The 142,995-nt window shown below is 46.0% G+C and overlaps 1 protein-coding gene across 2 annotated transcripts; it reads left to right on the forward strand.

Annotated features, from left to right (window-relative positions):
- Positions 1-16,427: 16,427 nt before the first annotated feature.
- SKI (SKI proto-oncogene) lies at positions 16,428-117,571 on the forward strand. 2 transcript variants are annotated; one of them, XM_021529870.3, is made up of 8 exons: positions 16,428-17,210; positions 17,326-18,247; positions 105,545-105,670; positions 106,119-106,234; positions 107,691-107,959; positions 108,326-108,627; positions 110,657-110,887; positions 112,807-117,571. In XM_021529870.3, exons 2-8 carry the CDS (start codon positions 17,336-17,338, stop codon positions 112,993-112,995), a joined length of 2,145 nt encoding a protein of 714 aa, XP_021385545.1. In that variant the 5' UTR covers positions 16,428-17,210; positions 17,326-17,335; the 3' UTR covers positions 112,996-117,571. The 2 variants fall into 2 exon arrangements, with proteins under 2 accessions (XP_021385545.1, XP_021385544.1); XM_021529869.3 differs by having other exon boundaries at positions 16,428-18,247.
- The last annotated feature ends 25,424 nt before the right edge of the window (positions 117,572-142,995 follow it).

Consider the following 142,995-nt stretch of genomic DNA (forward strand, 5'->3'; position numbering starts at 1 on the left):
AAAGACTGTTTTTTTCCATTCAGGGCTTTTTCTTTTAAATGTATTTGATTTAGATTGATTTAGCCTGGTGTGGGAATTGAAAGTCTGACTGAAACTTCCTGTTCTGAGCTGTGGCTTGAGTGAGTTGCTGGGTGAAGGTGTCAGAGCAGCCCTGTATCCTCTCTCTTGCATAATGATCCTTGGTTCTGATGAGTTTCCATCACCTGCGTGGGCTTGATGAGGCAGAGCCCTCATGACTGGTTAAAAGCACAGGAAATCTGTGCTTCTCTCCAGACCTGCTCTGTTTTTTGAGAGAATTGCTTCATTCCTTTCTCTTGCTTCAGTTTGTCAGTACGGTGTAAATTTTCTAAATGCTCCGAAACCCTGTGGAGGACTTGTTGAAGTCTTTGGTTGGAGGTTACACATATTCCACAGGTGCTTCTTTACTGAGGTGCTAAATAACCTCAGCCCTGTCAGTGGAAGGAACTTGCCTTTCCTTCTTAGAACCCATTTCCCCGTACTTTCAGTGAATTGCTACTTTTCCTGTTTCCAGTACTTCTTTAACGATTTTTTGGAATGTTGTAGGATGTTTGTGGCAGCTCAGACCTTGTCTTTCACTGAGACCTGAGCAGGTTGGCACCAGAGGTTTCCTCTGAGTTAAGGCACATGGGAAGCAGTTCTGTCTTTCCAGGCTGTGCAGGGAAAGCCTTTAAGTTACAGCAACACCTACAGATGTTTCCCCTCTTCTGACTACTCCTGTCAACAGGAAATGGCCAATAAGCAGAGTGGCTTCCAAACTGCAAACTCCTGCAAGAGGTACAGACTGAGGTGGGAGTGCTGGTTCTCTCCAGCTCAGGGAGAGGTTCCTGAGCTCTGGAGCTTCGTGGTGCAGGGACAACCACTGACCATGTGCAGGGTTTTGGTGTTGTGAGCCACAGCCCTTATCCACAGGGCATTTTGTGCTCAGCCATCCTGATCTAGAGGTGGGTCACTTGATGTATTGGGGCCATGTGGCATGAAACACCCCCAGAACAGCTCAGACCTTTTGGGTTGGCAGCACAAAGCTATGTTCAGGATCTGGAATATAGGGGAAATTAGGTAGTTTGTGTTGATTGTATGGTCCCATTCACAGCAGGTTGTATATGGAAGCCCATGTCCTAAACACTTCTAGTTTTTTTTAAATGCTCAACTGATTCCTTACTTACACTGAACAGTTACTACTTTCTTATGTTTTTTTGGAAATTTTCCCCTTCTTTCCCTGCATCAATTAATATAAACTAGAGGTCAGAGCAGCTCTTCATTATGAAAATGTGCTAGTTTTTATCTGTTCTGTGACTCATTTTTCGTGAAGAAAATCAAGAAGGAAAGAGCCTTTGAATCTTATAGTGTGATGAAAAGTACATAAAAACGATTCCTTTATGTGCTTGAGTGTATGATGTTTTCAAGGTTCTGTTTTTGAAGAAAAATTTCAGAATCTTACTGATCATATTGACCTGCTGGATTTCTTTCCACACTTCACATTTCTAGTGAGTGATACGTGGGAGCACTAAGTTGAAATCATCTGAGGCAAGTCTTTATGCTTTTCAAAGAGTATAACTTGCTATCCAAATCCAGTGTCTGCAAAACACCATTTTAAAAATTAAAATGTTGGTGAAGACAATTAGCATGGGTTTAGTGAGTACAAAATTGAACTTTTGAAGATAAAGGAGGTAACCTTTGGCTTACTACAGGGCATCAGCCACAGAGCCTCTGCTGAGATTGGAGTTCTTATGCACTGATGACACAAATCCTGAGGATTACTGTGTGTGGTTGGCTGTTCTGTGTCCAGTTTGGCAGTCCCTTGGAGTTGGCTGAGCAGCAGCCCTGTGCAGTGCCACCTTTCCAGAGCCTGTACATTCCCTCTGAGTATGTAAAGCCCAACCAGCCAATTGTTTTTCCTCCTTAGCCCCCCTTCCATGGCTGTGAAATATTTGCAGGACCTGTATTTCATGACTGGCCCAGTTACTGATTTATCTGCTGTACTGTTTATCCCACTGGGACCATGTTATTTTTTTTCAGAGCTGACCTCCCTTGCTCACAAACCACAGCTAATTTAGGTTTATTTTCCTCCCTGCCCCCTCCTCCTGGCATGCTAACAGTGATTCCAACTGGCTGTTGACTTTCACACAGGAATTGTCACCAGATCTTTCCAAGTTAAATCTTGCAAATGAAAATCACAATATGCTTGGCACTGTCTTCACTTGGAGGTGCAGTCTGCCCTTAGGAGGTGATGGTCATTACCAAATGTCAGCTTTGGGGAGAGCCAACAGATGGCCATGGTCTGGTTTTGGTTAACTGCCAAGTGATGCCTTCTGATGCCTTTGGAAGGCAGAATTCCAGTGTAAAGCACTGGAAAGGAAGGGAAACATGGAGGTGAAAGGAAGTGCCAGAGGTGCACATGAAATTGCTTTCAAGTAAGATTTTGAAATTGCACAAACAGTGCATACTCCATTTGTTTAAACAGTGTGGCAGCAAAATCCATTACAAATAAATCTGGATGAGGATTCCCTCAGGTGGCTGAGACCAGTGCACAGAGCTCAGCTCATGGCCTACCTCTGGACATCAGAACAACCTCCTGGACACCAGCAACAGACCTGGACACAAGGAACAGCCTCCTGGACACCAGGAACAGCCTCCTGGACACCCCGTTATTGACAGAGGTCTGTGGGAACCAAGTATCAGCAATAGTAGCTGAAGATTTTTAGAAGCAATCTTTTCTTGCTTGCTTTTCCTAGAACTAAAATAAAATGAGAACAGAATCTGTGGCCTGGCCTATCTCAAGAGAAATTTCATGGACTTTATTAATCAATTCTATAAGGAAGATCATTGGGCAATGAGCAGAAATGACAAAGCATCCCTGTGAACTTGCTGAGTTTTTCTAAGCAGCCCTTTTAAGGACCTCATTGTTTCTCCTGCTGAGGGAGAAAAGTCTTTCTTCATAGAGGCAATTTAAGGCAATTGCTCCTTGTGATGAGAAGGAATGAAAATATGGCACAAAAATTTGTTTTTGGTAGGTAACACAGTAGGTCATGACAAAATTTTCTCATTCCTGGTGCTAAACATGACCCACTCCACTGTTTCCTCGTGTGACATCCTGCTCTTGGTATAGCCCATGTACAGCTCTACTAAAGGAAGTCATGCTGGTTTGACTTGCTAAAAATGGCCTTTCCAGCCTGGGGAAGAACCAGGGATTAAGTTCTGAACTTACACAAATCCATCATTCCACATGTCTTTGTAATTGTAACTGATCAAAATGTCAATGATCTGTGTAGAGTAAGCAGGGAAGGAGGGCATGAAAAAGATTAAATATGGATAAACTGCAGGTGAATTCTAAACATACACAACTCCAGTGTGGGTGAGACTGAACATCTCACACACCTCTTATTTGCATGTCTTCTTTAACCTGGATGTGTTCCCTATGGAGCTTTGGTAGACTAGCCCAAAATAATCTGCATGGATCCAAACAGACTTAATTTTCTGTGTGTAAGGAGACTGAACTTGGCATTTCTGGATCTTACTAAGCTTTTCCTTTTAGGCTTAAACACAGGAAAGACTTCAAACCTCATTTCTCAGCTTATTGTGCAAATAATATTCTGAATCTTGCAGGATCGTAACTTTTTGTATAAAGCTTTCCATCTGTTTTCTGTTGATAAAAGACTTTAGCTGGGCACCAGGAGATAAGACTGTGGGACTGCGAAATTGCTGACTTAGTCTTGTACTCTTCCAGCAAGGCATTCCCATAGGGAAGTTATGGATAGGTGTAACTGCACAAGTTGATGTTCTAATCCTTGAATCCCACTGAATAGCTCAGCCACTGAATTCAATGGAAATTCTGGGCACCTGACACATTTCAGGATTCAGTTTTATACAGAGACTTTCAATTCCTGGCAGATTGTCAGTGTGGAGCTCAAACTGATTCACTTGGGGCTGTTCTTCTGGATTTGAGAATGTCGTGTTCTGAGAGCAAACTTGGCTGGGAACTTCAGTGACACCCTTTGAAAGGACTCTGAACTTCCAGGCTCCAGATCAGGAAAAACTGTCAGAATCAAACATGAGTTATAGCATGCAGAAGTTTATTTATTGCCAGCAGAGAATGGCAGTGGAGTTTGGAATATCTTAGAGCTTATGTTCTTTGCTTCTGATAGCAAATAGACTGTCCATCCCTCTGCTGGGACAAAGGCTTGTCTTGATGTTCCAGATAACTCTAATTATATAGACAGGGAGATAAAGTTAAGAGAAATAAACTGAAGATGGAAAATTAGTTAGACAAATGGAAAAAATGCATGCAGATGGTTAGGAACACCTAAAATCCCACATGGCGCAGTGACTGCTAAGTCAGCCAACAATTTTTTATGAATGAGAAATCTAATAAGGAGGGGAAACCAGTTAAAATTTGCCCTGGAGCAATTGTAACTTCTACACCTCTTTTTTTGGTTCATAAACACCTCTGTTGCCTGCAAAAATACTTGTGAAGATGCTTTTTAATATGGTTTGCTAAGTTTTGTTGCTTGACTTCATTGTTCCTGCAAATCAGCAAATGAATTCCATTTGCAGTTCGATTTTTTTCCTCAGATAAGGAATGTTCATGCCAGATTGCTGTTCCTACATTCTCCCTCCAAGCTCACACAGCACTGGAGCTCTGTGTTGTGCAGGAATACACAAGTGTAGGATCCATGTGGAAAGAGCCAGACTATGACAGGTATTTTGCAGTGCTAATCCATTAAGTAACTCGAGCCATACGTTGAATGGCACTTTTATCTCACATTTAATGGGTAAATACAGGCAGTGAAGTTGTTGGCTGTGTGTCACAGTCCCTTTGTCTCAGCTTCACATGGCAATCATTCTCTTCATTTCACTTGAGCTGTCCTGCAGCTGATTTATCCCCAGCCCAGCAGATAAGACACACAGAGAGTGATTGGAGTCAAATCATTCTAGTTTGATATTGATGCAAGACAAAAGATGTATGTTTGAAATCAGATTTTTCCTTAGAGTAGGGAAGAAGAGGTGTTCTCTTCAGCTGAGGCAGCTGGAGGGCTACTTTGTTGCTTGTTTATTCAGAACTTTTTGACTTTTTAATATTCCATTCTGTAGAGGATAGTGCTGATGCAAAGTACATAAAGAAAATAAGAAGTCTAAAGTAGAAAAAGTCTGAAAATCAGAGAAGGTTTTGGAGCTGGTGAGAAAATGAGAGGTGACATGAGAACAGGAAGGAAAGGGGAAGGTTATGTCATTAGAGGCTGGAATTCAATGTTTTGATGAAACTCCATGGATACAGGAAGGAGCAGGGCGGGTAAAAATAGCCAAATGAAAATGGTATGAGTTCCAAGAATTCAACTCTGAAAAGAAAAAAAGAAATATACATTCTTGCTCAAAACCAGGTGGAAAAAGTTATGTATTCTTATGAAGCATTAGAAAGGGTGAAGCAGAATTTGCTGTCTGCAATTTCTTTATTTTTTTCCTCCAACAAAAACTTGAACTTTTGTGTTATTATACACATCTCTTCCAAATCCTCAGTGGCCTGGTTCCCAGGAGAGGGAACACTTTGTCAGAAAAGTCATCTCATCAGAAGCCCTTGGATGCTGTTCAGATCCGAGGAGTTTTTGGGGCTGAACACATGCAAATGCTTGCAGACACAAGAATTGTCTCTCTCCCTGAGTGGCAGGAACACTCCTGATGACTGCAGGAGGAAATGGCCATCACTGGGAGAACAGTTTACTTTGCAGGACGCTGATTTACGCAGAGCCAGCAGACAATTACACTGCAGTCTCTATTTTCTTGTACTGAACTCCATGTGCTCACAGTTCCCCGTGGAGATTCACTCTTATCTACAGAACAGAAAGCTCTTACTACAAGAAAAAGAAAGAAAGAAAATCAACCCATTTGCTTACTTTGATTTTGTTTTTGTTAATTTCTGAACAGATGGTAACTTAAATGGAAGTTTTATAAAAATTTCCATCTTTTAACTGAGTGCAGGCCTGAAATTTTTCCCTGGTGAAAAAGCAGAGTGTGAGTCATTAAACAGGCTCTGTGCTATCTGCCTGGGATTTTCACTCTGCAGTCAGAAGAGTCAGAAAGCTCTTCCATTACAGTAACTACCTTTTTCTTCCCCTTCACCTGGGCAAATGGCCAATTCCATCATCTCAGGCTCAGTAGGAACAAGGAAGGTACAGTCTGAGGAGGGATATAATGCACAGACAAGGGGAGAGGCATTGCTACAGGCCAAGAGCAGGACTCCACTTCTAGAGCTCAAACAATTGTCAAAAGGAGTGGTCTGATTTATGATTTCTCCAGTCCAGTCTGAATTCAGCAATTGAAAAGTTATGGGCTGGGTTTACAAGGGAGATGTTCTGTTGCTGCAGAGTGCTCAGCACCTACTGAGTCTTGGCCCCAAATTATCATTATGGAGATAGAAAGTCTAAGCTTAATCTTTGTTTGGACTCTGAAATTTGGCACTGATTGCTGTGGGACAAATAAGGCCCAGAGATGCTGAGTGTTCTTTTCTTCAGGTCTTCTGACCTTGGAGAGCTGGAGGAGTCCAAGCTCTCTGGTCTCCAGTGCTGTTCATCTTAGTGAAGTTACAGAACTTTGCTGAGGGAGGTTGGAAATAAAAAGGGATTTTTACACTAAGGCTTCAGGGCATTTGTAAAACCCTTTGTGTCTCCCCAGGCCCCCGAGTGCAGGCTCTGGTGCCCTCCCTGAGCAGTGCAGCCCTCACCAGTTTGTTCCTTGTCTCTTTTGTAACACCTTTTTCTGAGCAAAATTACCTCAGAAAAATCAAATCAGGTCAAATTTGCAATTTGGACTTTCCTCTGTATCACATTAAGGTGGTGCCTTCATCAGCTTCGGAGTGTAGATGTGAGAAAGTTGCTGACAATTAATGGGTGTGTTAGAAATGCAGAAGGATGGATGGATGGATGGATGGATGGATGGATGGATGGATGGATGGATGGATGGATCTACCTTCAAGGTCTCTGTCATTCAGGAAGAGATGAGTTAATCCTTCTTAATCTGTGTGACACTTAATGACATGTACAAAGGAGGTGAATGGCATCTTGTTGCATAGCAAGGGTAATATAGAACACAATTTCCCCTGAAGAAATAGCTCACATACCTTATATAATGAATGAGCTCATTTCGCCTGTGTTTGCCAGAAACAATAAAAGTTAGAAAATGTCCCAGTAATTAAAATAAAGTGTTACCCAGATTTATGGTGAGAAATGTGAAATGTCAGGCAATTGAGTGCAGCTCCACACTCACAAATAAGCTTCACATTCGTTAGAACAGGTTGCATTCATTAGGAGGAACAGTGTGGGTCCAGTGCTGGCCCCAGAAGGCAAGGAATGGTTTCTCCTGCACAGGGAAGGAAAGCAGAGGGGAGGGAAAGGTGCCAGCTGGCACATTCCCTGATGGATCCTGGTCCTAGTGGTGATGCTGCAGCAGGCAAGGGACAGACAGGATCATAGCTTCAAGATGGGCTTGGATTGCATGATGGATGGGAGGGGGAGAGGAGAGAGTCCCACTGTCAGCCTGCCATGTGCAGGAAAGAAATCTAATAAAAATTTTTGAAGGGTGGAGATGAAAAGGGGAATCTAAGCATGGCCAGCCTTTCCTGCAGTCCTTCCTCTCACAGTCACTGTTCATTATTTTAATACAAATGCTGTACCCAGGAATAGTTTCAAAGTTTACTAGGTATGAGCTCATCTCTTTCTTAAAATAATCTTAAACCCTAATTGTTTTTTCTATGCACCATTCTTTGTCAGAGGGCCACGTAAGTGAAGTGGGTTTAATCTACATAAATACCATTCCTGTAGCTGTGGGGAACCCAGAAAGTGCAGAACTGCTGGAGACAGAAGTGGAATTCTCTGAAAGTCTGGTGGAAGCTCATTTGAGCAGGTCCTGCTGGAACATCCCCAGTGCCTCTGTGCTCTGTGCAGCTGGAGGAGGGCAGGCTGTGGAAATGTCGTGCTGGGACACAAGCACTGGGACACTGGGAACCTGCTGCCCCAATGTCTCCTGTCACCAGCTTTTGTGCTCCTCTCTTCTGACACAGCTAATTAAAAATTGAAGAGACTTGAAATGAAAATGCTTTACATAAAAGCTAGTCTGACAGTTGATGCTGTCTAGAAATGAAAACGTTCAGTGCCTTTTTCCTGAAAAAGAGAACAGGGCAATGTTAAATCAGACACTTCAGTAAATAGTGATTTAGTGGGGGACTCTCACTACCTGCTTCTACCAGACTGAAGTGTCTGATTCAAAACATGGCCTGTCTTGTCCACTGAAGTATGGAACAGGCCAAAAAAAAAAAAGATTTTTAAGCAACCCCAGTCCTCTTTGTCTTTCAGTGTTGTATTCTGTTATTGCATAGCTTTGATCTGGGGGTAGTTCTAGGAATATCGTGGAGTTTTGTCAGGAAAAAAACCAATCATGAAGTTAAAATCTTGGTAAAAGATTTGGATTGTGATAAAGGTCTGCAGGGTGGCCTTAAGTCAGTTGTATATCCTCTCTGTTCTGCAGTTCCACATCTGTAAAATGACAGAATGAATTTGTTTCGTTTTCATTACATGCTTGTAGGAAAAAATCTCATTATGCTAATGAGGTGTGCATGTGTTTTAATCACAGGTTCATTCAGAAAGCCCATAAATGAAATAAATATGAGATCAAAGCATAAGAATTTGTGAGAAAGGAGTAGAAATGGGGGGTTTTTAGGACAGCACGTTCTGAATGAGTGAAGTGATGATGCAAGCACTGATCTCCACAGAGTGCCTGGTGCTCTGTGTGTTATTTATAGAAGGCACAGGCCTCTACAATAAATTGCAGGTTCACCTGTCAGACCAGCAGACAGGGGATCACTTTACAACAAGAGGGAAGAGGTCATAAATTTCAAGCAGACTCATTCCCTGACATGATTTTGGATGTTGAGCTGCTGTAAAGGATGTACCTAAGGACATGAGGAGAGATACCAGGATCAGAAGCTGTGGTGATAAAAACCTGGTGAGCAGATCAGGAGATCTGACAGTTTTTGTAGCAAAGGTGCATTAAGCTTATCAATAGTATTTGCAAAATTCAGATACCATGATGACGAGAAATGCTCTCAGATTTGGAAGAGAGATTATAGAAGAGAGAGGTGTATTCCCTGGAGTCTCTGAGAGGCTGTGGAGGGAGGGAATGTTTGTCCTGTGGGGCTGGGTGAGGTGGGAGCGAGGCTGTGCCACTGCTCCATCCCAGGTGGGTCACCGTGGCTGTGGAGCCCAGCTCTGCTGCCCTTTACTCATCCCAGCAGCTGCAGCAGATCCAGTCAGCATGCCAGAGCCTCTCCTCATGGCAGAGTGTGTGTGGGAGGGCAGGGAGGGCAGGTCACCCACCTTGTTTGGTTCAGCTCGGGTTTTGCTGATCAGGAGCTCCTGCAGGGCAAGGCTGGCACACTTCCTTTACTATGGATTACTTTAGGATAAACTATGGGAGAGACCTGCTTAAATCCAGGCTTAACTTTGTCTGAAATGGTTGATTTTTCCCCCTAGAATGGTGCTTGTGGCTCTGGTAGGAACTGCTGAGGGGGGACAGCAGCAGTTCAGTGCACTCTTGACAGGAACAAGGCTTTGGCTTGGATCTCCTGTCCCTGCCTCTGCTGGACGTGGATGCTCTGCCTTGTTTGCTCGTTGTATGCTGAGAAATGAAAGATTTGCTGTTCATGTAAATGGCAAAACGTCTGTGCAGCCCTGACTCCCTACAGGACTATTCTGTGAGCTCCCTTGGGAATCCCAAGAGTTCCAGCTTTATTCCCTTCTCTGACTCTGATTTTTCCCAGTGAATTAATTTGTTTTACTGGTGGTAGCAAGCATGTTTTCTGGATTCTTTTAAATGAGGTGTTTGGCAGCATCCACTGGGACATGTAGGTGCAGAGTGTGTGAGGGAGGGAGGGGCAGCCCTGAGCAACATACCAGGCAACTTGGGATGAAAAAATTCCAAAAAAATGTAGAACTCTTTCATGTGCTTTTAACAACCCCTCACCTCCCATACTTCCCAGGATGCCTGATGATTTCCTGAAAATTAAACATGAATTTTAGGTGAGAGCAAGTCATGTTTTAAGCAGGTCATATGTTCATTATATGTATTCATCATGGATATATGGCCAGTGGGCCATGATCAAGAAGTTCTGTACTTGGGAAAGATATAAAAGATACAGGAGGCAGGCCATGGAGATGAACTGAACAAAAGGAAAAGGGTTAAGGAAATAATGATGAGTTCCTAATCCATGGGGCTCTCTGGGAGAAGCTGCTGTGAATGTGGCAAAATGAAATCACTGAGCTGCACCAAAACCCTAAAACACAGCCTTGCTGCCATTGCTGAAAAGTCCCAGCCAGCTGACTGAACTCATTCTCCTGAAAGGTGTGCTGTAAATAGTTGACTTTTTCATTAATTTAAAAAAAAAAAAAAAAGTTTTAGTTGTTATGAGTCTATTGCTGACCTTCTCATACAGTAAAAAATTTTGTTTTGTTTGTTCATCTTAACTGATTCTTGAAACTTTTTTTGGTGATTCACTTATTTTAGTGCATATCTCAGAGAAATATGTACAAAAAGAAGTGGTGTCTTTAAAATAAATGTTTCAAAATGAATTTTGGCCGAAAAGATAATTTAGTTCACATTTGTGAAGTAATTTTCTGTCAGTGGAATATACGTGTTGATGAAAAATTGAAATATTTGAATGAAAAAGACCACCTGACTCTCAGATAATCCTTTCCAACAGAGAGTTTGAAACCTTACTCCTCAGGTTCTGGATAATTTGGCATTCCCCTGTTTCACTGTAATTGATCAGTGAAAATTATGACTTTGATAAATGATAATCAAATTATAATAAAGGAAAAGAGGGAAGGAACTATCCTGTCCATGCAGAAATTGTTTTACTTCCGTCACAATTGGCAATGAATATGTACGGTACAAGCATGGAGAAAGTGGAAATTGGCTGCTCCAAGGGCTGTGCTGTCTAATGTGAGCTGCAGCAGGAATTTTGACGTGTCGCATTCGCACCCACGCTCCCCCCCTTCCTTCTTCACAATCTTCACAATAGGCCCTTCCCAAACGTTTTGTCAAATAGCTGCAATATGCAGCACAGCCCTTGCTAATCCCCAGCTCTCCCCGAGCAGGCAGGCAGCGAGAAGCAGAGGGGGCTGGGGGGAGCCTCTGGAGCACACTTCTCCTGTGTGTGTACAAACACAGGCACAAACAGCCCCCCAGCCCGGGGGACGTGCAAAAGGTGGGACCCGCTGCTGGGGAGAGGCACCGAGCGAAGGCGATGGGGAGGGAAGCGAACTGCCTGTTAAATATGGAAAATGGAGTCTGCTTTTTGTTCTGGGCCTTTGGAATCTGTGGGTGGATTGGAACTGGCAGGCAGGGAGCAAACACCCACCCACCATAGGGCTGTGTGGTTCAGAAGTTTACAAGAGTGTTTGTGTTCCAGGAGCTGTTGGCCTTGAAGCCAATGGAGAGGGGGAGGAGAAGAGGGAGAGAGTGAGAAAAACACTGTGGTGTTAGGGCCCTTCCTCGGAGATATTTTTCCCCTCTCCTTTCTCCAGCTCCAGGGCTTTGGAACTGGAGCAAGACTGACTGGGGGACAGATTAATCTGATTTTTAGATGCGGCATAGAGAGGCAGAGACTTGAGAAGCCACTGCCACCTTAATGCCACATGACGGCTCCCTTGGCTCCCCCTTCTCCTGCCCTGCTGCTGTTTGGTTCTGCAGAGTCTGTGGGATGTAAAAACGAGGAAGTTTTGCTGTCTTGTTACTGCAGAAGTTGGAGCTTGGTTTCTGTCCCGTCATGGCTTTTGGTTTGGAAGCTGCCACTCCAATTGCTCACTGTCTGAGTATTGCAGATACAGAAACTGAGGCACAGAGAGACTGAGCAACTTGCCCAAGGCAACAGGAAATCTGTGGGAGATCTGGGAATAGACCCCAGATGTCCGGAGTTTTCTGTCTTAACCACAAGACCATCCTTCCTGTCTCTTTGGTAGTCCCCTCTGCTTCAGGAATTCCATTTCCAAATTCCACCCATAAACAATCTTTTGCACGATCCAGTGACTTACTTGCATTAAAAAGTCGTTTGGAAGAGAAAACGGCACCTCTCTTAAAATGAACTGCAGCTACTGCTTTCTGTCCTTTCTTTCTAGGGGATGAAGGAGAGGGAGTGAAAAAAAAAGAAAAGCAACCCAGCTTCCAGAGCTGAGAAGCATTTCCATTGCTATCCAAACTTCCTGCAGGCATTAGTTTGGTTCTTTAAAAGAATCAGGAACTCCAGATGTGATGTTTGAGTTTATCTGGCCATTTGTATTTTAGTGGATTATAAAAAGGCCTGAAATTGCACTAAATGCATCTTGGGAGTGATCCTGCTGCTGGTCCCCATTGTATCCGAGTGTCTCTGGTGACAGTCTGGTCAACTGCCACAGCCCTGGGGGAATTCACTGTGTGTCTGGTGCTTCTCCCCTGTCACACAGTCAGAGCTTCTCTAAGAGGAGACTGAATGCTGGGAGGGGTTTTCATTTCTACCAAAGCACACCCTTCAGTTTGGAAATGGTGGAATGGGTGGATGTCCCTCATATTATCGAAAGAAGACTATAATTTAAAAATTATTCTTAATTAAAACCTTTTAGATTATCCTGTTACCCAGTGGGGAATATTTCTAGCCCTGCTTTCTCTTAATGTGGTAACTTGTTTAGCATCAGGAATCAACAAGGGCTGTATGGCCTAGATTGTTAAATCCCATCTTTAGACCTTGGTATTGTGGTAATATCTAAAAATCCCACTCATGGATCACCAAATCCTCATGTGATGGATTCTATAAACAGAAACTTCAAGGGTCCTTCTTGCTTCCAGTGGCTTCCTATTAAAACAATTTGGTGGAGATTCTCCAAGGGTCTTCTCTGAGCACATGAAGACACAGCTGCTGGCCTGGATCAACGTGTTTGGTTCCTGCCTCTTCTGAAGCCATTTAGCACTTTGAGGCTTGATGTCCAAGTTGGGTACGTGAGAGTGGGTTCCTCTCTGAGGAAATGCTGACTTAGGGGCAAGGTCAAAGCTCTTACACAACTCTTACACACCTTTCCCCTTTATTCTGAACAAGATTTCAGAATAGAAAAGTAGAAATAAAACACAAGAGCTTGGCGTGTGTCCTGCCCCATTACAATGAGTCTGAGTAAATCACAGCGGGTTTGTTTTCCAATTGCTCTTTTAAGCACTGTTTGGATATTTGTCTGTTTGCTCCTCCTCTTTTGTCCTGATGTGTTTTTTCTGCTGTTCCACTGCCATGAACTCTTCCAGAGGAGACTGTCCAAAATTCAATGTCTGTGTCTCTCAGTCACACTCTATGGATGAGCAGGGCTTAAAGTCTTTGTTGAATTTCAAACACGATTAACAGTTGTGCTGGTGTGTGAAAGTGCTCCTTAGCCCTTTTTGGCACACAGTTGACAGAGCTCTGAGATAACAGTGGAAACCTTTTCAGCTTGTTCCTTAATCGTGATGCTAAGATTGAAATGTTTGTTTGACTTCTGGGTGTGCAGTCCATAGAAAATGGGAGAATACACAGGATTTTTGCTTTGAAATTTGTTATTAATAAAAAGCAAAAGCATCTCACTCCTGACCTGAATAATAAATCCATAATGGAGTTTGCAGTGCTGCTGGGCAGTGGGTGCCCATGCCTAGTCATTTGGTGTCTGTGCTGTGGTCAGTTGGTGTCCATGCCCTGGGCATTGGATGTCCGTGCCATGGGCACTTGGTGTCCATGCCCTGGGTGTCTGTGCCATGGTTACTGTGTGCCCATGCTGTGGACAGTGAAGATCCATGCAATGGGGAGTGGGGATCTGTGCCATGGTCAGTGGTGTCCTTGCTATGGTCCGTGGTGAGTGATGTCCATGCCATGGTCAATGACTGTGCAATGGGCAGTGTATGTCCGTGCTATGGCCAGTGTGTGACCATGCTAGGGGCAGTGGATATGTCAGTGCCCCAAGCAGTAGGTGTCCATGCCATGGTCAATGACTGTGCCATGGTCAGTGACTGTCCGTGCCCTGGTCAGTGGTCAGTGACTGTCCATGCCCTGGTCAGTGACTGTCTGTGCCATGTGCTGTGTGTGTCCATGCCCTGGTCAGTGATTGTCTGTGCCATGTGCTTTGTATGTCCATGTCCTGGTCAGTGGTCTGTGACTGTCCTTGCCCTGCTCAGTGGTCAGTGACTGTCCATACCCTGCTCAGTGGTCAGTGGTGTCCGTGCCCTGATCAGTGGTCAGTGACTGTCCGTGCCCTGCTCAGTGGTCAGTGACTGTCCGTGCCCTGCTCAGTGGTCAGTGACTGTCCATACCCTGCTCAGTGGTCAGTGACTGTCCGTGCCCTGCTCAGTGGTCAGTGGTGCCCGTGCCCTGCTCAGTGGTCAGTGACTGTCCATACCCTGCTCAGTGGTCAGTGACTGTCCGTGCCCTGCTCAGTGGTCAGTGGTGCCCGTGCCCTGCTCAGTGGTCAGTGACTGTCCACACCCTGCTCAGTGGTCAGTTGGTGCCCGTGCCCTGCTCAGTGGTCAGTGGTGTCCGTGCCCTGCTCAGTGGTCAGTGGTGCCTGTGCTCTGCTCAGTGGTCAGTGGTGTCCGTGCCCTGCTCAGTGGTCAGTGACTGTCCGTGCCCTGCTCAGTGGTCAGTGGTGTCCGTGCCCTGCTCAGTGGTCAGTGGTGCCTGTGCTCTGCTCAGTGGTCAGTGACTGTCCATGCCCTGCTCAGTGGTCAGTGGTGCCCGTGCCCTGCTCAGTGGTCAGTGACTGTCCGTGCCCTGCTCAGTGGTCAGTGACTGTCCGTGCCCTGTCAGTGGTCAGTTGGTGCCCGTGCCCTGTCAGTGGTCAGTGACTGTCCATGCCCTGCTCAGTGGTCAGTGACTGTCCATACCCTGCTCAGTGGTCAGTGACTGTCCATACCCTGCTCAGTGGTCAGTGACTGTCCGTGCCCTGCTCAGTGGTCAGTGGTGTCCGTGCCCTGCTCAGTGGTCAGTGACTGTCCGTGCCCTGCTCAGTGGTCAGTGGTGTCCGTGCCCTGCTCAGTGGTCAGTGGTGCCTGTGCTCTGCTCAGTGGTCAGTGGTGCCCGTGCCCTGCTCAGTGGTCAGTGACTGTCCGTGCCCTGCTCAGTGGTCAGTGACTGTCCGTGCCCTGTCAGTGGTCAGTTGGTGCCCGTGCCCTGTCAGTGGTCAGTGACTGTCCGTGCCCTGCTCAGTGGTCAGTGGTGTCCGTGCCCTGCTCAGTGGTCAGTGGTGTCCGTGCCCTGCTCAGTGGTCAGTGGTGTCCGTGCCGCGGCCGCGGTTGCGCGGGGCGGTCGCGGTGATCTCTCATCGGTCGGTAGAGGGCGCCCGTCCCCGCTGTGCGGGGGGCGCTCGGTGCCCCGGACACTCCGGACACGCCGGACACACCGGACACACCGGACAGCCCCGGACACACCGGACAGCCCCGGACACACCGGACAGCCCCGGCCCCGCGGGTGGGAGCCCAGGAGCCGACCCGCCTGTGTGCCACCAGCGTGGTCTTAGTGCTGCCTCCGCCTTCCTGCTCCAGCGGGGGCTCGGACAGCCCCAGCCCCTTCCCACCCGCGCTGCGGTTGCGCCTCTCACGCCTCTTCCACGCGTTGAGCGTCGCCTGTGGGTGGAAGGAGCGTGTGACGTGTGCCGGGAGCGGGGAACACATGTGTGTCGGAGCAAGGGAGCATACGTGTGCCGGGACAGGGACGCACACGTGTGTCTCTCGCCTGTAGCGCTCAGTGGGTTGGGGGCTCCGGTGGCGCCCCGAGGATGCGCTCTGGTCCCGCGCGGTTGTCGCCCATCAGTTGCGCTCTCACGCCTGAGATTGCTGTCGGCGCGGGGCGTGTGCCCGCAGTTGACGCCGGGCAGGGCGCCGTGAGTGCCCGTGTGAGCCCGACCAGAGCCGCTCCCGCGCCTGTTCCGTTTCACGGCTGCCAGAAACGCAGCGGCGAGAGGGGAAAAGCCCTCGCCCTACCGCCCCTCCTCGGCGGCGCGGCGGTCCGTGAACCCAGCAGTTTATCCTCCGCCCGCTCCCTCCCTCCCTCGCCGGCGCTGCCGCCGGGGCCGCGCGCCCGCCCGCCCGTGCAGCGGCTCGGCCCGGTTCGGCCGAGCTCGGCACGGCTCGGCTCGGCTCGGCGCGGCACATCCCAGCTCGGCTCGGCTCGGCTCAGCACGGCACATCCCAGCTCGGTTCGGCTCGGCCGGGCTTCGATCAGCTCGGTTGTGCTCGGCGCGGCCGGGCTCGCTTGGAGTGGCTCGGCTTGGCCCGGCTCGGCTCGGCTCGGCTGATCCCGGCACATCCCGGCCGGTCTGGGCGCAGCGCGAAGCGGGAGGCGGGCGCTGTTCCTGGAAGAGCCCGGCCCGGGGAGTTGGTCACATTCTTGGCCGGGATTCAATGACTGAGGCAGACACCAACAAACACAGGGGGGAGGCGGAGGGCGGGCGGCTGAGCCCGCCTGCATTAGCTCAGCTCTCAGGCACTCTCAGTCACTGCTGGAAAGAGGAGCTGGGAGGATGTGCGCGCTCTCACCGCGGCTCCCCACGGCACAACGAGAGCACCGGCAGAAATAAGGGCAGGAAGGCGAACCGAGAGCCGAGGAGCCCTCCCAGGCCGAGCGGACGGACCACGAGGGGCAGCGGAGCCGCTCCTCGCCCGTGCGGAGCCGCCGCGCCGCTTCGGCAGTGCCGGAGATCTGGGCCTTTTCTCCTGCCTTGTTCCTTCCACAGACCGAGCGTGCTGCCTCCTCCTGCTTTTTACTTTCCTCCCCCGCGCCTTCCCTCGGTGGATATGGACAGAAGGGGGATCACTGCAGAGAAGCAGCAGCCGCCAGAACATATTTGAGCCCGGGTGCTCGGAGCGTGGCACAGACTTTTTGTGTTTCTGTGGGTGGTGTGTGTGTGTGTGTGTGTGTGAGTGAGTGTGTGTTGGAGGTGTGGGAGGAGGGATTGGTTTGCCTGGGGGTTGGCTGAGGGGGTGAGTGCTCGGATGAAGACCTCTTTTTGCCGTGATTCTGTGCTCCATCGGGGCAGCTTGGAGACTTGGAGGGTTTGAAATTGTAACGTGAAGCAAGAGAAGAGAAAGAAGAGAGAGACACGCATACAAAAGGATTTATTTCCTCTCCGTTAGTGGATTGCTGAGTGAGAAGGAGGAAAAACACAAGGGTGGGTTGTTTTATTTTGTTAATATTTTTTCCTAAAAAAAAAAAAAAATCCCTTAAGTGGATTTGCATCAGGGTGGAAGATAACTGGGGATTTTTGCTATTTGTTTTGGGAATAGAAACTAAAAAATGGAGACTGTAAGTAGAAGCAGCTTCCAGCCTCATCCAGGACTGCAGAAGACCTTGGAACAGTTTCATCTGAGCTCTATGAGCTCCCTGGGTGGCCCTGCTGCTTTCTCAGCACGATGGGCACAGGAGATGTACAAGAAAGACAATGGCAAAGACCCAGCGGAACCTGTACTGCATCTGCCCCCGATCCAGCCTCCTCCGGTCATGCCTGGTCCCTTCTTCATGCCCTCGGACAGATCCACGGAGAGGTGCGAGACCATCCTGGAAGGGGAAACCATCTCCTGCTTCGTGGTGGGCGGAGAGAAGCGGCTTTGCTTGCCCCAGATCCTGAACTCGGTGCTCAGGGACTTCTCCCTGCAGCAGATTAATTCGGTGTGTGATGAGCTACATATTTACTGCTCCAGATGCACTGCTGACCAGCTGGAAATCCTCAAAGTCATGGGCATCCTGCCCTTCTCCGCTCCTTCCTGCGGGCTCATCACGAAAACTGATGCTGAGAGGCTTTGTAACGCCTTGCTTTATGGTGGCACCTATCCTCCCCACTGCAAGAAGGAATTCTCTAGCACAATTGAGCTGGAGCTCACGGAGAAGAGCTTCAAGGTGTATCATGAGTGCTTTGGGAAGTGCAAGGGACTCCTGGTGCCAGAGCTTTACAGTAACCCCAGCGCAGCCTGCATCCAGTGCTTGGACTGCAGGCTCATGTACCCACCTCACAAATTTGTGGTCCATTCTCACAAATCGCTGGAAAACAGGACTTGCCACTGGGGCTTTGACTCTGCAAACTGGAGATCCTATATCCTCCTCAGCCAGGATTATACTGGGAAAGAGGAGAAAGCTAGACTGGGCCAGCTCTTAGATGAAATGAAAGAAAAATTTGACTATAACAACAAATACAAGAGGAAAGCCCCTCGGGTAAGTGGTGCCTGTGATTTTAAAGGGGGCGGGGGGAATTTCTGTAACATTCATCGATATACCCAAATTGTTACCAGCTGCTTTTCCTTGGAGTCATTTAGCAATTTTAATCGTGTTCTCCATTCTCTCCGCGTGTGTGTCACTGTGGAGGAGCAGTGCTCGAGATGGCACCTTTATTTCTCTGGTTGTTTTCTGACCACGGTGCTTGGAGTTTGTTTAAATTATGTGTGTGTGGTTGTATGTTTTACTATGTGTGGACCTTGATCTTTGAAGCCCATCACACTGCCCCAGACTTTATCTGGCATTGCGTGATTTCGGGTCTTTAAGGGCTTCTTCACTCAGGGGTCAAGGCAAGGAAGAAGCCAGAAAAAGGGAGCAGGTACTGATGCTCCAGACACAAGTCCATGCACTTTTCTGGTCGATTGAGTGTCGCCAGGGATGGAGGTGCGGGCTGAATGCTCTAAATGCTCGAATGGAAATAAAATGTGCCTGTTAAGAAAAAAAAATAAATTGTGCCGGTAGTGCAGGTTAGTGGTTTATAGATGAAGTGTTCAGAACGTGAATGGAGAAGTCCCTGCTTTTAGAGTATCCCTATGGAGCTTAGATTTGCCCAGCAGACAGGCTTTTGTATATTGGATTATGTATACATCCAGCAAATGCCTGTGTCTAGGGCCAGCTGCAGCAGCTCCTGAAGGTGTTCCATGCCGTGCTGTGCTGAGCCAGCCAGCCAAATCGCTTTTTTTTTTAGATGCCACTTGTTTTTATTTCAGTCTGAGCTGCCTTTAGATCCCAGAATCCCTGGTGTGTGGGTGGGAGGCTGCCTTGGCATCTGGCACCGGTCCTGCTCCATGGGCAGCAGTGCCACAAGGCCCTGGGGACTCGCAGACACCGGGATGTCTGGCTGGCTGGGGATGAGCAATTCTGCTTCCTGCTCCTTCCCCCCGGTGCGAGGGGAAAACAAACTCCTGCCTCCCCAGTTCTCCCCTGCAGGTTTGTTGGTTGGGCTCTGCCTCACTGTCAGAGATTTCCAAACTTTGGGGTTTTGTGTCTGGAGTGGAAGGGCAATACACAAGCCTGGAAAAGAAAAAGTGTTTAAAACCCACTATGAAAATTCTGAATTAATTTACCAAATACTTGTTTAAAGGGGCAGACACACACTCTGACTAAGATAGAGCTTTTATTTATAAAAAAGTGCAACAGAAATACCCAAGCAAACCCCAGATTTTAAAAAAAATCCATGTTGTGCAAACAGTACAGTAATTCCACAACCAGACCAGGAGGCCTAGTGAGCCCATCTGACCGGGCTGCACACTTCTGGATTAAGGAGCAGAGTCTCCCTCTTCCAGTTTCTCTCCTGTCCTTGTCCTCACCCCTCTCAGTCCTTGTCCTCACCCCTCCTTTTCCTCCCCGGAGTGTCAGGACGCTGTGACAAAGCTGGGCTGTAATGAGGCACATTATCCCCGTGGTTGGAGGTGGATGTGTTTTTAATGGCTTGTCTATTCTCTGTCAGTCATGTGCCGAGATGGAATGGTGGGATAGATCTACATGGGTGTGAGAGGAGAATATGGCTCTCAAACTGGAGACATTTTTCATGCTGGGAAAGGAATTTTCTAGGCATGCTTCGTTTGGGAAGTAAAATGAAGAAATCTCCACATTCTTGTTGTAGAAAGGTCCTGTTCTCCTGGCTTGGTAATTTCCAAAGTCTAATTAAAATGAATGTTAATAAAGAAGTGCTTTCCTTTTCTTGCAAGGCTTTTTCAGTGTTCTCTTCAACTGCATCATCTATCCAACACCCCAGGTGAGGCTGCAGTAGAACAAGAAAAGGTTACTAAATTTTTGCCATGCCTCAGTTTTTTTGGGGGCCCTTTCATAGGTCCTAGTTCAGAACATGAGAAACACTCTTCCCTCAGCCTCCAAAATTTGCCTGAAGTGCAGAGTGAAGATGCCTAATAGTGAACGCCAAAAATTGTGCAAGGAAATGGTGGCCATCTATTTTTTGGAAAATTTTGCCAGAAATACATCACAATGAAATGCTAGGTCTCCTGCATTAATTCATTTGGAAGGTGGGAAGGAGTGGGGTGGGGAAGAATAGAGTGGTGTGTGCTCAGATGATGGGGTAGGGAAAACAGAATGTTTTAGCTCATATTAAGTTTCAAGGCCTTCAGGACTCTTCTATTAAAGCAGTGAAGTCCTGAGGAGACCCTGACGGTGCTGGCAGAGTTTTGTATACTTATCCTTCTTTTCCTGAAGTCTTTTTCCATTGGGCTTAGCCAACGGATATCATATGCTAAGGTCATTTGTGTTGTAGCAGTGTGTGCAGATAATTACGGAGAGATTTAATCAGACTCTAAGATTGGTAGGCTGTGGCCAGGGGCTAGTAACATTGGGGTAAAGTTTAGATGCCTAGTGAGGAAATGACAGGATGGTCCCATTCCGTGTGTGTTAAATCCTGTGTGGGTTTTGTGTGTCTGTGGGGCTCTGGCTGTCTCAGGGATGAAAGGGTGAGGCACATGTGTCTTTGTGGTGGGCTTCCTTTTTGATGTAGATCTCAGCTTTGCTTTGTTCTATTTCATACAGAGGTGTTCGTGTATACCTGGTATGCCATAAGCTGCTGTGTCAGATACTGGGTTTTCTGCTTTCAGAAGTGGCCTTTTTTTTCAGTTTCTCAATTTATTTATTTCTCTGTGTGTATACACACATTGCTTTGTGTGGTGTGTTTTCCCTGGGGCTCTGGTAGTATGTTGGTAGCATGGGATGCATATGACCAATTTTATGGCTGTTTAAGCAGCAGTGAATGTTTTGACCTTTTCATGTGTCTCCATGAGGTTTCTATGATGAGGTCTGGAGATTTCTGCCAGCACAGCTCTGCCTTTTAAGGGTCTGACTTAAATGGAGGAGCTGGATTGGCACAAGCCCCTGGTGCAGATTCAGCGTAGTGGCAGAACTGCCTTTTTCTCCTCTCTTTTTTTTTTTCCTTTTTTTTCTTTTTTTTTTTTCCTTGGCGTGGTTTTAAAGCTTTGCTACAAGGCGTAGCTTTTCCTAGATATTTCATTCCCAGTGCATATTTCTCTCTACATCAAGTATCTATAGTGCATATCCATCCTTCTGTACCAGGAGATGCATGTGTAGATGCAAAGATCTCCTCTCTCTGTCAGCCGTGTTGGTTGAACAAGACTCCTGTTGCGTGCTCTTGCCACTTGCAGAAGAACCCTTTGTCCAGACCTGTGTGAAGTCAGCAAAGAGACTTAACCAAAAGCTGGAGGGAATTGTGACAGCTGGGTCCCCCACTAGAGCAGGGACCATAAAGGCCTCAGTCACATTCCTTATGCTCTTCTAAAATTTTGGTTTTTATGTCCTCCTTGTTCATGCTTGGATGAGTAATTGACCTCCTTCACCTTGATGTCGCTTCCCAAAGCTCTTTCTCTTCTTAAGCGCTACAACTTCTCCATTTTACTTCCTTAGTATCCTTTGCTGCGTGTTCCACCTTCCCATGCAGGGTTTGTTGCACTTTGCTTTCTCTCTGCACCAACTTTTACTTGAGTGGGTGTCCTGTTTCTCTACCTGTCTCATCTCATCCACCATTGCTGGTGTGGAGCACAACCATTACATTCTAGAGTATTTCTAGAAATTAAAAATGTGAATAACCTGACAGGGTTGCAAAACAGGGTCCTAGAAATCCAGCATCAGTGCCAAAGCCTTTTCTTGGGCTCAGCTCCTGGTGCCTGGTGCGTGCTCTCCTGTGGGACCGCTGTGGCCTCGGTGTGTCTGTGGTGCTGCTCTCCACTCCTGTGTGACAGACAGCTCCCTGCTTGCCTCACATCAGGATGCTCCACTCACACAGCGTTAGTTCAGATGCAGCCTTGAAGGCTTGGTTGGTTGCTATTTCCAGAACAGGAGGGTGGGTTCAGCTGTGTCTGTTTTGAACCCTTTTTCTTCAATACTGAACCGAGCAGCGTTTGACAGCACTTTGAGATTCCCCACCTGTGTGCCAGACATTTGTACCCTGAGCAGGACTGGCTGTGAGCAGGGCCCAGGAGAGGCAGAGCTGTCCTTGCACGCGTGTGAGCACACCCACACACCCAGCGCTGCCGTGTTCCCACGGTTCAAGTCCCAGCAGCACTTCTATGAAGTAGCTGGAAGCCAGAAGCAGCATTCTGGGTACTGACACACAAATGAGCACATGAGGCCTCCCACTTTATTTCACAATGCCTCCCCAACCCAGCGCTGCCACAACATGCAGCTCGCTCAGCTGGAGGAAGGTTTAGCCAGGTCAAGTGTGCAGCAGAATCAAAGAACCCAAATTGCTGCGAGCGGAGCAGCGCGGCGCTGGCGCGGGTGGAGGGAGGACATGGGCTTCTAGGTGCTGCCCTGTGGCTGCTGTGCTGTGCACCTGAGCTGGAATTTGTGCCTCATCCTAAAGTCCTGCCTTCTGGCAGTAGTATTTATTTGTTAATATGTATATCCTGTGGTGGGTGTAGCAGAGAGATTCTGAGTTTATTCCCTAGCAGGACGGATTTATTCCTCTTGGTAGAAACTGATGTGAAAAATACTGTTGCAAAATTTTTGCCTGGCAACTGGGAGTTCAGTTGTTTTCCCATGGAATACTGAAGTCGTGTGTTCTACCTGATGCTCAAGAATTGTTTTAGGGATTCTCCAGTAAAAACTTAGAAGTCTCTAAAACAAAAACATTGTTGTCTTGGGACAGTAGTTTAGTTCAGAAGTCTTTTACAGCTTGAAAGTTGAACTTCAAAAATGACACCAGCTTGAATGAAATCCCATGTACCCAGGGAGAGGACAGTGTTTAAGCAAACATCAGCAGTTTTTCCCAGGCGTGCAAACAGTTTTACAGATGTTGTAGATTGAGAACAAAGCAGCAGGTACGTGCATGTGTGTTGGACAAAGAGTTTGCTGCCAATGATCTCATGATGTTGAGTCAACCACGACTCTCTTTTGCTCCAGAAGAGTTCCTAAGTTCTTCAAGTCAGTTCTCTTGAATTAGGGTGGGAATTATATGCAATCTCTGCTTTTGAAAATCGCTGCCTAAAATTTTTAAACCTCTGCCTCTCCCTCCATTGTCTGGGCTGTCTCGCTTGCCTCTCTGTTTCTGTGGTTTCGGGCTTGGGTGTGTGTTCTGCCCAAACAGTAGCACGCTTTGAAGATGCGTGTAAACACCGCTTATTTTTTGGATGTGCTGGGAGCCCGACACCTGGTCCCTGGCAGGCTGCGAGCCCGGTTATCGCTGGCTGGGGCTGCCTGACCCGGGAGGGTGTGTTTGCACTTGCTGAGAGGCGCCTTCGCATCGGTGTTGTAAAAGCATCTGGAGGCGTCTGCGCCAGGCTGCTCCGAGCGTGTCCGGGCAGCGCAGCAGGGCTGGAGCCTCTCGTTGCTTATCTGCACCCCAGGCACAGCGCTGCCAGAGCGGGGGGCTCCAGGCCCACGGCCTCTGCGTATCTGCAGAGATGCAGTGTCCAGTCTGGCCAAAAACTCGCCTTATGTTCATCTACTGGCACAGTCATTTCACGGAAGCGAGGGCTTTGAATGGGCCCAGTGCAGAAGGAGTGGGCTGGCTCTTACTGGGGATCATTGGTGATTGAACTCACATTGCTGGCTCAGCTGGCCAGACTGCTTTGCCATCACATGAGGAGATGTGTCTCCATGTGTGCAATATTAAGACACAGATATATTTTTTTTTTTTTAGATTTGGCTTGGTTTGATTATTTTGATTTAATTTTAAAGCACACTTTGGACTTGACACTGTAATTTTTATTTAAGAGGGAACTGTCATGGAAGAGTTACACCAAATCTAATAGGGGGATCTTAGAAAAAAATTAGACAAAAATTACTTATGCTGGATTGTTGAGAATCTATTGATAGAATCCTGTCAATTACTAGGCTGATCTATTTTAGCTGAGTGGCCATAGAGCACTTAATTCAAATTGATCTTCATATACAGTAAGCATTACTTTAAAATGTAGGAATATAGCATGTTTTTGTTTGAAATCTGTCTATTAGAGCATGTGTGTTAATGATACATTTTATCAGATAATATCTACTTTGTGTATGTTTTGTGTATTTGGGTGATGTGTATTATGAATTAATAAATCAGCACCAATTTTTTAATGCTATTCCACTCTGTCTCTAATACAGGCAGTGTATATACTTGGAAACTAATTTCAGAGAAATTAATTCAGAAAAAATGTGTTCTGGTCCCTTCCGTCCTCCTTTACACCTTGTGCAATCTTGTATGCCTTAAATTTCATTGTCAGCATAGAGAATCAGGCTCAGATCATCACTGAAATCACCTGCTCCGGATCTTCTGGAACACAGCAGGTTAATCCGAAGCTTTGGGGCTTTGGGGCCGGTTCTACAGCTCCCACTCAAGAAATCAGCCCACAGTAATTGGAACCAGTTCACCCACAAACCACAGCAGACTCGTGTGTATCAGACTCCTTCCTGTGTGTTGGCTGGCAGAGAGCAGGGACAGATCTGAACCAGAATGTCCCAGTGCTGAGGCAGAGTGACTTCTCTAAGTTTATGGTCTTAGCTGGATTTACAGGACTGTGCTGACTCTGAGACCCTGTAGTTCTGCTACTGCAGTATTTTAATTTTGCTCATTAATGAAGATTTGGTGTGGTAGACATTTGGTGTTATGATCCTGGTGGATCTCCCTAAGTGGGGCAACTGAGAGCTGGCTTCAAACTGAAAGAGTCTTGTCTGTTGGTCACTACATGCAAGATTTGGTTTTAAGGTTCTGCTAGAGATCTGCCACAGAGATTTTCTCTTTCTGTATTTAGGATTTGTCAGTCATTATTTTTTATTTTATTTTTTACTAATGAAGAAGTATGTCTAAGGTTAGAATAAGGACCAGCCTTTTCTCCTGATGCAAATTCAAGGACCGTAAGCTTGGCCTCAGAGTTACATCAGGAGCAGCAGATTTGAGTGTGCAGCTTTCCTTGGCTTTGGGGAATCCTGCTGGCTGATAGAGACTGTCCCCTCTGCACTGAGATAACGATTTTGCTTTGACTTTTGGTTGGATGAGGTGACGAAAACACTGATACTAATTTGAGCTCTGATCCTGTCAGCGTGTGATGGACAGAGCTCTTCTGGGAGCCAGTGGGAATTCCCATGTGTGGAGCTGTTATCATCGCCTCCATCTATGATTTGGTTGCTATCCTGTAAAATTAGGCTTCTCCAAGCAGTGGATGCATATTAACACGACCTGATAAGCTGCACAGACATATGTTCTGGGAAATAAGGCAGGTCCTGCCATCCTAACTCAGGCAGCCTTGTTCTAACAGTGCTGTTTAAACTGTCAGGGAAAACCTACGTGAGGCTGGAGATTCTGTGTATGTAAAAATTGCAGCATCATTCTGTATGCTGGCGGTAAACAGCAAAGGAGCTAATCAATAACCTGGGTTCTGGCTTTGTTGTTTATTGATTTATGTACAGTTACCTTTGCACATGCTTTGCAGAAAACAGGACTTGTGTGTTTAGTTTCTTCTTAAAAAAAAAAAAAAAATTGAAGCTATTTCTGTTTTGGTAGGACAATCAGTGTCACTGGAAGCACAAGGACTGCTCAGGCTTTAAGGGTTAAAAGACAGCAGCAATATCAACAAGATAAGGAAGAGCTTGGTGCTTGTCTTTTCCTGGGGAAGATTTCAGTGATGGATTTGGGAGCTGTGGTACCCTGTGCTTTGTTCCTCGCCCTCTGTTCACTCAGTGGTATCGTTTTATAGAATAAGGTCATTGACTTGGATTGCTTCTTGGTTTCTCAACCCTTTTCACCAGCCAGTTTGTGTAATGTCTGTCTGAAACATTGAGTAAGGGCATTGAAATAGCAGACAGGATATCAAGTGTTCGGAAGTCTGGGTTAAGTATAACAGACAGTTCTGGCTGGCGAAAGGGGAGCAGCCCCTGGAGCTCGCTCACAGCTCAGTCTCTGTGGAAACACCACACTCGGGGCTCTGCATCCCTGCTCCAGCTCTTCCCCTCTCTTCCCTCCACACCCATATAATTAATCATGTGTGGGTGCACCTCTTCTCTAGATATGTCTTCCTTGTTTCTTAGTGGCACAGAATTGTATGTAATAATGTCTCTTTCTAAGGATTACATAAGTTGAAGATGATTTCTCCACTGGGAGAATTATGCAAGTTTAAACTGAAATGTATTTAGAAAGCTTTTATGTGTGTGTTTTCTGACTTGCAAGGCAGAGGGTGATTTATTTGCATCCTTAATTGAACAACATCTGTTGGGGTTGGAAGAAAAACCATTTCATATCCTTTCACTGTCATATCTTGCATTTTTATGAACTCCTTTACCCCTTCCACTTCTCACATCACCTGTGTTACAGGTGCTGATTTTTGTCCAGGTAGATCACTCATGTGGTGTGGGATGTTCTGGGCTCTGCAGCATTCTTGATGCATATCTGCTGCAGTGTTTTCTTTCACTTACTGGATTTCACAGAATCACACAATCACCGAGGCTGGAAAAGACCTCTGAGATCTTGAGTCCAGCCCTATCTACAGACACCTGAATGCTGTGTAATGCTGCTCTTGCTATGCTTTAACCATTTAGTGAGGAAGTTCCTGCTGCCTTGAGCAAAATCAAGGTTTGTGTCTCAGGAGAAGAAAGCACTGCAGTCCAAGAGCATTTATTGAACTTGAAGAGAGGGAAGCAACTTCTTGTTTCAGTGTGAATTTCTGTGTGAGGCTCCTTGTGTGACTGTCTCCTGGCACTTGTACCCATTCCAGAGGGTGCCAGGGGTCTGGAGAGCTGTTCCTGCAGTTCCAGTGGCATTGGGAGAGTCACTTTTTTCAGAATTCTTTCTGTGGAATTCTGAAGTGCTGTACTCATGGTGCTGGGAGCTGCTGTTTCCAGGATCGAGCTCACAAAATTAATTCTGCTGAGTAATAAAAAATACAAGTTGCACACAGGCATCCTGCTGCTTTCCCAGACAGAGGTTGCAATAGTACCAATTAGAAGCAGTGAATTACTTTAAATAATTAAAAAACTAAGTATCAAATTTTTCTAGGTTCCATAGTTTTTCACCCTACAAAATCTTCAAGATTATTCAGGACAAAATCTTCAAGATTATTCAGGTTTACCTGTTCATAGCCGTAAAATTAGTTTTATAGCTTTTATACAGAGTAATGGGCTAAAAAAGGCAGAAAATGCACAATATTAAGGCTAAAATATGGTTTGAATTCAGTAACCTTCACTGATGTAATGAATTTCAGACTTACACTTGCAATTAAGAATTATATGTTGAACAGGCTTTTCTGAAGCACCATCATTCCACAGTTGGAAAACTTATCTGAGTTGAAAGATTACAGTGTCATACAAAAAAAAAAAAAAATTAAAAAAAAAAAAAATTGCCATTCTTAACTCCCCACTGGCAATTCCAGTTTATTCAGTGACTTATACCCATGCTGGTATAATTTAGAAATATTCCTTTGAAATAACTGTGTTTAGAGTGGTGCAGAGCTGCTGGGACTTCACAGCAGCACAGACTGCAGCATCAGGTCCATCACTGATATTTCTTTGTTCCCATTCAGTCACTAATAAGAAACATGGCCTGCAATGAATCCTTGTGCTTAAATAGCTAAATATTTAGTTTTATTTGGCTTTTTGCCCTTTTTTTTTGCCACAACAGTGTAGTTTTTTGTAAAACCAGTGGAGCCAAATAACCTTTGGGCCATTTTCAGTGGCAAACAGTGACAGAAGTGGAGTAAAGTGCTCTATTTTACTATCAGTGAATATGCAGAACTACTACTCAAAGGCCTTGGCCCTCACAACCTGTAAATTAGGTGCTCCTTTTCTAAAACCTTAATTTCTAAAAACATTTCTACAAAAAAAAAATATTTTATAACGGATTCAGTGATCATTCTTTTGCCCTGTTGATTTTAGAGCAAAGGTATTGTGTTGAAGACTGCTGAGTTCTGAAGGGAAAAATTAAATTATATTTCTATTGTATAGTTTTATACTTTTATTATATAAAATTTTGAGTACAAAATAAAAGTAAATCAGTAATGAAGAAGGCATAGAGGGAGTTGGCAGTGCCTTGGCAGTGCCTTAACTATTATTTGCTTGTATATGTTGTATGACTTGCTTCATTATTTGTAGCATTAACTTATTCATGTGTCTTTTAAGTAAATTTGGTTTTTTTGCAGTTTTTGAGCAATTAACCTAGCTGTGATGAGGCTTGAAAGAATATCATCTGCACACCTGTTTAATGTTAAAGATGAGGCATTCAGTGCTTTGTGGCTTTAGCTTGAAATTCAAGTTGCTTTGAGTCATCCCTTTAGTCTTTTGTTTGGGTGGAAAAAAGGAGTGGCAGCAAAGGGCCTGCAGCTAAGAAATGAAAGAGTTGAATTGGGTTTTAGAAATGTTAGTCTTGGCATTTGGGCCATTTGCATTTGTAGAGATCGTCACGCTTGGCTTTAGTTGGGGTTGAGCAGTTTGGGGATGGAGAATGTTCCTTGTAGCTGCACTGGGAGCTGTGGGCTCACCTTTCACCACGTTCCCTCGCGGGGATTATTGCTCCACCTGGATTTCCTGCACAACTGACTCGGTTTTTTCCTGACAGCAGCTTCTAATTCTGTGACCCAGAGGACTCTCCACTCTTAAATCACCAACTGAGTCACAAACGTGGGACAAAACAGGTAGCAGAGAATCACAGCGTTCTCTCTGTTGCCTTTGTTTTGGGGACAGCGTGTGGGGACGTTCCCAGCAGGAGCATCTTCCCTGGATCATCTCTGGGAATTGTGTGAGCAGCCCAGGCTGCTGTGCCATCGCTGCACTGAGACTGGTGTGCTGGTGGTGAGCTTTGTGAGAGAAAAGAGTGTTCTAAATGTCCCTGTGGTGCAGACCTTAAGGGTCTTTCCTCAGTTTTCTTGGCCTGGGATGCAGCCAGGATAATCTGTGTGATATCAGTGCTGTCAGGGAAACCCTGCCAGGGACTGAAAGGGGAGAAATTGGAGCTTCCCTACCCCAGACCCTGCCATGGAGCCCCCAGTGCCCCAGTGCCTCACTCCATCCTCTGTGATTTGACTCCACTGAGGTCACTGGACTTGCTTCAGATTTATTCAAATGTGGAAATCACTCCCAAATGTGTCCAGGTTGTCCTCACTGGCAATAATTTGAGGGTCACATTCTGCTGAGATGTTACAAGTGAAAATTTCAGTGGAGGTTTTCTTTTCAGATGTCTATTTCAATATTTGAATTCTGCTCTTACAAATTTACATGCAAATTTATAATCTAGGTTTCTAAAAAATTTTATCAAATTTGCCCTTGTTATCTGGACTAATTTATTGTTGCAGTTTTCTCTTATTATAACATTATTTGATTTCAGTAGAGTGACACACAACTCCATATAGTCCTTTGTTTCTAAGAGGGATGTTCATTCATGTGCTTGTAAAAGAGCAGCTGGATCCCATCTTGGCAGATGTGAAACCCTTACATTGAAATTGCTGTATTTTTTCTATGTAGGTTTTTTCCTTGAAAAAATCTCTTATTAGTTAGATCCCACTCACTTTTGAACTTTTTTGCTCCCTCAGCCAAATCTTAATCCCCGTGACATCAGAATTAACTGCTGCAGACAATTGTGATGTCACAAAGTCTCAGGGAGGAGAAGTATGGAGACACACAGATCCTGCTGAAACCAATTTCTTAACTAAGAAAAGGTTGCTTGGTTTTTGTTTTCATTTTAAAGCCAGAAACAAATTTTACCTCAGATTATCATGGCAAAGTAACAATTGAGTTGATCCAAATTTTGCTCTCAGCCATCATGGAAAGGCTTCTCCAGTCTGTATTTCCTGCTTGGGCAGGGGAGAGCTGCAGCTCTGGGCTGTGTCACTGTAGGGCCAAAAGAGAATTGCAGCCCTGAAAAATTTGGTAAAGACCAGCAGGGCAGAGCCATGTCCCAAAGGAGAAGTTTGCAGAAGTAAATTCATAATTACCAGCTCTGTTGCTCCTCTTCCTGCTGGTTTGGACGCACTTGGTAGCTCTTCTTTTTTTGGTGGGGGAGGTTTGTGGTGGTGTTTTTGTTGTTAGGTTTGTTGGTTTGGGTTTTTTCCTCCAAGCTCCTTCTCTAGGCTCTGTGCCCGAGTGCATCTCGGGATTTCCCTTTTGCTGAATGAGCTGCTTGTTTGAGAGGGAGGAAGTAAGGTCCCTTCTGGATTAGGAGGGAATGGGGGTGGAGGGTGGGGAAATGTCCTGTTTCATATGCAAAGCACACTGAACTGAAAAAACCCCACATGAAAACCTTTTAACAAAACCATCCATGTCACAGACTGGCAGAGCAGCTGCTGGCTTTGTTAGGGAGAATATTAATGTTTCAAAGACTTACAGAACCTTTTAAAAAATGAGATAAAGAATTGATTTTATTTATTTTAAGATACAAGCTGAGGTAAAAAAAAAAATCTTATCAATATCTGTGAATGGAATGTGCGATCAACTGATGTGACACCAAGCTCCACACACCGTGCTGAAATGTTATGATCTACACTCTTCTTTTTGGAGACTGGAATGCCAGAATGGCCCTGATTCTCCAGGTGCTCATGTGTACATTGGTGTAAGAACTCTCACTTGAAAAGCAAATTACTGAAAGGATCTCCTAGAAGTGTTTTTTACCATGTGGGGAAGTTGTGTTCCTGACTCAGAGTCTTTACCCACTGTAAAAAACCTCATCTGACCTCCTTGGAGCAGGGCTTCTGCCAGACTGGGTTCATCCTGCACGCTGTGGGTCGTTTGGGAGTGATGGGCATGGCAGATAATTACACATTTTCCTTGACTCTGATTGATCTTCAGAGTCAAAGTGTTTCTTTGCTGCTACAGTCTGGAAGTTTGCTCAAACCTTCCTTAAATTCACACTGAGTTTAGTGGTAGAGAGGGACAGATATTAATATTTGTTCTCCTATGGTTGCTGAAATGAAGATATTGGGGTTTTCCAAGTAGAAATGGATTCTCTTGGAGGTAAACCCATTTTTTATATAGATGAGCAGACAGTGATCATGGGTCAAATAGCAGGGAAATGATATAAAACAATTGCTGTAGTTATGAATATTACTATTGGAGTAGTAACTGATTGCAGTGACTTCTGTTCTCATGTTCCTCACAAAACCATGTTGAAAATCTCTCCTGAAAGTTTCTTATTTAATTCAGAAACTGGCATTTGTTTTTGTATTATAACTTAGTTTATCTTACTGAGTTGCCTTCCTGTACAAGGAAGTGCTTGTGTAATGCCCAAGCCATTCCCATTCCTCACTGAATGATATGCAAATCTAGTCAATTAAGCAGGGGGGATTTAATTAGCAGTTTAAGTTCATGTGTGAAGTGTCTTGCCTTAATTACTTAACAGTTTTGTTGCAAATTTGCTAAGTTTTTTTTTTTTCCCACAGAACTATCAAAACTGTGATTATATTTATTTATTTATTTTATTTTTTGGTAACATTTTCCAATCCTGAGCATTGTCCAGTGCCTTTAACCTCTGTGTGCATGTGTCCCCCTCCTTCTGCAGCTCTTTTCAAAACTGGGGGGACAAAGCAGAACTATGGTTATTGTCTCAGAGCAGAACAACACATACAGAAAAAAAACTCAGGAATTTTGGCGTGAAAAGCCATTTATTTGTTGATTTTTTGGAGCTAGGTGACACCATTATAATAGTATGAGTAGCAGCCTCATGTAGTTGTCATGATTCTGTTAAATGGTGGCTTTTATTTCATGTTCTGCCTGGCCAAGGTGCTTTTCTGCAGCCCTGCAGAAGCCAGACTGTGGCTGTGTCAGGGGGTTGCAGTGCTGCAGGTCACCCAGTATTGACACAAACCAGATTTTGGTGCTGGTATCAGACCTGGTGAGTTTTTGTTTCACATCTCCTCCTGTGGAATACCTGGGTGGGTGAGGTGGCACCAGCAGCTGGGGGATGTGCAGGTCCCTGCAGATGTGGTTTGTGTGTCAGGAGGTGCTGGCTGCTGGCCTTGTCTTTGGTGTAAGGGTGGGAAACTGCCATGGATTGATGTGGTATCACCTGTTCCTCTCTCACCACTCATTTCTGCATCAAAACTCTAAAATCATGGGCTGCTGTAGCTTCATGCTTTATTCCTGCTCTGTTTGACACCGAGCGCTGGTTTGTGTTGGTGACCTGAGACCCAGAGCAGCAGGAGTGTGTTTGAGACAGTCCAGGAGTGTCCCAGGACAGTCCCAGTGTCCGGGAGTGTCCCAGGACAGTCCCAGTGTCCAGGAGCTTCCCAGGACAGTCCCAGTGTCCAGGAGTGTCCCAGGACAGTCCCAGTGTCCGGGAGTGTCCCAGGACAGTCCCAGTGCCCGGGAGTGTCCCAGGATAATCCCAGTGTCCAGGAGTGTCCCAGGACAGTCCCAGTGCCCAGGAGTGTCCCAGGATAATCCCAGTGTCCAGGAGTGTCCCAGGAGAGTCCCAGTGTCCAGGAGTGTCCCAGGACAGTCCCAGTGCCCAGGAGTGTCCCTGGACAGTCCCAGTGTCCAGGAGTGTCCCAGGACTGTCCCAGTGCCCAGGAGGCCCAGGCTGTGTGTGCTCAGTGACCCCCAGGCTCCTCATGGTGCCCCACTGCTCCTTGTGCAGGTGGAGATGCCAGGAGGAAACCTCAGGAGGACGGGAGGAGGTGGTGGGTGTCAGGAGCTGGGCAGGGGTTGCCTGAAGGAGCCCTCAGGACCACGTCTGGTGCTCTGTGCCCTCCCCAGAGATCCTTGGTGGGAGGGGGTGGCTCTGTGCCTTTCCTGGCCCAAGGGTTTGACTGCAGCCTGAGCCAGGCTGTGGGATGGAGCTGTCCTGAGCTCTGATTCCCTGAAGAGCCCTTCTGCTGGATGAAGGTGTCCATCTGTACCCCAAGGCAGTGTGCCAGTTGTGGTCCTACTGCTCCCTGACTCGAGTTTTGGATCTCTGCTGTGCATGCATGGAGGAGAGGCTGGTGAGGACCAAGAACAACACCTTCACATCCAGGCACTGCACCAGATCTACAGCTGTGATCCACTGATTGCTTTAAAGGGTCTCTTCTCTAGGACTGACATAACTTCATGATTCCCCATCAGTACCTTAGGAAATTTTGTCTTCCACAACGCACAAGCTGCCTTTAACTCTGTGTTGTTGGTCGTGTAGTGGTGACATCCTGGGTTTAGAACTTTTAGACTTGAAAATGGAGTTTCTACCGGGCAGGAGTTTGAGACACATGGGTGGGAAAGTACTGCATTAGTTCTAGTGACTAATTCTCACATCTGGGCATCTTGTAGAGAACAGATTTTAAATAATTCAGCGGACAGATTGAATTGTCTGCAGTAGGAGGGTTGTTAGAATCACTTCAGTCAGCAGACATCCAGTCTGGGCAAAAGGCTGGGGTGCTCATGTTACTTTCAGGTCCTTGGGTTAAAGGATTCTGTTTAAAGATTTACTGTAGCACCCTGTGATGGGAAATTCACCCTATTAATAATTCTCTTTATGAAGACAGGAGTCCTCATTTCATGTAACTGCTCTTTGTAAATTGCTTTTGTGAAACAAAGCGATCAAAAGGAAAGAATAAAACCACTACACTTCTTACAAGCAGAGACTGAAATCCTGAGTTATCTCCACCACCCCAACCCCCAATATTAGTGGGAATGTCAAAGAATCCTGTAATACAAAGCACTTCTCCTTCTCCACAGACTTGCAGCACATTTCATATTGGCCTGTTCAGGTCTTACTTCCTAAGCAGAGTGTAAGGGGCTCAAGAAAACAAAAGTTACCAGAAAACATGGAGTGACCTGACCTATTTGGTTTCCAAACAGAGGTGTAAATGCTGTGATTCAGAATTTTCATTTTGTTTTGAAATTTCATACCACTTCTAAAAATAGAATAATATAAAATACTCACTTTTAATTGCATGTGTTCATTCCTTCATTTTTTTCTGTGCTTTCCCAAGCTACATTCTGGGGGCATTTTCTGCAAATTTATTATTATTACTAATCTTAGTAAGACCCTGCGCTGGTGCCAGGATATTTTTAAAGAGAATTTCTTTCCAGTTCAGCCAGGGCAACCCCTTTGTTGAGCCTTCTTTTGGGTAGTGTTCCCATGTGCTGCAAAGGCGCTGACACATGACCTCGTTACACATAGAAAATCCTAAATGTCCTGCCCCTTGCCAAACCTATCACAAAACTACCCATCACCCCCTTTTCAAGATCCCAGATGGTAAATAGCAGCAGGAGGTGAAAGGGGAGCTTTGTCTCCATTCTGAGGCCTGTTTTAAGTATTCTGTGTCTGTCTGTATCCCTCTGCTTTTCCCACTCTGCCCATAAATTAGCAAGCCAGCTTTTCTGACGAGAGAAGACAAAATGTCCATAAGCTGCAGTAACATCACCTACTCAAGAGAAGGTTTTTGAACAGGTTCATTTATTTGATTGTGTTCTCTCTTCATTTTGGTAGAACCTCTGCCTGCCCTCCTCTCTGCAGCAGCTTTTCCCAAATACCAGGCTGCACTTCATATTCTCTGTGCCACACTGGAGTTTACCTACAAAAACGAAAAACCCAAACCCAGAAAAGAGAAACCCTACAAAAATCTGCTTGTCTGGTTCCAGTGTTTTTATAAAGCCAAAGTGGCAGGAGGAGCAGCAGTTCCTGCTGGATGGGGAGTGCTGGGAGCAGCTGGGAGCTGAGTTAGGAGGGGATTTCTCAGGCAGGGATATGGGCAGGGGATTCAGCAGCAAATCTGGGACCATTTTGAGAAGCTGTGGGGATGCACCAAGCAGGATATTGTCTCTGCACACTTCCCATGGAGTTCCCCTCGCTGGCAACAATTTCCTGTCCTTAGTGCAGGAAAGATGATGTTGACTTTAGTGCAGGGGGGATGGTGTGAGCTGTGCTGGCCTCTGGAGCAGCCTTGGCAGGGTCTGGGTGGGGCAAAAGCTGGGTGCTCACCTGGGTTTGGGCTGGCAAGGGGTGAAGGATGTGTGGGATTCACTTCGAGCATCTCTCAAAGCCAGATATCAAAGTGACCTCAACACACAGGAATAGGAGGCTGGGTGGTTTCTGTGCCCTGCTCTGTGCAGGTTTCACTCTCAGTGGCTCCAGTGGCTCCTGCTCAGTAACACTGATTTATGCTGCCCAAGTACATGTCCTTGTTTGTTGGCACAGGTTGTTTGTTTTTCCTTAATTAAGATACTGCATTCTACTTATTCTCCTTTATAATTCCCCAACCACCCTGCATTCATCCTGAACCTGGAATCTGGCAGCTTTGTCAGTCTGAGATTAGTCTTTCCTCTGACCTGGGCTGTAGCTGAAGTAATGACTTTCCAGTTTCAGCTGACTGGAAATCAGAGATTGGTGAACTGAAATACTGAAGGTTTAATGAATTCCCTGGATTCCCTGGTGGTTTTTTTGGTACATCTTTATTTTAAACTATTGAATATTAATAAGGAAAGGGGAGTGGGAGTGCAAGGCCTGTTTACTGTCTAGTACTTGAAAGGGATATTCTTTTTTATTTGTTTGTTTCATTTTATGTTGCAAATATTGTTGTAGAAATCCTGTATGTTTGCCAAGTTCCTACCTAGTCTTTGGATGCCAAGTTGTTGTCAGCTGGGAAGCTGCTGGGAGGGATTTAAAGCAATATTACCTTTTTTGCAAATGTGGCTCTCAAACCAAGATTGAGTCCACCTTTGACCATTTTTAATAAGCTTTCGTTTTTAAGTTATGAGGAGAATTATGAAGAAGAGAGAGAAGAGCTCAGGTGTCATTTGCTTCTTTTTTCTGGGTAAGATTACTCTGCTTTCCACACTGTAACTTGCAAAGGTTTTTTTCTTTCCTTCTCTGAGATCTCCTGTGTTTCTCCCGACCTGTAATTTTATGTATAGTCATCAAGTAAACTAGATCTGATGGGCTCAGTTCTGACATGTTGTGTTTTGACAGCACATTTTGTTCATACTGACTCAATACTTTTGAAGCTGTAGTTGCTTGGTCACTTTAATTTGACATATACTTAGCTGCTGCCAAAACTCCTTTTGGCTTCTCCCCTAACACCAGCCTACTGTTCCTGTCACCTTCTCTGACTGTCACTGGTGCTTTTATGGCTGCACAATGTGCAACAACTCACCAGGGAATCAATCTGCCTGAAAATTAGTCGTTATATAAGGAAGAGTCACAAAAATTAACTGAACAAATGTGCTGTTGAGTGCCCAGCAAAAGCACTTTGGGGTTGCCTGGCTTGTTCACTGGGGTTGTGTGTTGCTGTTTGAGATTGAGAGTTTCACTTAAAAGTAGGGTGTTCATGTTCATGGTTCATCCCTTATCCTAAACCCAAAAAAGATAAATAACGGATGAACAATGATGGGAGTGTAGGTTAGAATCAAATAGTACTTCTGCAAGTAATCTGTAATTTGTTGAACTTTTGTGTAGTAGATATGGCTGCCAGAGCTTGGGTCAATGTCTTAAACACCTTATTAGGCTCTTGCTCTAAACCAGGAGCTTCTGGAAATGCATTTTTCAATTTTTTTTAGAAAGGCTTGATGGATGAAGCTGTAAAATGAATAGAAATAGTGTCTCCCTCTTCCTTTCTCCTCCTACTCAACGCTCACACACAGTCAGCCCTGGGGTCTTTTCTTTCTGTGTGGTTGGCAGAACAGAGGAAAAGAGAGAGAGCAGGAGACTGTCTGGGCCCCCGGTGCTGTCAGGAGAAGAATAGCCGTGCTGTTGCTGCTAAATCCAAAGGGACAGCCTGGGAGATGTGTGCTGCAGCCAGCGGGCTGAATTAGTGCCATTTAGGCACTGCTAAGAGGCTAATTGAGTCACTGGTACTTGCTGATTAAACCAGCAAATCCAATAATGTATGGATGTGCGTGTTTGGGTTTGGTTCTGTGCTCCCTGGAAAATAAGCACACTGGGTTTGCTGTAATCTCTTCCACTTTGGGCAGGTTACTCAGTAGTTTTAAGGAATATCAAAATATCAGAATGAATGTTTTGGGGAGAGCTGCCTGTATTCCATTCTCCTCCTTCTCTTTGCAGTAGGATTGGATGAGAAAGCATTAAAACAGTTCTATTATCAATGGCTGAGCTCCACCAGTTTTAAAAACACTGCCTTAAATGAGCCCTGGGTTTAATGTGGGATAATCCAAACTGGGAGGTGACAGAAGGTAAAGAACTGAAGCCATCCTTGGTGGGTGATATATCTGTGCCACGTGGGGATGACAAACAAAGCCTGTGTTGGAATTTTGGTTGGCAACCATCTCCAACCACCCCACCTTCTCAGAGGTGTGTTAGTAATGCACAGGTGGTGCTGGCACTGTGTAATAATGAGGATTAGAATGTGGGTAAAGAGAATTCTTGGTTTCAGTGGGTTATAAGGGGTGTTCACCGAGAGTCTTTTAAGCTGACCTAAACTTTATTACACCTTTACCATGTATTTTCTAATCCATTCTCACTCCTGAAATGTGCCCACAGGCAGGCCCTGCTTCACTTCTGCTCGCAGTGGTTGTTATAATGATTGTGGCTTGATTGACTTCAGCAGAATTATTCCTAATTTGCAGCACTCTGACTGGAGAGCAGAATTAGATTCTTGTGTTTTTCTTTGAAGTATGCAGAGCTCTCAGGGAGGCTGTTGTGCTGAGGGCATATTGCTTTCAGTGATTCTTTTTAATTTCGTTTTTTAACATTTAAGAAGAATACGACGCCTCTCAATCTAAACCAGAAGGACTTGTATGAAAAAATAGTGAGACTCAGAGGCGAATGGTGGGTTCAGAACCTTGTGAGTCACTGCGGGGAGATTGACAGTTTGGGAACATGAACGCGGAGGAGTGAGGATGGGATGCTCAGGGGCTGATGAGATAAGGGAGTCTATGGAGTGGCAGCACAGGGGTCAGCAGCAGCGTGCATCTCATTCCAGAGTTAAACTCAGGCATTGGGAAATGGCATTCCTTGATGGCAAACACAATCTGACAGTTCTCAGCTAGCTACAGTATTCACCTCCTCCTCCTCCCCCCAACTGCAGAGCAGTGGGTGCTTGGGAGATCGTGTCTGTTCTTGCCTTCAAAGCAGCAACAAGAAAATATTTAAAGCCACAAGCACACCTTGGAGGCTGAGCAGGGTAAGTCAGGTTAGTGAGGCATTTCTGCACTATAAAAACTGTGTCCCTGTTGAGGCAGCTCCGTCCTTGGGGCAGTCAGTCTGGTTTAGCTCCTGCTCAGGGATTACGACGCTTCACTTGATGTGGAGCACTTCACTTCTTTCTTCTTTGTCTTTCTTTCTTCTTTCTGTGTATGTGAAAGAATTTCCCTCTGTTCATGGGCAGGCCTGAACTGGATCAGCTCCTGGAATTAACTACATAGGAGTTCATTCATCCCTCCTCTGGAATTACTTGGTGTTTGCTAGGTATAACTTGTTCATGGGTGGTGTTATTGTTATTACCATAGGTGCAGGGAGGTAATGCTGCCTCAGTGGGTAGGGCAGAAGATTGAGGCAAGAGCAGGTTTTTATAGTCCCAGCTCTTAACTGGGTGACACCACTTAACTGGGTGACCTTGAGCAAGTTACTTCCCTGGCAAAGTCACCTCACTTTTTCTGTGAACAGGACTAACAATATTTACCTCCCTGCCCAACAAGGCTCTTAAGAGGAATTTTGTGAAGCATTTTACATATAGACAGGAGTGTGTTAGTGCTGAGAGTTGTTGTTTCTTGATGAATATGTATGAAAGGTGCCAAGACGTTACCTCACCTTGGCCTTCACACGTTACTCATTACAGGCTTGTGGTTGCTCTGAATTTAGGCAGTGGCAGAGACAGGGAGTGTTGTCCTCAGAAGCTGGTGACGTACTCAAAAGAGAAAGTGCCAAACAATTTCTCCTCTAATTAGCACTGTGTTAAAAGAAAAATGTATTTATTGTGAATATGCAGTCCTTCTGGTGACATTTTAGGGATGAGGCCTAGGAAAGCTCCTGTCAAACTAAGTCTGTACTATTTTTCTGTAGAGCTTTTTATGAGATCCTACAATGCAGCTCATACTGCTGAGGGAGGAGAAATAGTGTTGAAACACTGTGCTATAGTTTTATTTTTGATTCCTGACAGCTGAGCTTTGACAGGGGAATCAAGAGCACAGCCCCACGAGGAGGTTGCACAAGCGCTGTCTCCAGGGTGTCACTCCTTGGTGTCAAGGAAAACTTCCTCTTTTAATCAATTCTGCACTGCAGCTGCTCTGAAAGGGTGCTCAGAGCTGGGAGGGTTTCCAGTTTGTAAAGGAGAGATGTGATCCTCATCTCATTGGATCTTTTAGGCACAGTGGGAAAAGGGCAGGAGCATTTAAAGGGAGAACATCACAGATCTGGGATGTGGAGGAAGAATGTTCTTAGGCAGAAATGAAGGAACACGGGGTAGTGGTGCTGGTGCCCATACGGCCAAACCCTGCTTATTTTATCATAAATGTGTGTTCCCAGATGTCACATGAAGAACTTGTGAATTAATTTTTTAAATTTTATGGATGTTATTCTTGAGCTATGCCAGTATTTCATTTCATTTCTGTTGTGCTGTCTATGAAAAAAAAAAAGGAAGGAAGATTTCTGATGGTGTTGCCATAGGACTTCATGTTTGGGTTGCAGCTGTTGAAAGGCAGACAGACCTGAGTACCAAGTGCTTTGTAATAACATCCCAGCCCTGCAGTCCAGAGGTCTTCTCAGGTGATGTGACTCAGTGGTATAATGACAGCTCTCAGATAACATCTGTCCCTGCTCAGAGCCAGCAATCTCAGATTTAGTCTGCTGTGTTGGCAAGGCAGGCTTAGGTCAAAGAGAAAACCTGTCAAAACTCTGATCTGAATAGAGAACTGGGCTTCCTCCTCTTCTGACATCTTTGGGTTCATGCTTTTTGGCCAGGGCATTACCACTTACCTCTAAAAGCCCGTGGTGTTCACTGCACGGGGATATAAAGAATTAAAAAGCAAACGTGTGATACGAAGAAACATAAAAGGCTGTAGAGTCAGCTAAGCATTGCTGTTGTTCTTACCAGTCTGTAAGAAATTTCTGGAGTGCTACAGTCCACTCTTCCACAAGTTCTGTCAAGATGAATGGTTCAAGAGATGCATTGGATTTTCACACATTTTAGGGGAGGTCTGTGATAAATTAATTGGGGTTTATTCACTAGTAAGACATTTGGTGCCCGTTTCCCCCCAGGAGACTCCTCAGTCCTTCCATGAGCAGATTTCTGTGCTGGCTGAGAGCACACACAGCTCCCCAGCTCCCTGTCCTTTTCTGGGACTTGTTCTTCCAGCTGCTTTTCACCTTCAGTTCCTCTGGGGCTTCATGGAGGAGCTCTGTGCACTCAAGGTGTTTTAATGCAGACTATGATAAAGGCTGTTGGAGGAGGACAAATTACTCAGTTTGGTCACAGAAATACTTTTGTTTCTAACTTACTACAGGAGCTGTAAAGTAGAAGTGCTTTGTATGATCAGAGAGTGTCCAGACTTTGAATGAACTCCTGACATCTTCCCATCCAGTTCCTTGTGTACTTGGTGCCTGAGGTTTCTTATTTCCTTGTTCCATCTTGGCCTTGTTGAAGTTTTTGGCAGAAACAAGGGTATTTTTCCTGTATCCATGTGAATTCTGAGCAGATCTCTATCTTCATTTGCATACTTAGAGATTTCAGGTGGAGTACCTCAGTTTTGTGGGGTTCATATTTGCAAATCTGGCTTTTATAAATGTATGTGGGTTTTTAAAAGATTCTGTATTCTTTGGGTTAAAATGAAAACGCTTTACCTGGTAAGTGAATAACATGTAGGGTCACCTGTTTGTGAAGTGGAAAAAAAATTAAATAATTATGTGCAGTTTTGGCCCCACATTCAGGTTTTGTCTGGAGAATGAAAAGTTACTTTCAGTGGTGGAAGACAGAATGAAATTCAAACTTTTTGTTAAATATTGGGTTTTGTTATTAGAGGACAGAACATACCTTTTCCAGATTGCGAGCTAGGTGCTACGTACAAAAGTCTGGTTGATTTTCACTAGAGGCAGGAAGAGCTGGCTGGATTCTGTCTGTTTTAAGGTTTAAGAGGTTTTGTTGTTTGTCATGGCTCTTCTACCCCTGACACAGCACTGATCCTGGAGGGGCTGTGTGAGCACACTGGGGTGACCAGTACTAAACAGCCAGGTGTTGTGGCTGGTGGGACAAAAATTGGTGTGACCTGTTCCTTTGTCCTCCCCCTCTTCCCACCCTTATTGATAGTTTGAAAATAACAGGTTTTGAAAATTTTTTTTTTGATCATTTGAAAATGGCATTATCAGTAGGCGTCAGGTAGAGGAGTGATGCAAATCAGAACTTTCCACAGTAGCAAAAAAAGGTTCCCATAAAGAAATACTTTGTTTCGTGGTTTGAAACACATGTGCACTGACTGGCACGTCCTCTCTGTGATTGTGGCTGACTTCACCTTGTCACATTTGGGGAGATCTGTGTCACTTAGCACCTGATTCTGCTGTGCAAAGGTCAGGCAGCTTTCACAGATGATCTTTTTGGGATGTACCAGAGATACTTTCCAATTTGCTTATACTCATTTCATGGCACCTGTGCATTCCCTTCTACTCAGCTGACAAAAGGAGTTGAGTGTAAGTGAGAAATAGTTTGTACATTTACTAGGAGTAGTATTGCCTGGAAAGCACCACTGGAACAGTGCAGATGCTTACTGGAAAGTTCTCCTGGTTTGAGGTTGGAATTCTTACCTTTGAAAGCAAGAGGAGAATTTAAATGTGGGCAATTACTTTATATTAAATATGCTTTCTTAATTTGTAAAGTGCTTGAAGATGTACTGACATGAATGGCCCTGTGAAAGGGTGAGTCCATGGCAATAAAAAAGGAATTTTGCAGATTTCTGTTCTGTGTGAGGGCCGATTCGACTAGAATGGATTTGTTTAGTTGAAATGGTTCTTGTTTAAGAAAATTAGAAGGGCTTCATTCCTGTCATAACAGAATTGGGTCGCTGTATTTAACTGGGTCATAGGAGTTTCCAGCATGGGAGGCCTCTAACCATGTTGGTGAGGGTAAAGTATTAAGCAGCCCAGTCCTGTTAACTCTTAGAAGCTGTTGAGCTTTCTGCCTGAAGTACTGAGAAACAGCATGCCCTCCGAAATGCCAGCTCCTGCTTTACCCGTGGTTTGGTGACTGAACTGGGAGCCAGGGTTTGGCTTCTGCTGTGGCTCAGGCTCTCCTGCATTTCACTGGGGAAGAGGGAAAATGGAAATATAGGGAGCTGTGTGAGACCTGAGTGCTGTGGGCTCACCTATTCCAAAGAACCCTGCTCTAAAATCACTGTTAGCGAAGCACTGGGTGAGTGTGGGAAGGCTTTAGGAGCAAACCCCCTCTCATTAAGGGAGCGAGGGAGAGTCTCCCCAGTTGTCTGTGTGCTGTGAAAAGAGGCAGTGTCTGAAAACCCAAACAAAACCCCCGGAGCACAACAACTGGCCCGGTTCCATGAGCCAGCCCTGCTCCCAGGCTGTCCCCGCTCCAGGAGCCGGCCCTGCTTCCAGCCCGGCCGGCAGTACCAGGGGCACGGGCTGGCAGGCAGAGCCAGCGTGTCCATAAAACCCTGGGATTTGTGCTGGAGTCGGGAGGCTCCTCGAGTTCAGCTCGGCTGGAACACAATGTTCAAGACAATGCTGTTGGATCCAGCTGGAGCTTCAGCGTTAGTGCAGCGTCAGCCAGATGGAAATGAGGTGGAGAGGGCTGCGCAGCGGTGGGGGATGGGGAATCCCTTTCCTTTCCAGGGAGGGGAAAACAATAGTGACTCTGAAATCCATATTCACATGTATCTGCAGAGTTCAGTGCGAACTCTGATGGGCATGTTGGCAGTCAGCTCGTGCCAGCGAGATGTCACTTGTGCTTTGTGTGGGATTGAGGAAACAGGGCAGAGACGGCGCGGGGAGAGCCTGTGCCACTGCACCAGGGCTGGATGGACACCACAGAACCAGAGCACGAACTGCTCTTTGCCTCTGAGTTCCAGCAGCCCCAATGAGTTTGTGTGTGCAGCTGGACGTGCCTAGTGTTGACCTGCTTTTCCAAAAGTACCAGATGTACGCATTCTAAAATTGCCAATATTGAAAGGTACAAGCACGTCTTTGGAAACTTTCATTTCTCGATGTACCACGGTGATACCCAAATTTGTCCTTTCTGACACCTTTTATTTCTGCTGATGTGATGTGCTAATGGAGCACAGAGCAAGGTGCATCAAGCTTTTCCCCCTCGATTTACAGCATTGCTTTGTTCTTTGCAATGGCTGTGATGGGGTAAGGCATCATCTGTTTGGGTGAAATAATAGTGAAACAAAGCTCCCATCTCCTATTTGTGCACGTTGATGGAGTTGAGGTTTTAGATCTCTCTTTGCACTTCATGCCAAAATTCGATATGATGAAAGTAATTTCACATTAGTAATCGCTTTGAAGAAAAATCTGTTCTGTTTCATCTCTCACTTGCTATACAAGACTGGAAATTGTGAGCTCTACTGAGCCTCTGGAAAATCTGTGTGACTATGGAGAAACTGGGAGCGTTGAGTTCACATTTTCATGGAGAAGACAAGGTAACTTTTTACTACTCACTGTTCCTCAGTCACACAGCCTTGTGCTGCTTTCCTGAAGAGAAAACATGAAATTCAGCAACCTACTGTCCTTCATATCTTGCTTCAAATGATCCAAAATCAATGGAGTTCACCTAAGGATGGTTGAAGGAGCTTGGTAGGTGGCTTTCCACTGGAACCATAGAAGTTCTTCACATGGTTTGTCTCTCCATTTTCAATCCGTTTCCCATTTGAACTGAGCAAAAGCAGAGCCACCAGAATGCAGACTGAAAGAGCCAGTTCTGTTTTTACAGATATAGGGTTTTAACAAGAAGGAATCTCTCTTCTCCCTCTTTCATTGGTTCATTTTGCTCTTTCCTCTTTAAGGGTGGAGGTCAGCAGGTTCTAGTGAACTCTACTTGAAAAGATTGAGAAATACCTCATGATGCATTCCTGTAGCTGGCTTGGTTCAGCAATGACTCTTAGAACATCCGTGAAAGTGCCCTGGGGCTCTAAACCATGGTTAAGGGCCCTTCTGAGTAACATCAAGCATTAATTTAACATCACAGAGCCTGGATGGCTGCAGTGGAACAGGCACTGGGGCAGCCTGGAATTTGGTCCTTTGAGGAACATCTTTGGGGAGAAAACATTTCCTTCATGTAATAAAGGAAACACTTCTAAAGTAAGAAGAAGAACAGGGAGAGGAAGCACAGAGATGTTGCACTTATTGGCTTCAGTAGGCAAGAGGAGGTGCATTCTCTCTCCTGGAATATTCCTGGGTTGTTCTCCAAGGGGCTGAGACTTGCAGTATCAGAGCTGGCTGCAGTCATGTGTTGGATGCTGAACTGTTAATTAAATTATCCACAGCACAGGTCCCTGGCTAAAGCCTTTAGAAGTGTTCAGCACTCTTTGATCTGTGCCCGAGTATCTTCTGGGAGCGGCTTGCAATTACAGTCAGATCCTGATGAGAGCTGTGGAGGCTCTCGAGCAGGGCAGTGTCAGTGGTAACAAAAATCCAGCAAACTCAGTCATCTACTGGTGGCAGGTCAGTGCTGGGAAAGCCCCTGCCCCTTCTTTAAAAGTCTCTTTTAAAGTTCTCCCAAACCTGCTGTTCCCAGGCTCCCATTCACGACTCAGAGAATGAATTTGTCTCTCTCCTCCTCTCCTGCATGTTCCTGTGGTCCTGCAATCATAAGTTGTGTTGCTGTGCTCCATTTTCCCCTGCCTGTGGCTTCTGGGCTTTTGTGTGACTTCTTTAGAATTTCACAAGTACATCACAAGATGCTATTTTGGGTCTCTACAGGATAAAGAGTGTTTAAGATCTTCAGGATGCCCTTTGCCACTCCCCATTAAGACTGTGGAGATACTCAGAAAATGTAATGAATAAACCAAAACTGTTGGTAAATCTTGGTTCAGCCTGTTCACTTTTACTTGCATAGATGAGTTCAAAAGGTGTTACATTTTAAATTTTTTTTCCCCTGGGTTTATTTTGATCCTGGCACACAGTTTTCCAAATGCCTGAGTCAGAAGCATATGCTTAATGAGCCACAGAACTGGAGCGTGTCCCTCAGCCCCTCCAACACTTCTTACACACTGTCCTTGGACAAAGAAGCAGGAACAAACACACTGCAGGTATTTCTGTTCTGTCTGGGGGCTTCTCATCCCCCAGCTGAGGATCCTGGCATGTCTGAACATCCACCACGCTGCATTTCGTTCAGGTGTAACTCCTCAGCTCTCACACAGAAGCGGCTTCACTTCTCCATCAAAAGTGTCCCTTCTTCAGTTTGTGGTGCCACCTGGGGACAGGGTGCCCTGTGGGTGATGAGTGCTGCTGCTAAGGACAGAGTCTCTGCCTTGCACGGAGCGTTGGAGCAGCACCTGCCTGGAATCAGCTGCAGGAACCCGCTGGCCCCAGCGCTTCCTCCCTCCTGTGCCGCATTCCTGGCGGTTCCCACTCCGGCCTTATGTAACTGTCTCCGAGGCAGGAGAGGTCACTCCAGGTGGCTGTTTTGATCCGGTGGTGTCTCCTCTCCTCTCCTCTCTAATGCTGTCTGGAAGGATTTGTTCAGGTCTTTTTTCAGCAGGCGAGGCCGGCGTGCTCTTTGGCACATGGACACGGAGCTGCTGCGCTGGGATTTAAGGGCAAATGGAAGCCAGGGCTGTGACAGGAGGCGTGATTAGGAACACAATCCTTTCACAGCGCTCTGCTTTTGCATTTAAAGAGACCTGTGTGTGCTCAGCGTTCACATGGCTGCCCCAGTGACATCCCAGCCTGTCGGGACCCACTTACAGCAACACCCCAGCAGCGCTTTGCCTTCCCTGCTTACTTTGCTGGAGACTGTTGGAACATTTACATATGTTAAACAGCCATTGTGTGACTCCGTGACAAAGAGTTTTATTTTATCTGCTCCTTCGAGGAGTAAGCAGATAGAGAACACCCCATGGCTTGTCTGTGGCCACACAAGAAGTTTTCTGGTGGACCTGCAGTTAGAACCCTCCGGTCCAGGCTCTGCTGTGTCCTGATGACCTGATGAGCTTTTCCTCCTGGCACGCAGCCTTTGGCTCCAGTGTGATGTTCTGACCTCCCTATTGTATCTCCAGACCTGGATAAAAGCTGGGTGTCACAATTCCAGCCGTGAGGGCCTGGAGGAAGCCGTGTGGTCCATGAGGAGGATGTCCTGCCAGCTCCCAGGGATCCCGTGTAGCCTGGGATTAACTGAGGGGACACTGGGAGCTGCCCGTAGGAAGAAAATCCATGTGCTGCCTTTGGCCTGGTGAGCTCTTCGAAATTGTTGCCCTTTGTACACAGAAAAAACAAAACCTAAGCAGGATCCTGTTTGGTAACATGGTGCCTCTTTGAAGAAGTAGAAAATCCAGAAACCAACCACAGTGCTGGAAAGATGAAAGTTTGGATGAATGTCAAAACGCCCTGAGCTGAATTCAAAGTAGAGTTTCTGACGAGTGTAAATAACGGGGGGGGATTGCACAGCACCAGATTGACACATCTCAGTGTCCTTCCCATAAAGTACTGCCTTGTAAAATGGAAATCATGTTTAGCTCTGGTTTTCCCCTAAACTGTATTCTAATTTTTTATGGGAAAAGTATCTGGATTGCAGTGCATCTTAGGAGAGCTTTCTGCAGAAACACGCTGTCCAAACCAGCATTTAATTCAGTGAAAGGTGCTGGTGGGATCTTACTGTATAGAGAAGATGCTGATGGAGATAACTATTTACCTAAGCCTCTTAGTGGTAGCAAGAATTGACTGCAAATAAACTCAGACTTTACATATCTTGCTTTATAGTGAGCCTTGAATTCAAGTCCCTTTCCACTGATTCAGCTGGACATAGTTGGACTGGCTCATGTCCCTTCTGGGTTGGGCTGGTTTTGGGATGATTTGTCCCTTTGCTAAAGAAAAATAAGGGTTATATGGATAAATTCCTAATTTTTTAAGACTTCCAGTTGTATTCAGGCGCCACTATAAAAGGTATCCACATTCCACATTCCCATTTCTTAAAATGTTTCCCAGCCCTGAGTTAATTAATAAAAAACCCTCTTTTTTTTTTTCCCCCTGGTGTTAACTCATTTATAGGCGAAGTGCATGTTAAATTCAGTAAATAACTTCCTGCATTTTTGTAAGTATTTTAAGAGTATCAGCCTCTCTGGCAGTGTTGGAAGGATTCATGTGGTCTGTATTTAGTGTTGGGATGTGAGTTACATGCATGCAGTAAAGAAGAGGGATGGATCAGCCCTTCTGCTGACCAGATGTTACATGAAAGGAAAAACAGAATACAAAATCCTAAACCAAAAATGGCAGAAAAAAAGGTGTGCAAAGAATTTACTTCTCAATTCGGTGTAGGTTTTACAACAAATAGCAAGAGAACTCAGTTTGGCCAAAATAATGTATCCTTTGTCACAGGAGTGAGTAAGGGAACTCCATCATGGGAACAGAATTAGAAACCCTTCCAATTTATCTGGAAGTAGGGAAAGGGGAAGAGCAAACAAGGATGAAGCTGAATTTCCCAAAGAAATTCTCCCTTTCAGAACAATGTGTACTTCTAAAATCAAAGATTAAGTAAATTCATCCCCAAGTGGGACAATTGGGAAATTGTGCTTGTATTTTTTGGTTCTATTCATTATCGGATATTGGACTACATTGACCATTATATTCATTACTTTTTGGGGCCTCATTAGTGACTTATTTACAGTTTTAATTCTGTTGTATCAAACTTACAGAAATGCATTTGAAGTTGTCTGTGCATCTCTGTGGGTTTGGTTGTGTTCTGTCATGGGTTACCTAAGGATCCCTGCAAGCATTTGGGCTTGTTATTTAGAAGGAGTCAGATCAGGATCACAGGGAAGAGAAAAATAACGAGCATTGTGATTCTTCTGTGTTTGTGTCTTTTTAGAAAATTTTATCAGAGCTGGAGGAACCCATACAAGAAAAAAATACTTCAGTGGTGATTGAGCCTGAACATTCCACATGTAAATAAGAAATTCTCCCTATAACAACCTGAAGTCCTTATTTTGCATGTGTGACTGTGGCTTCCTCCCAGTACTGGTGATTCTGTGCTGCTCTGGTGAGATCTTGTTCTGAACCACACTAAAGACAACACCTAAGGGAGAATAGGGAGCAATAAAATCCAACTGAAATATGTGAGAGGAGAATCAGTCCCCTAATTAAATCTAGGTGATAAAAATTAAGATACCTTCTGAGTTCCTGCGTGTGCATATTCTAGTAAAGTTCAGCAGAAGTTAAAGTTGTTTGTAATAGAGAAGCACAGGGTTGAGGCTTTCTCTGGGTTTGAAAGGCTGAATTCTTTTCTTCTTCACTTTCTTTTTCTTTCTCCCCCTTCTCTGCTCATTAAAAAGGTGCTATTTGTGGTCATTAGGAGGCACCCAGAGCAATTAGGTCCAAGTGACCTTCGTGATAGCTATTCAAGACAGAAGCTGAAGTAGGATTGTATTGTAAACAACCCCAGAAAGGGGGTCACACTAAACTTTATGGCTTGTTGGTATGTCGGGGGGAGATTAGAGGATGATGCAGTCACCATCCCTGTAAATCTTATTTATCACTGATGTGGGGGAGGATGCCATATCTGAGGGGAATCCTGGGACAGTGAGGTTGTGAACTTTGGGGTTTTATCAGTTAAAATGGCAGAGGGAGGAATGGGAGGAGGGAATGAAAACAGAATAAGGCCAAGCGACTCAGCTCTGAGTGTGAACTGCTTGAGGACTGGAGTTAGGAAAAAATGTTTTATCAGCTGTGTTGTGTGAGAGTGACCATTCTGCTCATCCACCCAGCCCAGTGCCCAGACTGGGAACGTGGACAGCAGTGGACAGCTGAAGGAAAAAGACTGGGCTGAGCATGCAGAGATGCTTTTCCCAATATATATTCCCACCAGTCATGGGCAGCTTAAGGGCTTCCTGAGTTGGGAAGTTTGTGTTTAAGAGCCTTAAGGGACTTCCCTTCCCTGAGTTTGTCAGCTCTCCATTTTACCAGTGTTGTCTGAATTGAGAAGCTAATTCTGATTGAGTACTGGAAAAGTGAATTTACAGCCAAGCAGTCCCTGGCTTTGAGCTGCCTGAGGATCAGCAGGTGGATGTGCACACTCCCAGCCTGGGAGAGTGAGATCTTTAAACATGTTTGCTTGTATGGCCCTCCTGGCATTTGCAGTGGGACAGCAGAGAGCCCACCTGCTGCAGGGCAGATTAACTGGGGACAAGAGTGCCTTTAGCTTCATAACCCTGTGGGAAGAACCTTTGGTGTCCAGGGTTTTTTAGTAATAAAAATCTTTGCAGCTGAATGTATTGAAAGAAGGTGGTTTACAGCAGCCCTTAAAGCAGAAGCAGCAGGTGACACTGCTGAGGTGAGGAAATAACCAGAGGAACATGGCTAGGGTGTATCAATAACCAGATTTGCTAACATGGAGTAATGGGTGGATCCACTGCCTCCCCAGTGACAATTCCTACTTCTTTGGAAGATGAATCCATGAGATTTTTTTGGGTTTTGGTGGGAGGTTTTCTAGTTTCTTTGGTGTCCACTTGGGAGAGATGAAAAGGATCTTTGTAGTGCATTCACAAGTTGGATGGTTTATGGTGATGGGGTAGAGCAAGAGGAAAAAAAGTATTCAGGGAAAAGAATCTGGACAGTTAAGGACAAACAGGAGAGAGTTGCTGCAATTGAAGTAGAAATGGGAATTGTGTTCCCTCCCTGCTCTGGGCTCTGTGGTGTTGCTCAATCTTGGCCCAAGCAGTGGATGTTGGAAATCCAGATCTTGTCCATGTGGGGAAACTGAGGGCAGTGGGAAAAAAAAATGAGAGGTCAGTCTTCCACAGCAGTTCCTTGCCTGGCATCCTGGTCTGTAATAAAATTTACTGTATTCCATAGCTCTGCTGTGGAAGCTCCCTGGGCACTATGGCATGAAATGCCTTTTATTTGGAGCAGTGTATGCATATGGGCCATTCTGGAATAGGTGTTGGGATATTTTTGTGTGTGTCCATAAGCCAGTATCATTAAAATAGGATTTTTGCTGTCCTTGTGTGTGATTCTGTTCACGGTCAAGAGAAATAGTTGTGAAATGCTCATCCCGAAGAACATCTCTACCCCTTGTGTACGAGGTTTAAATCCTGTTCTTGGGGCAAGGAGCTCATCTGGGCTTGCTGTGTACTTTTGGTGTAATGTTTTACGAATGGCTGAGCTGCTGCTGGTTCTAAACCCGGGTGTGAATTCCTTACACAGAATTGGAAACAACGCTGGTCCAAACGGGGTCGGCTGCTTTAAGGTTTGGAGGTCTCGGCATCCTCAGTGTGGGATGGGTAGGGAAAGGCTTGGCCCCTTCCAGTTTTATGTGGGGTCAGGCAGTCACGGGGATGAAGAAGGCTCTCAGTAGAGTCCACCATCTGGCAATCATAAAACAAGTAATCAACATTTTTCTGAGGAGGATGGTGAGGAAACAAGCTGCAGACGATTGTCGTGAGATCCCAGCCCTGCACAGACACCTTTATGGCTCTTCTCTGTTCTGGTTGGGTGTCTGCGCTACAGGTCAAAAGTTCAGCCTGTCCTCTCCCCCTTCTTTTCTCTTCCAAAGATGGGAATTAGGCAGCGCGCTGGAATGCCGAGAGACTGTAAAATGGCTTGTCCTGGAGCCCCTCCTACCCTTTCTCCGTGGGCTCGGTGCTGGGAGGAGGCTGGGCAGTGCAGGCTCACTGTGCTGGGCAAGGCAGGAATCAAACCCGGCCTCAACTGTGCCAGGGAATGCAGGAATTAAATACATCCTCGGTTTTGTCAGGGAATGCAGGGATTAAACATGGCTTCAGCTGTGCCAGGGAATGCAGGAATTAAATACATCCTCGGTTCTGTCAGGGAATGCAGGGATTAAACATGGCTTCAGCTGTGTCAGGGCATACAGGGATTAAACAGCCTCAATTTTGTCAGGGAATGCAGGGATTAAACATGGCTTCAACTTTGTCAGGGCATACAGGGATTAAACAGCCTCAATTTTGTCAGGGAATGCAGGGATTAAACATGGCTTCAACTTTGTCAGGGAATACAGGAATTAAACACAGCCTCAAATTTGTCAGGGAGTACAGGGATTAAACATGGCTTCAACTTTGTCAGGGAATACAGGAATTAAACACAGCCTCAACTTTCACGGGGAATACAGGAATTAAACAGTCTCAGCTTTGTCAGGGAATGCAGGAATCGAACACAACCTCAGCTTTGCCAGGCTGTGCTCAGATGGAGCGGGCAGGCAGCTCCCAAACAATGAGCTGGCAAGGGCAGGCTGGCTGATTACTCTCCTCTTTTTATATTTTTTTTCCCCCTGAACACAATTAGTAGCTTATAAAAGTTGTTCTGCTGCAGCAGCAGACCTTGGAGGAAAACATTAAGATTTTGGGGTGTGCTGTTCAGAGCAAGGCATGAAATCTTTCTGAAAGAGAGGAGGTGTTGTCTCTGGAGCAGTTCTGGGCAATGCTGACACAGGAGCACATAGCATTAAGGGGGTAAACACACCAATGATTCAGCAGATCTGATACTTCTCTGAATTACAACAAAGATAAGTAAAACTTGGAATAACTATATAAGGCTTCCTCTTCTGCTGACTCGCACGTTGTGTACAGTCACAGCTCCTCCCACTGAGCTCCGTGGCCATCCCTGTCTGCCAGGGTGAAAGTTCCAGCTGCCCAGATGTGACAGGAGTAACATCTGACAGATGCACTTTGTGCATTACCTGAATGTGGTTTCATACTGAAACAGAGCAGGAGGCACTGCTGGGCAGGCAGCTCCATCCATGGCAGGGCAGGAGGGGGCTCGAGGTGTTCAAACAACCACAAGTCAGAGAGCAGTGCCAAAAAACAGCAGCAAGAATAAAATACAAGGAAGGTTTGGCTGTGAACATGGAATGTTTATAAAGTGATGGATGATAAAAGACCGATCTCTTTTTTCTAAAGAAGAGAACCTGATTAATTTCTGTTTCTGAATAATAAAGAGCATTTTAAAGCAGCCATACCTGGTTAATATGAATCATTCTATAAACTGTTTTTTCCTCCCACACAGCACAGAACCTCCAGATTAACAAATATGCTGGAATGCAGAAGGCACATCTGGTCTGCATTACTGCAGACCCGGCTGTAATCACATGAGAAAGCTACCTTGGGTTTTTATGTAGAAATGTTTGTATTATACAAACCCCTGTTGCCAAGCAATTTTTATTAAAACAGCCAGTTTATGCTCAATATAGTGTCCTGCTGAGGAGCTCGGAATGCCATGAAAATCTACTCACAGCTTCACTCCCAGTGCTCGAGTTCCAGGCGCTGAGCGTCACCAGAGGAGGAGGTGATGCCTGTGGTGGCTGAGTTTTGTCTGAACCAACCATTTCCCTTTGGAATCTCCAGTTGTTGCTGCCATCCCAACAGCCTTGCCTTGTCACAGGCACACTGGATTGCTAAGGAAGCTGGAATTCCAACCACCATTTTGGCTGGTTATAATGACATGGAAATGAAAATATCACTACTTAGGCTAAGCCGGTACTCCAGGTGGGCCTGAATTCCAAAAGTGGGGAATTAAACCAAAATGTATTGTAGCCAAGGGGAGCATGGCAGGGTTAGTTTAGAGGGCTGGAGGGCTTCTAATGATGCATGGCAGATTAGAAATGCTTACTTTGAAATCCCAATTCTCAGGACATAATTTTAGAAGTTGCTTAGGATAATTCTCTTAGGGACTTAAAATGATTAAGATTTACCATGTGCTTTCAAGATGCTTCACATTAGAATACTGATCTGACCTGACTAGAAATGCTTCCCAGAACTTGAGTCTAAAAGTGTAACTGTAAATCCAGAAGTTTGGCTGAGTGAAATTTAGGTAAATAAGTATCTGTGAAACTTCTCACACTCAAGGCATGTTCATCTAGACATACTGGGGAGGTGTCTAGTAGTAGAAAGCTGGAAATAAATCCTGCAAAATTATTTTCCTATTATCCTGCAAGAGTTAGAACAGTTGGTACTTGTGGTAGATTAGGAAAACTTCCCCAGCATTTTTCAAGATCTGACTCTTCTGAGTTAAGAATTTATTCTTTTTTTGCCTTCCAGCTCAGAGTGTGTTTCAGAAATGGTTACACACAGTAAACCTGAACAAGTGGCACTAAAGGTCATGAGACAGGAAGGGGAACAAGGAGGTTTTTTTGGTTGTGTCAGTCACAACTGTCTGCAGGAAACCACAGAAACCTGCCCCAGTCTGGGGGATGTCCAGTCACAACACACGTTGTTGGCCAAGTGGTTCCTTCCTGTCCTACAATTCTGCAAGTCCTCGAACAGGGAACTTTCTTCTCTTCCCCAGCCTGTCCAGGAGGAGAGCTGGGAGCTCTCACAGGGTGTGTGCAAGTTTATGTCCTGCCCTGGCATAGATTGTCTTGCTTTAGTTTGTTTTAAAATGCTGTTGATGAACAAGCAAAGGCTGATGGCTGGTGGGGCTGCAGGTGCCTCATCCCCTTCCAGTGCCCTTTCCTACATTCCACAACAGGGACATGGCTCTTCCTGTCCTGACTGGCTAAAAATTGAATGTGTTCTTTCAGATGAATGTGACAATCCTCAATGCTTTTTGCCTCCACTAAGTGGTGAGCAGGTTGTAGAATCAGGCCTTAAGATTTTTACACATCTGGGATCCACTACATGCTGTGTCCACATGGAAAATCTGCATAATATTTAACCTAATGGGTGAATTTAAACTCCTGCAGCTAAGTCAGTGCAGCTGTACTTGGAATGTGTGCAAACAGATCTGATAAGAATGGTCTTTTTGTTTAGATTTGTCAGTTGGGAACATCTTAATTTTAAGTACAATACACAAAAATATACGAGTCTCTTGCTGTTGACACCAGTTTAGTTAGAAACGGGTGCAGCTTTTCAGTGTAGGAATGATGTTGGTGTTCCTTTCCTCATGAACAGTTTAATTGCTCTCCTTTAAAGAGAAGTTTAAATCTCCAAGGGAGTGTGTGCCAGACTCCTGACACGCATGACAATTGAACTGTGTCTTTTCCTGCCTGCTATTTAACAACACTATTGGCATATAAAATCACTTAAGTTGAATGACTTGGCCTAGCTGAAAGTGGTGGTAGGTGCAGAGATAAAAGTAAGGTGATGAAGTAGCGTTGTTAGCATAAAACTGAATTTAGCCTTGATACTCTTCCTACAGTGATGATGTAAAAAAACCCCAAGCTACCATGCCTGTCCTGTAGCAGAACTTGTACGGCTTAATAAATCCATATAGAGTCATGCAGTGAGGTGCCACTTTCCCTTATTTATACTGAACATGCTCATTATATTTAATTTTTTAGTGCAGGAGCCCTGTTAGAGCTATAGATGTACCACCTTTTTTGAACACATTTTCTTGGCACAAATTGGTGTGTTTTGTTGGTCTGTCACATCAAGCAATATCCTTGTCAGTGCCAACTAATTGCTATCAATCATCTGCTGAGCATGAAAGGCTGGTCTGAACGTTTATTAAAGCACGTTAAAAAGCACAGGACACAGGATTCCTCCCCAGATAGGAGGCTGGGAGGGTGGTTCTGTAGGAAACAGGCTGACACATCCCCGTTTTGTGTGGCGGGTGGGTAGATGGAGCAGGCGTGAGTGATTTATGTCAGGATTTTAGTGCCTGTCACTTGAGAGCGAGTGTGAAAGTGGTCAGGAGGAAACCATTCCTCCCTGATTGCTGCAGGGACCATCAGGGACCATCTGCCTGCTCACACACGGCTGGCAGAGCCAGGAGTGCAGGTGATGCTGCACGGAGCAGAGCTGGAGTAATCCACCAGCATCCACCCGGGGAATTTAGGGCATAATTGACTCCAGTCTGAATTTCTCCCTCTTGTTAAATCATCTGTTTGCAGGCTGTTTATTTCAGTGTGTGCTGCCTCTTGGATTGTCTTGGCATCCAACCTGGCGTTTCAATTGTGTATAATTTATTAAGATAACAGTAGCCTGGTTATCCAGAGCTGTTGCTTTTCCTGTCTCCCTTGCTCCTGGGTCCAGACCCAGGATCCTCCAAAGGCTTTGCAATCCCTGAGTGAGGAGCTGCCCCTGCAGCTCCCAGGTCCTTCCCCTGGAGCAGTCGTGTCCAGCAGCTCTGTGTGGATCCAAGGCCCCAAAGGTCAGAGCTCTTGTGTGTGTGAGTGTTTATTACCTTCCCTTGGCATCTCAGGAGTCCCATTTCATGACCATCATCAGTCCTGGCCAGGGCACCAGGCGGGTCAGGGCTCTTGTCTCTTTTTTTATGGCTCTTGATGTTTTTTTTAGGGGAAGCAGTCATTCCTTCTCTTTCTCACAACCTCAACTGAAAGTTCTAGAAATAACGTTGGCTATCAAAGTTTGAAACATTTTTATTCTTTAAGAGAAGCTGAGTGTTCACCTTAATTTTAAAACAAGACATAAACTTCAAAACCCAAAGCAATTGCAAGTCTTCACAGCTGTCTGGAATAACAGCCTGAATGTAGGAAAACGAGCAGGGTTGGAAATAAGGGAGAAACAGCTGTGCCTCATTTTGGCCTCTCTTTCCTAACAGCAGGAACCCTTTTCCCAGTGAAGGACTTGTAGACTGCAGTTTACTGGTGCCCAGTACACTCATAAACCATTTTGAGGGCCCTTAGGATTTTTTTTTTTTTCTCTTGAAAATGCGAAACATAATTCTGGAAAATGTGTCTTGCTATGGCAGCAGGCACCAAAAAAAAATACACCTAAATTCTGAGGAGAAGTGAACAGGTCTGGGGAGAAGGAGGAAGAATCACACTCCCCCTCCCCCTGCTTTTTAATCTGACTGTGCTGGATGGTGGAGTTGGGTAAGTAAGGCATATTTTGTGTCTTGTATTTAAATTGTGATGATGGGTTTGGGAGACTTTTCCCTGCTAAGTATTTTGTTTTCTGACTGGAAGATATGTTTTGTTCCTACAATTCTATTCTGGAATTCTGTTACCTATCTTCTGTTGTTTCCCAAGGGATTCCTTGTGCTTTGGGAACTTATTATGTCATAGTAGTTTAGTTCTCCCTCTCCCCTTATTTATTTAAAATAAGCAAACAAACAGAAAGTGGACAAATTTTCATTAAAACACTTTAACAGCAGAGCAATGTATTATTCCTTCTTGTTAAAAGTCATTTGTCTTACCATTCATATGCATTGTCATTAAATTACATTTTAATTTCCTTGTGAATGGTATAGGAAAATATTTTCCAAATGGATTTCTTGAGAGCTTTGCTGATAACAGGCAGTAATGGGGCATCTTTCTGCAAAAGCACAGCAGAGCTGCTGTTCTATATCACAGAATTTGAATGTATCTTTGGAGAAATATCCAAGAGCACTGATTGCTTTGCCCAGGTGGACTGTTAGAGAAGTGCACGTTCCCCAGCTGCAGATCAGCTTTCATCATTCACTGGGATCTTTCCTAATCCATCACAGGCGCCTTCGGAGAAAACCCCAGAGAAGTCTGCAGGAGACCTGGGCTTCTGCTGGGGTAGCCTAAGTAACAGAACACAGTCAAAATATAGAAACAGGGCTTTACATTTCCTATGCTGCTTTACAAACAGGCTAATGTTTCAGGATCGTGGTTTTTTGGTTGTTTTTGTTTGTTTGGTTTGGTTTTTTTCTTTAAAATTAAGCAATACAAGGCCCAAAAAGAAACATTTGCTCATCAAAAATGAAGGCTGTGAACAGGTAAAAAAATGAAGATGTGTTTAATTAAGATAAGGATCTCCACAGGAAAAGGAGATGGATTATAATGCACTTAAGGTCTTGATTTTTGTGTTCTTATACTTCCAGGGAAGCCTCGGTTGTCTTGACTGGAAGCATTGGGTTTCTTTTCCGGTGAAGCTGGGCTTTGCAGATGGTGTTGGGTGAGAGGCTTTGCTGAGGTGCTTTTGGAGAGCAGTGCCAGGAGGGAAGAGGCAGGGGCTGTGTCAGTCCAGGGTCACTGTGGTGTCTTTGGGTTTGTCTTTGGAACCATTTCCTTCAGGCATGTTGACTTCAGGCCATGGGGCATTGCTGGGGTTTGCCAGGTGAAGCTTTGTTTGCTGCAGGCTCAAATTTCATTTTTCAAGACATTAATTCAGAAGTATTTGAAATATGCATTTCCCCCCCTCTTTCCCCCAGTTAAAATTTAAGATCAACCTGAAGTTTGCCAGCTCTTGACTCTGTCCTGAAGCCTAAACTGGACCTGTCCTGGAACTTCCCAGTGCAGCTTGGTGGTGTTTGCAACGAGTTTTTCACAATCAAAGTTTAGCATCTTGGCTGCTATTGAACTTTTCCCTTTTTGTCACAAAATGTTGAAAGTGAGGAAGTGAGTATTTGTTTTTGGTTGTCCAAACCAAAACCACCTCAAAAGGGTTCAGGTTCTGGGAAGCAGTGAGGCTTGTGTTGGTTTGTAGGTTTGTCATAGAGTGTTCCACAAAGTGTTATTCAATCACTGCCTGTATTTTTAGTCACAGTTTATTTGTATTATGGTAGAAATTGGAGGTAGTAAAAACACAATAGAGATTCCCACTGCTGGGAAGTTCAGTACATAATCCCAGAGAAAATTCACTGGATGCAGTGGAAAAGTGGAGGAAGAAAATCCAACCCCCCAATGTGCATTGGTAGATGTGTCCTAAAACCAACCCCAAATCCTTGCCAGATTCCATTGGCTTGGTTATCAGGCCAGAGCAATTTCTGAACTGCAAAAAGCAGGAATGCCATTGTGTCCCAGGAAATAATGATCCTGCAACATTTACATCACAGCAGCTCTGCCTGTCACTGTTTGAATTGTGGAACAGATCTGATTCCCAGCTGCACTTCCAGAGGGAATCTGAAAAAGGCAGGGTCACAGGGAGGTGTCCCTGTTGGCTGTGGAACTGGTGACAAGATTATTTGCCTTTTTTTTTGGTGTATGCAGTGACAAGAGCCTGCTCTGTATTTGTACACAACTTGAAAGCAGAATGATTTGCATTTGATGGCACAGACACAAAAACGGACATATGGATTGTTTTGAAGGAAGTGAAAGTTGTTTTGTTTCTGCAAACTGGAGCAGTTAAAAATACATTGTCAAAAAAATTTCTAAACCCACTTTTCCTTCAGGCAATTCAGTGAGAGCTTGTTTAGGGGTTAACATTGCAGGCTTGGGTGAGTTGAAGTTGTAAGAACCCTTGGAATGTGTAAAGAAGGGAAGGATTCCGTAGATAAGGCTGAACTCTGAACTCGGGGCACAATCCAGTTTACAGTTAATCTCCCCCCATAAAAGCAGCATCAGCTGTCAGACCCAGCCAAGACTCCACTCCTCCTCTTCACCTTGTCCAAATAAAGAAAGTAGGCTATTGCACCTGAGAGGAGGGCAGGGAAGTGGATTCTGTGATTCCTGAGCTTTGAAGCACACAGAGCTGTAGTGGAAAAGAGGAGGGGTTGATCTGAGGTGGTTCAGTCTCATGGAAACTGAGTCCTCTTGCAGGGGAGTTGTTTTATGTGGGTTTGTTTGGGTTTTTTTAAGCCCATTGCTCTGACAGCCCATGATCCCCCAAGCCCATTTCTAGTCCTGGATGTCACTGGGAGTTTTCAGGGACTGCACTGTGCAGCTCTGGAAGCAACAAATTTGGAGTTACCTGTTTTGTGCAAGCAGGGAAGAGAGACACCCGCTGCAGGTGTGCTGTCATTCCAAAATGTTTCCATTTCAAAATGGTAAAATCCAATGTAGCTGTGACTCCAAGTCAAATATTTCATCAGTAGAGGCCTGTTAGTTTGCATCTTAATGTCCTTTCCTTTTTGGGATTGTTGTGATTGTTTCCTAATTTCACCCCTCAGTGAAGTTCTGAAGAAGTTGCCTGTGTAGGAAAGCATGGGAGCCAGTAGGTTTGTGTGAGTTTTATTTCCTTACTTTGATTCTGAGGCAATCAGTTTTGTTCATGTGTTTAATCTTAGGTGTCTTATATGAGGGTAAACCTCTTTGAGTTGATTCTAGAACACACAAAAATAGTTTGTGATTATAAACAGAAGTAGGATGAGATTCTTGTTGGATCCTACCTGCATCTTGATGGTAATGATCAGCTTGAGGGTATTTGAAATGTGGACTTAGCAGCTGTTGAAAAATCTGCAAGGGAAAAATAGTGCATAAACTTTAAATCCAGGAATTTGCATTCTTTGGCAAAAGCCGATTGTGAATTTGCATCAACTGCCCAAGTAATGACTGGGCAGCTGGTGACAATTAGATCTCTTTATCTTGATTTTAGCACCTGATGTGCATTGACCTTCTGTCTTGCTCCTCGAGAAATGAAGGGATGTGAAATCCTAATTTGTTTTCAAAATCTTAAACCGGTCCCACAGGCAGAACAAACTCGAATTTGGTCATTCTATCTGGAGCAACAATTTGTGACCTTACTAAAATTGGGAGGTTGCTGTGTCATTCTAACTCTCATTTTCTCAGTATCTTCCCTTTTTACATCATTCCAGCTGATTTTCTGACCTAGGACATCATTAATTTTCTTACAATCAGAGTGTATGGGGGTATTAAGAACTGGGCAAGGTTGGGCAATTGGTTTCTATTTTGGACTGCTGCTGAGTGATGGGCTCGAAATCCTTGTCTCTGTTAACCTGCCTGCAAAAATTGAGATAATGCTGCTTATAGACTTATATGAAGCACTTAGAGGGTTATCTTTTTTGATAGGCTGCTTGTTAGGGAAGGATAAAACGGCTTGAGATCTTGTGCCAAAACTAGACTGCACTGAACATTTGGAGAAATTTATTTTAATTTAAATTTTCACTCTCGCTGCTGGTGGGAGCCAGAAGGGAAGGAGCACTTCAAAAAGCAAGTCTCACTGGCTTTTTTTTTTCCCTTTTTGGGCTCTTTTTGGAAGGCAGGAGTGCATCAGTTCCCATGGAAGAGGTGCACCCCATGTTTTTAATGACTGAGGCTGGGGGATCACTGATGAAGCTGAGTTCTTATTTAAACTAAGTTTCAAACCCAGCTACTTTTGCTGAAGAAAAAGTCCTGTGAGGTGTAAAAAGTACCCTGTCTGCCATTCCTTTTTAAATAGGGCCCTGCTAATGTGTGCAGAGGCTCTTGCTTAGGAGATTGCTAAGGAATGGGTTGGACCTTTGAAATAGAGACAATACCAGGAAAAACACCCATAGGACTCTAAATGGTACCTCCAAAATGTGTAGGGAAGGGATGGCAAAACCTTGCTGCTGTCAGCTGGAAATTCCTTATTAAGAGATCATTATTGGGAGTGCCAGCTTCTTTTCAGTGCCACACTTGGTGGTGGTGTTAAGGATTCACTATTCCCAGTACAAATTATATATTTGAGAGAAGCCTCCTGTATCCCACTGGGATTGCTGGTGGGGCCAGTGTGTTCCAAGAGGCTGCTTGGCTCTTCCTGTGCCCTTTGGAGCTCCTGCAGCCACCTGGGCACCGAGAGGGGCACAGGAGAGGTGAGGGAGTGTCTGCTTGGCTGGCCCTTATCACCTGCCACCACTTCTTCAAAGGTTGCTCAAGGTTTAAAGTTCTGGCTTTGAGTAATTGGCCCAGGAGGACCTTACAGAGGGAAACAAAGGCTGAATACAGAGCTGTAAATGCTGTCACCAAGGAAGTGACTGGGTTTGTCTGAATTTACAACCTTCTGAGAGAACCCAAAATGCTCTGCTTACATTCTGCCTTTGAAAGAAAAGTGTCCTTTTGGCTATATTTTTCAGCCCAGTTTATGTCCCCTCCCCCCCGCCCCCTCCTTAGTTTTTTAAGCCACCATTTTCTTCCTATGCTTGTTCTCTAGGGTTTTTGGTTTTTTTTGTCATTATATCATGTTTCTCAGTGGAGATGCTTTTTTTTCTTAAAAAAAAAAAAAAAAAGAAAGAAAAGCAGCCTCTCATCAGAGGAATGTGCAAGCAGAGTACATTTAAGAGCCACATTCTGTGCTGCCATGGCAACCAGAGTTTTAAAAATGATACCGTCGGTGTTCCAAAATGATGCAACCTACAATGAACATCAGGAATAATTAAGAAAAGTCGTGTGTGCTCTATGCTCGGGAGAAGAAATGATGAGGGGACCATTTCTCTGTTGATTTTTCCCCCTCCATGTGACATGTGCTGCTGTTTGGGGTGGCTTTTTGCATCAGCAATACTCTCACAGGGGTCACTGGCAGGGTTGTGAGGAACCTCCTCGTTTTTTCCTGAGGGGGTTTTCTAAGGTTTTCCCCTGCTGAATCTATTTATTTATTTCACTAGCAGAGCTGGGGTGTAGCTTTGGGATGAAGGTCCTGCTCCAAGGCCCCATGTTTGCCTTTTTCCAGGACCTTCCAGCCCTTGCTGGTATCCACAGCCAGGAATTCTTGTCCCAACGTACATAATAGAAAAGCTCTGCATTTATTATTGTCCCTTCTTAAGCTTCATTTCCATCTCTCATTCTGCTGCCAGTACTGGAGAGGGAGCAGCAAAACCTGGAAGTCGCAGGGGTGGATGCTGGTGCAAAGGGAGTCAGGAGGGCTTGGAAATGCCAAAGGTCACAGGTTAAGACCCTTCAGTGAGGAGCACAGAAGTCTGAACTTGTTCATGAAATGACTGGGATTTTTAGCTGGGGTGGGAAAGGGAGGGGATTGGGAAGGAATAGCAGCCCCAGCTTTTGGGAAGTCTCATGAAGCTTAATTGTGAATATTGCTGCTAATCCCATAAACTGGATACCTTCTCCTTCCCTTTTTTTTTTTTTTTTTTCCAAACAAAAAATTAGCTTTTTTCCAAGTAAGCGGTTCATTCTATTTAGGAGAATAAGACTGAATCCTGCTGTTTGCCAGACAGCTAAGTAGAAATTATATCTGCTAATTAAATTACTACAATCCAAATAGCCATGCAAGTTCCAAACAGGATTGCTGTGCTGGGGGAACTTAGTGCATTTTCAGTTGGAGGAGAAACATTTCTTTAGTGGACATGGAGGGTTCTGCTCTTTTGCTGATTCCTCAGATCTTCATTACCAGCCAAACGAAGTATTTCAGACATAGGCTTGTGCATGAAGATCGTGTAAAACACCAGAATTACTTCTGAACTCCACCTCCTGAAAAGCTGTTAAGTTTGTCTTTCCTTTTCCTGCTCTGCATGTGTCTGGTTTTTGTGCCCAAGCACAGACAAGCCTCCAGAAACAGGTTCTGGATCCCTTCAAGGTTGTTTCACGAGCACCTTAAACAACAACGACAATAAAAGAAAAACCCCAAACCAATACCCAGAGCAGGCAGAAGTGAATGGTCCAAGGCCAGCTCACTCCCATCTGTTCCAGAAGGGTGAGATTGCACATCCCAGCACTGTAATTGCCACCCACAGCTGTACCTCCACACCCCCACGCTCCCTTCCCCCTCCTCCCAGCATCCCCACCCGGAAAGTGAGAAAGGAACAGTTCTGTGGTAACGTGGGGTTTCTTCTTCTTAATTGTTCAGGGTGAATCCGTAAAAGAACACGGAGTTCATGCCCCAACCACTTCCCTAGAGTCTGGTATTATAAGAATCTGATTTCTTTCCTCTTTTGCTGACGAGACAGATTGAAAGTGTGTTTTACGGGCACACCCTTTCAGGTTTCTCTATCTCCTCTCTTGCATTAATTTTTAATCACTTCCTCCAGTTGACATGCAACAACGCCTCTGAGGACTGGCTAGATTTATTCTCAGGCAGGCATTCCTCAGCCTTTATCAAAAAATCTAAGGTGACATGACCTTAAAAGCTTCAGAAAATAGATTCTAATTTCAGACAGGCTGGTGTGCACTGGCTTCAGGGGAGCAACACGAGGCTCCTGGAGATGGGAATCACAAAAACACCCCTTGCATTGGAGAGCAAATTTCCTGAGCTATCACGTGTGCCTGTTAGCAGAGGATTCCTTGTGCAATTATGGAATTATAGAAGTGCTGCCCACTTTTCAGGCAAGAGAGAAAGGTCCTGCTGGTTCATTAACCCTCTTGTTCTGAAGTTCTAAACTCAAAAGGGAAGTGAATACTTGGGTGGATGCAAATGTCTGTGTATGGATATGTATTTAAAGGGTCTGTATGAAATACTCCACAGATGATTAAAGATGCGGTTTCATTTCCCAGGTGATGTGCCAAATTCATTCCAATTAACTAGAAAACCAGCACGGGGGGAGGGGGATTTATATATTTAGTGTGCGTAACCTTTTCACATCTTGAAAAGTAGCCAGCACTGCGTCTATGAGATCCCAACAGTTGTTAATACTCAGCTGCCAGGCACTGTTGGGGCAGATTTTAGCGCTGGACCCTTGGTCTCTGTCTGGCAGCCTGTGCTGCTCGTTGATGGGCTGAGAATTTGGGTCAGAAGGCCGAAAGGAGCTGCAGGTGAGCTCGGGGTGGAGCCCCTGGACGCCTGCACACCCCGCGCTGGAGAGCGGGGCTCCTTTAAGCCCCTGCTCAGGGTTGCCTGTCCTGGAGGCACGAGAGGAAGTCATGCGGTGCTGCTGAATGGATTTGCCTTGGACACGGTCCCAGCCAGGCGAATTGTGTGACAATTTTAGGGCAAAGGTTCCCCTTGGGTGACATTCGCCAGTATTTCAAATATCCCGTGTGCGTTCCCCTGGCCGGCCCTCCTCCGCCTCGAGGCAAATCAGGCCACGGAGAATTAATGAGCTGCTGGCTGGGGCTGCCCTCGCGTCCCGGGTGGCGGAGGGTGGCAGAGGGTGACAGAGGGTGGCAGAGGGTGACAGGGTGGCAGAGGGTGACAGGGTGGCAGAGGAGCGGTGGGTGCGGGTCGCGCCGGGCGGGCGCTGTCCCGGAGCCCGTGCGCGGTGCCCGCACGGAGCAGAGCGCCTGGGAAAGGCCGCGGCACATCCCCCAGCGGGATGCCGTGCCGGAAAAGCAGCCAGGGCTGCCGAGGCCGGCAGGGAGCCCAGGCTCCCCCGGCTCCTCCAGGGATGCCTGCGGGATGCGTCAGCGGCGGCAGCCGGGGCGGGCGGGCGCGGGGCGGAACAGCCGCAGTCTGGGCTCCAGCCTCCTGGCTAGACTGGAGAAACTTCTAATTGAGTTCCTGAGCCTCCCCTCCCCTCCCTGCAGCTCAGCTGAAAAACACCCTGGCTCCCAGCCATGCCCTTTCGCAGTGACCTTGCCTGCAAATAGCGCGCAGGAATTTTTACAGGCGCTGTGCACTTGGAAAAAGGGCTGGGGGGGTGACAGCAGGGAGCTGGGGAGGGGGTGCTGGTCCCTCGGCTTTAAAAGCCAAATCCATCAGCTTCCCTTGTCAACCTCCTCCCCTTCCCCCCCCCCCAAAAAAAAAACCAACAAACCACTGAGCCCATGAATTGCAAATTTCGATTCATTGTGCTTTCTCCTTTTTTACAATGCTATAGATTAATTTCTCTCTCTGATGGTATGACAAGTTTTAAGACTCTAAAGATTGATGTAACTGATTGGTTTAAAGGGAATTGTTTTGAGTAGTGGCAGGATGATACACTGTGTGCTCAGGTTTCTTGCACGTAGAATTATTCTTTGACATGTATGTAAAAAAATATGTACTTAAAATGTAGGGAGAGTGTGTGTGTATGGGCCTATAAAAATGTTCCTACATACATTATGTTCATGCATAGCTGGAAAATGATCCTGGTAATGGCTGTCTCCTTAGTGTATATACATAAAAAGCAGCAGCAACCACTGGCTAAAAATAACCCCAAATTCTTCTCTCAGATTACATCAATTAAACTTAGAACATTTGATGCAAAAAGTTGGGCTGGTGAATTCTGGTTAAGAATCCTTGGTTCTGGGATACTGGGATGCAGGCTGTGAAAATCCCTGGGGCAGGGACAGAGGAGCCACCCGTGGCTGTGCCTCCACCTCCCGTCAGCAGCACTAAGTCAAATTCTGAACTTTTCTGGGAGGGACGAGTATGACCCGTGTCAGCAGAGGTGTCGGGAGGGATATTCCTGCTGGAGCTGCGTGGTGCAGGCTCTTGGATCTGGGGATGTTCAGCACTTTGCAGGATCCTGCTGTTCACACGTTGCCACCTTGTTCTCAGTCCCCGAATCGCCTTGTGTAACGTGTCACTGGTATCACACTCTTCAGGCGTATGTTCAAACTCCGTGGTACAAAAGGGAAAATTGATAATCTAGAAGTGGCTTTAATTAAAACTTGTTTTTCTTGTTCCTTCTCCCGTGTTTGTCTGGGGCAGCCCCACTCCCTGTAGTCAGCAAGCTGCTTTTCCCTGCTCTCAGAAGTTCAACTGTTGCAATCAAAGGTAATTTTGTTTGTGCAAGATACTCATCTCCAAAGGAAGGGCCAAGAATAGGGGTGAAAGAGAGGACAGCAGGCTGATGACTTAAGTGTTCCTGTCAGGCCTTTCTGACAACCCCAATAATTCTTTAATGGCTTCCTAATAAAGGGTAACATCATTATGTCTGAGAGGTTTTTTGGATCGCTTTTCTACTCATTTGCTAAAGGGAATGAATAAGAAGTGGTCAAAACCAGCAGACCTCTGCTTCCACGCTGTGTTGAGAAGATGCTTCAACAGTGTCCAAGTTCTTTTTAGCTTTTATACAAAAAGGGAGTAATAGACTAAATTTTGTTGCACCTAAATTCAACTGCAAGATTCACCAGTACATATTATGCTCCTGGCACTTTTTGTGTAAGCAGCCCAGAGTCTCCCCAGAGGGTTCTGATACCTGAGGGATCCAAAAGGAAAAAAAAAAAAAGGATTCTTCTGTTGCGAGATAGAATTTGCTTAGTGTGACTTTCTCTGAGACATATGGTGCAGCAGCACCTGTTTTGTAAGTATGATCTCAGTGCAGAGAGAGCAGATCCTCGAGAATAGAGGAAATTTCTGCTCTCCTTCCCATAATTCCACCTGGCTGCCACCTGCTCCCACATTTAATTGGCCTTAGTCCCTTGGCTTCCCACTCCGACCGCAGGGTAGGCAGGAGGAAGCGGAGACAGACAGTGAGTGTGCAAAGTGTTGTGGGGAAACAAAAGGGACTTGGAAAGAGCAGCTCAGGGAGAGGCTGGGCTGCTTTGTGTGAGCCTCATCATCCCTGGGACACAGCACAGCTTCTTGTCAACCTGGGCCAAATAACCTCTGCAGTTCTACACCATCCACTGGTTCTGGTGGTTCTGAAGTCGCCACCTTTCAGGGCTGTAGCACAAGGTAGTGCTGATAACAGCTGCAAGTATCCAAGTGTAGCTGGCAGTGATAGAGCCACACACCAGGGATAAACATCCTGACAAAATTGAAGTGTTTATTTGCATGTGGATGTCACTGCTTGGAAAATCCCAACACATCTGGTTGCCACCACTGAGATTTGCCAGTAAAAAGGAGGGTGTTTTGCCTCGTTTTTCCCAGAACAAAGTGAGCATGGTTGCTCATGGAGAAGAGCTTTGAGAAGCTGATACTTAACAGATTTCATTCCTCCTTGGCCGTGTTCACCCCACCCCTACGGAGTTCAACCACCTTTTTTCACTTACTTAGTATGACCACAGATATTTAACCACGGATTCTTAACTCAATCTAACCACACTGGTAGCCGTGGTGATGACGAGCAGCTTCGGAAGGAAAAGCTGGTAGTGACACACGAACCTGTGGGGATCTGTCTGCAGAGCTGAGCACTTGCTTGAAACACCTCTTGCCTCTCTGTCTCTCTATTACATGTGTACCCTGGACAGCAAGTTGGAGTTAGAGGCTCAGAACACTTGAAATAAGCACTTTTATATGAGTTATAAGTTACGGGCAGAGCTGGGATGGATCAAAGCAATTCTTAGTAAAGCCAGGATTCCTATCAGTATTGTGCTGTAAAGTGAGAGAGCTTTCCCATTCTGAGTGAGGCCTGCAGTTGCTTAGTGTCTTACAGCACATTCTGAAGTGTTCTCCTTCCATTTTCTGCTGCTGAAAATACTCAGGTCTGAACTATTCTGAGTTCCTGAAGCCCAGAATTTCACCGACACGTGTTAGGAGATGCTTCTCAAATAGCTCTGGGAAGCCTTTTTCCATCCTAAGGTTTTGCTTTTGCTGTGCAGTGGAGCTTGGGATTTCATTTCAGCACCTGGCTTGGGGGTCAGGGGATGGCCAACTTCTCCCTCCCTCTCAGCATGCAGGAAGAGGGAGGAGAAGGACATCCGGAGGAACAAAGTGGCTTAGGAGGTGTCCAGACAGTCTGCAGAGTGTGCTGGATAATCTGGGGCCACGAGACACTCCCAGGCAGTGTAAGGTGGCTCTTGCTGATCTGCAGCATTAATTTAAGGCTCTTTCTATGTTAGTGCACTTTCACTTCCTTTTCCAGAAAAACAGCAAACTGTAGCTGAATGCTCCTGTTACTGCCCTGTAGGCCCCTTATACAGCAGTGGGGAGAATCTGTGGAGGGAGGAGATAAGAAAACTACCTCACTTGATTGAGAATTAATTGTTCTTGCCTTGGTTCTGGAACATTCCTAAGTATAAGACTGTAATGGTTGCTTTAATATGTAGAGCAATATATGAAATGGTCTTTTTTTCTCCAGGAGCCTTTGAGTTTTCTTTAACTGCTGCCTACATGAGAGGTCAGAAAGTGCAGGAAGCAGAGCTGACTGAGCTTTCCACTGCTTACATGGAGGAACATGTGCACTGTTCTTCAGGCCCAGTGCCCAGCTTTCAGTGTTTGGGACACTGCTGGATTTAGTAGAGGAAGGAAGAGACCAGGCTGACCCTTGTTCAGCTCTCCCTCAGTGGTCTGGCTTATAGCTTTTGCCTCTCACCCCTCAGTTCTTAATGGATTTTTAAAGAGTTTAAATAGTTGGACAACGATGGGTGTGGGGGCTCACATGTCTGCATGTGTGGAGAAGTGGACATCCACAGGCAGTGTCCATAGCAGACATTCCAAGGTGAGCTGTCTTTTTTTGGTCAATAAGAACTTTAGAACAGCCTCAGTCCTCCTCTGTCTCACGGTTTCTGGCTATAGACGTGACCTGGGAGGCTGCAAACACCCACCCACACTGCCCTGTTACACCTGTGCTGAGGCTGAAACACAACTTGCACCATCACAGAAAATTTTTCTATAAAATCTGTTCTTACAGGGCATTTTTGTTTACTTTGAGGCTGCTTTATGCTGCCGTAAAGAAGGTTTAGTGCAGCTCAGAGTGCGCTGCACAGTCGGTCACCAGCCTCCAGGCACACGAAGGGAACGTTCTCAGCTGTTTCCCAGTGAAGCTGATTTCCCCAGGCCCACCTCTGCCCCCGTCACGGAGCACAGAGGTGAGAGTGAAATGCAGTAGCAGAGCAGCAGGAGCTGCCCCTCTAAATCATCTCGCAGTCAGGCAGAGCGAGCAGAGCCGGTGCCAAGTGCTCCTTATCGGCGGGGCAGATAAGGGAAGGTCAGTGCCCTCGGAGCTGTGTTTGCAGAGGTGTCTGCACAGTCAACACAGCATCTGCTTCTCTGCCTTCCCTTCAGATTGAAGCCCCAGGTAGAACATCTGTGTCCCTGCACAGAGGCAGTGCTCCGAGGATCTCAAGTTCCATGGAATATCCTAGCGAGGAGTCTCGCAGCCAGCTCCAGTGGAAGCTGGGACTAAGGATATGTAAATTTAATTCCTTTGCCACGTAAATCCTCTGTAAGTATGATCTAAATCGTGTTAATCCAGATCTGCAAAAAGGGGCCTTTCTTTTCCTTTTCTTTGGATTTAAACTCTTTGGAATAGGAATTGCTTGTAAATGCGTGTGCTCACAGCGCTGTGCTCTTGTTAGAGGTCTGTAAAAACTTCTGCAGGGTCCCTGCTGAAAGAATGGGATCCACTGGAAGTTTTTAGAGAGAGAGCAAGGTCTCAGTGAACTGAGAATTCTTCTGTCTGCCAAGGAGGAAGCGAGGGCAGAGATAGCCTGGTGCTGTTTGATTGCAGAACAAAGAAGGAAGTCATTAGGCCACACCCTTTATGTGTTCCCTTCCCCTGCACGGATGTGAATTTCGGACTGAAACTTAAAGAATCCTAAAGGTAGGGGTGTGTTTGTGCCCTAGAAAAACCAGACTGGATGGTACAGAGTCCTCACGAGCTGCTGGGCACCCACTGAATCTGGGTTTGCTGCCAGCTGAAACAAGAAGTTACGTACGATTCTGTTTTTCTCCTTTCCATATTTCTTTTTTCCATTAGCTTTAGAGTCAGTTAATGTTTATACAGACTGAGTCACTCATCCCTACCCAGCCACCAAAGAATGCATTTAATTCACAGCTCAAGAAGCAAACTGAATGTTTAAATTGACTCAACCTTTGTGGAGGCTTTGATCCATTCTGGAGCGCAGTGACTAAGTGAAACCAGGGGAAGTCAGATTGCAGTACCCAGCTCACGACTGTTGCTGTGGGATCATTTTCACAAAGAACCCTGAATGTTACAGAACTTTGGGAGTGGCATCGGGGGTTCTGGGCTGGGACAATGGCTGCTTTCTGCAGGGCACCACAGTGCAGAATGACTGGGCAGCAGCCAGCGGCGCAGACCTTTGGGGCTCTGCAGACTGCTTTTAGAAATGCCAGCCCCTTCCAGGGCTTGGATTTGGATACCTTGGAGGGATTTAATTTTCACAAAGTGCTGAATACACACACTCTGAAAAACAGAGGTGCTGGAAACCTTTGCAAAGCCTTGCTTGGTGCCTTTTTCAGAGCGTGGTGTAAGAAAAGTCAGTCGAATGTGGCCAAAGAGCAAAGCATTAAAAAAGGTTTTTCTCTGTGGTCCCCATCTCACCTTCTGTCCTCAATCCTGCTCCCCCATTATTCCTTCCACTTCTGGAGCACTGAAGGATTTTAATGCAGCTGGATTTAAGGTGTAAATAACTAAGCTGTGTGTGGCTGGTTGTGGGAAGTGTCCTGGATCTCTCCTCCAGGGACTCTGCAGTATCTGGAGCGAGTCCTGTCCAGGCTGCAGTGCCATGCTCCTGTCTCTGAGCACCATTCCATACTGAACCAAGGGCTCCAGAGCCTTGCAGAAAGGGGGTAAATTGTCTCTCTTGAGCCGTGCAATTCCTGTTGTACGTTTTCTGGGGAGCAGCCAGAAATCCCTGCACACTGCCTCTCTCTTCTCCCTCTTATGCACACTTTGTCTCTCTAGCTTTTCCCTTGCCTTTTGTGCCAAGAATGTGGTGGGGGAAGGGGGAACCGCACAGGAAATGCCTCTTCTTTTCTCTAACGACATTTCCAGCTGCATTTGGATGGGAGAATTCGAGGAGGGGGAAAGCATCAAATCAGTGGAAAGTTGTTCAGCTGCCAAGTCAAACTGGTACATTTTAGCTCTGGAGACAGTAGAGCCTTTTCTCCTGAATTTTGGCCCATTTTTAAAGTTCCGTTTTTGGAAAAGCAGGGGGGAAAGAAGTTAGTGACATCAGTGCTCCTGGTTTTTATTTATATACGTATTTTTTTCAGCAAAAATGAAGCTAAATTGCAGCTTTACTTTTAAAGGTTGAAAGTGCAATGGGGTTTGGGAAAGCTTGAGCAGGGTGATGCCTTTTTCTTTCATAGCAAGGAGTGCCCACCTACCTCTCCATCTTTTATCATCTTTTATTATCTTTTATCCATCCAGCCACCCACGTGCAGAGCCAGAACCTCCTGCTCTCATCTCCTCCTCGGTGTTGTTGATCAGTAACTCTCCTGTCACACCTGGGGCATGGGCTGAAGCAACACCCTGCAATGCAGGATCAGTCCTTTTCCTGCAGCTGGGGATTGATCCCTGCAAGGGTGGCCCTGCAATTTATGAGGTGCCAAGGACGCAGAGGGGGTAGCTGCAAAGTGGAGATGTAGATAAACAGGAGATGAAAGGTGTTCCAGCCAGACAACAGGATTTCTTCTCTTCATCTCAGTCCAACGAGGAGGAGGAGTTCTCCCAGAGTTGTCTGAAGTGTTGCAGGAGATGGGCTTTGCCTGTGGCAGGCTAAATTTGGAGTTTATCTCTCTCCTTGGTTCCGTGCCCAGCATCCTGAGATCTTTTGTTCAACTCATGTTCAAACAATATTCTTTTTGTGGCCTGTGAGAGTAAAACTTGTGGTGGACCTAACAGAAGTGGCAGGCAAGCACCAGGATCATTCCAGTGGTGCCTGCTACAGTTTTCAACAGCCCTAGTGCTGTGGATTTTGCAATTGTTTGCTGTATAAACTGTGTTTCTTTGAGTAAGGTGCAGTGAGACATCAAAGCTCTGCAGTAGTATTACCTTGTGAAAAAATATATAAAAGGAGGAGGAAAGAAAAAGGGGGGAAAAGCAGCTTGTTATTAGCAGCCTGGTTGTCTGCATTTAGAAAACCTATTAAAAATGCATCATGCTGAGGAGACAGTCTGCACAGTGTGTAAAAAAGATGGGTTGCAATAATTCTGTCTCGGTGTTTTGAACCACAGCCTCAGACAACATACACAGGATGGGGAAGGGGGGTTGGGAATAGAATTCTAAGAAAAGTTGTTTATTGCAGTGCAGTCGTATCCTGGACTGGAACCAAATGCGTGACTGTGCCAGGGTCACAGAGGAGCTGCAGCAGGAGAGAGAGGAAAAGGGGAGCAGGATGGTGGGGGGCAGGAGGAGAGCTCTCCCCTGAGCTGGGATGAGACTCTGGGGAAGGTACAGGAGAGCTGGAGTTGAGCTCAGCTGGATTGATCCCAATCTCTCTTGAGCTGGGGTAAATCAGAGCTGGATTTCTGGAAGTCACATGGCACTACATTGATGGGAATCTCCAATATGACTTAACTGAAACACAGGAGTTGTTTGATTCTTCTCCTCTGTGCATTTGTTAAGGTTTACAGAGGGAGCAGAATGTCTGGAGGAAGCAGGGGAGAGCACAAAGTCCAGTCTGTGAATTCTCTGTGTTTGAGGGAGTGCTCTGCTCTGGATCCTGGTGAATGCCCTGCCTCAGAGTTTCAGGTCACCACCAGCAGGGAAGGTGAATCAGTCACCTGCATGAGCATCATCTTGGTGCCCATGAGGGCTCTGATGCTGCCAGGTTGTGTGTTCAGAGTGTGCCATGGGTCTGGACTCGATGATCTTAAAGGTCTCTTCCAACCCAGTGATTCTGGGATTCTGGTGGGGTCACAGGCACGGTGTGCAGCATCCCACACAACCCAGCTGCTGTTCCAGGGCTTTTCCCCCCAAACCTGCAGTTGCTGATAAGTTTATTCTTTCCCTGGCAGCACAGAGGAGCAGATGGGTGTAGTGCAATGCCAGCTTCTCTGGAGATGCTCTGCAGCCTCCTGTCTCTGCACTTAGAGGAGGAGTGGGGGGGAGTGTTGGAGCTTCATCCTTTCCAGGGGTGAATCCCCATTTGCCCACAAAAGCCAGAGTCACCGATTTTGCCTGGCAGAGTCTGTTTTCACAGGCTTGAGGGTGGATGTCCTCACTGTGAGCAGTCTCTGCTCTTTTCCCTCTCCCCTCTGAAAACGCTGGGTTCCTTTATCTCCCAGCTCCCAAGCCTCTGTTGTCCCTTTCTGCTTTCCAAAGGCACTGGGGAGGTCAGTGAATGCCCAGGGTGGGCTGGGCTGGTGTTTCCTGCAGATTGGGAGGGAAGGAGCAGTGAGGGAGCTTGGAACCTGCCCCTGTTGATAGCAGGAATTGTTTTCACTTGGCATTTCCATACTGTAGCTGTGCTGTTCTTACCTAACATTGCAGAAGAATAATTGTAATCTAGCAGGGCTGGGAGTTCACTTTCTCTGGCGTTTTTGAAATCTTTTTATTCAAAGGTTTGAAGCTTCTTATGTTGAAAGGCAACAGCAATACTGCAGAAAGCCCTAAATTGTGATAAATAATTTCTTCCATTTATTACTTTGTTGCTCTCTCTTTTCTTCAGTTTTTTGTACTAAGATTTTTATGAAAATGCACTAAAGGGGCGCATCAGTGTCCAGCAAGGTATTTTGTCACAGCCTCTCCACACAAAACTTCAATTTTAACACTGGGAACTTCATTTGAACATTGGGAACATTGGGAGCAGTCTCCTGCACTTGCAAGCATAAATTCCTTTGGCTTAGATAAGGGAGAACTGTCTGATGGCCACACGTGGCCTTGGACACACAGCTGAGCAGTTCTGCTCCTGCACGACAGGTTAGGGCACAGATCTGAATTGCAGAACTAGGGTTTGTTCTTGTATTGTTTTTTGTGGCAAATTATTGTGTCCTCTTACGTGTGTTTCTCCAGCTGCGGAAAGCCAGTTATAAACATGTTTAATTGTGTGCATTTTGGTGTCTGCAGAGTCACACACGAGTGAGGTGTGGGGTGATATTGTACCCTGTTGTGACAAACTGCTGCTTCTTTAGTGCCCTTCTGGGCACATTATTCCTTCTGCTGTGTTTGATTAATTGTGTGATGGGTGCTGTTTCACAGTGCCATTATTTGATATATGCTGGAGGAGCTGGTGTGGAGCACAAGATGGTGCTGCCTTCCTGGACAGACCTCCCTGGACAGATGGGACTGTGCCTTTATCCTGAGCAGTTCAGAGCAATACCTTGAAGGATCAGATGTGCTTGGCAGCCTGAGGTTATCCTGGACATTTCTTTCCATGTCTCTGTGTTTCTCTTGAGTCTGCCCTGGGCCAGGCTGTGTTTGTGGAGCTGGAGCCTGGCTCAAACTCGCTGTTATGTCGGTTTCTATGGAGGAAAAAAAAACACGTAAGGGTTGCCAGACCTGGAAGAGTGTTAAAAAAGGAGAAGAAGGAAGTGGAGGGAGGGTGGTGAGGGGAGTGTGGGGTGGAGAAGAAATGTGATCCTCTTGTGCTCTGAAAGCAGAATCTTGATTTCATCCCTCTCTCCCCGTTTTTTGAATTGTGAGGGGTGGGTTTTGCCTTCCCAGGTGTGCCAAGTCAGATGGAAATCTGAGGGGTGTTTCCAGCAGGGAGGAATCCTGACCATGAAGTGAATTCAGTCGGGGGCTGAACCCAGCTGGGGTGGGAAACACGTTGGGGTTCACCAGCACAGAGGTGACTTCTGCCAGAGCCTCTGGAATTGGGGGTTCATGGAGCGAGTGTTTCATGGACGTGCTTCAAACCCTCCCTTGCCTTCCTCAAGTTTGTCAGTCAGTCTCGACAAAGCTCTGCTTTTTTATGAATAGTTTCATACTTCTCTCTTCCCAGCCACACTGTGGGTTACATTTCAATAGGTGTGTTTTCAAGTGGCTCGGTAGCAACCTCTGGCATCAGATAAAAGCCCTTGCACCCGTTGCTGCTAATGGCAGTGAGTGGGTTTTACCATCTCCTCTCCATCTGCCTGGTGCAGGAGACAGCTCTGAAAATCCTGACTCCAGGGAGTTGTTGGAGGTTCCTGTAAAGCAGCGAGGCCTGACGTGTGCTGGGTGGGCTGCAAAGGAGCCACAGCACAGCAACAAGAAATCACCTGCCCCCACACTCATCCCTGGCCTCCAGCCTCTTGACACGTGTCCATTTTGAAATGTCTTCATAGCTGTGTTCTGGGATGATGCCTGAAATGGTTTTGGATGGGTTTGTAGCTTTGTGTTGCTGTATCCCTAAAGGAGAGATCCCCCCAGCCTCATTTCACTCATCAAACAGCCCTAAACAAGAGCTGGTGGTGTCTCTGCAGGCCCCCAAACCTCAGACTAGAAGGAAATCCTGGGGTCTTCAGGTGTCATTATAATAATTCAAACTAGGACTGAGGAGGTTGAGATTTGGAAGCTTGTTTTGTGACCAGGCTTGGAGCTGGCTTCCAGGGAAGCTGGGAGCAATTTATGGTTTTGTGCACAAACCAAATGGAATTTCTGTGGGTTTTTTCCCCCTGAGTTTTGGTTTTATTGGCTTCAGAAATAGTCACAGGACATATACAGGCATCTATAGCTGAAGTGAAAAACCCTCAGTGCAGTTTCTCATGGCAGACTATTCAGTTGTTCCTCATTACAGGGAATATTCCCTCCTTTCACACTTAAAGGTATGTCTCTCAGAAATGCTGAGTCATAAAACTTTGGTATCTTTGCCTTTAAAAGAAATCCCCAGCTCTGGTCTGTGTAAACTTTTGGATGTTGATAAAAGTGTGTCACATTTGAGGCTCTTCTTGCTTCCACATTTTATATTTGAAATCAAAACAAATCAAGGAACAACTTCTGTACTCTGTGGGCATAATTCTTTGCACTTTAGGGCTCAGTATAATTGCTTTTACAGGTAGATCATGTTCTCAGAAATAAAAAGCATGTTTTGTTTGATATATTACCTTTTCAGAGAGAAGATTATAATTTTTTTAATATAAAGAACCCATCAGAATTTTGCACATTAGTGAATCTTAAGATAAATGTATATTTGCTCCAAGCGGCCCAATGTGTTCACTAAAAAGAGGTAATTTTATTTTCAAACAGAGTTGCACCTGCTTGCTGAATGTTGGTATTTTTACCTGGGGAAAAGATGGGTGAAAGCCCAGGAGAAGGCTCAGACACAGCCAGAGGATTCTCACCTGCCTGTGCTGAGAAAAAAGTGGATGAGCTCACATGGGATTTTATTGTTGGTGTTGTTTGAGGGGTCCACACATCTAATTTAGAATCTGGCTGTTCCCCTTGGGTGTCCTGTAGGATGTCCTGACACTTGTGACCAGTGTCACTGTGAGCAGCATTGTAACTGTGGCTCAGAGATCAGCGTGGAGAAGATCCTGGGAAATGTGCACCTCCTCCATACAACAGTTGGTTTTAGAACAAAGCCTGGAACACTTAACCACATTTACCCTTTTATTTTGACAGTTCAGACACTGACCACAGGAAAGGCAGTTCCAAACATCTTAATTGCAGCCTGGGCTGGAGGAAGAGACATTTCTGTTTAAATCCTCCTCATTGCAGCAGCGTGGCCCCGCACTAGTGGGGGAAGGTGTGGTGGTCTCATCCCATCACCCACTGAGGGGTGGGGTGGGATGTTTGGAGCTGAGGTGTGGGACCCAAACAGAGTCCAGGGGCAATTCAATGCACCCTTGTGTGTGAGCACAGTGAATATATTTGTAAAAACTCTGGAAGCTGGAAACGTTTGATAAGGAAGGGAAAAGCAGCAGTGGATCCTGCTCAGAAATGGTATGTGGGGCAGGGGGGCACAGCCTGTGAGGCTCCTGGAACTCCTCCACCTGAAAATCTCTGTGGTTCCGAGTATTCCCCTCAGCAAACATTGGCCTCAGCTGGCAGCTGAAGCAGGGCAAGAGTTTATTTTTATTTCTTGGAATTCGGTAGACCTGAAATCTCTGTTAAATGTTAACTTTCAAAAGGCACATGCATCAGCATTCTGAGCCACCGCTGGTAGGAAAAAAAGAACAGATTATAGAGAACATAAATTAAGTCAGATTTTGGCCTTTCTCAGCCTGCTGTCTTCCTTCTCCTCTCCATGCTCATCTGCATGACTTGAAGAACAACCTGCAGACAACTGTTCACATCTAATAACTACTATGGTTTGCTTTTAATTTGATCACAGAAGAAACTCTACTGGCAAGGATCTAACCCCATCCCCTCTCGTATTTTTTTTTCAGAATGTTTTCATTTAAGTGAGTATGGTGGTTGCCATAGGAGAAACTCAGCAGCTCAGAGTCAGTTGCTGGAGTGTTGACTCATAGATCGAGTGCTAGAGGTGTTTGAGTCTGTGGAGCTGTTATCAGAAATGGCACAAAATGTCTCTCTTGACTCGGTTTGTAAACTGCATATGCATATATGATGAACAAAGGGACCTTGTTAAATAGACAGTTTTGGCCTCAGAAAGGGAAAAAACTATCTGGAATTTTAGCTTAAGTTAAAGCAGTTTCTCATTCAGATTAAGCTTCATTCTGTAAAGACCCCAGAGAAGAAATGTCTCCCTCTTGCATTAATTTGGTACTTCTAGGGATTTCATCTAGTAATATTAAGGGGTTTTTAAATTTTTCTTCCCAACAACAATTTGGAATTATTCCAGATTTATGTCAAACTGGATGACAATTGAAAGAATTGTATCTATAATGAATCTTCTCCCACTTCTGAGTATTTGTGGCTAAGGACAGTAATCTGTGCAAGGGGATGGTCTAAATTATTCAGACCAAGTTTCAGGTTTTATTTTCTACAACAGTTGTGTAAATCTGGACTGATTCCAATTGACATCATCTTGGCATTCATTTGTTGACTTTTGTTTCTCTCTATGCTAATAGTAGTACGTCCCTCTGATCTCACGCTTTGATTACAGGCTCCATTTCACTGTAACACCAACACCAGATTCATTATTATTCCTGCTGTAGTAGAGGCTGGAAACCAGAGTCATGACCTTCTGTGCTTCATGCTCTGTAAATGCATCTAGAGGCACTGACTTCCTTCTTGAAATCTAATTTAGCAGAAAATGAAGCAAATGAATGAGAGTGTTGAGAGGACAAAGGTAATGAGTAGGTGTAGCAGAGTCGAGGTAGCTGTTGTGCAACCTGATTGTTTTATCATAATACTAAATATATGGATATAAATGTAATCCACACCAACTCCCTTCACCCAGCACAGCCTTTCAGTGTGCTTGAAATCAGAATAGGAATGAGAGCAGGGAAGTGTTCTAAATAGAGGAGTGTAGGGGTTTCAGGGGTAAACTCTTGAAGGCAAAGATGGCACGTGCCAGTCCCTCAGCTTCTGCAAAGGGCCTGCCACAGACCGGGAGACTATGCCCCAAATGTTTGCTATAACAGGTGTTTTGTGAAATAAAGTTGTTCCTATTTGGGACAGAAGTGAGGGAGAATCTGAATTTTTGGAGTTTGGGTTTTTTGCTGCTGGTTGTTTTAAGGATGAATTCCAAAGCATCTCAGCCATGTAGTAAAATTATAGTAAAATAATTATTATAGTAAAATAATATCTACTATATTATTATAGTAAAATAATATCTACTTTGCCCCCTCTCAGTTCCCATGTGAGCTGTGCACTCCTTCCTTCCAGCTGCTCACATTGAACTGGTGCAAGAACATTTGCTTCTCTAAACATTTGTTTAGACTAAAGGCATTTGCTACCTTACTGTAATTCTGAAGGAGGACGGGAAACCATTGACAGAATCTAACTGGTCCCAGCTGTGTGGGGCCAGCACAATCTCTGGAGCTCTGCTGGGATGTTTATAGTGCATCCTGGAATCTCAAGTGAGGCTCCTCTGGCTCCAAGTATCCTTTTAATTTACACAGATGTTTCTTCATCATCTATTCTTTTTGGCCTGTTGGAATGATCAACAATTTAGTCTAATTGTGCTGGCTGTTTGGGTTGTGGGGCTGTTTATTTTGTCTGTGTGTCTGGAACAGTCACTCTTTCAAGGACTCTGCTCCCCAGACCGCCCATGATTTAGAGAGGGATGGGTTGTGTTGGCTGGAACCTGGGAGAGGATGTGCCCAAGCGTGGTTCCAGGCTGGGTTGTGTTCCTGGCCCTGCTCCATGGCACTGCCTCCTCTTCGTGCTGCAGGTGGGAAGGGGCAGTGCTGCTCATGATTCCCTGGCACGCAGTGCCTTGGGATCAAGGCACAGGAAAGGGCTGGTACACCGCTCACACAGAATCGTTTCCCTTTTCTGGAGGTGCCTGTAGTCAATCCCTACACGACTGTGTCTGATTCTAGAATTATCTGTGTGGCCTTGGAACAGCACTGGCAAAGATGATGTGTCAAAGCATCCAGCACCAGTACCCCCAGTCTGTGTCAGCCTGGGCTCCATGGCCACTCCAGGAGTTCCTTTCCAGTACCTACAACTTCTCAGTTGAGTTTGTATTGTCTGATAAATAACAGAGGTGGTTTTTATTTTTTTTTTTTTGTTATTTTAAACAAACTTTACATTATTAGTAGTGTGTTTTCTTCATAATTAAGATATTGACTGTAAATAAACATTTATGACACGTCCCAAAGCAGGACGTTTCTTCTTGGAGAATTCATCCCAGCACACCTTAGTGACTGGAGTGAGTGCAGGAGATGCTGTGATCCCTGATAAAAATGAATGTTCTTGTAACTGAGGGAGATGAAGAGAAACTAGAAAAGCAATAGAGTAATTGTTCCCTTTTTAACAAATCTGATGGATCTTTAATAGCTGTAGTCAAACAACCTTTCTTCACCTCCCATGATCATGATAGATAATCAATTGTCTAGGACAATTGATGTGTAATGAAACACCAGTTAGTGCAAGAAAACCCAATGTGTGGAGAAAGAAAGAGCCTTTAATGACTATAAGCCTATTATTTAATCCCAGGATGTTCCTTGGAGAGATCTTGAGTTTATAGAGGTGTCCTGGCCTACAATACATTAGGTTTGCAATTAATAGCTGGTTTTCACTGATGAAAAGTATTTATAAAATGACTCAAGTATTGCTTTTTAACACAAGCAGTAAATTTGGATGTGTGTGGCATCAGGTGTTCTTACCATGGAGTTGCTGGTGGCTGGAGAGTGCACTCAGTTACACTGGGGGAGGTGAGCAAAATGTACTTTCTCTTTTTTAGTCTTGAACTTCTCCCTTAGACACTGACTTTATTCAGGAAAAGTGTTAGTTTTCCTTATTACCAAGGTTAATAATTTGAAAGCCTGCAGACCACCTGATGGAGGCCATTTATTAAGTAACATTTGAACTGCATGAAGTTGGTGGGTTGGTTTGTCACTTACTGCATTTTTCCACAGCCAGCTGTGGGACCTGGGGAGCTTTTGGGAAGACTGGGAATGTGTGTGTGTGTGTGTCTGTGCTCTCCACCCCACAGCTGGTCAGTGCTTGCATGTTTTCTGAGTTATTTTCAGTATGAATGCATTAACGTGGTTTGTGTTTTAGCCCTGACCAGCACTTAGATGGAATTTTCCTGCTAATATTGTGGTTGTGATTGCTGGTTCTGCAGGTGTCAGTCAGGTCTGGTGGCTAGAGTACAAGGGGAGTTGTATATTTTATATTTACTCTTGGAACTTGGGGGAGTCAGAGCCAAGGTAAGCAGGGAACATCAAGAGTGACCAGAAATGAGACCTGGACTAAATATTAGAGCCAAAGATTCCAAGATTTGCAGCACAGGACTGTGGGTCACTGATGATGGGAGTGTTCTTCCATATTTCTGGGCAATAGTAGCCAAAAATCCCAGTGTTAGCAATGCTGTTGTGGCATTCCAGCGACAGCCCCCAGAACTGTCAGCTGTGGATTTTGGGAACTGACAGCTGCTGTTGGCTTTTTCCATTTTGTGAACTGTTCCATGAATTGATCTGGTTTTTAGGTAAAACTCCATTGAACAAAAGCATTAAACCATTTTGAAGACAAGCTGTAAAAATGGGGGTTGCCCCCGCACTGGTGCATTTTGTTCTTTCCTGGGGGTGAAGTGGACAAGGCAGCTCTTCACTGGAGTGTCAGAGCTGCCTTCTCAAAGTTCCTCTGGTTGGGTTGATGGCCCACCTTAATGACCATGGTGGCATTGTTGGGTGTTTCTTAATCTCCTCTTTCATGGATGGATCAGAATTCCCATCGCTGGGGCACATTCCTTTGTTTCTGGGGCCTTTTACAGCAAGCAGGTCCTGTGGAAAAGGAAAAAATGGGATACTGAAATTAGGGTTTTTGTCTCATTCTGTGAGTAACGTTGCTTTGCAAATTGTGGTTTGGTCAGGAAGTCACGACAGGGGATTCCCAAGGGATCCCAAACCACCAGGATGGGATTTCTCCCCATCACATTGTCAGTAACTTGCAATGTGAGCAAGGCTTGGGGTGAATTGTAATGTCTTAACTGGGGGCTGGTATTGTACCTCTGAAATATTTCATTCCCTCTTCTCATTTATTTTGTTGTTTTGTTTTTTTTTCCCTAAAACTGTAAGCAGTAGCATGTTTTGAAAAGTTCCTTTCCTTTTCTTGTTGCTTTACCTGATGTTTTCTTCCTTCAATTCATTATTCTGTGCCAAACCAGGAATCTTTTGCATGGGGAAAGGGGAGAAGGAAATTAGAGGAAATAAAAGGTTTTATTTTGCATGGAAACTTGGCAAGTTTGATGCCAGCTCCCAGACACAACCAATGCTGGGCCTACCTTGTACAGGGGGTGATTTAAATAAATAACTTCTTGCTAGACATCTAGAACTTGTTTTCTTCTTGCCTTGTCACCTTTGAAATGCTGTGCTTTGCAGCAGATTACTTTTCCTGGCATTCCTCTCCCAAGTCTTTAAGGCTAATAGCTGGTGGAAAGAGCTCTTTCCTGTCCCTGGGAATAGTGGCAGCGCTTTGCAATTCTGTGCTTTGCAATTCTGTCGGTGGGTCTGGCGACACTTGGCAAAGATGTGGTAATGGCAGGCTCCAGGTGGGTGCTTTTCAATGCTGCTGGGAGCTGAGAAATCCGTGACTGGATTGAAGCCCCGTCCCCCTGTGCTGGACCCTGCAAGGGAGACATGGAGGGCTGGAGCCCCAGGGCTGAGGGAACTCCTGTTTCCCGAGTTATTTTCAGTGTGAAAATACCTTGGTTTGTGTTTCAGTCCTGAGCAGCCCCTAGGTGGAATTTTCCTGCTGATATTGTGATGGTTCTGCAGGTGTCAGGGAAAGGGGCTCAGCCTGGAGAAAAGGAGGCTCAGGGGGGACCTTGGGGCTCTGCACAAGTCCCTGACAGGAGGGGACAGCCCCAGGTTGGGCTCTGCTCCAGGGAACAGGGACAGGAGGGGAGGCTCAGGTTGGACACCAGCAGGAGTTTCCCCATGGAAAGGGTGCCCAGACCTTGGCAGGGGCTGCCCAGGGAGGTTTGGAGTGCCCATCCCTGGAGATGTCCAAGGAAAGCCTGGACGTGGCACTCAGGACTCCGTGTGACAATGTGGACATTGGGCGCAGGTCGGACTCCGATCCTGGAGGCCTTTTCCACCCTAAATGATTCCATCATTCTGTGATTCACACTCCAGGACTGTGCAGTACCCAGAATTTGCCCTCTTGCTGTCGTGAGTAGCTGCTGAAGTCAGAAATGTTAGTGCTGTCACAGTTGGATGTGGTACATCTGTATGGAGCCTACAGCCTGTCAGTATTAGCATTCCATGGAAATGTGGCCAGCTGTCCTGAGGCAGTATCAGCTCTCAGGAGGAATGGTGTTTTAACATCCATAATGTTACTTTTCTGATTCTTGAGATGCTGTAGTTAGAAAATCAGCATACTGGGGATTTAGATATTTCTGATTTTCTCTATTGGTCTCCCAGAACTCTGAACTGGCTTGGGTTAAAAATGTTTTGTAGACCCCTTATGTATTTCATTACATTAAAGGTGGGAAAATGTCCAGCCAGTGATTGATGGGCTTTTGGAACTTGTTCAAGACCTTTTACTTTGCTGGGATAGAGAGGGTTCTTATCCTGGAATTGGATCCAACCTTCCTGTGCTGTAAGGCTCCTGCTGGCTTCCCACTGACTTTTCACTCCTAAATTTATAAAGAAAAGAGAGAGGGGAAAAGCAGCAAAAAGTAGAGCAAACCTGAAGTATTTCAGTTGATTCTGTGATGAGGATGAAATTTAAAATTTCAGAACAGACAAGTCTGTACTTCCTGCTTCCTTTTTCCCCCCTGTCTTGTTGCCCTGCTGGGGCTCCTGTGTTTGCTGAGATTTTCATCTGGAGCCAAAATCCAGCTGATCAGGTGAATGAAATACAAGCAGTCAGCATTAGAGGACAGGTCCTTCTGTGAAGTTTTCAGTAAAGTTAAAAAACTTCCCAAGTTCAGGATTTTTAAGGACCCTGATAAGCATTGAAAGCTAAGCCTGAATTGGGGCCTCATTGCAGGAAAAGGAGATGTGAGCATCCCTGAGGGAGCTTGGCACAGGTGTGTCCCAAAAGGAGCACATTTTCAACAGTGTAGCAAAAATGATGTAAAAACTCCTGATCTCTGTGCAGAAAGGGTTTGGAGAACTGACTTCGAAGGCAGGCCTGGTGCATCCTTAACGCTGGAGCAGCTTTCAAGCAGCTCTGTAATTTGGAATGTGAGTGACGTCAGTTCTTCTGGCCATCTGGTTAGAAAATCTAGTTGTAACTGAAAATATCCAGCCCTTTTTTCTCCATTGCTAGGTGGTGACTACACACTTATGTAATTTAACAGCTCAAATTCTTTTCCATTCTGGTGATCTCTTCATGAAGCCGTAGAGGGGAGGATGCTGCGGGGAGGAGATCAGGGTTTCTTCAGCTGAACACAGGGCTGGGGTTAGAAAATGGGATCCTGCTTGTTCTGGGGCTGTTTGCTGGGTGACCTTGGACAAGAACGTTCTCTTTTTTTCCCCTACCTCAGTTTCCCTTATTAAATAGTGATAATGACACTTCCTATCTCCCAGGCATTGTTAGGATCTAATGAGTCATGCTATGGAACACCCAGCAAGGCACAAGGTATTGTTATAATTACTGCCTGTGCTCTTCTGCTCAGTCCCTGCCTCCCCCCTCCCTCTTTTTCCCTGCTCTGCACATCCAAACATCCCATTTTAATGCTGTTCTTTAAATACCTGTCGAGCTGCACTGCTCCTCCTGCACAGGTTGTAACTGGATTATAAAATCGTATTGATGGAAAATATATATGAAAATGCACCCTGTGATAGTGCCTGAAAAAGAAAGGGAGCAGAGCTGTCAGCCATTTCCTAAAGCCTTTTTAATGGCAAAACTTGTAAGAGCCCAAGAGCAGGTTGTAAACCTAGAAACTGTAGGCATTGCCATGCAACCTAATGTTCAGATAAAACAATTCTTCCTTTTTTATTATTATTTACTCATTCCTAGTAAATAAATTTTCCAAGCAGAATAACAATGCTCTGTGATTCATTTTTGTTGAGCATTTCCTCCAATTCTTGATGAAAAAGTTAAATCTTTCTGTATTACTGATTTTTAATGCCAGCAGAGTCCTGGATCAAGCATCCCTTTAGTTCCCTCCCTTTCAGCAGTGACCATGAAAGAAGAGCTGGTATCACTGGGGACAGGAATGAGAGAGAATTTGCCAGGGATGAGCTGAAGTTTTAGCATGTAGGGGAAAAAAAAAAAATAAAAGGCTTTCTGCATATTCTTTATAGCTGCTCAGGTCATGCCTATTAAAATTCAACTTGGAACGGGAAGAACTACTCCAGTTTATTATTTCAAATGAGTGCATGAAGGGGAAAAACTAATGATAAATAAAATGGAAACTAACTTGCTCAGTGGAGGTAGGAACTGATGGCGTGGTCCCCTCTCCTTTTTTTTAAAACAAACATACTACTGCAGGTAAAATGGGGTTTGGATTTGCCTTACAGGAGCTACTTTGATAAAAGACTTTTAGCTCCTGTAAATACATAAATAGTGGTGAAGGGGAAGCTGAATCACTGAATGCAGAGCTGCCCTGGCCTTACAGGAATATATGTCTGGGCTTTATATTTGCTCCCTGACATATTTGCTTATGTGCCACCACTCCTGTACTCTTAGAAAATAAATTAGGAAATAAATCAGTTGTCAGTGAATAAATAACAGTGAAAAAAACCCTCCCAGCCTTAAGGAAGGCTGTGATAGGCAGGAAATGCTCTCATTTGTATAATATCAGAACCAGTCACTATACAATAATTTATTTTTTTTTCCCTGAAAGCTTTTCCACCTGTCATGCATAGCTGAAAACTTTAAATGACCGTTCAGCTGGCTCCAGCACCAGCTCTGGGAAACAGTAAATCTTTGTGTTGCATCTCCTGTTACAATGCACCATTTTGGTACATTAATACTGACTTGGAGTTCTAGAGCTTACATTTATTTTCTAAAGCACTAAAAGAATGATTTCATATTAGGGGAGGGGGGGAAGAGGAGTGGGAATTACTCAGTCGCTAGGTTTAATTGTTCTGAATCCTTCCAGTGCTTCATGAGAAAATGTACTGAGGAGATGTGCACTATAGTGGGAAATGTGATGGAAAGGTATAATTTGACCACCTACCAGTAGCAGCTGAAAAGCAATTCCAAGGGCTGCATGTCTATCAGGATTAATCACCGGCTCATTATTGAAAATCCCTTCGTGCTCACTCCTGAATCCTCCTTCAGGACGGGCTCCAGCTCAGCTCTTCCCTCCCTGGAGGGAGGCTGGAGCTCCAGCCCAGCTCTGTGCTGGGATTGCACAAGAGCACCTTTTGTTTGGTGCAGTTTTGGAGTTTTTTGCGGTGGAAATTGCCTTGGTGGAAGGGCAGGGCAGCCCCCCCAGAACAGCATCATCACTAGACAGTTTATGGCCCCCCTGTCTGGTCATTTACCTCCAGCTGAACTCTGCCGGTGGACGTGGCCAAGTATTTCATTTGGACAAGAAAAAAAGAGCATTATTGAAAGGGTCTGACCTTTCCATCACCCTGTTCTGTCGTCATGGTGCTTTTATAGCATTTCTCTCGACCAACCCCTTCCTTTTCTCAGCCACAGTAATTCCCCTCCTCCTGTGCCGTCCATCCTCCCTGGAGACTCGGTGGTTTCTCTCTGTTTCCACAGACACCTGCCCTGCTGCCCTCATCCCTGAGAGTCCTGGGGGCTCCTGGCAGAACTGAAATGATCAGCTCTGGTCCATCAGCAGAGCTGGGAGATGCTGGCTGAGGAGAGAGCCCAGGACAGGAGCCTTGGGACTGGATTTCCTCTTCTGCCCTGGCAAGAGGAGCCGAGGGATTTCATGGCACTTGTGCTCCTGGAGCATTTCTTTTCTAGGGAGAGTGGCTGTTCCTTTGTGGAGCAGGGAGTTCAGTGCCTTTCCTCTGAGCTGAAATCCATATGGAAGTGGGAAATAATCCCGTGGAGCCCCTGAGTGGTGGCTGTGCTGGAGCCCAAGGCTGTGGCACCGAGGGGATAATTTGGGTAGAGGGATCCGTGCTGGGCATGTGGGTGAGTGATGGAGACAGAACCTGTGGCCATGGGAAGTGCTCAGGGAATAGTCCAGCCTGGAAATGGGATTTCTGATTTTCCCTGAGTACATGCGAAACACCAACATTTGTGTAGGGGTAACACTGAAAATGGAAATTTATTGTATTTCAGTTTTATTTTCCTTACAGAAATTCCTGGCCAATCTAGAATTGTTTAAAATTACAGGTTTACAAAATATTGGGGAAGGTGGGGTTTGAATTTGTTTTGATAAACACAAAGTACCAAACTGCTCAAAGCCATTTTCTGGGGAAAATGGCTTTGGGGTGATAATTTACACTAAAGAGTTTTGGTTGCCACTGCATTCCTGGGATTATTCGATATTCTACATGGAAAAATTCCAGCTGTTCTACTTCAATGTATTATGCAGAGTTTTGGGGCCTTTTGATGTCTCCGTTGAGGTCACCAGGACTGTACTGCATAATTCCAGGTGATCCCTTCTACTGCTGCTGTTATTATTGGACATTCAGTGTTTACTATGGACATAACTTTTGGAGATTTTTCTTCTAGATGCAGCTACCTTCTACTGATTCTTAAATCTCACATGATTTTAGGGTGGCATCCAAACTTTACATGTCCCACAAGATTCAAGTCAGGCACAAATACTGATCATATATTTCTACTTCAAAACGTGGCAGAATACCATGGTATTTCAATGAAAGCATTGCACTTGTGCATTCCTTAGTCAAAGACTCATCTCTGTGTGCTTGGACAGGTAAAAACCTGTATTTCCCTCCAATTTCTAATGAACATTTCAATTCAGTAATATACAGCTGACAGTGCGCTTGGGCTGGAGTGAACTCACAGTTGTGTACGGGGTCTATTTGGACATTTGAAACATTTTTATTAAAAACCAAGTGTGATGCTGGAATCCTGAGGAAGGGTTAATGTAGTTCAGCCCCTCAGGTGAGACCTGGACAGGTGAGGTCTCACCCAGGTTGTGTTCCTGCTAGTTTTGTTTTGCACCTCTGCAAATTTTAATCTTTGTAGCGATCGCTGTGCCTGGCCATGGGGTTTGAGGAGGAGGAAGAGGGGAGGCAGAGCGCTGCCGGGCTCGTCCAGCCCCGTGTCGTGCTGCGACCAGCACGGGCTGCGAGCCAGGATTCCCTGGCTTCTCCAGATCCGGGGGCACGGAGCAGGGGGGCCCTGGCACGGCTGGGGAAGAGCCAGACAGAAACATTGATCTTCCCTTTAATGGGAGCTGACATCAGAGAGAGTGGAAGCAGGGAAAACTGCAACCTCAATGCTCCATGAGGAGATCTGTGGCATGGACTGTGGCCTCGCTCTCCTGAGATGAATTTGTGGGATCCTGTCGAGGGAACAACAAGTTGCTCAGTGTCCCACTAGGGCTGTGTGTACATTAGTCAGATCCTTGATGATTCCTGCAGAATTGTAACCTCCTCTTAATAATGCTGTCAATAAACCCATCAGAAAGGGTAAAATCACAGTCAAATGATTCAGGTTGAGTGGTTGGAGTGGCAAAACCCTTCCAAACAGTGTAACCTGAGTATGATGGCTCGGCCACCTTTACACAGGGATAACTTGCTTTATTTGTAATCTGCTTTTTGGGTGCAGTTTCAGGCATTTGCAAGTAAAACATCTTTGCCCACAAGAAGGGAGTTGCCTTTCACTCCTTCCTACCCTGAGGCTTTCTATATATGGGGACAAATGTTGCTTGGTTTCCTTGTGGGTCTGGACCAGATCACTTTTGTTCTACTGAAAAATGTAATCATTAAAAGAGAGCCATTCATTAAAATAATTCTTTAGGCTTGTTGTTTCATGTGGAGGAGAAAACACCACAAAAATAAATCTGACTTATGCATGAGGCATAAAAGTGTTGTCTAAGATGTTAACAGATCTCAGTCAGCTGACTGAGGGAGCTGGGAGAAAAGATGCTTAAATATTGCCCCTTTATAGAGGGACCAGTCTTGTTACAGGGGTTTTGAACAGGTCTTTGAGGATATTGAGACGTTCATTTCTCTGTGCAGAGTGTTGTCCATGAACCTGGATAAACCCAGGAATAGGTTACTGGTTGGCTGCAGCGTCAGTGCTAACTGATGGATTATCTGCAGGCTTTAAAGCATCTCCTTCAGGGTGAATTTCAGTCCAAAAGTGCCTTTAATTTGCCTGCAAGGGATTCTGTGGTGAACCCAATTCTAAATAACCATATTTTACATATCAGTGCTTGGGTTTGAGCTCAGCACATAGATTCGGTGTTGGAGAACATAATGAGCAGGAATTCATAGGGATGTGTGAGAGGTGTCAGGAAAAGGGGCAAAAAAAGAGCAACATTTGCAGAGTGTCCAGTTTTGGAGGATTTTATCATAGACTAACTAAAATCTTCTTTTGTGTTGAACTCCATGCCTTTATTTAGAAAGATTATCTGAGCCATTTTGAGTTGTTGGGAGTTTCCACAACTGTATCCTGCAACACTTCTCTGCAACTATTGGCAAGTTGCAGCCAAAGGTTTGGAAACTGAATGTTCAACACGTATGAGACATGAGCTGCACCTTGAATTGTTTCCCAGCTGGAATTCATGGTGTTCAACCCTATTAAAGAATTAGGAAAAGGAGGTTCTTTGGGGTTTGTTTGTTATGAAAACATCAGTCTTGTTTTTGTAGTGCTAGAAAATACCTAGCTCCTTTAGAAACTGTGATGCTGTTTTCATTTTTTAATGTTTCCATTTTATTTACCTAAAGCCATTCAAATAATGTCAGTGGCAGAGCCAGGAATAAAACCCAGTGCTGCTGACCTTCAGGCCTGTGTGACTCAGTCCTGCCCTAAAGCTGATGGACAGATTGTTCTCCACATGTCACAAGGGGGAGAAGGGGTTGTGCTCTTCTTTTATTTTAATATTTTTTTTCTGGGAAAACAAGGAAGAGTTATTGGAAATATCCATGAGGAAGGCATGTGCTCTTCCTATGGGCTGCAGTGACATGAAAGTAGGTAGAACCAGTGAGTTTTGCACAAACCCCAAGTCTGTGTCCTTAGATTTAAAGCACGTGTCTTCTTTGGGCTGTTGGCATTTATTTGTTCTATGTCCTCTCTCCCAGCAGTGCTTGAGGACAACTTCATCTCCCCTTGTTTTGGGTTTAGACTGATACGTAAACTAAATAAATTGGCTCCAAAATGAGTGAAGTTGAGGTTTGGGGGTTTGGGTGGGATTTTTGTCCAGCTTTGATTCTATTTTAAAAGGGGAAGAAAGCACAAACTAATGTGATGTCTTTCCCACCCATCTGAAGCTGCCTCAACTTGCATTCCACGTGGCTCCTGCTGGCTCTACAATGTCTGCTGCTGACAGCACATGATTTTAGTATCTAATTCTATTAGTCATGACCCAAATCAGCTTTAAAATGGTTAAACACATAGAAGAGGAGTAGGAGTAGAGTGTCAAGAATAGCTTGGAAGAAGATGTTATCCCACATACCAAGGAGCTGGTATCTCAAAGGTGTCACAGTGATGGAAATGAGGAGAGGGCTGAGCTGCCAAGTCGGCCTAACAAATAAATATTGACTCCCAGTGGAATGTGCACTTCTCCATTAATTCAAAATATCCCGTGGCACTCCTGGAGCAGAGCTACCACGGAGTTCTTGTGCTGCACCTTTGGGAACAAGTCCCATCCAGCCTGGTGGGGAACAGGAGCAGGAGCCAGAACCCAGCAGCCTTCATCCTCAGCTGCCGGGTGAGTCACTTGGCCTGTTCTTGTTGTGCAGGAGGAAGCTGGGATGGGGCTCATGGATCTGATGGCACAGCTCATTGGCTCTTCATGCAGGTCACGGTGTAAAATTAGGCCTCATTTCTGAACTAATTGTCACTAAAAAGGCATTTTTGGCCTTAATGTTTGGGTTGCTCTGGTTTACTCTGTGTAGAGCTGTGGAAATGCTGCTCCATTTACATTTTTTATAATCCTATTTCTCACCACTCCCAACATGCTATCGTGCTGTCTTTGGATGGATGAAAGGAACCACAGACCTACAAAGAAGCAAGTGGAAAACTGTAGGAAAGAATGTCAGGAGCACTGACAGGGTCTGAGGGAGCTGTGCTGGAAGTTTACAGTGGATGTGTTGGAGTGAAGGGAGTGTCAGCAAACCCACCTTCCAGGGTGTCTCGGTGGTGTTAATGCATTCACATTAACTGCAGCCCTTAATTCATTTGCATTTCTTCATTTCTTGGTACTTGCCAGGAGCTTCGCACCCTATCGAGAGGAAAGGTGACCCAGAAGGAGCAAAAATCCAGGATTTTTTAAAAGCATACATTTGCCAGAGATAGATACTGCTTCTCCTTGGATTTTAAAGGGGGAGAGCTCAGTTGGAGCTCAGTGTTGGAGCTCTCCCTTTAAGTCTTGTGGCTATAGCCCATGTTTTAATCACTACTTTGATCTGATTAAATCCTGAGCCACAGAGAAATCAGCTTAGAGAAACATGTCTCCTGTTGAAGCTGAGAGCAGCAGCAGTTCAGAAAACCAAGCCAAGCCAAGCCAAATACCATTTGAAAAAATTGGAAGTTTTAGGTCTCACCAAGAGTCTGTGGCGTGGTGAATCACTGGCACTGCTTTCCAGCAGGGTGCTCCAGTCTGCTCCTGAGGATGTCCAAACTCCCCTGTGGCTTCATCTCCTGTGCAAACACATCAAACCTGTCCCAAAAAGCAAACCTGGAATTGGTTGGGGTTTTATTCATGTGCCCTCTGCCTCTTAACAGCGTTGGGATCAGGTGTGTGTAGGATGGAGGACAGGGAGGAGTTACTGTGCCTTGCTTGGGAGTTGGTGATCAAATGAGTTTTAATCTTCTTTCAATCTGTCTGTCACCTTATTACACTCAATCTCCTTTCAAGATGTTGCTCAAATCCACATGTGGGTCTCTTTACCAAGATTATAACACAAGAAGTATCCCATTAAGCAATTCCGGTGGCACTCTACAACAATCCTTAGCCTGTGGATCAATATTAAAGTTGTATAGAGTAAAAAAGAGGGGAAACACCACTTAAAACAAGAAATGTGTTTTCTCTGATCTCAGATTTACCCTGTTATTACTCACAGTGCAGCTTTCAACAGGCTCTGTGTTCATCCCTACTGCTACAGGCAAGGAATATCTAACACTGACTGCTAATCTTAAATTAAATGTTTTATGTTTCACCTGATCTTTTGAGCCAGCAGGACTACAACAGTTTCATCCTAGAGGGAAGATCAAGACCTGTTTCTCTCTGAACTCACACGAAGTAGGAGTCAGGATATTGGTTAGAATAATTCTGTAAGAAAAGTCGGTTTCTTCTGTCTGTGCCTTTATCTGAAATTCCAAGGAAGCAGTGAAGTCCTTGTTTACACTTACAGCTCTACTAAGCCAGACCAGTTAGGCTCTACCATTGTGTAAGAATTGCCATTTTAAAGCTCTTCTGCAGTGGGATCAGGTTTGCAGCATTCCTGGGGCACAGCAGCCCTGGCTGCATCAGGGTTCAATGCCTTGCCCCAAGGTCATGCAAGGCTGCAGTGAGAGGCAGACAAGAATCATTTTTTATCTACTATGGTGGCCAAAATATTGGCAAACCAATTTTTTTTTTTTTTGCCATTTTTGTTCACTAAACTTTGTGAACTGTTAACAGACCCTGTTTTAGCCCTCTGGGTGCTACAAGCTCTCTTACACTCCATCAAACAGCAGTGTCTCCCTCCACTCCCCTCTGGAGCAGCATCCCTGGCTCAGGAAAAGCTGGGATCCTGACAGGTTTGTCCCAGTGTCCTGCAGTATGGCATTAGCTTTGTCCTGGGAGAGAAATTCAGCTGACAAAAGAAATTTCATAGGACTGAGTCTGTTCTGAGCTTTTTTCCTACCCCTTGCTAAAGCTGAAAGCCTTCCCCTGGGCAGCTGAAGGTATTGCAGACGTGCTGGGGAGCCAGGCACACAAACGGGGGGATGGAGGTGTCACTTTTCCTTTTAAATTGTGGAGCTGCAGGGGAGAAAAGGCCTGTCCAGACCCAGCCCCTGAGCTGCCCTGAGTGCAGCCAGCTATTCTGGGAAGGCAGCAGCTCACAAAAGCCATGAGAAAGGCAAGAAGACAGAGGGCCCCAACCCATTGTTTCCCCTCTTCATTCCAAATAATCGTGACTCCCGTGACCTCCTGGCTCCTTCCCTCCAACGAGGATTTGGGGACAGCTGCTGCCCTGAACAGCTGAGCCCAGCATTATCTGCCTGGATCCCTGCAGCTCCTTCCTCCCACTCCAGCAGAGCAGCAGTGGCAATGATCACCTTCTCTGCCACAAAATTAATCTGTACTCGTTAATGAAGGTTTGGGATTCTGTTTGCTGTTTCAAATGCCTGTTCTCTCCCTTCCCCTGAGATTTGCTGCTTTAGCCCCATTCCCTGTTCCATTTGCAGTTGTTGCTGTAGAGCTCAGCCTGTTTCTTGGGAAAGTTGGCTGAACTTGGCCTTGTTGAGAGCAGGATTGTGATTTTTGTCAGAGAGAGTTAAATCTGCAGCCTGGTTCAGTTCTTTTCCCTCCTAAATATAAGTTTTCTTCTTCTGCATGGAGGAACCTGCCTAAATTTCTTGGACAGTAATTCTCAAGCTATGTGTATGGAACAGCTTTGATGGCTGCAAAGGATTTTTGCCTTAATGTGTTTGAGGCCTTTGAAGCTTTTGGCTGTTGCACCACTTAAATTAGGTTTATATCTACCTAAAGGTGATAGTTTTTGTTTCCTTTAGTGGCTGGCAAAACTCTCCTTGAGGTGAGCTTTGATTTTCTCAGCCTCACTTGTGTTTAGGTGAAATGTCAACTTCCCTCTGCTTCAGGTTAAATGAACGCACAGACACTGTGTTTGTACCAGCAGGTTGGTGTGGCTTTCCTTGGGGAGACAAAAATCCACCCTGGCTGGAGTCATCCCTCCATCAAACCCATCTTGTCCCCTCCTCCTTGGTTTCTGGGCTTCATCACCTCCTCCTGCCATGCATGGAGAGAGGAGGGATTTTCAGCCAGCGAGTTACACTCTGTCCCACTGGGAAAGGGACCAGTGACATCCTTCACTGCTCTCTCCAGTGCAGCCCTCAGGCTTCCCCTGACACAGGTATATTCTGTTAAACCTTCAAGTTAACCTGCTTGGGTTTGTTTACTGCTCAATCTCAGAAAAACGGGACAGAGAGATCTGTAATGTGAGGTAAGTAAAGGCTTAGGGGTTGGGGCTGTTGGCACAGTGTCACAGTAATGCAGGCAATGAATTAAATTCTGTGCTTCTTTAGACATCCTTTAAAGCAAGTAAAGCTGTGGCAGTGTAAGAATGGTTAAATTGTCCTTATGGGGAACTGCAAAGATCAAAGCAAACCTTGGGATTACCCATCTCCCAGGACTGCATTGTTGTTGGATTCTTCACTGGGATGTGACCGATTGTGCTGAGTGATGAGTGACACTGGCATGGATGTTTTGCTTGGGATGTCACTGGTCCTTTTGGGAAGATGTCAGGACATTTTTCCACAGAGACATCTTCCTGGTGTTCATCCCTGTCTCTCAGTGCAGCCTGCTCTGGAATATGTGGTGCACACACAGATGGAGTGGCCCAGGAGTACCCAATGTCCTGCAGAGAGCAGCAGCACAGGACCTTGTGCCAAATCTGCCCTCTGGAATATGGCTGGGAGTTCTCTTCTTCCTCCCAGGAGCAAGGCAGCTTGTGCCTGACTGCAGATATCTGACATTTCTGTTGTCACCCCACAGATCTGAGCCCTCACCCATTTACCACAATTTCCTGCAAACTCAGCCTATGGTTATTAAGTCACTTCTGTGCACGATCCACCCTCACTTCAGCTCCTGGCATTAGACAGAGATTTCCTATCTCTGTTCTAGATGGATACACACCTCCTTCCCTGATTTGTTATTTATTTATCATTCCTTGTGTGCTTGGTGTATGAAAACAGCACTGAAATGCAGAACCTTTAGTGTCACGGAGCAGTGACGTTCTGCAGCTCCCACTGATGTGACAGCGTTTGCCCTCGTGCAGTCAGGGTCTGAGTCAGGCTTTTCCTTGACCTGAGACTTTTAGGTCAGGCTTTTACTGCCAATTTGTATCACTCCTGTGGCCAAAACACGTCACAGTCCTGCTCTGCCCAGGAGATGGAACAGCACAAACCTCTGCTGTCTGTAAGGTCTGGCTTCATCTGGGCTCAGCTGCTCACAATGGTTTTAATGTCCAGCACTTCTCAAAGCCTTGTGTGTGTCAGTCACTGCCTTAGAAAAGTTCAACCCAAGTGGGTTTGAGGCTTCCAAGTATCAGACAAAAGAAGAAAATCAAAAATGAGACCTGGAAGCCTGGAGTTGAGCTCTGTGTTGGTCCCCATGCTGGTTTTGGTGCAGTGTCAGTGTTGTGACAGGAGAATTCCATGGGCAGAAAGACAGAAAGAAAGACCTCGGACTGATACTTTGGAAATCTTGCTTACTGTGCATTTTGTAAGTTGGTTGTGTTGACAATAATAAGAAAAAAAGTCCACCCCATGGTTTAAGCACAGGAAAATTGGGGAAGGGATGTTGGCATTTAGAGCTCCAAATTTTCCCTCAGCCCCTTTCTTTGTGTTTCTGATCACGGGCTGCAGTCCAGGCTCCGTGGTGGTTTGTAATTAAACCCAAAGTTCTGTGGAGTTCTCGTTGCCTACCAGGTCAAACTGAATCTGGTTTCTATCATGGAATATTTCAGTTCAGTTACCCCTTGAGGAAGTGTGGGAACAGACAGGCCATTCATATTGAACAGATGACCTGGGCTTAAAAAAACCCTTTTTGTCTGTTAAGCTTATGGCTAAGATATTATGAAAACGGCTTAATAACGTGCCCTAACATTTATACCACACTATTTTCTTACTTTAATTTTCCAGGCAATTAAAAATAATTGAAAGTTACTGCCAAACCCCCTGAAGATATACTTTTTCTTTCAAATGAGCTTATTTTCATACTTGTGAGGTCACCAGATATTTATTTGACCATCTTTATAGGGGTCAGGCCCGTTACACACACAGAATGGGGATGTGGAATAGAACTTGCATTGTAACCCCAAAGTGAGAAGTGAGAGCCAAGTCGTGAGGGGCCGTGTTTATTGCTGGGGCACCACAAACAGGACTTGTGCATCCACCAACCCCGGCCTAAATTCTGCAGTCCAGCACTAAAAATCTGTGTTTCAAGCCTGGTAATTCTGAATAGAGGCAAACAGAGCTTTGAGTGCTTGGTGAGGATGAGCCGGGGCCGGGCAGTGCCTTGGGGGGTTCTCAGTAGAAGGGTTTGGTCTGGGGGGCTCTGGGCACTCTGAGCCCCCACATTGTCCCTGTGGCCACGGGAGGGGCTGCAGTGGGGAGGGAAAGCAGGAGTTTTGTTGGTGGATGTGGAGTGTGCACAGTGAAACCTCCCTCTCTGCTCTCCTATTAATAGAGTTGTAGCAGACACAACCCATGTGGCTGTGCAGTCACGCTGCTCTCAATATTGCTCAGCCAGTTCTCCCCTAAAGGCTTAAAATCTATCGTGTTATACAAGAACTGAAAGCCTTCTTGGAGTGTCCCAGATTTCCCCCTCCTGCCCATCCTATTCCCCTTCCATTTTTCCCTTCAAATTATCTTTTGCTGCTTCATCTGATGTTACACAAATTTTCTGAAATGTTACGTCTTTCTCTCTCCATATTCACACACGTGGGGCATTTCCTCTTACCTTTAGTCAAAAAGTGAGTTTATTTTGGGAAAAAAGAGAAACAGGTGAGCTTTTTGTCAAAATCCTGTCTATTGGACAAGACGATTTGCTGAAGGCTTCTTCTGCAGTGATGGTGTTCATGTTGCACACCCCAGTGTAGGGGATAATATTTTTACAGAATATCCTGACCTGGAAGGGACCCAAAAAGATCATCCAAGTCCAACTGCTGGCCCTGTCTAGGACACCCCAGCAATCCCACCAGGTGATTTTGCTCAGTTATTATTTTTTGGTAACTGTTGGAAGTGTTTCTCAAGGTGACCAAGCCTTCTGAAGGATAAAAATCCTTTCCTGATCGAATAAATCCGGTGTTGTGGCTAAAATTAATTCTGATTAGACAAATCACTCACTGGAACATGGAAGGTTCCTCCAAAGCAAACCCTTCCTGACACAGCAGAGCTGGCTTTGGCAGAAAGAGCAAACTCCAGGGCCCTCCCTTCTCCATTCCTCCTCCTCCTCCTCCTCCTCCTCCTTCCTCCCCTCTTAAACCACCCCTAACCCCCCTTAACTCCATGTCTGGTGGAAAGAGCATGTGATGCTTATTTCTAAAGGCAGCAAAATAAGCTTTGGAAGTCTAAGACTGTAATTGGTTGTCTGCCTTTATCCTGGGAGCTCTGGGGAGGTTCAGGGGTAATAATTGTTACTTAAAGTAGATGAGCTTCTTGTGGCTTTCCTGAACTGAGCGCCGTGGCTGGCTGCTGCTTGGGGAAGCATCTGCCTGTCTGCAGCTTTCAAAACATTTTGTAAGCAAAGAATTGAGGTTTTGCCTCTCTTCTGTGGATGGAGAAGTTGCTCTGTGGGTTCTTGCAGTGCTTGACTGAAAACTGAGTTCCCTTGGAGAATATTAGATTTGCTCAGTAACTTGAAGCCCTTGGCACCTAAAATGTCTATAACTATATGGTTACTCCTCTTGTTGGGTCATCTTCTGATAGAAGGACCCAAGGTGTGAGTTTTTAGCTATCTGAGGCCTTGCTCTGGTTTTGTTTTTTCCACTGGGACTGGGGGTTTTCCATGGCACTGACTTGTAACCTTAACAGGATTTGTAACTATTAATCCATGGCCAATGTATTGACTTTCACTGATGTTTATGCAAAGCAGTCTTGGGTTTAAAAACGCTGTTGGGTGCTGGGGGGAGCAGATAATTCAGATTCTGTGGTGATGTTCCAGTGACTTTGTGAAGGTGTTGGGGGTAATTGCAGTTGTTTCCCTACACCTCTTTGTGCTTGGGCTCCAAAGCAGAGCCTGGCTCTGTGTCCTGTCCTTCCACACACACTGCATCCCCCAGAATACTCTGAAGCTTTCCCTGTGGTCATCTCAAATAAATGAAATTCAATGAGAAATAAATGTAGGACAGTGCTGCCTTCCTGCAGCCTAAGGATCCCAATTGTTTTGTTCAGTTTTTATTCTGTATGACCAAAAAGCAACCCTGCAGCCAGCCAGATGTGCTGCTAAAATGCATTTTCCTGCAGTGGGAGGCTGAGGGTGCAGAGCAGGAGCTGTGTAAATAATCCAGGTGAGTGTGGGCCCAGTGCAGACAGTGGGGGCTGTGCTGGCCGTGCTCCACTGGCTCTTCAGCCTTTGGGTAATCACTGGGGATGTCCTCAGGCTCTTGTCCCAGCTTAGGCTGACAAAGGTGCTGTCCCTTGCCCTCACCAGCAATGTCACACTCACACACAGTGCCAGGCCAGGAGAGCCAGCCTGGCACAAATACCAGATTAGGGGCTGGGAGGGTGAGTGGGGTGAGGGCTGACAGTGAATTCTTCACTGGACAGGGGGAATTGTTCAGTCAAGGCTGGTTACTGACTTGGCTTTTTCTGTGCTGTTGCTTTTCCTCACAGAATTCAAAAGGTTGGGTGCTGGTGGCTGCTCAGGGGCAGGTTCTGTGCCCCAGGGAGCTCTGCACAGGAGCTGGGGACACCCAAGTCAGGATACGCTGGGGCTTGGCATCTCCATCCCCAGGTACCACAGAGGAGTTTGACAAAAGAGATCAAAAGCCCATCAGTTTGATCAGTTTTAGAGCTCCCTCTCTCCTTTCTTGGCTTCCTAAACCGTGCTGGAGTTAGTGGAAGTCACAAGGGGAATACTCGTCCTTTTATGTAACGTTGGAGACCAAACGGAGGTTCTTGGCTGGCAGAGTGGACATGTCTCCACAATCCAGGAGCAGATGCTGGGAGAGCTTGGAGCTGGGACTTGAGTCAGCTACAGCAACAGAGCCTGGTTGCATTGCAGAGAAAATGTGAGGAGAAAGTTTTATTCACAAAGGGCTTTTTAATTCCCAGAGCTGTGACCCCACAAACTGGGCAAAGCAGGTCTGCCCGCAGAGGAAATTCTGCTTTTCTTTGCTGAACACTTCCCTGCCCTTGGTTGTTTCCCAGTGCCAGAAGTGCTCCCTGTTTTCCTGGGACAGCCCTGCCTGTGTGTGCAGATCCCTGAACACGTTTCCCTGCCTTGGTCACTCTCCTTCCCCTGCTCCTGACGGGGCATCCCAGACTTGGCAGGAGCTGCTGCCAAGGAAAACAGGCAGAGGAAAGGGGCCATGCCCTGTGCTCAGCCCCTCTGCCCTGCCCTGGGCTCCAGCCCTGGCTCTGCTCAGCCAGGGGAGGGGCGAGCTGAGCTGTTTTGTTTTGATTCAAACCACAGGGCAGGGAATTCTGTGCAAGCTGTAGCTTTTCGTTTCCACTGGAAAGGCAAAACAGACTCTTAGCCAGTGGAAAAGAGGCTTCCAGGTGCATCAGCCAAGAGGGAAAGGCAAGCACATCGTGTAACAAATGATCAGCTCTTTGCAGAGGCTTCTTTACCAAAAAAAAAATCAACAAATCAGGGGTGCTTCAGTGGAGGCATTTAACACTGAGGTTGAGGTAGCCATATTCACACATGGCTTTTTCTTTTTTTCTGGCTTATTTCAGTGTTCCCATCTGGGCAGAGGGTATCACCCCACGATGGGTTTGTGCTCTGCCCATTGCAGAGGGATTTCTGGAGGAATCAAAATCACTCTGAATGGGAAATACTGATTTTGTGAGCAACTGCTAAAGGTTCCTAGAATTTTGGGACCAAGAGAATGGCTATTAAGAAGTCATTATTTGTAGAAGATTTGAAAAGTTGTATGGATTTATAGATCCATATTTATATCAAAGACTAATTCCATGTGATGGATGTAGCAGGAATTTTATTTTTTATAAATTAAAAGCATAATTATAGAGATAAGGCATTAAACAGCCAGGTGAGCTGGCTGAGCATTTTTTATCAGTGCAGGTTTCCAGGTAGAATCTTCATCATGTCCAAGCTTTGTGGAACTTGGGAAAAAGTTCCCAAATTACAATAAAGTTCCCAGTGGCCCAAAGAATCCCAGCAGCTTTACCAGTGGGTGAGAAATGGAAAAGATTTGCCTTTGCTCCCTGCATGTCAGGCTGAAGTCTGTGGCTCTGGGTTTGCTGCAGCACAGCCTGCTAGAAATGCCTTGTGTTTGCTCCCAAGGATAAGTGCAATCAGCAGATGTCATCTGGCCTAATTTTTGTGCTAAAGGAATAAAAGGAAAGAAATGTTGAGACAGGAGAGAAAACTTCTTTCTTTCTTTCTTTCTTTCTTTCTTTCTTTCTTTCTTTCTTTCTTTCTTTCTTTCTTTCTTTCTTTCTTTCTTTCTTTCTTTCTTTCTTTCTTTCTTTCTTTCTTTCTTTCTTTCTTTCTTTCTTTCTTTCTTTCTTTCTTTCTTTCTTTCTTTCTTTCTTTCTTTCTTTCTTTCTTTCTTTCTTTCTTTTTCTTTCTTTCTTTCTTTCTTTCTTTCTTTCTTTTTCTTCTGTGCTAGCCAAGAAGCTTTGAAAATGGATGATGACTTATGCCAGGGGCTATGTAGAGTGTTCTAGAAAATAATTTAAATTTGCCTTTACAAAATGAATTCATCAAAAGGTACTTGCAGGACTTTGCTTTAAACTGTGATGCTGTCTGAAATAAAACAGCCCAGTCCCTTTTCACTTCTGCTGTTGCAAATTTTGGAGATGTTTCCATAGAAATTAAAGATTTTTGCACAGGTTTGAGGAAAAACTCAGTTCCCAGTTCTTTTAGGTGAACTTCCCATGCTGCCAACATGACCAAAACATCTTCTCTTTACATCCAGTTCTTCCTGCTGGGAAGGTGTGTTTGCATGGAAAAATCAGCCCTTTGCACAGCCTGGAGCCCCCTCTGAGGGGACACAAAGAGCAGGGCAGTGCAGGAGGGATTTTTCCACAGCTCCTTCCCTGCCTGTGCCTGGCAGTTGAGGGTGGTGGAGATTCCCCCTGGTCACCCCTTGGGGACAAACTAGCAGCCAGCGTGTGCTGTGGAGGCAGGAATAGAAAGCAAATACTTCCCGTAATCACACGTCCCAAAATGACAGGGGAAAATGAGTCCTTGTGCTTCCACCAGAGCAGTAAAAAAATGGGAAGATGGAAAGTCTGGATTCCTGCCCAATGAAACCAAAATTGTAAAAAAAAAAAAAAAAAAAAAAAAAAAAAAGGAAAGAAAAATAAAAGAAATGCTACATACGCTCCCTGGAACTGACACTGCAGTGTGGTAGGTTTTTTCTCTTTTAAATATCTACAGTAGACAAGCAGTAAATCTTCTTACAGATCCGTGGCACAGCTTTATTTTTAGCTTTTTTTATTATGGAGACAACCCTCCCCAGCTTTCAATCTGTACCTGAATATATTTATTCCTCTAATCCACGTGAAAGTGCAGTCCTTACAAAGACCTCTTAATACCTTATTAATCACTTCTGGAGCACGTCACAAAGAAGCTTTAGGAAGAAGTGTTCTGGCCATGGGCAACGTGCTCCTGGAGGCTTAAAGGATGTGGATAAAGGGCCCTTTTCCCACATGGAAGAAATCTCCACTGGGCATTTTTAAATTTGATTTTAACTGAAATCTGAAAGAATCTGTCAGAGCCCTCTCCCTTCTCATGTGGTTCAGTCTGTTCTTAGAGACACTCAGGCCTGTGAGTCGTGAGAGCAGCACGTGGAAAATTCCAAGCTCAGTTCCCAGGTGTGGGAATTGTGGTCTTGGTAACCTCCAGAAGCAGATTTGAATCCTTGTCACTGGTCAAGGTACATTCCTTCTGAATGCCATTTTACACAACTGGGGAACTTCTTCATCCCTGTGCCAGCAGGAGCCTGAAAAACATGTCCAGGGTGCTCCTGGAGGAGGAGTGGCCACTCACTGGGCTTAAAATAAACCTCTGCATCCTTCTGTTCCAAGTAAAAGCAGGAGATAAATGTCATGGCAGCTTTTCAAAATGGGTCAGTGGTGTTACCCATTTTCTGTCTGCTGCTCAGCTGGGTGCGAGCGGACCGTGGTCACACAAGAGAACCAGGAAAGCCACCCAGAACACCCTGGAAATTCTCTTTCTCGCTTCCACTTGCATTTCTCAACGTGCCCTCCGTGGAGCAGGGACAGGGCTCAGCCACTGATTGCTCCCGCTTGGTTTATACAGCTATTTTCTGGAGTTAGAGCGCCATGAGCTGCAGAGGTTGGCAGCTGCTCGGGTGGCAGGGGTGCTCCCTGTGGGCTCTGCTGCTCGCTGTGGCTTTGCCCCGCCGTGTCTGGCCCCAGCAGATCCTCCCTGGCTTTGCCCAGCCCAGCCCTGCCAGCAGCGGCCGCGGGACCCCGGTGGGACAGGGAGCTGCACCGTGCTCGGCGTGTAACTTCAGGGTGAGAATGGGCAGCAGCCTGACAGGGTGACAGGACGCTGTAGATTTACAGCCCAGTTTTTATTTTCTCTGTTTATCCCTGCTTTTCCAGCTGAGGGTTTTCCGGCCGAATGGTTTCTGATTCACACCTGCCTTAAGGATACAAAACGGAATTCTTCAGCCTCGCAGTATTTTGCCAATTAACTTTTTCAAGAATGCAGATTTCTCTGCGTTGGGATAACTCAGTAGCTTTGGGGACATTAAAACTTTTATTTCTAAAGATGCCACATGATGTGCCAGGATTGCTGCTAGGCTGGGGCCCACATTTCCCATCCCTGTTCTGAAGGAGCAGACGAGGCCAAGGGATGGATTCCCCAGTGGAAGCAGCACAGAAATGCAGACACACCTGGCTGGGAAGGATGACCAGCTCAGATAAACCTCTGCCACTGCTCTGTTTTACCAGATCTCTGTCTTTAACCAGGTTTTGGGATTTATTGCCCAACTCAGACCCAGTTTGGGGAGATTTTAGCAGCAGAGAGTAGGCAAGGATTTGGGCATGGGCTGATTTTTGAAGGTACATATCCAAGCTAAAAATTCACAGGCATGGAGGCCTCCTAAGTGTTTTCCATTTGTTGATGTTTTCATTCTTAACAAGGCCAAACCAGCCCAGTTTTCAGTACCACGTGTTGTGGGTTTGGGGCAGAGTAGCAAAGGATGAGGAGGGAGCAAAAGCCTTTGCTCAGTCCAGGTGTGTGACACTGGGATACAGCAGGGAAAAAAAGTGAATTATTCAGGAAATGTATTTTGGTAGATACTTGGGCACCAAGAATCTTACCTATGAGCACTCCCACATCTTAAAATATGAGATTTTATTCTGGGCTAATTTTCCATTGCAAAAGGTGTTGTTGAGGTGCCTGACTTGCAACTGCTGGTTCTGCTCCTGGTACTGAGCTCCAGGGAAGGTTTGTCTTCCTGAGAAGGAGAGGGTCAAAAATTCTTTCCACTGGTCTCGGTTTGTTACTATAATATTTAATTGAAGTAGAAAATTTGATCTGACATGTCAAATGTGGCCCTGGCTGGCTGCAGGCCAAGCTGAGGCGCCTAATTTCGGTTTGCCTTAAAATGGCTGGCAAAGTTCACAGGCCCAAATTTCCCTTTGGAATGTACCTCTGAAATCTTTTTTTAGTGACTGTATAAATCTTTCTGTATCTATTTTTCCCTAAAATTTGTTTCAGAAACCAACAGTCCCAAAGCTTAAGTAAATGTTTCACATAAGCATTTCTGGGCCCACTTTGTGTCCTGAAGTTTCTTCCATCTGTGGATTGGAGAAAATGTTTATTAACAAGTGGCTGTGTCCAGCACAAAGCCCATTTGACAGCAGATTATTAAGTTGCCTCCAATGGAAATAGAAATGAATAGGAAATAAGGAAATATTTATTTCAGTCTTCTCAAGTTTTTGTTAGAGTGTTTCATAAATCGTTCATGAAGATGGTAAGAAAGCTAGATTGGATTTTCAGTATTTCTTTTGCAACTTGGTGTGTGTTTCATTATTTGGCACAGAGGAAAACATGGAATCAAATCATCCCCATTGGAAGCAGCACCAAGGTTTGTTGGCTGCTGTGGCTGGGCTGGAAGTGTCAGAGTGGGGTATCTTGGTGCCTGGAATCTGTCCTGGAGTGGGATGTAATGGCTGAGTCACATGGAGAGGAGATCTGGTGCTCAGTGTCTGTCTTGTTCCACATCTGAGTCTCTTCCTGTAGTAGAAACTACTGGAATTGTTGCATTTTCGTGTTGTTAAGGTGAAACCTAAATCCAAGGTGGTTTTTTAAAAGCATCTACCAAGAGGCAATTCCTGCCTTAAGCAGCAGATGATCTGTGGAACCCAGGTGGGACAGGGATGGAGAGACTGGAGGAGTTAGCACAGCAGCTCCCAAAGCAGCCCTGGGTGCCCTGAAGTGCTGCCCCAGCCAGGCAGCTCTGGGTTCTCAGGGTAGGAAAACCTGTGGGCTCTGCTCAGCACCTCCTTCTTTGCCCCTTCCCATCCCTCTGAGGGAGGACAGCTCTGTTTTCCCCTGTGTACACACCTCCTTTGCTGCTTTTTTCCAGCTGCACCCCAAGTTTCCAGATCAGCACAGGCTTCTGGGCATGGAAGTGAAGCAGCATTTCCCAGGTTCTGTGCTCAGACCCTCCTGGTCCTTGGGCTTGAATGCAAAAGAAGGGGGACAGCAGAGAAAGATTGAGAGAATTCCTTTAAAAATGCAAACGAGATCGTTCTGTTGAAACATCTCCCCCCAGCCTTTCTGGGGCTGTCCCTGCTCCCCGTTTCCAGAGCTGGGGGTGCTGGGGCTGCTCTGGGCCCCTTCCTGGGACAGAATGTTCAGGACAGACGGACGGACGGACGGGGGGAGGGACGGGCTCCATGCTGAGTCTTGCCACCTGTTGCTTTTCCATTCCAAGCCCCCCTTCCTCCCACCCTGCAGGCCGAGCTCCCCTCCCCACTCAGCTCCCCATCCCCAGTGGATAGGGCTGGGATCAGGAGTCACTTGCCAAATGCCTTTCCCGTGCTGTCACTAATTCTGCACAGGCAGCATCTCCGAGAGCAAAAACAAATCTTTTCCAGTGCATTGTCCTGTGTTTTCTAGAGAAGGGCTCAGGAATGCCTTTTCCTAGTTGGGTCTGAGGGGAGGGTGCCTGGCCGGGCAGGAGGCAGCCCTGGGGAAGCCTGAAGCTGTGCCCAAAGAATCTGCTGCAAATCCCATGGAGCTGGAATTTGGCACTGGCATGGGCTAATTTTGTCCTGGGGGTTACACACACACACACCCCCACCCCTCCCATCTCATCCTCCTTCATCTGCTACGTATGGAAAGCTGCCTGAGCTCTCCAGTGCCAGGGAATGTTGTGCTGAGCCCTCCAGGCTTGGCTTGGTGACGTGGCTGGGCACTCTGGGCTGTGAGGGCAGCAAGGGGGTGCTGCCAGACGGGCTGGCATGGGCTGGAGAATCATCTGCCCTGCTCCCATAGGAGCAGCAGGCTCTGCATGGATGTGAGGCTGTAATTTCCTCCTGATCAGGGTGCTAAGGGGGTGCAGTTAGAGAGCTCTTGGGTAGAGAGTCCAGGAAAGGGCACTTGGACAATTCTGCAGGTGCTTTTCAGGTAAATAATTTAAATCACAGTGCTCAGGGTTCAGTATCACCTGGAGAAGCAGCCTCTGAGTTCCCAGCTGAAGATGCCTTGAGGGGACTGATTTTCAGAGCACAGGACACTGGTAAATGAGACCCTTCCTGTCACTGGGAGGGACACCTGGGCTGGAGCATTTCAGGCTCCCAGGATATTGCCAGCCCCAGGTTCTGCAGACACACCTGGATCAATGCTTGTTTGCCCACCAAAATCACGGTGAAGTGAAAGGATGAAACAAATGAATGCAGAGATGAGCAATTATTAATTACTGCAGTGTGGTTCTGCCACCCTTCTGGGAGCCAGGCTGAGTGGCAATGGGGAAAGGTGGAGAGTTCAGAACTGCAAAAAGGAGCAGAAACAGGGTGGGATGTTTCTTTTATTGTTTCTGGTCATGATGCAGCACAAGGTCCAGAACCTTCTCCCTCCCTGCTGTGAGAGGTGTTTGTACTGGCAGGCCTTCAAGCTGGTATCCCCAGTGCACCAGTTAAACCAGTAGTTACCAATTTTTTTGCAAGCCACGCTGGGACTATAGGAATTTTATTCCTTCACAGTGTTGAAGGAAAGGGATTTTGCTTGCCAAAGGGCTTTCTTATGCTTGAGGATGATTTATGGGCCAAGCTGAGCCACTTGTGGAAAAGGCAAAGCAGCTCTTGGCAGCACCCCCAGAATCCACTGCAGCTGTGGGGTAGTGAAGTCATCGGCATAACAACCACTGCAAACAGAATAACAAAGTCTGTTCTGTTCTCGTTTAAAATAATCTTTCCAGTTCAGCAACCACATTAAACTTACCTTGCTGCATGCAAAAATCATAAAAGGCTGATAGTTCTCTTCAGCTTGGAGCGAGTGTCTCCCTTTGATCAGTGCCCATCTCTCCTGTGCCATGCACACTTGACCCGAGTGTCTCCCATGAAGGAGTGAAGTGTGTTATGTCACAGTCTGTGTCTGCCCCTTGTTTGCACTCCTTTGTTTGGCCTTACATTTGAAAAAAAAAAGAAAAATACCCAGAGTTTCTTCCTTCTAAATAACAAAATTTCCTTCTGCCTTATAACTTGTTTCTAAGCTGACTGCAAAATGAGGAATCTGACTTTGATTTTTCCTGCCTTTGTTTCAGGTCTCTTCAGATCCTCCTGCTTCCAAAAAGCCCAAAGTAGATGACTCTGCTTCCCAATCTCCAGCTTCTACTGAGAAGGAAAAACAGTCCAGTTGGTTACGGTCCTTATCCAGTTCATCTAATAAGGTGATTGTTGAATATTTTGTAATCAAGAGAGATCAAATTGGCACAAAGCATCACTTTACTGAGACCAGAGGAGAAAATGAGGGAAAGAATATGCCCAGGGTTTCTAAATTAGTAACATTTCTATCCTTTTCCTAGTCAGCATTGAGCTACACATTCCCCCCAGATTCCTTGTCACCCTCCAGTGCTCACTGACCTGGATTGTGACAGGGAAGTGAGGAATTCCCTTGTGCCTTTGAGGTGTGGGAATCCTGCAAGGCTCAGGAGCTGTTTGTGATCCCCACAAACTACACCGAGCTCGTTGGCCAGCAAAACCCACGAGTGCCGGTGGAACCCCTGAGCAAGGGGGCCGTGGCAGTGGGGAGCAGCTGTGGGGCTGACTGAGGTCCCCTCTGTGGGGACCGATGGCACCGGAGGTTGTGGGGTCACTCACGTCCTGCCCTGTCCCCAGAGCATCGGCTGCGTGCACCCCCGGCAGCGCCTCTCCGCCTTCCGGCCCTGGTCCCCCGCCGTGTCTGCCAGCGAGAAGGAGCTCTCCAGCCACCTGCCCGCCCTCATCCGGGACAGGTAAGGACACGGGGACGGGCTGGGGGGTGCCAGTGCCTCTGCCTTTGTCCCCGTGCTCCCTCGGAGCGTTTGCAGCTGCAGGGGTTTAGTTTGCAGAAAGGAAACACCACAAGTGTTGCTGGTTAATGTGGGAAGGGGATTTAAAGGTGACACGTGCCATAGAAGTGTCAGGTGGAGGATGCTGTGAAGGGGTGGTCAGCTTGGGGGCAGTCACTGAAGGTCCTGGCAAGATGGAGCTCCTGTCCTGGGGCAGTGGTCAGGGAGATGCAGCCATTCCCAGGCCCCTGTCCGTGGTACCAGCTCCAGGCTCCCAGCACAGCTCCATCCTCCCCCTCCCCACGTGCCAGGAAGGCTGAAGGGCAGCAGAGATTTCCCCAAACCCTCTGTGTGCCCTGGCCCTGGGGGGTCCTGGCTCCTGCCAGAGCCGTGCAGACACCGAGGCCACGCTCTGCTCTTGGAGAGGAACAGCCCTGAGTGAGTCACCCGCAGCAGGTGGGACCTTGGTGTCACACTGAGCACAGAAAGTGTCGGGGCAGTTCGACATCCCTGTGCCAGACTGGAGCTGTGCAGTCTGAAAAACCTCTGAGCCTGATCTCTGCCTGAGGGTGATGATTTCTTTGGAAAGTTTGACTTAAGTGACCAGGTGTTTTTAGGGAATATTATGGAGAACATATGGTGCTGCCCTTATGAACAAATTTCTTAGAAGCTGTGGGGATTGATTTTTAAAAAAGGAAAATAGAAGGGAAAATGCCTATCAGCATATCCTAATTTTTTAAACTAGGTAGGGAAAGAAGTGGTGTAAATGTCCTTGGCATCCCTGTGAGAAACTGGGCTGATTTCACTATTGGATAAAACCTACCTACAACAGCTCCAGCAGAAATTTTAACTGATACCACATCATGTTCTGGGTGCTGAATTGAAGTTTCAGTCTTTGCACTGCTTTTTGCAAAATTCCATATGTTTGATGTCATGTTAATGCTCCCCTTTAACACCAAGGTTTAACCAAAGGTTTGTTGGTTGTTGTAGCTGTGGTTTTACACACGGATGCTCAGGTGTGTGCCAGAATCACAGAGGCACAAGAAGATGCTTTTCCACTCCATAGTTTTCCTTAAGGAATTGCTGTTTTCAGTTTACAAAACATTTGTGGATAGACAATAGTCCAGTTGGTTAAAACAACAGTGCCAGGAAGAGCAGGAGGAAACAGCTTTAGGACTTTTAGGCTCTGGGAGATCTCATCTCCTTGATGCTCTAAGGCTATGTGGCACTTGGGATGGGATCCCTGGGTTCAATGAGGGCACAACACTGAACAGTACCACGGGCAGGCTCTCAGCTGCTGTAAATCCGTGGGATTCGCTGCCACTCCCGTGGGTGTTTGCAGTGTAACTCTGGGTGGGAAGCTCTCCAAAGCCAGCAATGTGACCATTTTCTCCTTCCTTTTGCCTCCCCCCTGGACCAGCTTTTACTCCTACAAGAGCTTTGAGAGCGCCGTGGCCCCCAACGTGGCCCTGGCCCCTCCAGCCCAGCAGAAGATCGTGAGCAACCCCCCCTGTGCCACCGTGGTGTCCCGGAGCAGCGAGGCCCTGGGCTCTGCCCAGCCGAGGAAGAGGAAACACGGCGCAGAGCACACGGCTGTCCCCGAGGCCACCGCGGCCACCGCGGCCACCACCGCCCCCGAGGAGGACAAGGAGTCGGAAGCAGAGATTGAAGTAGAAACCAGGGAAGAATGTAAGTGGCACTTGTGGCTGCCTTTATTTGGACTGGGTTTTTGCAGGGGTTTCTGTGGGGTTTAAATGGAATTCTGGAAGCCCAGTGCCTCAATGGTACCTTTGTGACATGAGTTGCACAGTCACAATTCAAACAAATTGAACTCAATCCCTTAAGTCAAGATTGCATTTTCATTATTTTTCAAGTGTCAAAGTATAAAATGAGTAGGTTTTTCATTTCCTTTCCTATTTAAAATTGATTATCAAGTGTCTCTGTACAAAAGGGCCTCAGCACATTTTGAGCTGTATAGTATATATATGACTTGTATATAATTATGTCTTAATTATTGACATTTTAAAATTAATTTTCAATGTTTCTGTTTTCCAGTCACCTCCTCCTTATCCTCGCTCTCGTCCCCATCCTTCACCTCCTCCAGCTCTGCCAAGGACATGAGCTCCCCTGGGATGCAGCCCCCGGCCCCCGTTAACAGCTCCTACGAGGTGGCTGCACACCCCGACCCCCACAGCAGCGGGCTGGAGGCTGAGCTGGAGCACCTCAGGCAGGCCCTGGACAGTGGCCTGGACACAAAAGAAGCCAAAGAGAAGTTCCTGCACGAGGTGGTGAAGATGAGGGTGAAGCAGGAGGAGAAGCTGAACGCAGCCCTGCAGGCCAAGCGCAGCCTGCACCAGGTAAGGCTGCCCTGCCCTGCCCACGCCCTGCCAGGTACAGCCCAGCAGGGAGCTCTGAAAAAGGAATTGCCTCATTTTTCCCAAATAGCAACAGCCTTTGCTGGGGCTCTGTTTGTAAATCCAGCCGGGAAACTAAAGCACGGGAACCAGTCTTATGTTTTTAAGCTTGCCACCTGTTTTTCCTTGGGTTATAAATCCATGGTTACCAAAATCAACATCTTTTCATTACTGAAAAAATCTTCTAGTCCAGCAAAGTTTATTTTGTTTTCATTTCACTGAACAGGAAACATTTCTGGAGGCTTTAGTTGGAGTTTTAAAGGCTCTGTGAGGGAGGGTGTTCCTGGGACACGGCCACAGCTGAAGTAAGGCCTTTGTCAGGCATCCCACTGGCCACGCTGCTGAGCTTCAGGCAGGGAAGCAGCTCCTTATTTCTGGAAATCCTGGATCCATCAGTTGTACCCATGGTCAGGCAGGGCTGCAGGTCAGGGCTGAGCACAGTGGTTGGGGAACTGCCTTTTATTTGAGCTGGGGTAAAAAGAGTGCAGAGAAATAGAAGAGGGAGCCAGCCAGGGTAGAAGATTTGTGTGTCCTCTTTGAGGATTTGGTGTGGAGCTGTTCCCAAGCTGGGGCTGGAATCCAGGGGATGGAGTAACTGAGGGCCTGGTTTGATCGAGTGTGGGAGACACAAAACCAGCACTGATGCTCTCATTTTTAGTCACCCTGAGCAAATTGCTTAATTCCTTTGTGTTCCAGTAAATCTGTGTTTTATTTTATGTATTTAAAAGTAAATGTTCATGTGTAATACCTGAATAGTGTGTACTTAAAGCAGGAGTTACATGAAGCCAGTTGAGTGTTAAGTCAGGCCCTGTGTCAGGGGCAGGGGACTCTGGTGTCCAACCTTTGTTCTCCATTTGGGAAGGGGTGGGGTCCCAGTTCCACACACAGAAGAGAAGTTTGTGTGTGTGTGTGTGTGTGTGTGTGTGTGTGTGCATTTCCAGGGGCTGTGTGTGCATTTCAGGAGCTGTGTGTGCCTTTCCAGAGGCATGGCCAAGCTACTTCCAGCCTGGCTGGGAAGTGAGATTGTCAAAAGAGTGAATTTCCCATGACCCTGCAGTGCTACTTCACAGCAACGGGGCCTGAAGGGTTTGACTCGGACAGGGAGGAAATGCTGCTTCTGGGGTAAAAAATAGATCTGTAGTTTCAAATTTAACCATTTAGGAAACATGAGCCACATCTCTGTGCTTGCTGTGAGCATGTAGTTTAACAACTTAAGGGTTTCTTTCTTTGCACCTTGAAGGTTCCTTATCATTATCACTTCAATTAATGGTTCCCTCATGGATTTGATATTCCAAGGCAGCAGCTCCCAGCCTGGACACGGGGAGTGGCAGTTCCCAGAGCAAAGTCTGGTTTCCATTCAGCTTCAGGTTTTAGCCTAGAGTTTCCCAGCTCTTGTGACAGAGCAGTCCATGAGCTGGTTGTCAGGAGTCCTGGGGCTCACCTCAGTCACCTACAGCACCCCAGAGCTAGGAAAGACACAGTTTGTGTTCTGTCCTTGCCTTGAGTGGATTTTTGGTGGGGGGCTTGATAAAATGGAGCTGATTTCTGATGTCCTGTTGAGCTCTGTCGTACACAAAGGACACTCAGAACTGCACTTTCCACATTGTGCATCTTCAGAGCCTTCAGCTCCAGCCCAGGCACTGCAGTCGGGTGGTTTGGAACGTGGAGCTGGTGCTGGAGCTCTCTCCAACTGCAGTTCATCTTTATTCAGGCCCAGATGGTCGCAGCTATTCTGCTTGACAAAGCAAAATGGGGCTGTAGCGCTGAGCTTTTTGTTATCCTGGGCTTCAGGGTAGCTGGAGTGCAAGAACTCCACAGGATTTAAAGGAGAAGGGCTCGTGCAAAGTTCAGAGAGGGGTTTGGCCATGGGCTGCCTGGGTCGCAACCAGCAGGAGGTGGGAATGTGGTTTGGATGGCTTCCCTTGCAGCTCTGCTTCCTTGCACTCACTCCTTACCTGCTTCTGTGTCCCAGGAGCTGGAGTTCCTGCGAGTGGCCAAGAAAGAGAAGCTGAGGGAAGCAACAGAGGCCAAGCGCAACCTGCGGAAGGAGATCGAGCGCCTGCGAGCCGAGAACGAGAAGAAGATGAAGGAGGCCAACGAGTCCCGGATCCGGCTGAAGCGGGAGCTGGAGCAGGCGCGGCAGATCCGCGTGTGCGACAAGGGCTGCGAGGCCGGCAGGCTCCGGGCCAAGTACTCGGCACAGGTGAGGCCCAGCGGGGGCTGCAGCAGCTCCTCAGCTCCCTGCTGCTCCCAGCCCTGCTCCTGAGCTGGGACGGGCAGCAACAGAGGGCAGGGGCCAGCCAGGAGCCCAAAAAACGGGGCCTGAATTTAAACTCATTCCGTGCACCTGCCACAGAGGTGTGCAGGGCCTCCCCGGTTAAAGGGAGCCCTCAAAAGCTACTGTTTAATTTGTGTGTATTTATATATGCTTCAAATACTACACATAGTTTAACAGAGCCCTGAAAAGCTGGTGGCAGAGGGAATTCCAGGAGTGCTGTTGTGAGACACAGGTGCTCCTGGAGGTGGGAGCTGCAGGTCCCTGCTGTGGTGGCTTTAAGGGAGGAGGGGAAGAGCAGAAGCAAAGCTCACAATCTCCAGGGCTCTGATAAGGGAAGGGGAGTGGCCGCCTGCTCCCGCTGAGACACGTCTGGCCAGGAGCAGGAAATGATGTGGGGCTTCCTCTCAGCATCACAGGATGTCTCACTGATAAGGGGTGTCCAGACTAAACAGAGCCTCCCTGGGGCTGCTGTGCTGGGCGTTCCCCCAGGGCCCTGGGGAGCAGCACCAGGGCAGGTGAACACGGCCTGGGCTGGGCTTGGGGGGCTCAGCTGTGTCCTGGGGGGTGACTCTGTGACACTGGGCATTTTCAGTCTCTTAATACATTCCCTCCTTTAAGCTTAAAGGCTAAAAATCACCTCAACAAGAACCCAAGAAACCAATTATTCCTCTTTTCTGAGGCTGGGCCTGACAGGTTGGCAGTGTCCCCTGCAGCAGCCCCCTGTGGTAGCCACCCCTGAGCCCCCCAGAGCTGTCCTTGGGCAAAGGGCACGTGCAGCTCCTGTTTTGTGGCTGGTACAGCTGGTAACAGAATTCCTGTGAGTAACTCACTCCCAAGGGTGAATTTTATAAGATGTCATTATAACTGAAGTTCTTAAGTCTTGAGAAATTTTAAAGTAAACCTTTATACACCCTTGTAGCTACCGCTTGGGGTGCAAGAGGAAGTTGGTCACATTCTATTTTTGAGGAAACCGCAGTTCTCTAGACACAGTCTGACAGAAACAGCGGCAGGCCAGGGTGAGAGAAGGCAACAGAGTCAGGGTGGAAATGCCTCTTTAAGTACTTTATGTGTAGGCTTAAAGTACTAGATGCTTAATACCCATTGAGGAGCTGTGGTTTATGCCTTCCTTTTTCTTACCTTGATACTGAAATCCAAACATGGATGGGGGGAGGTTTACCTGCATTCTAGCCCAAAATGTTGGAGGTTTCCTCTCCTTGTTAAATGGCAATCTTTGCTGACAGCTGATATTTCCTTTCTCACTGGGTGCTGCTTCTCTGATCCAGCCCTGGGGGTTTTCTTTGCCTTTTCTGTCAGAAAGTACCAAACAGGGAGATCAGGGAGGCCAAGGGCAGCTGCAGGTCCTGCTGGGAGCAGAGTGGGGACACTCATATCTGGGAGGGTCTGGCCCATTAGCAGCCAAGGCCCTTTCTGGTCACTTCCATTAACAATCATTGCAAAAGAGCTGAAAGTGAATCCCCTGTGCCAGCACCTGGGGTTTGCTTTGCTGAGCTGCTGTCACTGCCTTAAGAAATAGCAGTCATGCTTGAAGAAGTGACCAGAGTACTGTGGCACTAAGAAATTCTTGAACTGTTTCTTAACTCTTCTGGGTTTCACCTTCCTTTCTGGAGCTGGAGTCACTGGGAAAATTTAGGTTTCAAAGCTGAGTAGGCACTGTACTGCAGTAGTGCATGGAAAAAAGGGACAGGGAATTCCTTCCTCAATCTTGATAATCCTAAGTGTGGAATGCACATTTTCTTGCTGCCCTGGCCCTGTGCGAGGTCTGTGGGGAGGCACGGGCTCTGCCCCAGCCCGTTCCCACAGCCCTGTCTCTCCTGTCCCCGCAGATCGAGGACCTGCAGGTGAAGCTGCAGCACGCCGAGGCCGACCGCGAGCAGCTCCGCGCCGACCTCCTGCACGAGCGGGAGGCCCGGGAGCACCTGGAGAAGGTGGTCAAGGAACTTCAGGAACAACTGTGGCCCAAAGCCAGCAGCCAGCCCAGCAGTGAGAGCACCTCGAGCGCCATGGAGAACTGACCCCTCATCCCCCAGCACAGGGAGGGAGAGAGTGGGACTGGGAGTGCACGTGTGAGTAGTGGTGTCCTGGCACACACTTTAGGAATATGGATTCTCAGTAGTTGGAAGGCAAATGTTGTTACTCTCTAGAACAGAAGCACTGAATTCCGCCTCTTTTTTTTCCCAATCCATATAGCACAACATCTTACTGTGCCTAGAAAACACAAAGTGTTTGTAAACAAAATACTTTTAAGTCCACAGAAAAATTTTCTACTGGCAAACTCTAAGCAAAGCAGTGTGGTCCAGCTAAACCCGGAGTCCAAGGTGAGCACGGCAGTGGCTTTGTGTTCTCCTGCCTGTTGGAACATTTTGGAATTTAAAAACAAACCAACTTTTCTTATAAGCTATTTAAAATAATTCATTACACAGACTTGGTATTAAAAAAAAAATTAACAAGATTTTTATAATGAACCTTTAAAAGCAAAACAAAAAAAAAAAAAAAAAACAACCTTCGATGCACAATTTTTAATGACTTTATAGGCTTTGGGATTCTTTGTGCAGAAGCCCCTCTGTGGTGATGATGCCATCCATGTCAGGAGCAGCTTTCCAGCCATCTCAGAAGCCATCGCGGTTCCATCCCATCATGTGGGTGTAGGAGAAGTTCCGAGTGCTTTTCCAAGTTGATTTTTTTCCTTAGAATGAATTATATCCATTTCCTGCCCTGGACACAGGAAGAAGGGAAGCTGCAGGAGTGTGCAGGGGGTGAGGGGAGGAGAAGGGCTTGGACTGAGAGCCCCAGCCCAGCCCCACAGACCCCCCTGTGTTCAGAGACTTCACCCAGGAGCACGTCAGCCTTGGGAAAAGAAAGAGAGAAAGGAAGAAAGGAAGGAAATGGATGATCAGTTGGTAGAGGAACAAAGCAGAGACATCTGTGTGTTGAAGTCATTCTGAAAAATCTTCAGCTTTCAGTTTTCTGGAAAACTCATCTTGTTGCACCATCTTACCATGAATTCAGTATTTCCCTGCTTCCATTCCGAACTGTCAGTCAGGATTTCTGTGCCCAAGGAGAGTCCAACGTTGCAGTGTCGGATACTACAGAACAGAAAACCAACATTTTTGCTGCTGTGAATAAGCCTACATCTTTTTTTAAAGAACTTTTTTGTTTTTAAAAAGAGAAATTACTTTAATTTTGGGATCCAAGCCGCAGCCCCGGGATACAATGCAGCAAACCATCACTGCCTTGGGGGTGGTGCTGAGGTTTTTTATATTATTTTTTTTAAACCTGCACTTTTCAGAATCTTACTCTGCATTTTATTCCCTGTTTCTAAGACGTACATGTCAAGCATTTGAGATTCTGCCCTAACAGCTGTGCAAACCATGAACCCAATCTGCCACCACTGACACCTCCCATCAGCATCCGTGTAAGCAAAGGAGGATCCAGCAGGTCCAGAATCCCCAGAGCAGGAATTCCCCCTGTGCTGCTGGTTCAGTTAGAACCTGGTTTTGTGGCTGTGTATCACCCAAGCTGGGGAGCAGCAGAGATGCTCCCAAAAGTGTTTAACAAATAAAGCTGGTGCTTTACTGATCAGGAGAAAATGAATTTTTACCCATAAACACTCACCTCTGACACGCTCAAGCAAGTGAAAATGTGATCTGGGGCTGCAGATGTGCCTTCCAGCTCATTTTTCCTCTCAGCATCTTCTCTAGACAATGCTGACACTTTTTTACCTTAAATAATAATAATTAAAAAATAAAAAAGGAAAAAAAAAAAAAAACCTATGCATCATCATACCCAGAATTACTCTAAAAGAAGAAACATATTTCCAGTAGTCTTTGTTTGCTTTTGGACATTAATGCAAACCATGTAAGCTTCAAAATTATTTCCCAGTAGACAGAAAGCGGCTTCCAATCCTAAAATTATGGTATTTACTTACAGTATGTTAAAGAGATTTTTTTTTTTAAAAACAAGAGCTGTTTGCTTGAAACCATTATAGTAATCATTATAGTAACTGTGAGCATTAACAAAGAAGTTCATATATATGTTTTAGGTACAAAAAAGAAGAAATATTAAAGGAGTGGAATTACTGGGACAATGTAAAACTGTTGGGAGCAAGAAACAGTCACACCAAGTCAATGACCTGAACCTGTCTGTGGATACAGGGGTTGGCCCTTGTGTGTTTGGGATGCTGGAGACTGACTCTAGGTGCAGATCTCCTTCTAAAGTGCAATGCAAAAGGAATTTTGATTATGCTTGAGCAGGTTTTGTTTTTGTTTTTTTTTAATGTGGGGTTTTATTTTCTTTGTATTTTTTTTTCTGCGATTATTAAATCATATGCATGGATTAAACTCTGCCATATAGTCATTAATGGGCATTATTACTGTCTTATGTAAAGGGGTTCTTTTGTTATGCAGTATGCAGAAAAATGTTCTCAGCCTTATGATTTCCAGATCTGTATTATCCACTTATTTCTTCAAGGGAAACTAAACAACTGTAGCTGTAGCTGATCATTTTTGTGCATTTCAAGTCTCTTGTGCTCTGCTTTACTGTCGTGTTGGGAACCACACAGAGAACAGACCCCACTCCTGTGGTGGCTCATGGAAGCCTGGCTTTGGAAATTTAGCTTGTTTGGGTTTTTGCCCCTGATCTATGATAGTTTCACTCCCTTCATAGTCCCCAAAAAACAGCAACATGTCCATGTCCAGCTGTTGTCTCCCAGAAAAAGCCACTCACTTGAGCACACCTTGAGTTTTCCTTTTTGTGTCCAGGGAAATGCAGGCACTCACTGGGCATGAGACTCTCACACATCTGAAGGAAGAAAATCTGCAGGATTTTTAAAGGAAAAAAGCAGAACAGTAAAATAGTCAATCACCACCAAGCAGCCTCACCTGTGCTGCACAGGTAAAGGGTCCCAGGGGCAGCCCAGAGTCTCCAAACCAGAATTACAGCTGGGGCTTTCTGCTCTGCCCCACTCAGTCACTCCATGCAGGGCCATCCATACCTGCAGGTGAACTCGCCCCAGGACTCCCTAGGATTTGCTCGTTGGGAGAGAAAGGCCATTTCTAGCAATTAAGTTGAAAAGCATGAAGATAGATAAGGTGCAAGAAGAGCAGGAACAAACATTCTCCAGCAGCAGCCCCTGCCCAGGAGGAGCTCACAGGGCCTGGCTTAAACTCCCGGGCATTTCCTAATTAGCATGTGCAACAATCAGTTCGTTCATTCTGCAGAGCAGGGCAGCTATTTCTGCAGAGTGTGGGATTTATTTCCGAGTCCTTAGCAGTGTGTCTGTGCCAGCCCCAGGGGATTCTCGCAGGGGGGCTCTGCAGAGCAGCCCCCGTGTGAAGGTGCTCGAGGCCAGGGAGCTCTGGGGTCACTCCTGTGTCTGCAACACCTCAGTAAAGCTGGGCGAGCCTGGTCCCTGGAATCCCCTCTTCTGCAGCCCCCACTCCCTGCTGCATTCCCAGGGAGAGGGGCTGCCCCTCCATCCCCCATCTTCTGTGCTTTAGTTTCCTTTAAGAAGTTCCAAGGGAGAAGAGGTGTTTCATACAGGCTGTTGACTCTCCCTGTACCTACGAATATAGTACTACTTGTATATTCAGTTTAATTACTCCTTGTTTCTATTACTGAACGAAGATTTAACGAAGGGATAAAAAAAAACCAACAGCAATAACATTCATATCTATGGAGCAGCTAACTCTATACATAATATTCTGCTTTTCAAACAGAACTAGCCAATGTAAAAAAACATTAAAAGTAAATTCAACATGTAAATACTTTTTTTCATTTTACACTGTTGTATTATAAGTGTATATGGTGTTTACTTTTTCAAAACTCTTTCTTACCTGGTAGTTGTCTTGTTTTATGAGTTGTGTTTTTAACTGAGAAGAACCTTTGCTGTCTGTTAGGAAAAAAACAAAACAAAATCTTTTTGCAAGTTTTCAATGTGGGTTATAACCTTTTTCTCCATCATTTGCATTTTATTTGTCCTTATTTTCACTGTAAAGTATTTTATTACCAAAAGGTTGGTTTTTGTTCCATTCTGCCCTCTCAGCAGTCCATGTGTTTTAGAGAGAAGTTTTTTGTTGGCTTGGTTGTTGTTTTTGGGTTTTTTTGGTTTTGTTTTGTTTTCTTTTTTTTTATTGAAAGAACTCACAGAAATGACATTTTTTCAATTGAAGAAAAATAAATCTTTACATTTATAATAGCCAATAGCATTTCAGCACATTTTTGTTATCCTGATCTCTCCTATGCTGCTGCTAATGACAATATTATGACTTACTCTACTATTCTAGAACTATTTTTATGTAAGTAATGTATGCTTTCTTGTTTATAAATGCCTGATTTAAAAAAAAAATAAGAAAAAAGCTTGGCATATTTATCTATTTCGCTGTGTACCTTGATAGTCCTTTTCCACCCCCTTTTCCACATCCCCTCCCCCTGATGCAGATAATATTGTAAAATAAAGGACTTTATGAGATTATGTATGAAAATAGCTATGCTTATATACCACAGTGACTGAATGTACAGTGTATAGACGCATTACCGAAAATAAAATTGTTTGTCCAGAAAAAAATAAAAGAGCTCTGGGATGTTTTTGGAGTTCTCTGTGCTTTGCTGAGGTGCTGCTCCCCCCTTTCATGATGATCCCACAGCACCTGATCCCTGATTTCCTGAGAGCCCAGCAGAAGAACCTTCCCCAAGGCCTCACTTAACACAAAACCTCTGCAGGGCTGCACGGACACTGCTGGAAGGAGGCTGGAATTGAATTGGGATCACAGCATTCCACTGTGTGGGGAAAATCTAACACTCCAGTGAAATTTCCTTGGAATAGTGAGAATTGTAAGCATAGAGAAGTTTGTTCTAGGTCAAAGAAAAAGAAACACAAGAGGGGAAAATGCAAAAAGCAGGAGATGGAAACATATGTCAGAATAATTCTCTCATGGTTTTCTGAGAAGTGGCTGCAGAATTTCCACAGCTCTGGGACATTTCTGAAATGCCTTTGTAAAGCAGTGGAAAAGCTGGAGAATGAGCAAAGAGCTTAAAAAAATAAATCTCTTCTTATTTGAGACTCACCCAGCTTTCCAAGGGGTGGGTCTGTGCCCTAGATGCAGTTCCACATCCTTGGGGAGGGATCTTGTGCCCCATATGCCATCCACATCCTTGTCCTTCCACCTGCACAGCCTTACTGTGGCTCAGGCTCCTGGAATTCAAGGTTCAAATAACATTGCTCCTGCTGTTCCTTCTCAGAGAGACTTGTCAGGGTATTCCTGTTCCAAACTAAATAGCAAACTAGATTTGGTTTGATAAGGCTTGGTACCAAAGGCTAAAAAAATTATATATTCTGTCTCCAAGGATCTCTGAGTGCAACAGCACAGACTGGTAAAGCCCAGTCAAGCTGTCTTGTAAGGTAAGGGGTAACTAACTGGGTTTGAAAATTCTGGTTCTGCTGACAAAATAACTTCAGTTTACTAGGAATGAGACACATTAGGTTGAGACCTGAACCTGCTCAATAACCAAGTGAGCTCAACTGACCCAAACTCAAAGTAGCTGAAATAAATATAAATAGAAATAAAAATCCAGTTTCCTGAGGCCTGGAGTAAAAACTTTTCATGATTTACTCAAGAGCTTGTGTTACCCATCCATCAGAAAACACCACTAAAAACCCAAACACAGGGTGTACGTGGCAAATCCTAACCTTGTGTGGGGCGCAGCTGAAACAAGCCATAAAATCCCACAAATGGGGTTAAACAGAGCACCCCAGTGGTTCCCAGGGTCCTGTGAGCAGCCCCCTGATCCCAGCCTGGCAGATGGAGCACAGGGAAACTCAACACACACAGAGCAGGGAGAGGCCTGAGGGATTTTGGGGAGAAATGAGATTCCTTGTTACTGCTCATGGGATTCAAACCAGACCTTTTAGGTGCTCCCACCTTCAATTGTTGAAAAGACATTAAAGAAACACATCCTGCAGGGAAGGGATCCAACGTGTGGAAAACAACAGGAATCTGGGAAGCAGCAGAAGCCCAGGAATGCCAGAGTTAATGGAGACTGAGCTCCAAGGCACTGTCAGGAGGAAGAGCACAGCTCTAATAAAACCCAGCTGTGTGACGTACACGCCGCTGGAATTTTTATGAGATGGCTTATGTGCACTTTAAGTATTACCTGACTGCAATGCAAATTCCCACACACTTTTATTTGGGAGGGAAAAAAGTTTCCACAGCTCTCTGGGCTGGACTGGTTGAGCCCAATTGTTCTGCACAGCGTCTGCGGGGTTTCTGGCTCATCATTTTGGATTTACCTTTGTATTTGTTTCTGTTGAGTCAGCTCCTCAACCTGGAACCTTGAGAATTTCACCTTTATAAAACTGCCCCAGAGCCACCCTGGCCCAGCCATCCCAGTCCTCTGGCCCTTCCACCACTGCTCTTCCACCTCCCATACCTGTGCAGTTGAGGAAGATACCAAGGAACAAGAGGACACCTTCACAGGTCAAAAGAAAATGAGGCTTCACTTCATCAAAGGTCAGATTTGCTCCAAAATCTCATTCCTGTAAACACCATAAGGACCATAAAATTGAGTGACCATGATCTTGGGAAGAAAGTTCACAAAGAGCCCTTTATAAACCCTGTTTATAATACAGTGTTTTGGGTTGCTCCATGTGCTCAGTTCCAGCCCTGGAACAAGAAATTTCTTTGTTGTCAGAAAAGGTTAAACCCATTAAACCCTTCCTTTAATGTGGCCAAGGATCAAACAGGTGCATGAACAGAGCATGAACAGAGCTCCTGGCCTCACAGCCCAGGAGTGAACCCACTCCAGGCAGCACTGCTGGATTCCCTGTCCAGCCACACTCCTGCTGCTCATGGGCCCAGCAAGAAGCACCCACCAAACATCTCCTTGGCAGTGCCAGCTGCAGGCCCAGCAGGGCAGAGTGTCCCTCCCTGGGCTGCTCAGCATTCCTGAATTCAGCTCCTGGATTTCCAGCACTGCTTTGCAGAGCAAGTGACCAGTCAGACACAGAGAGGGCGAATTTCCTTCAGTCACCTTTCCAACCCACAAGGTGAGCGGAGCAGCAGAGGAAGGCATGGCACCAAAGCTTCCATGTTCCATCTCCTGGCATGTTAAACTCCCCCACAAACCCTGTGCCCCAAATTCCAGCCCCTCTGCCTGGCAGCAGCTCCCAGCTCAGGATTACACTGCGGTGCCAAGGGATTCAACACACGCAGCATTTTTCAGCAATAGAGGTTTCCTAGTCCTGGCTCTGCAGCCTGCAATTACTGCATCTTTGCTGATGTCAGCCCTGCTGCGTTCCCTACAACACTCTGCATGGAAAATCTGGGATGGGACTTTGGCTACACCAAAAAAAGAACACGGGATGGGATTGTACATCAGGACTGTGACCAGACACGAGGCTCCCAGCTGGACCTGCTGCAGTGGGCTTGGAGGTTCTGCATGGGAAGTTCTGAACTCCTTGTGCTCACCCAAGCCCCGCTGGTGTCGGTGGATGCCCGGGAAGTTGCCAGGGAGCAACAGCCCAGGGCAGCTGCCACCATCCCTGCCCAGCTCCGGGCACACCACACGCAGCTCCCGCGCAGGGATCCCGTGCTGCTTAATTCAATTTGGCAGATAACGCTGGGGAAAGGCATTGATTTCCTCCCCTCGCTCCCTCCTTCCCTTCCATCAATTTTCCCAGATAAGCAGCCTGTGGCTCAGGTCCTGCTGGTGACGGATGCCTTGTAATTGCTCTGAATGGATTATCCCCAGACATGGAGCAGGCATTTACAGTGCACAGCTGTAATCAGAAACACTCGCACCCGGGAGAGGGGCTCTGAGGAGCAGGCAGCTGGCTCTGGCCTCTGCCTTGTCTCTCTGCTCTTACATTAAGCCTAACTTTATGTATTTGTATTTTTAATACAATAATATCCAGGACATCCACTGAAATCAGGGTCAGTGGGTTCAGTGCCATCCCGACCCTCAGAACTGATCTCTGATTCTGACAACAGCACAACAGGGCTAAAAAGGAATGTCCACTCTGCTCACATCTTTCTAAAGATCTTGCAAATTATTATTTGGCTAAATAGGAATCCACACACTTGAATGGGTAACATCCCCCCAAACATGGGAAATCCATGCAGACATACTCCTTCCTGGCAATTACTGGCTAAAAGGGATTAGATGAGACAGTTCTCACCTCAGTTTATTGCTGCTTTTCTCCCTCTGCCCAGACTAAATTGTCAGCAGTTTGTTTATCAAGATCCCATTGACTTTCTAATTTGTATGTCTGGGGGGAGAAACCATGAATAACTAAGTGTGAGACAGACTGTTACATAGGAACAAAACACAGCAATTTGAGCCACTGTATTTTAATTTTGTGCAATTATCCACAGCAGCCCAGTATCAAGGGGCAGCAGATCCACGACCAGGATGCTTAGGCTGAAAATCTGAACAATATCAAAGTGTTTTGCCCTGCAAACTTTCATTGAGGTCACTTAATGAATGAAGGAAAGCAGCAGAACTGCACCCAGCAAGGAAAAGCTGATCCTGTTCTACATTCCCTGCTCCTGGAAGCTCTCACACTGGGGTTTCCTCCACCAGCACTGCTTTTCCCCTAGGCTCCCTACATTAAACACATGGATTGTGCTGGAGGAAGCAGGACCCGGGTGCTCTCATCCCCTTTGCTTTGGTGCTTGTGGCACCCTGCTTTTCATCCTCTGCTCCTGCAGCATCAGCTTGGTGACCCTGTGCACGACATGGACAATGGCAGCTCCACAGGAAAGGTTTTGTGTTCAGCATGAACAGCACAGACTTCACTCCTCCAACCTTTAACCCAATCCTACTCTGAAACAAAGTCCATCTAACCCCACGTTCCAGCTCCCTCTGCTCCCTGTGAAAGCAACAGGAATTCTTTCCTGGAGCAAATGACGCCCTGCTGCTGGAATTGGGAATCCTTCCCCACACAGCCCACCCCTCCCTGGGCAGCACAGCCCTGCAGGGCCTGGCCTGAACATTTCCCAGAGCTCCAGGGAGCAACACCTTGGAATGGTTCACCCTGCTTTATTAAACGTGCAGAAATCAACTACTCAGGAGAAAAGCTTTGTTAAAAAACCACACCACACAAGCCCCTTTCCCGTTTTTGCCCCCAGAAGCAGCCTGCAGGCAGGGGCAGAGGGGACAGTGGCTTTGGGACCACACGTGCACACCCTGGCTCGTGCAGCTGGGAGATAATGGGCTTTGCAGGTCACTGGCTCTTGAGCACTGTTATCTCTGTGTAACATACACCTTGTTGTGTCTTACTGCTTAATTACAGCTGATACACAGGCCATAATATTGCTTATCATTAGCCAGAGGATGACAATTACCATTTAAGATTAAACAGCTTGCTTTCTTCAGCCAAGTCTCCATGTGACACTTCCTTGCCCGAGAAAAGATTTGCACATGCAGAACAAATCCCCCGACTAATTGGGGATGTGCCCCTGACAAGGAGGTGGAATTTTGGAAGGACACGTTGCAGATGAACGTCACCAACAGTCACTGCAGGGTTCAGAACACTCAACTTGAGGTGAAAACAGTGTTTCTTAGAATTTCTCAAGTCTCTTGGCTTTATCAGGGCTCTTGTTTCTGAAATGGACACAGTGAACAGAGTTGGAAGCAGTTGGAAAGCCTGGGCTATTAAAGGATCAGCAAAAGTGCTGAGGCTGCACAAGCTGAGCTGTCATTAAGTAGCTTCACCCTTTCCACAAAACACAGATGTGTTCCTATGCACAAACATGTTTTTGTCTTACTCTGCACAAGACAACATGAAAACTGCTGGGAAATATTCTGCACTGAAACCCACCCAGGCCTGAGAGGAGATTTCACTACTGATCACCTACAAAAAAAGGAGAGACTTAATGAGAACCATGTCCCCTCACCTCTGCTGAGCATTTCTGAGATCCCCTCAGAGCAAAGCCTTTCCCTCCAGAACATAAATGTGATAACATTCAGTTGTGATGACTCGTAATGTCACAAGGTCAAGGGTTTAAATCTCATGTCCTGTATTTTGTCAACTCCCATTTATCCCATTCAGCACAGCACAAGGGTACCACACATAAATCTTCCAAAAATGTGTTCTGATCTTTCACCTACAGTAGATTAAAAATAGCCCGGAGCAAGAGCTTTTAGCATTTTGTCATAGCAATTTCTCCATCAAATAAGATGGATCGCCAGCTCCACGGGGGAGGAATGAACCCACCCTGAGATCAGACATGGAAAAGGCTGAGTTCCACCTCCAAGGAGCAGGAGTTGTGCCCTGGGTGGAAATCCCTGCTGAGCTTCCCCTGCTGAGCCCTGTTGCAGCACAGAACATCCAGGGAGGCTTTTTTTTCCCTCCCTGCACACTTTTCCTTTAAGCCTCAAAACACTTTGGGGAGCCCAGGCAAAAGTCTCAGGTCCTGGTTTGGATTTTGAAATTCTCCAGCATGACTGGGCACAACTCCCATTTCCCAGATTTTATTTTTAAAAAGTATTTGAAGACAGGTGCTAATTTTGGCTATCCAATATAATTATTAGAGCTCCAGCCACACCAATTTTCTGAAAACCTAAAGGCCAGAAAGTGAATAGCCACAACAAAACATCTTCCTCTCATAATTCTGCTGAATGATTCTGTTATTGAGCCTTGTTATTTCTTAGGGTCTTGTGGTGATCTTGCAGCAGTGAGATGCACATCACCAGTATTAAAGCACAGAACACCTTTTCAGGACTTGACAAAAACCTCTCCTGATCCATTAATGTCTGCTGGGCATTAATGGTTCCCTTTCAGAACTTCAAGACTTAACTGCCTGAAAGTGAATCCACCTTTCTGTTATCAGTTGGTTTGATAAAAGTCCAGCCTACTGCAGCAACTGGGCTTTATTTGTGTCTTTATCTCACCACAGCCACAGTTGCCAAAGTGGAATAGATGTCCAAAGAATTTATTCAGGAAACTAAAGCTTCCAAAGCTGCAGCTGCTTCCACATGAATTCAGTGATGCAGAGTTTCCCAGCAGCTCACAGAGACTGGAACATCTGTTTACCAGACACCTTTATGACATTCTACCTCAGTGTGCTGAGATCTCAAGAGTTATCACATTAAATCTTGCAGAGGTGCTAAATAAACTGCATGCAAAAAAAAAACCCAACCAACCAAACAAAAAAACCCAACAACAACAACAACAACATAAATATAAAACAAAAACAAACAAAAACAAAACAGCACAGTCTTGCTCATAACCCAAAAAATCCTGAGAAACTGAGAATTTGTACTCTCTGCCACAATTCAGGGCAAAACTTTCAGGTTTTCCACAGAGGCTGCCCTTTTATTTCAGGCTGATTGCAGATCCCAATGTCTTAGACATAATACTGTGTATTTTATACATATATGTATAAACCAGAAAACCAGCACCTGTAACAGAGATGTGCAGCTCTCATTAGTTCAAGTTACTAATGAGCACTTTCAGCATCATGTGAGAGAAACTGAGGCATCACCTGTGAGTCAGAATGAGGTAAAGCCTACAGAATTTACCCAGTATTTCCCATTGGTTCCCCTTTTCTAAAACAAATTCTCAGTTTAATCAGATTTTACTTTTGCATCAGGGAAAGAGTCTCTGCTTTGCTCTCCACTGTCACAGCTGGAACAACCTCCCATATCAGAGATTTCCACAATTTTCTAATGGGATGCTCGTCAAGAAAAAAGCCTTCACCTTCCTTCCTCTCAAGCCCACACTGCAGCTCTTGGATTAGAGCAGAAAACATGGGGAAAAACACATTTAGGCTTTGGACTAGATGATCTTTAAAGCTCCTTTCCAACACAAACCATTCTGTGATTCTATGACACTTGTGGTATTTGTGTTTATGTTTTTCCATAGGTTTTTTTAACAGACCTCAGGGAACAATTTGTGAGGCCAAAGTAATGTGGATTCACATGATTCCATCACATGTTCCTGTTGGTTTTGATGCCAGGATCAAGAGAAGAGATCCTGTGTTATTTTTATGCTTCTGTTACATTTATGTTATTTTAGCCTCATTAATGGGCCTGTGGAAGGGGAAGGACCCATGAAAAACACACACAAATGCCAGGACATTGGGTTAATTCACATTTAACTGAACATTAAAGCATCCTCAGAGCTCTCTTTGGGGTTTGGGGAGTGGGGCAAGGGGGCACAGGCTCTTTAGTGACAACAGGGCAGATTCCATCTATTGGACACTGCAGCATTCTCTGGCTACTGAGTCATGCACGAAACTCTGACAGGAAAATGTGCAATTTCATATTCTGCAGCAGTGAGAGAAGACAGAAAACAAAGGTGCAGCTGCTAAACTTCTCACCAGAAGCCAATCCAAATGGAGGGAACGGGATGAGTCAAGAAGGGCCAACAGCATTGTGAAAGGGAAGATAAAAAATAAAGGAAAACATGTTCATCACAGTTATACTGAAAGATATTTGTGATTTTGATCACTCATCTTTTGGTGTCCTGTGGATTATTTACATTTGGAGGATGGAGATGAGCATGAGATTCAGCCCCAGCCCCAGGTGATTTGTGACACCACAGATAAGGAAGGGCCTGGCTCTCCCAACCCCAGTCAGAGATGGAAAGAAACATCTCCCAGAGCCATCCCATCCCTTCCAGCACTGCATCAGGCAGCACTTCCCTTTCCTTCCAGCTGCCAGTCATCACAATACCTTCTTATCCGTATCCTCTTGAGAAATCCTGTCTGCATTAGAGCCCACAGGGCTCTGACAATCCCACCTAAGGTACACTCAAAGGGGGACTTTTCCTTCTCTGCAGGGTCCCACATCCCTCCTGGGGCAGGAGGAACTCGGCAGCAGAGGCCCAACACTGCCCTCTCTGTCTCTGCCCTCGGTCCCACACCACGCTAATGTTCCATTTATAAGCAGTTTATATGGAGGCAATAAACTATTCTCAGGTGTTATAAACATTTTACAGGCTGGGGCACTGCACACGCTGGGGTGAACAATTATTTACTAAAGCAGCCACTAATCATTTACAAGAAGGGTATGAACTGAGGTGGGGTGTAATCCCCTGCTCTGTGCAGTGCTTCTTATCTTGGCTGTCCCACTGGGACTGGCCAAGGATCCCCACAGTTCAAAGATTAACCAAACACTTCTCAACAGGGAGCTGTGACAGGCTCACACCTACCACAGGCTGGAGTAACAGAAGTGCAATAAATACAAGAAAGTTCACTAAACCTCCTTATCATATGACCCAAATTTCTCAGTCCTGATTTTTCCTTATCGACAGTTTCACCACCTGTTTGTAGGGGTATAAAGGATTGTGCCAAAGTTCCTGGATATGGTGCTGCAATCTTTAAACCCCCTGAATTTTAGGTGCCCTGATATCATGGGTGCTTTTCTTGACCACCTGGGAGTGTTTCCTGTCCACTCTGGAAGGATACACAGGAATAGCTTTATTTCTTTGGCATTTTTACTGGGATGAGTCAGAGAATCGTGAGCTCAAACTGCTGAACATACTGGTATTTTCAGACACCTCAAATGCTTCTATGACACAAGAACATTATGAAATATAAAACATTTCTTTACTGTCAAACCAACATTGCCTTGTCCTGCCAACAACCTGCCTGCTGATTGGGGTTTCTGTGCTTTTTTTTCCTCAGCATGAGTTCAAATCCTGTGCACTTCTGCCGTATTTCAATTATCCATTATATAAGTGATCTTCTTACATTAAATCTGATTTAGGATGAGTTTACAATACAGGGCATCTGCACAGCAGCACACTGCCTTCAGCAAACCAGCTTCCTCTGGCAGTATTTTGCATGCTCCAAAACAACTTGTGAACCAGCAGAACTGAGAGCTCCACATGGAATTATGCAGCAGAACCCATTTGGCCCTTGCCCATTACAGTCTGCTCCTGCTCAGAGGTTGATTTAGATGATAAATTGGCCACCTCCGTGCTCTAATCTGAGGAACTGTTTCAGCAGATCCCTGACAAAGCCAAAGGGAACTGCACAGCCACTGAGTGGGACTATTTGCTTGCTCAAGCACGTGCTTGAGCACTTTCCTGAATGGAGGCTGTGAAGCCAAGGGCAGCCCGGGCCTCAGCGTAACCCTGGAGATACAACAAGTGTCCAGGCTGCTCCGTGAGCCTGATAAACTCTAATCTGATAAGGACTTCACCACCCCAGCTGCGTCAGAGCCACGCTGAAGCAAGTGGATATTGCCAGGGTGCTGCTTATCTGCCTGAGAACAAATGGAAACTCATTCAAAGAGCTCAGTGCCTCCGAGATAAAGCTGGGGAGGCCTTGTAAAGTGGGCACGAGGAGATGAGGTTATCACAGAGACAGACAGGCCTGAAAAACTCCACCTCTTCATTACAGTGGCAATTAAAAGTCACAGGCCTTCAAAAGCTGTAGAGGTGTCTCATTCCAATTTAAATCACTGGACGTGAAGCACTTAGGAGCTTTGAAAATTTGGATCCTATTGGCACTGATTTTAAAGGGCAATCAAATTTATATTACACTTTTTAAAAAGACCTGTCTGTCCCCATTCATTCTTCACGAGTCATTGGAACAAATGAATCTGCAAATTTAGGTTAAAAAGGAAAGAATCCATAAGGGAAGCGTGTTCCATGTTTCATATCGTCCCCTGTGATGGAATACCAGTTCCAAGGAGGATCCCAGCACCAAAAATGAGCCCTTCAATTTGGGGCAGGACAACAATTAAGACATTTTTGTATGATGAACAACTGTGTACCTCTCCAGCTGACTCAGTGGCAGCTACAGGAACACAGTGCCTTCAAAAATAATGCTCAGTAACTCCCTAAATTAAATCACTGATGATAGGCACTGAAATTTTAAGCAAAAGTATTTCCCCTCGCAAGACATGCCAGGGCTAAAGGAAATTTTAAATAACTATTTTTCTTCCTATATCTTGAAAACCACTGTAACAAGGCCAAACCCTACGGAATGGGCTGTTTTCTCACCCAGTGAAACAGAGCACCGGCCAGTTTCATTTCCCCAGCACTGAAATGCTTAAATTCCCTGCTTTACTGAAGAATTGCAGCTCTGAGCTCCACTCCGTGCACTGTTTCAGTTCTCAGGAGGTTTGTTTCCCACAGCTGCTCTTCAGCCAAGCTGTGAATGAACCTGAAAATTCATTTGAAAACCCCTCTATGGTTTCTCATGCTTTCACAATTTTACAGTATAGCTTTCCTCAACATTTACACCACCCCCTGCAGGGAATTCCCCCAGCACAGGGCTAAAATTTACCAGGAAGGCTTGTAAACCCTGATAAGCGTTTCATCTGAAAGATGGCAAAACCTTGGTTTCAAGTGAGTCTGGGAAATTTTCTTTTGCAGGCTCTGTGATTGTGCCCTGGAAGTCTGGCCTTTCAGAGCCCTGTGCTGCAGCTCTGGGAGGACTCTCATTAATGGGAGCGCTCAAAGCGTTGCTGTCTGGCACTTGGGCTGTGACTCAGGAGGGAAGTGCCAGGGCTGCGGTTGGGGACAGCCCTCCCTGGCTGAGCAGAGCCTGACGTGGAGCCTGGGGGACTTTGTGGGAAATGGCACAGGAGCCACTGCCCAGGGGCTGGATTTCTTCCAGCAGAAAACAACAGGGTGTGCGAGGATTGGAGTGCCCAGAACAAGGGTGTGCAAGGATCAGGGTGTGCAAGATTTGGGGTGTGTGAGGATCGGGGTGTGCAGGGAAAAGAGTGTCCAGAATAAGGGTGTGCAAGATTTGGGGTGTGTGAGGATTGGGGTGTGCAGGGAAAAGAGTGTCCAGAATAAGGGTGTGCAAGGATCAGGGTGTGCAAGGTTTGGGGTGTGTGAGGATCGGGGTGTGCAGGGAAAAGAGTGTCCAGAATAAGGGTGTGCAAGGATCAGGGTGAGCAGAATAAGGGTGTGCATAATAAGGGTGTGCAAGGATCAGGGTGTGCAAGGACCAGGGTGAGCAGAATAAGGGTGTGCAGAGATCAGGGTGTGCAGGGATCAAGGTATGCAAGAATGGGGGTGTGCAAGGATCAGGATCTGTGAGGATGGAGATGTGCAAGAATTGGGGTGTGCAAGGATCAGGGTGACAGGCCAGACCCAACTCTTCACCAATTTCAATGAGTGATCACTGAGGTCACACTTTGCCCATCAGGGTGACAGTCACCAAGGAAACCACTGGAAACATCTGCTTGGTGTTTTAAAGAGCTGGGGAGCTGCTTGCCCTGCACAGGAAAGTTTCCTGTGAGAGAGCAGCTCCCAGCACTGCAGCACTGATTTCCTCCATGGCTCAGTCACACTCCCCAGCTCCATTCCTGGCACATCCTGGGCCCCAAACACACCCAGTGCTCCAGAATCCCGGGCACTGCCACTGCTTTGGTCCTGGGCTAAGGTTCTGTCACAACCTAACAGAGTCAGTCCCCAGAGTCACATCCCAGAATCCCAACAGAAGCACTCATTTTTAATTTATACTGACAAACCAAACAAACTTCAAATTCTTCAGAATGTGTTTGCAAAATATTGATGGTCAGCATCTTATTATAACATGCTATATATAAATGTATCTTACGTATAATCTAGCTACTTAAAATCAAGGTAACAATGAAACAAAACCTTGTAAAATGAATATCCACAGAACGGGTTCTGATGAGTCCATACATAAAAAGATGCCTCCGTTGGATACATTGAGCCCATATCTATTTAATTTTTACAATTTATATGTGACTAGATTTGACACTGACCACTACCTGGCTTTTCCTAGACCTTTAAATAAACAATGTGGTGAACCTGGGACACTTCTGTGGATTAGCTCTTGAAACCATGGTGTTTTGGGGCCAGGAACTTCCTGCAATGTACAGGCATAGCTCTAGAGTAGTAAATATTTGATCTTTCCTTTTAGCCAGCACATCACAAAACAATTAATAATTTTCAGGAATGTCTTGCATATTCAAAATATGCTCCTGCATAAAGTTCATGCCCGTGAACCCCATTTTAAATCAGTACTTGTGACTGATCAAAGGAAATCACTGACACAGAGTCGGCTACAATGACACTCGCTGGAGCATAATTTAAATAAACACCATGTAAACAACCTCCTGTGACACGTTCACGTTCTCTGAGAAGCAAAGGTGACATGAAAGGCAACAGGGGGAGGGGTTTAGGCAGATTTTCACTTCAAGTAACAGATATTGGTACCAGTACATGAAATGTGCACAGGAATGTGTCCAAACATTGAGGGCAGCTGACACAGAACAGCCCACGCTGGGATTGGAAACCTCTCAACAATCTGAATCCGGGTGACTGCATCAAAACCACTTCTTGGGAATGGTCTCCAGCTTCAAACCCTACCTGGGAACAGTTGAGACAAATACCAGCCTGCACGGGCCAAAATTCTGCCAAGGAACATTCCAGCACTTCACTAGTACAGTATCATGTTCCACACTTGAGGAACATTCCTGGGAACATTCCCAGGCATCCTTGATTTTACTAGCATGGACACAGCCTAAGATTTCCAGATGCTCACTAGAATCAAGTGTTGTACTTGGACACTGTCATCTGAACGGAGAAACCGGGCAAACAGAAAACAAAACAAAAGAAAACAAAACAAAAAAGGAAAAAAAAAAAAAAAAAAAAGAAGGCTTTATTATGGCAGACTGAGTATTAGAGTTAACATTTCCTAGGAGGGATTCCAGGTCCAGTGGAGCACTTGCCAGAGAGCTGTGTGCTCATCAGACCTTCCCTCTGCCCCGGAACAACCAGCCACAGCAGCTCTGGCAGATCCCACTCGAGCCCCACTGGCTGATCCTCACTTTGGAATGAAAAAGGGATCTCCAAGCAGAAACCCACCCCAGCTGTGAAGTGAAATCACAAGTGTGAAAGCCCACACAAAACACAGGTTCCTGCCCACGAGCCTGAGGTTTCCCTTCTCACCTCCTTCACCCTCCGAGTCCCCTTTGATCAGCACAAAAACGCTCTCACCTCAACCCAGGGAGACACCAATGCCAGCTGCTGTGCAGATGCACCTTCAGGACGGGACAAAAAGTTCCAGGAAAACAGAAAAATACTCCAGGATGTTCAGAAAGGCTGGGAAGAATCACTGGAAAAGGAAAACACAGAGCATTTCTTTGTCCCCAGGTAAATCTATGAGTATGCCCATATTTGGGTGCAGTACTGACCGGTTCCCCGTTTCAAAAAATGAAAATAGAACTGGAAAAGGCATAGAAAATGGAGGGAAGGATTATAATAATTAATCCAACTTGGCAACACATTTTCTATAGAAGTATTTTTAAATGGTTTTAAAATTTCAATAATTATTTGAAACAAAATAAAATTTTCATTAGCTTACTTTGATTTTTAATTCCTGATGTTATTGGATCACATTTTCTTGAGTTTTTTCCCCCTCTAACTTCAAAAGCCACAGAAAACCAGGTTTTTACACACAAAACCAAGAGTCCTATGGCAAGAATCTAGAGGTGGGCTTGACAAAAACTCCCAAGTATCACAATGTTAAAAACCAAGGAGTTGGCAAAATACCTCAAATTTGAGGAGGTGAAGAAATATGAATGGCACTAGATGGACTTGAACAGCTGTACATATTTCAGCCCAAGATTTTAAAATTTCTGTCAAAATATTGCAGTGAAAAAACCAACATTCTCCATGGAAAGCAGCTATTTTCAGTGAAAATGCTATTTTATCAAAACTCTATTTTCCATTAAACACAGTTTTGACAGAAATTTTTCAACTATCCTTATTCAGTGTTATGCTCTGTAGTTGGAAATGTTAGCAGTTTTTAGGCTGTCTCTACAACTGAAAAGATTTATAGGAACTTGGCAAAGATGGAAAACACACCAATTTAAGACTCATCTTGTCCTTCTATATTACACTCATCTCTGGAAATTATTTTACAGAAGTTTAATAAAATTCAAGACAGTGACACAGCACAGCAATGCTACTTAAAAACTATTAATATTTTCCTGATTTTTCTTCCTCCTAAAAATTATTGGCAAAGCATTTCACCTCTATTAGCCCTGAATTATTCCTTTTTGGCTTAACAAACCACAGGGACACTTTTCCCCTAGGCAGGCCCTGGTAGCTCTAGTTAGTGAGTTGATTTCAGGATTCTGTAGGTGGAGTTGCTCCTTCCTGTCCTTTGGGATTTGTGGACTGTGCAGAATTCCCTGCTGGAATTACGCAGGGCTCCCAGGCTGGCTGCTGCTCCCTGCGTGTCTCACATTACAGCCCAGTCTGAATTAAAACTGGGGGGAATCAGGGAGTCAGCAGGTACAAAACAGGTTTTTGGAAAATCAGAAACCCACTACTACAGAGGAGAAAGAAGCCCAGAGAACTTCTGAGTATGGTGTGATAAGCAGCACTTTTTTTAAGCTTTCCAAAATATATTTACAGGGGTTTGGGGCTCTGCAGCCTCCCCACTGTGTGCTGAACTTTGGCCAAGCCAGCAAATCCTCAGGAACAGGATCCTACCAGTGAAAAGGGGAAGGAGAAGCCACAGCCATGACCTTCACACAGCCAGCCCTGGTCGCTGCCTGAGCCTGCAAAGGGAGCAGGAACTGCAGGGTCTGGAGCACTCCCACTCCCACCCCTCCTGCTCCTGGGGGTGCCTGTCCCACAGGAACAGTGCTGGGATATCAGCTGGTGGAAATCAGGGTCTCTCCACTCGGTCTGGGCCACATTCAGAGCTGCCATGAACCAGTGACAATTGGGGTCACACAACGTTACCAAAAACAGAACCTGGATTTTGTTGCCACTGTTAAAAGATGTTTCTTTTGTCCCTCCTTACTCTTCATCTTACTCAGAGCTCACAGAGTCACAATCATCAGCAGAGGTCCCTGAGCTTGCAGTCAGGGCTGTGGGATGAGAGGCAGTCTGAAAGAGCTTTTTAACCCACAATTACACACAAAGCCCATTTGCACACACCAGCCAAAGTCAGGCAGAACCCAGGCACAGAACACCTTGGACCGAAGGGAATGAAAGAGCAAAAAATAAAACCAAGCCTGAAGCAGGTCCAAGAGAAGGAATCTTCCATACAACATCCCCATCTGACTGACAAGAGAAGGATGCAGGGAAACAACAGGCTGTTTCCAAATCAGAGACGTGTACACACGTACACTCACAGAATTTCTGCTAATTGTCTCTGTGGAACCCCTAAATATCCAAAATATCATTATAAATCCTTCCTTCCTGCAAGCCAGCATTCCCCAGCCCGTTCCATCTCTCACTTCCCCCACAAAAATGACAGACTGACTCTAAGCTCCCACCTGCATAAATCTCCTACAGACAACCACAAATATTTTAGCTATGCTGATTTATGGAAGCACAAGCAAGACTAAACCAGGAGATCTATCCTCCATGCATGGTGACTGATGGCTCGCTGCAAATCTTTCCATTTAAAGCACTGTCACTTTTGCAGTTCCATAGAGAGAGAGAAAAGAAGAATAAAATAACCTGCAATAATGCAACTTCTGGCAACTCCTGGGGAAAAAAACCCAAACATTTGTGCAACCAGATTTCTTCCAAGTTTTCCTGCATAAGATCCTTGCTACTAATTGAAGAAATTCTCTTTGAGAGAGGATGTGAAAACAGCTGCAAGACCCCTCATGTTCTCCTCCTGTCCGTATTCCATTTTCTAACTTTGACTGCAGCAATCCTGATTTACAGCCAATGGGAAGTTGGCTTTTTGAGCAGTGTTTAGAGGCTGATGCTTTACTATCCATGGATTGAAAGAATGAATGAAGATGGGGATTCCCTTCTCAAATTTAACTCTATCAGTAAATAAAACCAGGCTGCAGCTCCTGATTCAAGAGCTGTTAACAGGAAAGGGTGGAAGAAGTTTTGGAGGCCACTAGACCCAGGCAACTCCCCTTGACCCACCACAGATGGGATCAGTCTGACAAGAAGGAAACCAGCATGATTGAGTTTGCCCATGGGAGATAAATAAATGAGACAAACTGTGCCCAACAAGAGCCCTGTCAGTGTCTTCCTCAGTGTCTCCTCATGTTACCTCCATGAGTAACAGCCTCATGAAGGCAAGAGCTTGCAGAGGACACTGAGCCCCTTTAGTTGTTTTAAGATTTGTGTTTTGCACAAGGACATCAACAGATTCAGGTAAATGCTGCTGTGGCAACACTTTGCTGCTCCTCTGCTGAGCAGTTTCTAGAGCTGGGCTGGGACCTGGAGTCACAGAGCAGATCAAGAGGTTTCTGCATCCTGGCTCCACCAGCACCACACTCCCAGCACTGTTCCCTCCCTGGCACTTCCCTTGCACTGGCTGAGTGGTGCTGGAGGCCCCAGTGTCACCTGTGCGTGGTGCTGGAGGTCCCAGTGTCACCTGTGAGTGGTGCTGGAGGCCCCAGTGTCACCTGTGAGTGGTGCTGGAGGCCCCAGTGTCACCTGTGAGTGGTGCTGGAGGCCCCAGTGTCACCTGCTGGAGGCTGGTCCCTGCAGCAGCTGGGCTCTTGCTGCTCTGGTGTCCCTGAGTGGTGACACTGCAGAACAAACAGCTCTGGAGCAGCTCTGGAATTCACCTCACTCACCAAACCTTGCTGGGCATGGGGCAGCTGTGTTTTCACATCCCAGCTCCAGGAAAGAAAGAGGGATAAAGAGAGCAGCAAGAGATATATTATCTTTTAGGAATGCAGAGCAGGACAGGTAGATCTGAACTGCAGTGGGTATTGCAGGCCATGCAACATTATCTACGTGGTCAAAATACAGAACCACGGGCTCAGTTTCCTCTCTAGGGTCTCTAAATAATCACTTCCTTTCTCTAGAATTTAACTTCCTCAGTCAGTAAAAGGGGAAAAGTAAATCTACTCTTCTTAGAAATGCCTTTAATGACAAACCTTTGTGTAATACCTAATTGTACAATATCATTAATAAAGAAGACCAGCTGACAAGTACCTTGGGACATTCCCTTCCATATCAGTGACAAAGTTAAACAAGTTTTTCTTTAAGTTTCTCATCCAATACTCTATAGTGAAACTTGAGAACACCTGTACAACAGGAAACTTTGCCTTTTCTTGCTATGGTTTAAAAAAATGAAAAAAAACAGTGGTAACATTCTGTACATTTTTTTTACCAGCCTGTAAATCCAGCTCAAAGATGGGAAAAGAAAATCCTGATTTGATAAGGAAATTAAAAAGCCACAGAATTCAGTGACAGACACTCCAGCAAGGCCCAGGTGACTCTTCTGGATCTGAGGGTGAAGCTGTGCACACTAAGACAGCTCTGAGTTAAAGCTGGACATGGTTATGCAACTTGAAGCACCTTCAAACAGACAGTACAACAAAAAAATCAAAGAAAAGCCAGAGAACAGGGATGAAAAGAACCATTGGTAAACAACTGGGTGGAAACCACTCCTTTAAGAGTTTGTTTTTGCAGATTATCCTCTTCAAGCTGCAGAAGGAGGCCAGGGGAAGCCTTTGTGATGCACACCCAACACACTCCCTGTGCACCTGAGCTCCAGTGCTCACACCGGGAGCAGGAGCAGAGCTCTACTCCACATCTTGAGGCAGGAGTGGTGCAATAAATGAGGGGTCCATGGAGTCTTCTCAGTTCACAGGCTTGACCTACTTCAAAGGAGGACCAGGGAGGGCAGTGGCAGGTTCACGCTGTGAAGAAATTGTTGCTGCTCCAACCCACCATGGCAGATTGCAGGATGCTGCTGTGAGGTCACCTGAACAGATTCACTACAGAATTCAAAGGCCCAGAGTGACCTATTTTACGTCTGATAATGAAATAAGCTGCTGGGAATCATTTCCAGAGAAGTACCTGGTCAGTGACTGCAGTGAAATGTCAGTACAGACAGCACAGCCCTCTCTAGTACTGCCTGACCTGCTCAAAGAAAAAAAATACAACCACACTCACTTCTAACCCATTATTTGTTTACTTTACCTTTACATTTTGAGAGCCTTAAAAAGGACATGCAGTCAGAGACAAACCACACAAACCTCATCAGAATCGCTTTCTAATCTCAGACACCTGTAAGCCAAAAGTAACTCCACAATGAGAAAAATTTAAACCAGAACTTAAACCAAGGGTGTGTTTGTGCAGCTGAATAACCAATAAATGGCCATCTGAAAGAAGTAAGAGGCAGGAATTTCCAACCTGAAGCAGTAATTTTTGTGCCAATATTGTTCCTTCTGACTACCAACCCTTTACAAAAAAGGTGGCACATATTCATAGTTCACTACCAAATATTAGGACAAATTTTCCAAATGAGCTCAACTCCCACCTCAGGTACTTAAATGATGACTAAATTTCCAAAAACACATGGGACAAGGTCAAGGCTGAAATGGTGTTTTTCTTTCTTTTGGTCCGCAGAAAATGGAATTTTGGCAAAATCAAGAGGTTTCACTTCAACAGAAAAGAGGAACTTGTTTGCCACAAACCAGGAATCAGAACTCTGACTCTTTCTGCAACTCCAAGGACTTGTTTTTCATAAAAGCTTCCTACTTGGAAAGACAACAGAAGCCAACAGCCTCAAAGGACAAGAAAGGGCCCCAGGAAAGGAACTGCTTATGTCTCTCCCCTGACATTCCACGACAAACCAAACACAGACTGTCCCCTGCTCTGACAGCAGAGAGCTTCAGAACACAGATCACAGGATCCCCACCTCAGCTCTCCTTGTTTCCTCCCAAAGCTGCCTGACCTCACTGCTCAGGCACTGATCCTGGATCTGTGCAGGGAATGGGTGGGAAGTGGCTGGATCCTGGCTGGATCCTGGATGAGTCGTTAGCACATTGTGCTCATGCTGCACTTCTCCCAGCATCCAATATTTTTGGTTTTGCCTTGAAAACCAGCACAGGGGATGGAGAGGCTGGGAATATTTTTTTTGTGCAGAGGTGAAGAAAATGCATTTCAAACTGAGCAAGAAAGCTGCCTCTCCAAACGCCGACAGGGAAGGCTCAGGAAACCAAGCACATGCAGGATTTTGCACATATGAAAACATTCTCACAAAATGGGATTTTTCCCTCTGCACAGGGACCAAGGACACTGCTGATGTGCTGCAGGTGCCTGGCATGCCAAGAGGGATGGATTTGTAGAGTTTGAGCTGAGGATGCCTCTGCCAGTTCCTCTCGCTGCAGGATTGCAGGATTGATGTTATAACAGGCAGACTTCAAAACTGCAAAGAGCATTCCTTTAAACACGAGGGTCAGATGGTTCTGATCAAAAGAAAATAAATCAGAAAAGCAAACAAATGCATTTAGGAGAACAAGTTTCACCATGAAAGGCAAGAGGGTCTTTTTTCTTTGGCTGCTATCATCCTGAAAATAATGGTTTGGGAAGTAGATTTCAATATATGCCATAAAAAAATCAGTGGCCAGCCTGGAGGGAAGGGTGAACTACTCTGGATGTTCTAACCAATGAAAAGATTTAATAACATCACCTAGTACACTTACAACATAGCTAGCTCACTTATAACTTTCATAAGCTTTCACACTGTATTTTCCTCACTTGAGAATTCTTGACAGCTGTTAAGATGCTTTCCAGGCACCCAATTAGGGCAGAGGAATGGTACAATTCCAAAAATTACTTTCAGTATTTGTCAGAAAATTAGAGTAAATGATCGTGACTTTTTTTTTTTCTTTCAAAGAAAAAGGTATGATAGCTGACATTAAAATGTTTCTGGAGGAGCAAATACTAAGGAAGTATTTGCACGTGGCAAACAGGCTGAAATCTGGGTAAGAACAAATCCATACCAGTTCACAGGGCTGAGGAAATCACTTCTCCAGACAGTCGCAGACAATCAGGAAGGTCTGTTGCAGGTTTTATTTTTGGCTTGGTTAAATGTGATATATAAGATTATCAGATACACTGCAGGGAGATAAACCAGCATAGAACAGAGGCAGATCTGGGCTGTTTAATGAAACACCTTCTGGTAACAATTCATCTACATAAGAGGTCTGTATCCTGCAAACCTCGCCAGGCTAAGCAGACGGTCTGACAGCAAAGTGGTGTTTGTATCTTTGGAGGAGTTCATCTGAGTGCAAACCTTTTCCTATCTCTGAATGAGCAGGAGGACACCCTACACCAAACCCTGGACAAAACAAGGCCCAGCTCTGTCCTGCTCCTCAGGCTGTTTGTGACTTGGCTCAAACCCAAATGTCTCCCAGACCTGCTCAGCACAACCAATACCTGGCACGAGGAACGTGGCCTGCAAAAATGATTAAAAATGGATAGCTTGGGCAAAATGGGATGTGCCTAGCCTTGTACAGAAATTTTGAAGTATCCATGCTCCCCCCAGGACACGATAATGCTGTGTGATCTGCATTTCTCTTACTCATTTGGCTTCAGGATTATTTGCAGGACAAGAATTTTACACAAACTGGAGAAGAAAACTCCTGAGGCTCAGTTTGTGGCTGACACCAGCAATTCCTTGCAAAATTTGTCAGGTTACCCCACTTTCTGCATATAAAGTAGGTTTAAACAATGATTTCAGATGGATTGGGAGAGCAAGATGAGCACACAGAGGTGAGCTGAAGTGTGTAAAATGCTTCAAAATCCCTCAGCTGCAGACACCAAAGCAAATATTCATCATTTTAGAAAGCTTTCTTCCATTATAAGTGGGGAATTCGCACACCCAGAGCACACAGTGCCCCTTTTCTTGAACCAAATTAATTTGGTACTAGTGCAATCACAGAGCCTGACATGGTGCTTACATCCCAGCTCCTCCCAGTTCCTGGTGTGCGTGTTGTGGCCACCAGGACAAATGCAGGGTTTCCATGCAGGACAGGCTGTGCAGAGAGCTGTGAGTGCCAGGACTGGCGAGGCAGCAGGGGCTGGGAAATGGGAGTGCATCACTGCCCCGTGCAGACCCAGAGCTGCTGCAGCAGGGCAGCAGAGCCCAGCAAAGATCTCCCTGTGATCTCGGTGCCCCTGCACAGATCCTCATCCCGCTGGAGCTCATGGAGCTGGACGGTGGCAGCTCATCCAGTGAGACATGGAACAAAGGGCTGGAGCACAAGCATCTCAGATGGGAGTTGCTGGCACCGTTTGTGGGGTGAACTCAACCACTCTCTAACATCACAGCTGCTCTGCGTGGCCAAGACAGTGAGTGTCACAGTGAAAGGGGAAGAGGGGCATTCTGAAGGAAGGCTGAAGAGATCTGAGGCCCAGATAGACGTTTTCAAGGGCTGGGCAGAGTGGCAGATGCCTGTCCGGTAATTCCTCCTGCCTTCATCTTCTGAGCTGTGCAGTGGCTGTGACTAATATCAGTCCTCCCACTTCTCCAGCCTAGTCATTTCAGCTGATATTTTAGAGTGTACCACACTGCGCTGACATGCCTCCACCCTCTGCGAGCTTTCCTGTTCTAGAGAGAGACACAGAGAGAATGACTCATGCAGCTCTCCTACTATTTGAGCCTTTTAAGCAAATTCAAAGGAAAGTTTTAAAGGTGCTCTCTTGATTTGGGAATGCCTGGGTGGGGTTTTCTTTTTCTGCGTGTGCTTGTTTTGTCAAATTATATGTAATTTTCCAACCTTTATGATGCTGAGACGTTTTAATAATTCATGAACCTTCCTGACACCGTCAAATTGCAATTTGGAAATGTCAGAGGTACCCACTGGTACAGGCATTTGTGAATGCTACAGGAAAGGAAATGGAAAAGAAGAAGGATGGTAGAATTAGGTTGCTAAATGCCATGTCTGGCTTGTGCTCTGTTTGACAGCCATAATTAAGAGCTGAGGTGGTAAAAAGTAAAAAGAGGAAAGTGAAAAACCTGAAAGGAAATGGTATAAAAAAACCCTGATATTGATGCTAATTGGTAACTTTGCAACGTTCTGAGGAAAAGGAAATACTGGAGATTGTTATTTAACTTGCAGAACATTTATGCCACTTTTAAATGTGAAGTATTTTATCACCAAACCTGGGAGCTTTGGGGTGACATAATTGTGGTCTTTCAGTATCTGAAGGGACCTGGAAGAAAGGTAGAGAGGAGCTATTTACAAGAACCTGGAGTGACAGGACAAGGGGGAATGGCTTCACACTGACAAAGAGTAGGTTTAGATTTGGTATTGGCAAGGAATCCCTGGTTGTGAGGGTGGTGGGGCACAGGGTGCTCAGAGCAGCCGTGGCTGCCCTGGATCCCTGGAAGTGTCCAAGGCCAGGCTGGATGGGGCTGGGAGCAACCTGGGATAGTGGAAGATGTCCCTGCCCATGGCAGGGGTGGAACAAGTTGAACCTAAGGTCCCTTGCAACCCAAACCAGCCTGGGATTACAAAAGGTACAACAGCAATTTATCCTGACTGCAATACAAGCAAAGAAACAATAAAACCAGCAGGAAATAAAGACTTGCAAGTACCTCTGTGGGTTTGACCAAACTCGAGCTGTTTTCAAGGATCAGGCTGTATTTCAAATCTTCATGAGGACACTGCAGATCCTGCTTACAGCTTCACCCAAACACAGCTGATGATGATGGCAATGGGATCATTGCCACGACCAAAAAAGAGCTGGATCACTCCAAGGCATATCCTCATCCATGGGCAGTGCATGCAGCCAGTGACACACTATGGTCATGTCACCATGAGGGACACTTTCTTTCCGCCGGGAATTCCCGGGGTCGCTCCCGGCCCCGCCGGGAATTCCCGGGGTCGCTCCCGGCCCCGCCGAGCTGAGGGGCCCGCACGCGCAGCGCCCCCTGGCGGCCGCTGCCCGCCCCGTGCCCCCCGCCGCCGTCGGGGCTCCCGGGGCGCCGCGGCCCGAGAGGGACCCGGGAGCGCCGGGGAACGGAGAGAGGGACCCGGGAGCGCCGGGAAAAGGCCGGGGAACGGCCCTGGGGCGGCCCGAGGGACGGAGCGGCCCCCGGAGTGTCCCGGGGCACGGGCCGAGCAGCAGCTGCCGCTTCCCGCGGGGCCGCCCGGGAAGAGCCTCGGGAGCGCTCCCTCCCTCTGGCTGGAGCTCTCCATCCCTCCGGCCGTGATCCCTCCATCCCTCCAGGCGGGAGCTCTCTCCCCCCATCCCTCCGGCCGTGATCCCTCCATCCCTCCAGGCGGGAGCTCTCTCCCCCCATCCCATCCTTCTGGCCGTGATCCCTCCATCACTCCGGCCGGGAGCTCTCTCCCCCCATCCCATCCTTCTGGCCGGGATCCTTCCATCCCTCCGGCCGGGAGCTCTCCCCATCCCTCGGCCCGCAGCCGCCGGGGTGGATCCCGGTGCTGTTTTTGCAGCCGCCGGGTCCCACCTGCGGACTTTGCCTCATACAACCCCGCCGAGCCCCGCAGCGCGGCCCTGCCCGCTGTGAGCCAAGCGGGTGCGGCAAAGACGGGTCTGTGTGTCCAGGGTAGGGCAAAAACCCTGAGCAAAACCCTCGAGTCACTCCTGAGTTGAGCACAGAAGTGGGGATGGAACTCAGGTTCTTCTGAAGATGCAGAACAAACCTCTTCGCAGTTAACGCAGATGAAACACTGGAAAAGCCTTTCCAATTCATTCACCTCCCCAGTCTCTTTGACGGGGTAAATTTTGGCATCCCACGGTCAGGCCAAGCCGTGAGCATGCCTGTCCTCCCGGTTTCCGTGTCAGCAGCGCCCAGGAGCAGCGTCTGTCCCAGTGGGACTCTGAGCCGACATATGTCAGTGACTCACCCAGGCGCCTGCAGGATCATTAGACCGTGAATACTTCTCAAAAAAAAAAAGAAAAAAAAAAAAAAGAAAAAAAAAAAGGCAGCCCAATAGCAGCTTCTGAAAAAAAAAAAAATTAAATAAATAAAGGGACACCAACAAACAGCATCAACACTCACAGCCAGCTCAACCCCCCTCACAGCCGGACTGTTTGTCTGACCTGGGAGGCAGCATTTTATCACTTAGAGATTGCAAGTTCGATTGCAAAGCCTAGGCTGATGGCTGGCTGGATAATTTGTCTCTCAGCTCCGAAAGAAATGATGGAAGTCAATTTGACAGCTGCGAGGCTCCCTAAGGATTCCAGACCCAAAGTGCACGGAGCAGTGACAGACACGTCGATGCGCTGAATATCAATGAAGCTCTGCCTGGGAATAATGCTGAGGCAATACAAATTGCACATGTTCAGCTGGAAGGTTATCACTATCATTAGAGTTATTAATTATTGTTATTATTATTTCTATCATTAAGATGTAACAGAAGCCAAAAGCTCCTCGTGGTCTTGTAGAAAGTAGATGAGTTCCCAGCTCTGACCGACACGCTGCTCTCCAGGTCAAGCAGCACATGGATGGAATCACTGAGGTTGGAAAAGACCTCCAAGATCATCGAGTCCAGCCTTTGACTCACCTCCACCTTGTCACCAGCCCAGATCCCCGAGTGTCATGTCCAGCCCTTCCTTGGACACCTCCAGGGAGGGGCACTCCAAACCTCCCTGGGCAGTGCCTGCCAAGGCCTGAGCACCCTTTCCATGGAGAAATTCCTGCTGTTGTCCAGCCTGAGCCTCCCCTAGCACAGCTTGAGGCTGTTTCCCCTTGTCCTGTCCTTTCTTCCTGGGAACAGAGCCTGCACCCTCCTGTCAGGGAGTTGTGGAGTGGAGCTACAGAAGTTAAGAAGATCCTGCACCAGAAACAACCACAGAGCTTCCCACTGGGTGGAGAAGCAGCAGTCCTGGGGTCAGGGAAGAAATGGACTCATTTGGGCCCAGCTTTCCTGGGACTGGAAACTCCATTGCCTTCTCTTGTCACGGTGCAGGGAGCAGCTCCATGGATCTGGGAACAATCAGGCAGGAAAGGCAGAACCAAAGGGTGAGGACAGAAGTGCTCATGGTTCTGGTGTATGTTAAACCAACAACACAGACCTACTGAGCTGGGAACTGCAGAACTTGGCCATCACTACCTACCAGACTGCACTTCATAAGTTTAAAATAATAACACTCAAACCCCTGTAGCTCAGTTTCTGGGATGGGTGGCAATAAAACTGAACATCCCTTGCTGTCACTTGCAAACACAGGTGTTCTCATGTGAAAGCCAGCTTAGATTCTTTGCTTATTCTGACTTTGCTCCCTTGGCAAGCCTTGGGCAGTTGGCTTAAAGATCTTTAAATCTAAAGTCAAATGCAGCATAGAAAAAGAAAAAGAGGGAAAGGAAAAG

The sequence above is a fragment of the Lonchura striata genome, chromosome 24 (genome assembly GCF_046129695.1).
Source record: "Lonchura striata isolate bLonStr1 chromosome 24, bLonStr1.mat, whole genome shotgun sequence".
NCBI lineage: Eukaryota > Metazoa > Chordata > Aves > Passeriformes > Estrildidae > Lonchura > Lonchura striata.

What these genes read in the sequence shown, in the direction of transcription:
- SKI (XM_021529869.3), top strand. Translation starts at nt 17,336, where the DNA reads ATGGAGACTGTAAGTAGAAGCAGCTTCCAGCCTCATCCAGGACTGCAG. An exon ending in TATCCAGTTCATCTAATAAG is followed by an intron (nt 105,671 to 106,118) that starts GTGATTGTTGAA and finishes CCCTGTCCCCAG; the next exon opens with AGCATCGGCTGCGTGCACCC. An exon ending in CCCGCCCTCATCCGGGACAG is followed by an intron (nt 106,235 to 107,690) that starts GTAAGGACACGG and finishes CCCCTGGACCAG; the next exon opens with CTTTTACTCCTACAAGAGCT.